Genomic DNA, 139029 nt, shown 5'->3' with positions numbered 1-139029 from the left:
CATTTTTGGTTTTAATACTGTTTTTTAAGTTACTGTGAAAGTTAGTTCAGTAATAAATCGAGCACTGTATGTTTCATGACTTTGAAAGAAAGTTGCTACATGATTATTCCCACTACAGCATGTATTAATCATAATCCCATTTTCTTTACGAGACAATTACATTTTAAAATACTAAATGGACCACTGAAGTTCATATCTGCTTATCAAGGAAGTGCAGACCCACTACAGTGTTATGATTTGACATTTGCCCATAGACATCAGAGGACAAACTAACTCTTGAACACACCTTTGGTTAAGACTATGAAGAATTAATTTCTTCCCCCTAACATAAAGGATGAATGTTGATCAAAACCCTCTATTCAGGAGATGTGGGATCTGGATGAAGATCCAGGCCTGCAATTTTCAGCTGACTTGTGTCTTACACTCTTACACAACTGCATTTTCTCCCATCTTGCAGAAAATTTCTTATCCATTTAACTGAGAACAATTCTAACAGTATTATGAGAGAGATTGCCTTTTGCTGTAGGAAGAATTTAATATGGCCAGAACACTACAAATGCCATTCTCCAGTGTGGTATGTGCAGCCTTAATGTTTAACTGCTCAAATTCTATTTCGAAGGCTTTTTAGTATGAATATAGGCAAAAGTTAAAGGCAGACTCTGGCTCACTGCACTCACTACCCTGCACTGAAGTTAATGGTATCTGTTCATGGAGTTTAACTGGAGCTATATCTAGTATATACTGACACTAATTCGCTCTTTGAGTAATCACTGTAACTTCAGTGCAAACACTCAAGAAATAAAATAGTTCTAAATATGAATAGGGCTTGAAAATCTGCTCTATCATGGGTACCTCTCGGAACATTTTTAAAAGTTCTTGTTCCTCTGAGAATAGATAAGTATCTTTGTGCAGGATTACAGACAATCATGGGTCTTTTACTGAAATGGCAACTTTTTTATGTGCTATCAGTGCCTCCTGCAAAAGGGCTGTTGATGCCAAATTTGTATATAACCTATATATATTTGTTTTATTTTAATTCCACACTAGTTATAAAAACATCCTATACCACCTGCATTCTTGGTCTCACCACCACAGGCATCTACTCTTCAGCACAGGTGCCTGTGGCTGCCATCTCACACAGAGTTAAAGTAGAACTGCCTATTAGCACAGCCAAGACTCTTAACACAAGATTTGTGTGTTTATAAAGCTCAAACTTCTTTCTCAGTGTAACTATTACTCATAAGCATTAAGGATTTTTTTTTTTTTTAAAAACTGCCCATGTTTAGGCTCTCCAGACAGCTCCTGGGCTTTGTGTAGCAGCAGTGTGCTCAAGCCGTTGTTCTAACACATGATGGCAGTGCCACAGTTGAACCTGGAGTCAAAAGATGCTATCATTCTAGGTAGAAGTGTTGATACTAAATAATTCAGTATCTTTCTGGAAGGTAGCAGCCCTATAACCTTTCAGTTCTCCTCACCAACCCATCTACAAAGAAATGTTGCTAGGAGAAGCTATGGAGGAGTATGGGAACAGCTCATCTTCCAGGCATAAAAGTAACTGCTGGTAACAACAAAGGGAAATTAAAATATGAGACATACTGCTGTAAAAGAAAATATGCTCTACATGAAAGCACATCAGCAGCTCCATCCATAAATTTCCAATCACCCAACATGCTGGGAAATGTATAGAAAAAGATAAAAGGGAGTGACAGTAGCACATGTACCAAGACTTAGGCAATGTCTGAAGAGAGGGTAACAAGTGCTCTGTCTTAATGAAGCGTGGAAAAGAAACCGGTTGCACAGTACAGTTTGAAAATCCAGGCCAGTCACCTGGGAAACAAGAAAAAAGGAAGAACAAGCAAACAGGCTATCAGCTCAAGCCTCACAAAGCATTCACAAAATAAAACTACCATAGACTTTAAGTTAGTGAGTGGTTAATAGGCTCTAAAATTATAGAACTGTCTACACTACATATGGAACCACATATATGTGAGCCAACCTTAGCACTGAGGAAGAAAATTACTGAAGGAGCAGGTCAAAGTTTATTGAAATTAAGACCATTAAAGGTATTTCTAGAGACATTGATTCCAAGGACCAGTTTAGTGATGGGCTTGAAACAGCCTATCTTTTCGTCCTGAAGTTGCAGCACTTGGGATTTTGTTGCCATTTAATGGGTAAATTGCCTCTTACCCACAAGAAGGGTGAGTTCTGTGGACACACCCTAAAAATGGACCTGGACTGAGCTCACGGACATCTGGTTGTGAGAAATAAGGTGCCAAGAACCGCAACCAGAGGCAAAAGAGGGCATTGTGCTTCTTCAGAAACAGGGGGAAGAACAGGCACAGCAGCTGACCTGAGCTGCCAGAGCAAGGTGGTACAAGGGGTGAGGAGAAGACTTTCAGGAACTGGAAAGGGCAGGTTCAGGGAAGCAGCCAGGTTTTTAGGAGGGTACTCTCTGACCCCGAGAGACAAGGGGTTGGTACTGTGCTAGAGAGCGTGAGGCTTGCAAGGAGCTGACAACAGCTTCAGATTGATCTGGAGTGAGGGAAGAGACACCAGACTTCCCAGGGAGGGAGACATTCGATTTCTCATCATAGCACTTTGCCCTCACTGTCACTCATTTTGCTCTGGAGCCTTGTAAGATCTTCGACCCAAAACAGGTGTTTTTGTGCCACTAACGATACTTAATTGGAAACCTATTGTTTTTACGGAGAGACTCTCAGGTCTCCTCAATGGGCAGATTGAAATAACATGAGGAAAAAAGGAATTTCAACTGAATCACACGGGTGATGTTTTGTCCATTTCGTTACCCCAGCATTAAGTAGTTTATTTTTGGCTCTCTGCGTTGGGGAAAAATTATTTGGATTTGCCCTTGTAAACAAAAGAAGAGAGAGGTTTTAAACAATTTCAATAAATACATAGCAAAAACTAGTCTGGAAACAAATGAGAATAATTTGAGGCTACACAATAAAAAAGATAGATAGGTAGATAGATAGATAGGTAGATAGATAGGTAGATAGATAGGTAGATAGATAGGTAGATAGATAGGTAGATATAGAATTCTAATTTTCCATTTTGAAGCCCATTTAAAATTCTTCAGATGAGAAGGCTGGAAAAAGGTGTCTACTTCAGTCTCTTATCTGAAGCCAGGAGCAAGTGTACAATGCAGGAAAAAAGGAACCAAAAATAAACTTTTTTCTCTCTTTGATCCCTCCCTGATCCTTCAGAACAGTATAAGAGAGCTTCAGGTATTTTATTTTTCTTAGTCTTGCACTTCTGGAAGACTCCTGAGTTTAATATATTCTGTTTTTCCCAGCTGGCTTTTCTTTCTCATCTAGAGAAGTTATTCTAACATCTCTCACCATTTTCAGGCTGTGTCTTGCTTTGTGGCACTATAGACATGGTGACTCTGTCCCAAACTCGAAGCTGAATGAGAAGCATAGTACAATACCCCTCAGATGGTTCCTTGATCTCTTGAACAGCCCATGCTACAGTTCTCTAAACCTCTCACTAATTTACATGGCTCCACAGGGACTTAAACTGTTCTAACTACGAAGAAGATTGAATAAAACTGGAGAGAGATAAGTACTCCTCTTAGCTGTCCAGAGAGTGGGAGGGGAGCTCCATTTAAGCCATCCTTTAGGTGCTGCTGCCTCCTCCTCTGGTGCCCTGAGTATGCCACTGCAACACCAAGTTTGACATTGACCTTGGCCCTTCCCTTCCTGCCTTTATGCACTCACGCAAAGGTGCGGGAGGCTTCGTCTTCCCAAGCTGCGCACGAAACTGGTCGTGTGTTTACCATAGGTATTGCTAATAAACAAATGAGCAAAAAGAGCCCCACAATAAACAACCGAACAACCCCCCCAAAACAAAGCAGAGTTATTTGTATAAAATGTTCTCTGTCTTCCTTGTGCGTGTGCTGTGCTGATTACCATGTGTGTTAATAGCTGCCATAGAGATGCTAAAAGGGAAACAGAAGACCGGCTTCACCTCAGCATTACAGCACAAGGGATAAAGAGAAAGGGAGAAAGAGCAAACATGTAAGAAGACAGTCCGAGGACCTGATTCACTTCCAGCAACTACTTTGCACCAGTAATTCAAGTGCTGTGGTGGAACAATGGTGCTCCAGGCAGGGAGGTAAGACGAGAGAAAATAATGCTGACTTATGAGCTCCACTCGTACAAATAAACGTTATTGTTTGCTTGTGAAGTACAAGAGACAACAACACTTAGGGTATAGCTGCTTGAAGGAGGTTAACATGGAAGCCATTTCTCTCCACATTTCTGCTTCTTACTCTATTTCATTAGGTAAGAACTCTCCAGCAACCGTTTATCTTAACCTCATTAATGATCTCTGACAACTGCTTTCTCTCCAGCTTTGTTTCCCCCAAATTCTCATGATCGAGACAAAAGAGAGAAAAATGTGAACTGTGTCTTTTTTTTTTTTTTTTTTTTATGAAAGCCTGCTATATGTAACGAATGATTGCTGCCAGGAGCACACTGCAAAGTGCCTCTGTGACGATGATGTGAGAGGTTCATAGTCTTTCACGTTCCACAGTATAGAAGTGAGCCTTTGGGGTACCTCAGAAAGTTTTAAAACACTTGATTTCATTCAGGGAAGAATCAAAGAGTTTCACTAGAAGAAATTGTCTTTACACACATAAAAAATGAAGGTTTCTAAAGGGATCTTTTAGTTAGATGACAGAAAACCTGCATTTTGTAATACTGCAGGGGTTCTTTTAATAAGTCACTGAAAAGTTCCATTTGACAAGTTAAACCTTGAATTTTTTTTCATACTTATTATAGCCAAGGAGGTGCTAACCTAGTACAATGGGCAAAGGAATGTTATCACAATACAATAGACCAGACGGAGTTAGTACAATACTGGGCAATAAGGGATGTCACTATAATGAGTGAGAGAAGCAGTGTCTGCAACATAAGAAGCATGCTTCAGAAAAGAGAAATGTTTTTGGTTTTTTACTGGTCATTTTATAGCTGCAATTGTAACCCAGTGCAATGACCTTATGATGCTTAAGAGTCTTCTTTAAAAAGTGGAATGATCATTTCGAAGATTCACAGGCCAAAAGAGACCATTATGGTACCTAAACTGGGGGCCTCTGTAACACAGGCTATAGATTTTTGCACAATGTTGCCTCTGCCTAACCTGATAACATGCAGTTACATCAGTGGTGTCAGGCTGGGGTTTAGTTTGGCCCTGTATATTGCTCATACCAATGCCCTGTGAGGACTATGGAAGTATTCAGAAAATGACATGACAGAGTTACTCCTGACTTCCATTTAACTATGTTTGTCAAAGAGATGCATAAATTAAGTCTGAAATCACATATTTTTCTGTCCTTTTTTTGGTATCTGTTTCCATGATCTTTATTATGTTCTTGGCCCTCAAGTCATTGTCTTCCATTTATACTCACTTCCCTGCACGTGCTCAAATTTCAAGCAGCACTAGCTCCAGCATCAGAACAGTCCTGTAGAAAGTATGAAGGGTGTTTTGCTAGAAGAACATTTGCATCTGCAACATCATTCTAAAGCAAAACGTGGGCAAAGGATCCTCAGAAGAAACCTATACAATATGTAAATCTCCACAGGTATTCAGCAAACTACACTCTGTAAATTTATGTGACCTACTTTTTCAGATTGTTTAGCACCTAATAGTATCCTTGCTGCCAATCAAACAGCAACTGCAAATATAATATATGCCCTTGATCTGGGAAGAATAGAAGGATCTATGGATAACTTGAATAAAACTTGGGCAAGGTGTAGGAGAAAATGATGTGAGTAAGAGTTTGAATTTACAGCACAGCTGTATGAATGCCAGGCTGCGGGAAAAAGTGCTGCTCATTCACTTGATAAGTGGCCAGAATGAGATACATGGGGTAGAATGGTGACATTAAGCATAACTGTAATACACAGAGATACAAATTGGATCACTTAGATACGCATATGACAAGCATCTGAAAGTCCAAGTAGCACCTTTCCTGATTACCGAGAAGCTCTAGTACAAAGCTTCATAGAAAACAGTGACATGCTTGAAAATATCTGTCAGCAATTGTAACATGTGATGCACTAACTCTTGTAGTGCAGGCACAAAAAGGAGGTAAGGAAAGTATGTTGGAGTTACTTGGTGCAGTACAGTTTAAAGAGGAGTGCACTTACTTCTGGACCTGATTTTTTAAACATTTTGAATAGCTTGGTACTGAGGAAAAAGGGCATTCTTATCTAGCACAGGGAAGCTGTAGTGGTATATAAGCTTGAATTCAAACATGACAAAACACAGCAAAGTTACAAACATCACTAGAATGAAACAACCCTTTCGGCTTCAGTAAGACCCAATTTACAGGTACTAAGAAAAAGACACTGTGAAATATTTCTGAGTTCCAACTGCTAAATAGCCTGCAGGAGTCAGAAAACTCAGTTTTGTGGTTGAGGCAGTGGATATAGCCTAAGAAGAACTGGTTTCAATTTATGGTTCCATGTTGCTCTTGGAGCAAATCACTCTTAATACAAGATGTGGATAGTATGTCATGCCTATTGGACTATAAAAGTTTTGAGGCAGGGAAAATCTCTCACTAGGTAAAGACTCTGCATCTACCTCAAAGAAATATCTATCTTGACTGAGAGGCTGAGGTATGCCTATATTAGAAATACTGATCAATAACAAAAACAAATATCGCTGTCTCTTCCCAGCCTCTCCTGGTTGCTGGAGCTTATCTCAGATGTGAGATTGGGTCCACAGATTTTCTTCTACACTTAGCTTTGTTGTGATGCTTGGGGCAGACAGCCCTTCCTTGCTGACGATCAGAAAGGCTGGCAAAGAAGAAAAAGAACCAGAGAGGGGAGGGAAAACAGAAACAAAGAAGACTGATGGAAGAAAATGAGCTGGTAAAGATATTCTGGTGGGCAGATGGTGAAGAGCAGTTGCAAGTGATGGTTGATCTAATGCTACTGAAAGACAAGTTAGGGTGCTGGTAAAATAGAGGCAAAAGCTCCTGTGAATCACACATGCTGTATGAAAGACATTTCCTTGTCCACTTTTACAAGACAGTGACAAGGGTTTCCCAGGTCTTTTTTGCTTAGTGTCAGCAAGGATCAGTGCTTATGCGAAGCCGTTTCCACTTCATAGTCTGGCACTAGCTCAAACAGAAGGTTCTCAGGGAATTAGAAAACGGGTTTTTTTCACCTTGAAAATAACCCAAATATAGGTGTAGTAATTAAGGGGAAAAAAAACTTGATTATGTAGTCAAGTATCCACAGTTCAGAAAGCAGGTACAAAGCATAAGAAACAGCAAGGACAAGAGCTCTATGGTTGTTTTTTTTTTTTTTTTTTTTTTTTTTTTTCCCTAGCCAGCACTCAGTGCAAAAACTAACCCTTGCTCTGAATTCTCTTCTGCTTGTTCCTGTGTTTGATGTTCCATGCAGTCCTCAGCATCCTACTTCTCCCATCCTTTCACAAATTCCTGCATCTGCGATACTACTGCGCCTTGCTTTAGGACATAACTTGGCACACGGGATGGATAGGGCATCAGTTAGAAAATAAACTGCCTCCTCTCTATCAGCCTTATGGTCTTCCTTCTTTAAGGGACATTTGGGTTATAATGTGGTGGGAAGACACGTTACAGATGGAAAAAGCATGGTGAGAAGTTGGTTTTATCTGCCTCAAATTAGACATGGAGATAGAAAGGACAGCAGTTTCTGGACATTAAGAGGAAGGTTTGTTTGGCAGGGCTTTTGAAACTTGTTCACATATTTTTTGTTTAACAGCTTACAAGATAGTGTATTATAAGATTGAGTGAGTGTTTATGGTCTGTGTTGGAAAAGGACTATGGGATGAAAGCTGCTGGTGAAAGCGGTTTCAGCTTGTGTGTGAAACAGCTGGCAAGGATGAAGAAGGCACTGTTTAGCTTGATCTTTAACCCTGGATGACTGGACACTGACCACCCTACATTTGCTCTGTGGCTCCCCCTGGGACAGAACAACAGTTGCTACCATTTCACTGGAATTCAGCACACACTAATTACTTCACTCCTGTGCTTTCTGAGTAGGACAGCAACTTCCTTCAGTTTATACAGGCATATGCATTTATTACTAAGGGAATCTAGCTTCCCATTAAGTGCCTCTCAACTCAAATGGCTCCGATTGTTCTGTCCTAAAGACGTGAGACGTGGGTTTTTTGTGAAAGCATGTAGAAAAAGACCTATACTACCAAACCCAACCTTTCTTCTTATCCTTTAAAGGCTTTGCAAAATGTTCCTATTTAATAACAGTTATCTTTATGTAGTAGCTGAATCTTTTCATAAGCTAATAGTTGTAAAGCACTGTCTACTTTGCTTAATGATACTATTTTCCCCAATATAAAACAGGGCTAATGGGTGTCAAATGTGAAAGTAATATCCCTGCAATTTATCATTTAAGCCTTCTTTCACTCTTTTGGGGTGAATTGTTGTATTTTTAAAGGGAAATTGATTGCCTTGAGTGAATTCTTTTATTCTTCTGCATTAACAATTCATGAATGAAGCCAATAGCTGCAACACAATCTTCAGTTCCTTGTCCCACCAATAACCTCAGCTGTGTCCTGGAGGGTAAACTCACACTGCATCAATCAACAGTCTTCGTGGTCGGCAGCATAGCCATGTGAACTGTGGCTTACACTATGTTCTTGTTTGCTCCCTTGACTTCTGGCAGTTGAGAACTGCACAAAAATGAATTAACTGTTACAAAGTTTCCTGGCATGCTGTACTTTACATGATTGGAAAGCTACATTACTAGAAAGAACAAAGTATATAGACATTTCCTCTGAGGTTCGGAACCAAATGCCAATGGTCAAATGATCTTTGTGCATCTTTCTTCTGTGCTCTTTCCCTCTCCCTGACATGGTTAAGCGTTGGGCAAGTCCAGTTAAAAAGATTCTGCGAGAGCAAAGAGGTCTCAGTTAAGAGACATTTCGAACTACTTATTTTAAAGGAAAAACAAAAACCACACAGAAAAAACAACTCTGAAACAGCACTATAATACTGAACTGGGAAAGGCAAAGAAGCCAGCAGTTTAAGAATACATTAAGATTGCACCTGCAAATGAGTTCATTCACTTCTTTCCATGAGCAAACCCAGTGCTTCCATTCCCAAATGAGAAATAAACATACAACGTTGGGCAGGCAGACATCCAAATACCCAGACTTAGTGTAACTGTGTGCCTACAAAACTCATACACAGAAAATGGAAGCTGCAAATGTGGGCTTCAGTCTAACTAGTGAAGCCAGAGCTGTTGTGGAGGTAAACTAATCAAAGTGTGGTGTACTGCCTGGCTTTGAGTCACTGGTGAAACTTATCTCTGGCTTGTCCTTCTAGCTGCTGCTGCCTCTTTTGAAAGCCACCTGTCCTTAAGCACATTTGCTGCTTTTACCAGCTTCTTTTTTGGCTCAGTCTCCACATAAGCACACGTATGCATGAGCCTTTTGCCATTGTGGCTCCTCTCCAGCCAAATTTCTTGTGTCTGGATGCTGCCGCCTGTACCCACACACCCACAAAACACTTCTGCCCTGGGATGTTGCTGCTCTGCGCACCCCGCGCTGTACTGGAGCAGGCTTCACGCAGGAGTAGCCCTGTGACTTGTTGAACACCTGAGCGCATTTACGTACTCAGCGAAGCATCACAAGTGTCATCACATAAGAGGTCGATTCTAAAAGGAGGGGCTAATTTTCAGCTCTTTTCTACCAGTTATGTATTATTTTAAGCCTGTGGTGTAGTGCCTCTTAAAAAAGAGACACATATATACACTCACAAGTTGTCTCTTTATGATTTTTCAAAATAGTTTTCACTCTTTTTCTCTATTTCCCTGTGTATGCTGCTAACTCTTTTCATCAGAAACTAATTTCTAGCTCTGTTTCATGGCACTTGTTATGGCTGGTTATATCACTCCATACAGAAAAACAAAAAAAAGAAATACTGCTTATTACAAAAAAAATAAAGATAAAAATCAGAATGTCTTTCATTAGAAAAAACATTTTAGTGTTACTAAAACCCAATAAACCTTAATGAACTGTTACTTTATTTTCTCAGGAAAATAACAAACAAAGATGCAACTGAGTAGCCCACCCTTATCATTAAAACCGTATGTAGGAGAAGGTGCTGTGGCTTCAGTTCTGAAGCGTTTGACCTTATTGGGATAGAGATACAAAATACTTTTATTTGTTTGCAGATTTTAAGATAAAAAGCAGTACATCTGAAAATACAAACCTAAAATTCCTCTTCTTACAAATGATCTTGGGAGATTAGGTATAAGAAAAAAATGAAAGAGGCAGAGAAATGAATGACAGATATGCAGGTTCTGTGAATAAAGAGCTAAGAAAAGACCTATGGAAATAATTGATTTTTCTGATTCACGACTGACATTTCTTAAAAATCTCCAAGTAATTTGTTGTCTACCTGAACCTCTCCCCGCCCCCCCCATTATCCACGAATGAAACAAAAATTGCTTAGGATTAAATAAAAGTGTTCAAATTTTTGTAATTTTTTAAAGTGTGATTCCAGGTATTTTCTGAGACTTCAAAAAAATAAAATAAGAACTTGCAAACAAAGGTTTTGATTCACAGGGACTTAAGCAGCACTGTTAAAACTGAAGAAAGAAGAAGTAGTAATGGCGGTGCCTTATACAAAATGGAGCAGGAACAAGCTCTGGGTTGTGGAAAACCCAGGTTCAGATTTCACCTCTACCAAAGCTGCAGTACAGACATTAATCTAGCTCTCCTTTCTTATCCTTAAGTAATTTATTCAGACAGACATTCAATAAGATTTTGATTACATGTTAATTATTGAACTTGTTACAAAATGATGTCTATAGGCTCCAGCTGAGATCAGGGTCCCATGTACACCAGACAGCGTTAAAGAGATGACCTTACTCCACATAATGGAAAGTGAAGATCTGCATCCTGTTCTTAAGCTGTGGCAATGCACAGAAAGGCTAAACCTTTCTTGTTTATTCGAAGCAATCCCTGGAAACTGAGGTCAGAAATCCCAAGTCCTGGTTCAGTGGCTTTTCTGAAAAATATTCCACGATACACGCTATGAAGACTCTCTCTGATGTCCCTCCACCCATTTGCTCCATGAACCGCTAGTGCTGAGACTCCAGGAAAGCTCTGACCAGATAACCTTGATTGACAAAACATCTTACGTGCACAAGGGCAAGGTAAACTTCCCCGGACCAGTCTGCGGTGCCATAAATGTTTGCAGGATTGACTGTTCCCTCCAGAGGCTGCCCCATGCTTCACCGTCCTTGCTGCATACAAATGAAGTCACTCCACAGCACAATGGAGTGCATATGCTGTGGTGTGACCTCCTGTTTGGTGACATCCATCAGTGAAATGTTCTGTGGTAGCGGCTGTCTGAAAATCATCTGGTACATGAATTTCTACTCTGATTTCACTGAAGTCCAGTCAATAAGGGCACATAGCTTTAGTGTTCTCAATACCTGTTCCGTGAATAAAGTAAATGAAGTATTTACACAGAATTTTGTGATTCTTTTTGAAGGGTCTGACCAGAAATTGGAACATGTCAGGAGCTAGAAGGAGGGGAATACTGACAGGCAGCATTGCATGCACATAAGCTGCAAAGTCCTCCCTTCTGGGTAGAGGAAAAGGAAAATCAACCCAAATATGAATGAACTCTTAGAAAATATCTTGAAAGATTCATTTGACATAAGTTAGTATTGATGCTGGACCCTAGTGAGCATGTAATTCTGGTTAAATTAAAGGAGCATTGCAGAAAGGTGTTCAAATATAAGTATATATCATAGCTGTAACTGTATTTGCATAGGAACATGTGAAAAAAGTTCTCTGGGTAAAATACTTTTAAGTATATTATGGAGGAATTTTATTTTTCCTATAAATTAAAACCATAAACCAGCCCAATTACTTTTTAATTATGGAAAGATTAGGTAGCAAGTGGAAACAATTGCTTATTTCATATTATAATAAGAAAACTGGGGCAAATCAAATTAAAGTGCAAGTAAGAGATTCAAAACAAAAGGAGATTCCTCTTTACTGAATGTGTCGTTAAGTGTCCTGGCTATTGAAAAATTTACATGACTAATTGGAAAGTTTCTGAAACAAATAGCCATTAAAGCTAATACAGAGCTATCACACTGGGATCAAAACAGACCCAATGCTCCCGGTGGTAATACTGAGAAAATATCGTATATGCTTGTTATTTTCTGCAGCTCATTCTTAGGTATTGTCTTTTAGTTACTCTCACAGACAGGACGTGTGGCTTTGTAAGAACAGCAGTGCCTACGTGAGGCTGTAGGGTTATTACTCCTAAATGTTGTGTTATTTTTCTTAAAGCATGCTTCTGCTAAAAAACAATGCAACAAGATAAAAACAATAGTAGCACACTCAGAAGAAAAAAAAAACAGTGGCTTTAAAAAAACCTCACAAACCTCTGGGAAATGGAAAGAAGATTTTGTCAAAGACCTCTTGTTCATTTTAAAAATCAGGAAGGGTGTTATGTTTTGCTTCACAAGGTTTTACATAGGACTGAACAGACAAAATGGCTAAGAGCAGAGACCAGATCATTTTAAACGAGCTATTCACATGCTTACTAAATAGATACATGTCCTACATCAGGGACAAATGATAGTAACCCTTCCCCTTCTCCAAGTTTTTTATTCTGATAAAAGTGTGAGTAAAAGATAACCATATCTGCTCATGCTTATTACTGTTGTAGTGAGAAACAGACATTAAAACAGTAATTTACTTTCCAGCTACAGAAGTTATATGGTAGTGTTCAGTGTTCAATAAGAGATTGTTATTGGAGATCAAACATTAAAACTGGTCGGTGCCCTGTCTTAAAATCCTTCATCTTCTCTCCAGTTCTCTTAATTTTTGAGCCTATCTTCTTTCCTAACTCCTCTTTTCCAGCTGTCCACAATTATAAAAGTAAACGATTCCAATATGACGCAAAAGAGTAAACAAACCCTTACCCTGCAATTGTTCTAGGCACTGTGAAAGAACAAATAATCGTTTTGACAGGTAGACAGGAGACAGGTCAAAGTGATCTGCTGAAAGTCCAACTTTAAGAAAGGTCAGCAATGTAAAGCTGCTTCCTCCTTTATTTTCTTCTACCTCTTTGTTTTCCTTGCTTTCCCTTCCTCCTCTAAATTTCAGGGTGACCCAACAGCACTCACAGATACTGAGCTAAAATAATCAGTGACTTTGTTCATAGAAAACCACTTCATTTCTAAGGCAGGTGCAGCAGAAATATACGATCTTTATTTTTTTAAATAGTAGTATGAGATGCCCTTGATTTTGCATAATGGTATAAAAAGCCATTGCCATTGTATTAAAAAGTTACGATAAAATACACCCTGAACAGTAACTTCTTAGAGAGATAGTAGCAAGTAACTTTCCTCTAAGATGAAAAGTTTAGACACTGGAATGAGAGAACTCCAGTTCACCAACCTTTTCTTTCTGCTTCTCACTATTGCAAGAAGAGCTCCCATGCTGTTAATGGAAGGTACATGCTTTGAAATAATGATTCAGAGCCCTAAAATAGGCAGAGTAGCTTTAAAAAAATCATGCAAATACTGCAAAATATTTATAGAGACATCTAAATTTGTTACATGTATACCTTTATGTGTCTATATGTATAAACATATTAATTTATATCTAAATGTGGTTTTTAAGCTCATGTGTATGCAGATACATGTATACACTATTTTTTTATAAAACAAGTATATATTTATGTATGTTTATACACAAATACAGATATATACAAATAATATGTGTTTTATTCTTCTAAAGTACCTCTTGTCTCTTGTTCTGAAAATTCATTCACATTCTTAATTTTTTGCCCTTCTCCAGGTTATGAATCTTAGAGTTTTCTCCATTCTAATGGCAAGTGGCACCATGCTGAAACCCTTGCTTTCCAGCAGCCGGCCTTTTTTAGCTGATATTTGGATAACCTTATCCTGATCTGGGGACAAGGGGCAGCTGGGACACTTTTTCTGGCACTCAAGGCCTGGTGTGATCCATGGGGGACTGCAGCAGGAGCTGGGGCAGGGAAAAGGCAGTTCCTGGCCACAGCGTCCTGGGAGCAGGGTGGTGGCTGGATGTCCTGTTGCCCTCAGACCAGGGCTGCCACGTGGGAAACGAAGGTGTCAGGGTGCACTGAAGGCCTGGTGCCGGGCACAAACATGACATGGACTTGGTGTGTTCCTGCCTGTGTATGGAGATGGGTTCCAGGAGGCACCACCAACACACATTAGAGACTTTTGTATTTTGGAAGCTCTCAACTATACATTTGCTTGTGCTATTATTTCTCATGCTGGCTGGCTTAAACTACCAAGGGTAATTCTAGGACAAGCTACAATTACAATTTCTTTATGCTGTGTAGACATGACCTTTGACTATTTGATTGCAACTGGCTCTGGATCAGGGCCCACAGCCAAAGCTGTGTCGCTAGCATAACATGCAACACTCTCTGCAGAGCCTCCAAGCATGAGCCATCACCTCTCTGATCTAAAATACACATAATTGCAATGAGCTGGGAGATCCTCCAGCATTTCACAGCATATAGAAGAGATTTATTAACAAAGATTTTTCTGTTTGCAGATACAGAAACTCACAGAAGGCCCAATTCTTAGCTTGCATAAAGCAGTGAAGCTTAATGTATGAAGAAGGGATGAAACTGTGGTGTGCATGTGCGTGCATTGGAGACACACTGTTTCCATGTACCACTTGACAGTTCTATTAGGATAGATCCGTGAAGGAGCTGGGAAAAACTAACAAAAAAATTGTGACTTTATAGTCCAGTATAGGCTAAAATACAGCTATTAAAAAAGTTGATTTGGGCATTCCACATTCTGTTGTTAGATAAATGTGCGTCCTGCCTTGTACATACAGCATGATGGGAAATTCCTGTTAGTTACTCATACATACACCAGAACTACAATTCTGAATTTGTGGAATAATTGTAGCTAAGACTAGTTCAGCAACCAGAGAAATACAGGGGCTTTGTCAGCATCTCAGCTTTAGGCACAACATAGGGCTGTCTGGATCAGCGAGACTGTGCGTTCAGCTCTTCTACACTGTGCAAGCTGGTGACCAGCCTACTCTGACTCTAACAACATAGTCAGCCTGTCAGAGGAGCACTGCAGCTACCAGTACATTGAATATCATCGAAGCTATCAGCGTCAAAGTACTAAACCCCAAAATTTCTCTCAAAAGCAACTTCCCTGTCCAAATCTACGTAATCTTATTTATCTGTCACACATGCTTTTTAAAAACATCAACCCATTAATTTCAACAGGGTCAGCTTCACACTCACTAAAAGGGAACGGGACACAATGAATAGGTTTGGGTCAGGCACAGTAAAATATTTATGACCTTTTTTCCCTGTTGCTGTTACACTCCAAATGCATGTTATGTGAGTAGATCTCGTTAGACAAGCAGGCATTTGCAAAACATTGCAAATGCAACAGAGTATAATAAGTACACTTCCAGAGAGGATATTCTAGTACCCTCCAGGCCTTGATTGGGCAGCTCATTTAAACATCAGGTTAAATCCTGCTTAAGTGAAGTGCCTTATAGAAGTTTTTCAGCAGTGCTCTTAATGGCTGCAAAAAAAAAAAAAAAAAAGAAAAAAAAAAAAGAAAAGAGACAGGAAACCGAATGAAGTCAGTTCTTATTTTCTTTCCCTTTTTCAGCTAACCACCCTAAGAAACCTTGTCCTCATCCCCCCCACCCGACACATGAATTCTGCATGGACTTAAAGGGAAATACTTATTTCCTTCTCCCTCTCCTGCCAAATGTCACATCCTCTGATGTGACCACCACTACCGTTTACTTGTACGGTTTTTTGTGCCTCTGGCTCCATCGAGTCCAAACCTTACGCCCTTTCTGCCTCTCCATTCAGCTCGGGCTGAGATTTTCCGGCGGGAGCCGCTGTGGCCAGCTGTGGCCAGCTGTGCCAGCCGCTGCCCCTGCGGAGCGAGTGCCCGGCAGGTGGCACTCGGGCTCCGCCGCCGGTCCCGCCGCTGCGGCCCGGCCGGCAGCAGGGAAAGGACGACTGCAAACACGGATTTTATCGCTGGGGTAGAGGCAAAGAGGCCCTTTCTGTGCTTAAATTATTAGCAGCATCTGTCGTGAGCGCGTTCGTGTCGTTCAGGGGACGACAGCTCAGGGACAGCCCGAGGGGGCTGTGCAGCCGCAGGGCTGCAAGGTGCACCCCTCCTGGAAGGAGTCAGGGCTTATGTCTAAGCATATGTAATATCACAGCAAACCGTCATGGAAGGGGAATTTAAAACGTAGTTATTATCCTCAGGAGGAAATCTCTGCATCAAGAGGGGAATATATGTGCATACTGTAACTCCTATTAGTGTTAATGGGAATTATGTGTGTAAATCCCCAAATCCCAGCATACAAAGATGAGAGTGTCCCCATAAGGGTCTGAAATACACATATGAATTAAGCCTGACTGTTGGGAAACTCATAATGCTGTGGCTGTTATTATAAATTTATACTTACTAGGACTAAGTTTCACCTGAAACAACACAGCCTGAAGTGTTATTTGTTCCAGCAAATTATTTTGTTAGAAGTGATAATCAGTTCACAGCAGGACTGCGAGAGGCTACTCAGATTGTTGACGATTCTGGGTCCCATCCAGCTTCAAGCAGCCTCTGAAGCAGCTCCAAAAGCCACAGAGGGGACTCCCAAACCCAGCTCTTCAGGGAAACGCAGCCAGGGCAAAGCTGACTGTTCACGGCCACTTCCCAGGACAACCCTTTCCCAGGGGCAGAGTTACCTGTTCTGCCAACTGCACCCCCACCCCCAAGTACAAACAATAGGCGAGACGCAGCAGAGGTGCTGCTGTTCCCAGCCATGGAGTATTTTGCCAGGTGGATGAGATTTTTTTCTTATGAGCTAAGTGCCTAAGACACAGTCTGCAGTGGAGGAGGAGCTGCAAATCAGTTCTTCTTGACTTACTGGGCCACTCTGTAGTTTATTTCAGGAATTGTGTGACCTAAGGGTATGCCTTCCATTAGCATCACCTTTGAATTAGGAAGATGCCTTTCACAGGAGCTTTAGTCCCACGTTTATCATCTCAACCTCAGATCAAATTTAATCCCTGGGTATGCCTCCTCTCAAGGCTGCACATGTTCCCTGTGTGCTGGGAGAAAGGAAATCCCGCCCTGACCCTCAAGTATCAGCAGCTCTTGGGTGAGTAGTCATAGCACTACAGAAGTGATGCCATGGGGTTGGGGGGCTCCTAATGGGGAAATATGACTAAAGCAGCCACAGCCACGGCTTCAGCCTGCCCTGTGTCACCATCATCTTACTATATGGCTCAACACCTTAAACGACATGAAAGTAGAGAACTGGTGTGGAGGGCCTGAGCCAGCAGTGCACGCATTGCAAGGAGGTGTCCCCTTGCCAGGGGTGTCCATCTTACACACCTCATGGATGCAATGATGCTGGGTGCCAGCATGAGCCTCAGGGTCACTGTGTATAGGGACTGCCACAACCATGGTGGGAAACACCTGCCCAACAGCCCCTGATCCCCTCCCACTCTGTCATATTTTCTCCTCCTTCCTGTCTCTTTTCACATCAGTGCCCAGACTCTTCATTCCCCTTGATTAGCCCACTTGAGAGTAGCCAAGTATGCTCTTTAATCCTGTGCAGCTCCAAGGTTAGGCTAAAGCAGACCTACATGTAAAACCACCCTTGATTTAAATACCACTCATAGAGACAGGGAGTTGCTTTATTTTGAATGGTTCCTTAATCTATTGAGTTATTTGGAATAGCACAGTTAATTATTTTTAAACCCCACTCTCCTACTTTAAGCCTGGGTGTGACTCCAATAAATTCACTTTTGCATCTTGTAATGGAATAGAAGTATTGCCAGTCCTCATTAAAAACACCACAAAAGCCACAGCAGCAGCACTGTGTTCCTTGTAATGATTTGTTTCACTGTTAGATCAAATGGTCTGTTGACAATGGTTGACTGCAACCGACAGCCTCCTCTAATAAGATAAAGAAGTCGTACATTTTATTGATTATAAAGCAAATTGGGTTTTTGTCCCTTTAAATTTTTTATTGGCTACAAAATGGAGGACTTATGCCTTTGAAATTGCAGCTTGCCATGACATTACAATGAATTATAATCCTAACCTATTCATGCTTCGTCAAAGGCCTAATCCATTTGCCTGCCTTGCAAGCATGTTGTAAAATTCCCTGCATTTACATACATATTTTCAGGAGCTTTTTATTCAAGAACTGCAGCAGACTCGAGAAAGGGAAAGGGGCTGAATGGGCAAGAATTCTTGAGATCCTGGAATTTTAAGAGTCTTGCAATATCTCATCACAAGCTACAAGCTTGAGGTAGACATTTTCAGATAAGGTTCTTAGTTTTTCATTACACAGGAGGTGAAGCTTTTAATTCCTTCTGGCTTTGAAGATCTATGTTGCTGAACATCCTGGGAATGGAGCTCATATTGCCAAAATAAATCTAACACTTTCTAGATCAATATTTAGGGTCAGGTCTTATAGAAGTTCAAGGCACAGCAATGAGCTCTTTAAAGCAACCATCAAAAACAGCACCCCCAAATCTGCTCTCAGCCTCTCTTGCAACTCCAGATGTCTCCCTGCCTGGTGCCAAGCTGTGCAGGCACCTCCAGCTCTGCCTGTGCCTTTGCACAGAGTGGAGCAGGTTACATGGGGATCTGCAGCACCACAGTGCCCGAGTGGTACCCAAGCCCTCTGCGTGTCATCGTTCAAAGGGGGAGGCCAGTGAACACCTATGACCACCAGGGCAGAGTACCTCACAACCACCACAGTGTTAACTTTACTCTCCTAACATAATGAGAGAGGGAGAGATTTGCTTTGTGCTTCCCTGACACATCTTTGCAGATAGGAAAGCTGGAGCACTTGACTGGCAGTAAAGCTGCTCAGCTGGGACAGTGGCAGGGAGGGTCCTGACTTCTGGTCTCTGTTGTCTCGCTCTTCCTGCTCTTTTCCTGCTCAGCCCTGACAGCTGGACAATATAAATGGGGAGGAGTAAGGGGAAGAGGAAAAAAATTCTTGGAAGGAGCTGTCAGAGCACAGACTTCCACCTCCTGGCTCAGTGCACTTCCAAAGGGAGAGGCATTCAGGCCCTTCTTGGCACTATGACTTTTTGCTTGCAGTAGCTGAGATTTGTCAGGAACAAAAAAGCCCCTACTCTGTTGAGTCCCAGCTCATGGGCGGGTGCCTGGCAAATGCTCCCAACAAGTAAAAGATGCAGATCTGAACCTTTACAGAAGCTGCAGCATGCTGTACCCAGATCCACTGTTCCCAGCTACTAGGCACTTAGGTGTGAGTGGATCAGTGTCACCATTGCTGTTGGCTATGAATTAAGAGGGGCAAAACCAGTCCTTGCTCTGTTATTAAGCAACTGAATGCAGGTTACATCTCCTAGAAATGCTGGATTCAGCACACATGACGGCAGTTGCCTTCCTAGCAATCATCTCTGCGCTGAGAGGACAGACTATCCCCATGCTCCTCCTTTTTCAACCTTGTTATATATGAGAAAACAGTATAAAGTGTCAGATACCACACTATCCTAAAAAACACCAGTCTGGACTGAGTATTTTATCTAGATGACCCTTTTCATGTTCTCCTCTTCAGCCTCTTTCAGTAACGAGAAAACCAAACACACACACTCAGACACACAGAGTCCACAGCAGGTGACAGGTCTGCATTGGAATCTCAGCTTCCAGCTGCATTAGGGTGGGCAGTTCATGAGCTGCTGCCTGCAAAGCGATGAGGCACCACAAACAGCTGCTACGGGCCTGCAGCGGTCATAGGGCTTTCACCTCCCAGGGACCTCTGTCCCCATGTGGAGACCAGCTCCCAGATCAGCATGTCTAGTCTATTGGTCTGGAAATGGGACAGCTGAAACACAGCTCCTCCACGTAGCCACATTTCTACAAGTGGTGACCAACTGATTAAGCCCATTGTTTGGCACTTAAATACCTTACTCTACTTTAAAATTAGTGTCTGAAGTGGTTTTGTAACTCCAGTATTGATTTCAGTGACAGTGTTTGAGCTTAGGAGGCAGGTTTGAAGATTTTGGCCCAAATACATGTATTATTACCAGGTAACAGCCTTTCACTCAAAGAGGATCAGTTAAAATAAGCTCTCAGTACAACAGCTCGTACTGTCTCTGTCCTACAGGGCTTGAAAGTCCTTTGGTTTCCTGTTTGTTGATCGAGTTCTTTCACCAGTGCTCAATTCAATCAAAGGGAGGAAAAAAAAAAATTAACAGAGCTTCATAGAAATATTGCATTCTTTCCTAGAGTGGAGGCAAAACAAACAGAAGTTTAAAGTAAACAGTCTCTACTAGCAGATCTTTCCCCCTTTTATTGCATGAATTACAATGCCCTTCAGCCAGCAGAAGGCAAAGAAAGCTCTGCCAGGAAAGAGAGTTATTTGAAAAAGTTTACTTTAGACTTCTGTTTGCTTTGTTGTGCACACACACACACACAAAAAAAAAAAAGAAAAAGAAAAGAGAGGCTTTCTTCTTCCATTTTAGTGCTAGGTAGAAAGAAAGTGCATTTCTCTTTATCGACTTGTATACGGCTGGCAGAAGTAAAACCAAGTTTCCTCATGGTCATGCCTCTGTGCTTAACCATGATCTGGAAGAACACTAAGAGATAAAGCAGGACTGTCCTGTTCACCTAGGACATGCAGACCAGTGGAAAAAACAAATGCGAGCATCTCTGATAGTTCCACTGATATAAATAAGCACAAAGCTACCAAAGACAAACAGCATCATTTTATTGTAATAAAACTGTTCAATGAACCTTTTTCTTCTAAATCTCTGTCCCTTTTGTAATGAAAACAAAGGTTGCAGTCTGTTTTCATTCACACTCCTGTAAATTTAGAGTAACTGAAAGAGAGCTAAAAAAGCTCTGTAGTTGGTTAGGACGCAAATTCTGACTAAAAAGTAAAGTGGTCTCAAAACAACCACCATCACCTTTTGTGAAAAATGTTTCAATTTCTGATCAGTTCTAATGTTTCTGTTTGAAACAGACTCCTTGATCAGAAGTTAATAAAAGCATGTCATGAGAAATACGCAGATCACTTTATGAAACACATAAGAAAAAATACGGTTGCGTCCTGAAGACTTCATAACAGGCGGAATAAAAAAAAAAGAGACAAAGGAAGACAAAAAGAGATCTCTAGCAATGTATAAGCAAAGCAGGATAAAGCTGAATACAGTTGGATTAGTGCAGCGTGAGTTTGTTTTTAAAGTACATCCCTTCTCTGCACTTCTACCCTCTCCCGTCTGCCCCACGGCCCTGACCTTGTTCCTCCCCATTTCAAAAGAGCCGTCCATCCTTATTTCCCTTCTGACCTGCATTCCTCACTGCTGGCTGTAATGTGGCGATAAAGGCACCAGTAAACCCAGCCAGCTTGCCTAAGATGAGAAGATACGGAGTGTGATGTTAGCAAATTAACTGATTGGGATAAAACAAAAGGGAAAAAAACCGTTGTGAGGAAGCTGAGAACTTTTGAACCCATTTAAACAAATAAGTGGCAGAGGAGCAGGTTTGTCTTTCACAGGAATCTCGTCTGCAAGAGCCAAGCCAGAGCTTGGAAGCTACAATCAGATGCAGCCTCTGAGAGAAGCCCCTGGTAGAGGAACAGGGATGTTTAAGAAAGAGGAGTTCCTGCCTTTCAAAAGGCAGGACAGGACGGGACGCTCCCCACTGCCGTTTGCACTGCTGCAGACCTGTGCTTGGTACCCTCAGGTTGCTTCAAGTCTGAAACACGTGCAGAGAGACAATGAAGTCTCTTTGTGTGCTGCCCTTTTGATTATGCTTTCCAGGGCCCTGGGCTAGTGAAGAAAGTGTGCTGTGCTGAAAATTGCAGTAAGGCTTTCGGATACACACAGACTCATTTATTTAGTAATATTAACTGACTTTCCTGCTTTTCCGTCGGCACTAAGAGGGTTAATACCTTCCTCCTGGGCTGGCCTCCAGAGATTTTGCTCTCTGTGGCTCCAGATGGCTTTCAGAAATCTCTAAAGTTTTGCTGCCCTCATTAGTGACAGATGTGGGAATTATAATTTGAAATTTAGGTTCACTAAAGTAAAGCATTGTGAAATCCCAGGAACTCGCAGAAGCACTCTTAAATGCGCCAGTGGTACAGATCACAGAAAACACGCTCTCACATGATGCTGAACAAGAGACTTTATTACCGACAACATCTCTTTCCTTTTTCCCCTCCAGTTGCTCTCAGGCTTCCAGCGCAGCCTTCCCTGGGAGCCTCCTGCTTGGCTCCTTGTGCTGCCCTGCAGCAGCCGCCCGCAGGGCACGCAGCTCACAGCAGTGGCCACGCCAGTAACAGGCCTGGCGCACTTTCTCCTGGGCTGAGTCTTGCATGCCTCCGCCACCCCTGCCTCAGATGCTCGCTTGCCCGTATGGCCGGAGCCACACACTAATTCTATACTGGTATCAGCCCTGCTATTTCAGTACATTTATTTCAACTGGCACCTAAAGTAACGCGAACCAGAACCCACCTCAAACACTGCTTTTGTCATAACAGCAGACAGGTTTTTTCATTACCTCCATGCAGCATGCTTGAGAACCACCTCAAGAGCATGCTTTAGTTACAAATTCCCTTCCTTTCTTCCTGCTACGGAAAGGAGAGATCCAAAGTGTGGCTGCACTCCTGGAAAGGGTGTTTGCTTTGGCAACCAGCCTGCAACACTCATCTGCAGAACCCAACAGGTAAAGCCTCTGAGGTCAGCCTGCATTGGCACTGTACAAGGCCAAATACATACAGCCCTTCACCAGCAGCTCTTGTACACAGAACAGACACTGTACAGCTGACACTTGTAACATCCTCCATTAGTATTGCTTGAATTTTGATCTGGAGAAGGAGGCCTAAAATAGCCATGCAACACGCGGTCATTTCTGAATGGGCTTGAAGTAGAAAGTACATAGTAGGGAGAATCTAGCTTTTTGGTCCTTCAAGTAGTTAAGATAACATCGACTACTTGGAAGGACAGCTTACTTTAAAAAAATAGGTTTACATAACTATTGTACACTATATATAAGTATAGGGTATGTTTCTGTTCATCCTTCTCAACACAGACATACAACACGTGCAGAGAAGAATATCTCCGAGATAGATGCACCCTAAGGTTGTCAGATCCAGAAGGATGCTACTTATTTGTATCTTAGAGCATACATATTCCATACACACATCTTTCTGAAGAAAGAAGTAGTTTTAAAGGAGAAAAACCAACCAAACAAGACCATTCGAGTCATGTGACAGTATAAACAGATCTCATAGACTTACACGGTTTCATGGAAGCTGAGCAGAACCACAGGATCTTTACCTTTTCCTCTCTTATTGTTAAGCTTTTTCCTGCTGTTTCTGGAGGATTATGCTGTCTGATTCACTAGCCTGTAATATTTTTAGCCTAGAAATATTGTATACATTCATTAAAAAGGTAGCATATAGGATATCATCGGGAGTTGCTTTAAGATTCAGTTGACTTTTTTTTTCCCCCACTTTTGTTTAGTTTCAGGAGAGACATCCTTTAAAACTGTTACCATTTGATGCTTCTCCCATTTTCCCAATAACCCATAAACCCGGTTGTGTTTCCCCCTGCATCACCTGTAAATGGTACCACCTCCTCTTTCCCATTACTATCCCCCTTCTCTTTTGTCAAGTTCACTTAATCAGACAGAGAAGCATGTGGTTCTCTAGATGATAGCTCTCAACTATACATTTTGCCCCAGAATTTATTCTTTTTTTTTTTTTTTCCTCCCATCTCTTTGAAAACTTTACATATTTGGGTTGAGAGACACTCATGCCTTTGTTTTGTTACCTACCAAGTATCACCATTTTTACCTTTGTATCCCAGTTCTTTCTCTTTTTACCTCCCTGTTGCAGCACTGAGATCCCCCACTCACTGCAAAGCCAGATGTTGCACTCCAGCCTCCTCAGCTGTATGGTTAGACTCGAAGTTCGAAGGCAACTGCAGGTAGGCTGCAGATGCTGGGTACATTGCAGAAGGGAAGATCCCTGGATAGGTACGTCCTCTTTAGTACCTGCCTGAGCAGGGTGGATACATGGCTGTGCCCCATCTCTTTAGAGAGGGGCTGTATGCACCACTGCTTCTGAGAACAAGGAGTCAAACCCTGAAGCCTTTAGGACTTATATTGTGGGCACTAAGTGCTGACTGTAACAAAGACAAACCAAAGCTGAATATGAGAAGGTAGATTACCCTTCACTAGGACATGCACTATGATTTCAGTGAGGCTATGTTTTGCTTTTCTTGCCTTCCATTTGACTCACCTGCTGAGGAGGTGTAGGAGCTGCCTCTCCCTTAGCTGGCATCTATACTAAATGGGTTACGGCTGCTACTAATTTCATTTAGGGCTTAACTCCTTGATGATGGAAGCCATGAATTGTGCACAAGAGTTTGATGAGTCCTAGCTGGTATTTGCACATGGTATTTCTGTAGCTCTCTTATGCAGCAAGGAACATATTTTTAGCTTAAGAAGTGTGACCCGATCTTTCATCACCAACATAAATGAGCTGATACTAACATGGTTAAGGTGGGCATTTATAAGTGTGTCAACAAGAGGGAAAACCTCACATACATTAAGGAAGACAGAGACAAAGTCACCACTGGCTCAGGAGTGGCAAGAAAAGCAACTTTAAGTTCACATTAAAAAAAAGAAAAAGGCTCATAACATCAGTGAATGGAAAAGAGCTAAATGAACTATTGATAATGAGAAGAAAACCCAGTGCTTGGGATCATGAGTTTATGCAAATCTGTTATTACTGCAAATTGGCATCCTAAGACCCCGATCATACAACACTTGCACATATGCTTAACTTATGTACATGAGCAGTCTCATTAATGCCAAAGACTCAGTCGTGCATAAAACTGAGCAAATCCATGAGCGTTTGTAAGACTGGGATTTAAACACGAGGGATAGAAAACAAATTTACTGTATCATCAACAATTATTTCTGAAACCCATCAGAAGCTAAGGTGGTGCCAGAAGTCTGTTTAGTGTAGAAACATTCAAAGAGAGAGAGGAGTGGGATTTTGGAGACTGCTGCCTTTAACTCAATCTATTAGGCCCAATAATAGTGGGTCAAACACAGGAGGAAAACATCCCTGCCCAGATTAAAATATAACTGATTATGGGTATTGGAGACATAGTATTTCCCATCACAATTTACAAGATAAACTGGATTGCCTCTTAAAAACACAGATTTCAAACTTACTTATTCTAAAGAACTGCTTATAATCAACTTGGATTTGACTAAATTATTCAGCAGTATATCACAAAGTCTTACAAAATTAATTTTAATGGTGTTAGGTTTATGTGGACTCAGAGCTGACTGCAGCATTTATATAAATAGTTACAATAAATACAAAGGCTTACATTGGAGGAAGGTGCCTATTGTGCTGCAGTGAAGACTGATGGCTAGTCTTAGAGCTAGTTTTAATTAGAATATTCAGCAATGCTTCAGAAAAGAGAAGAGCTCCCTTATGTTATGAAATCTGATGAAAATATGCTATTTCCTTGGGAATCCGAAAGAGTAAATACAATAAAATTTGAGCACTTACCAGCAAGACAAGGAAAACCAAAGAGCTGTAAAACAATGTCTGTAGAAGTGAAGCCTCTGCCAAATTTAAAGGGATAGCTCTCGAGAAGAATTCTGTGAAAAGTACAACTCTGCGTTGGGAAGATGTAAAAATAAGTCCTCTACAAAAAGTAACATCTTGTTATCACAAATAGAATAAGTAAAAAGTAATATTTATGTTTCATGATAATTTCTGTATGCTTTTAAAGGTGTGCATGTGTCTTGTTTTGTTTTTGGTTTTCTCCCAGTTTGAAAAAAAGTAGTACATTCCCAGCAGTCAGTTTTACTGCTACTTTTTGTTGTGTGGGTTGTTTTGTTTTCATACTTTCTGTTCTTTTCACCCAGTAGGATTGCTGCTGTCAATTTTTCTGTGTAACAGTAAAGTTGATTGAATTATGTTACCTTCCGTCGGTCACGTCTCACAGCTTGTTTTGAAGCAGCAGTTCCAGGGCCTCTGGTCTGTATGTGTGGCCATGTATTTGACTCCTGGTGAAGTGGTTGCAAGGGCTCTTGGTTCTCCATAGGGTTTGTTTGGGAGGGTTGTAATGGAAATACAGGGTCTGAAAAAGGCAGTAGGGTCTTTGAGGCACTGCAGTCTATCTGGACAGCCTGCTCAAAGCAATGGGCATGAGAGGTGAGCTGGCAGGACACCAAGCAACTTGTGAAAATGCTTTAGAACATTTGCACTTGACATTTTGATTGCAGTTAAATGGAGTATTGGTGCATTGATGACCAGCTGTTTTCAAATCTGCATCCATCTTAAAGGCTTAATTTTCTATAAAAATAGCTTTGGTGAGGTAGCATCTTCGCTTCCGTGAACTCACAGCACAGAAATGCTGCATGTCTGGAATGTATGAGAACAAAGTGAAAAGTGTAGCACAGGCTGGAGCAGGTTGTGGGCCAGGAGCCCTCCTCCCACTGGCTCTTTTCCCAAAGGAAAGTTTTAACTTTCTTCATGGGTTAAATTTTGTCTTATTTATCTCATCCATACAGCTTTTAAAGCAGGAGGTAGGACTTTTCCTGCGACTGGCATCTGGCAAGAGTGTGATTCTGAACTGGGCTTTAAGGGAACATCATGACAAAGATATAAAAAGTGGTATTACTGGTGAGAAAAGTGATGCTGGAGATGTAGCAGCCAGAGGAATCAGCCCTGCAGATATTTCTTCATTCTGCCTAATGTCACCATGTGCAACATTGCTTCATATGGCTGGTCAATAAGATGCACAGTTTGCAAATTCCTGGCTTTGGGGTACCACCATGTTCTGAGCTGAAGCACTGTGACAACTGGAGAGTGGAGGAAAGCCTGAAACAAATTTGAAAAGTGTTTTATGGTGTTTTCTGCTTCATTCCAGTAGGTAAAGAGCACAGACGATCTGTTCATCAGCACAGCTCTGGCAGACTGAACCTCCCAAAGGCTGTGATGATAATTAACTCCTAAGTGTTGTGGTTTCTTTGAAACACATTTCCAATTCTTTGAGGAAATAATTATTTCAGAATAAACCAGTTTTTCTTAATCCAGACCTTATTTATTATATTCTGAAGCACACCTTGAAATGCAACACTGAACACAAATTTCTCTTTGATTGGTTTAATGGAAACAATTTCTCCCTTCAGCAAGCACTTGCTTTCAGAGAGAAACCTTAACATTTTACTTTTTATCTGTCTTGTCAATCATTGATTTTTTCTTTTTCCTGTTGGCCCCACCTGCAGATGTCATATACCTCTCAAAAGCATGTAATCTGAAAAGTTGCCGAACAACGTTTTTATTTTCCAAACCAGTTGACTAGTTACCAGTTGCTCTGACAACTATGTCACAAAAATTTATTTTTGGAAAACCAGTTTGTTCAGCTGATGCACAGCACTTGAGTGCAAATTTGCTTAACAAAATAATAACTAATGCCCAACTGTTATTTTTCTGATTTCATATCATAAAGTCATAGAACAATTCAGGCTGGAAGGGACCTCAGAGGATCAACTCATCCACCTTCCTGTTCAAAGCAGGGTCAGGTATGAGATCAAGTTGCTGGGGGCTTTAGAAATCTCCAAAGATTTTAACACAACTGCACAACCTCTCTGGGCAACCTTTTCCAACACCTGACTATACTCATGGTGAAAAGTTTTTTCCTCCTATCTTTCTGAAATCTTTTTTTTTTCAGTTTATGTCCATTGTCTCTCCTCCTCTCTCTCTGCTGGGTTGGGGCTCATGTTACTAAGGGCTGTGAAAAATAAACCCTTTTTATTTCTCATCAGTATTTTTGTATGCATTAGGGATGACAATTATAATATCCTTTAGGTTCTAAGGCAATGAATCTAAACAAAATTTTTCTGCTTCTTATGTGCCGTATCAAAACATGAAAACTCATCCTTGCATGTAAGGAAAACAGAGTTTCAACGAAGATCTGACCCAGAGACTAGAGAGCATGGTTTTCCTATAAAAGATGTGCTTTCATTAAGAAGACTGTTGTAACCTAAACAGTTTATGATATCTTTTCTTTCCAAGGAACTTTTTCAATCTCGCTGAGCATGCTGAAGTCATTATATAGTTACTAGAGATGCTCCTTTGTACAGACAGACTTACTATATGTTACATTTCTGCAGGAGATTAAAAATGATGTATTAGTAGATATCCTTCTAAAAATACTCTTTTAAGTAATATGGATCTGCACCTTCCCAAACAAAGAAGAATATATACAACAGCAAAGGAAATACAGAAAACAATTCAGAGCAAATAATACAAAACCATGAGAACTTTTACCACTGTATTTATTTAAATGAAGGGAAATGTCAAAATGTGAAAGCTAAGCACTTCAGTTTATTCACATATTGTACATTCAAAGGACCGAGAAATATTTTTTTCAGAAAAAAGAGACTCATTTTGTGGTTTCAAAAATTTTGACGAAGACACGGAATGTACTTAATGAAGCATGTCACTGCAGTGCATACAATGAAAGGCTTGTGTATACAAAAAAAAACCCCAAAAAACCAACTAAACAGATTTGACCATTAAAAAAAAGTTTCCTTTAATATAAATAAAATTCAGAGTAGTGCTTTATTTTAATGGACATTACAACAGTAGGATTTATTAACAACAACATATTTACAGTGCCTCACTGGTAAAAATAGTGGACTTCATCTGAGATCTTAGACACTTCCTGAGAAGGCAATGTGGACTGAGGATTGCTCAGCACTTCACATAAGCTAGGGGCTAAAAGGGTGAAATTAAAGCATAATTTTAAAATAAGCAACATGGCAAAGGTGGAACTGCTGATGCATCATGTTTATGTCCTGATCCAGCAAAACTTGCACTTCAAGTACTCCCCTTGATTTCAGTAGATCTATGTATGCTCCTACGGTTAAATGCAGGGTGTTTCAAAATCTGGAGCCTCAGAGGAAGACAACTGCTTGACTCAAAGATGCTATGAGAAAACTGCCGTAATTACCATTTTATGTGGTATGGAGGCATACGACCTTGAATTTAAATTTGTATTCTTCTGTATGGGTAATTTCTAGCACTTTATTTTCATTTGGTCCTACAAGTTCTGGATTCCAAATATCTCTATCAAGTGACAAACTTGTGAAAGCATCTCCTTCCCAGAGCCTCCAAAATCATAGTGCCAGTTTAGCAGATCTCAGTCTTTTTGTCAATTAAATAAAACAAGAACTAGATCTTTTTCAAAGTATTCACAAAATAATGTTTCACTTATAAAATGGCTGTCCCAGCATTCTTGTATCAGATCTGACCTCAGCTCTTTAGATCTAAACAGTTCTCTAAAAGTTATAAAAATAAAGAATTGATTAATATACAAATATATATTTCAGTGATAAGAGAATAATATTAAACAAATTCCTTTTTTAATCTAGTTTAAATTAAAATAAATGTTTTCAAAAGTCTGGGCTGAAGCAGATCTTTATCTATTGACTCTTTAATGGAACCCATTCCCTACAGATGGCCACATACAACTTAATGTAAGAAGCTCATTACTACAAAAAGACAGTGAACATGTTTCCACTAGCAAAGCTATTCATAAAATCTGCTGTGCCAGTTGGTTTTTGGTATCTTGCTTTCAAGAAGTTCAGATATTTCTAATATTAGAAGCAAACCCTAAGTAATGAAAAGTCTTGAGCTTCTTTAGAAATTTACTTCTTTCCCTGGTCTTCGTTAATATTTGGTTTGCAATAATCCAGTTTGGTTTGTATACTGTTTGTATACAGCATAATATAAATGCTCCGAATGAATGCACACATATGTATAAAACAGTCAGTGATTGAGTTAAAAGACATGGCTGCTCACTGGGTCATTTCGTACTTTCACAATACCACATTTTTCTGCAATATCCATGACAACATCATCTAGGTTGTTCCCTTCTTCCACTGAGATGCTCATGCATGTTTTCCTTCCATTTATCGCAAGCAGCCGAAACAGCAAGGAACATTTTTGAACAACCTGTAATACTCTTCCTGAATCTGAAATAAAAATATTGAATTCAAATATTAAATAGATTTATTAATAGGTCTATAAGTCTTTAAGCTCATTTTGTATTGTTCCTGTCACTAGGTGTTTTAAGATGGGGCTGCTTTTGACTTTAGGAGAGAATACTGAAGAATGTACCATGTCAGGATAGTGTGAGTGAACCCTGCTGCCAGCTGGAAAGACTGGAATTAAGTTTAGTTGTACACATTGCTTTATTTCATCAGGTTAATGGCACTATAACTAGTTTTAAAATTTTAAAAAACATTTTTCCACGTTTCATACATTGGTTTTAAACCTGGCAGGAAATACGTGAGAAGGTAAAAATTGGTTAGAGATTCTGTCTCCACTGAAGGCAATAGCAAAATTTTCCCTCTTCCCTTCTCTCCCCCAGCAATGGCACAAGAATTTCCTCCCTTGCTCTGATGAAACACTTGCACCACAACTCCACTCCAGGGCTGGGCACCTGCCTGTGTAGGTACATGAGACTGCCCAAGTCAGATTCCCACAAGGAATGGGGCACTTACCTTCCTAGACAACACGCAAAGAAATATGAAGATGAACATCCCCTGGAATGCGTTGAAGATTGTAAAAAGATATGCAGTAACCACAGATCCCTGGATGACATGGAGGACCCCAAAGATCCAGGTAGCTCCAAGGAGGAACAGGAGAGCAAGAGCACCTCGGGCACAGGATCTAGAGGGAACATAGTGAACAACATGCGGACATGTACCATTTTCCTTCCTTCACTGTCCTGGCTGGTGAATGCTGCCCAGGCAATTTTTGCACAGCTGCAAGGGCCTGGGAAGCGCAAATGCATGGGCTGCTCTTTAGGGTGTGCTGTAGCACTGCGTCACAAGTCAGCTCACATAATCACTGCAGAAGAGCAAAGGAGTAAAACTGGAGGGCCTGAAAACACTGGCTTCTTTAATCTTCAGATATGTTTTCTCTGGTGTACTGCAGCACCATATGATTTGATTTAAATCTACTGTTAGTGTAATTCCCCAAGGAAAAACATATGTCTGTTATGAAGCATTCCCCCACTTTTCCTCCTCCCCCTTATCTTCCTCAAAAAAATAACCCAGAAAAATGTACAGTATGCTCTTAGGTCAGTACATGTACATGACATCAAAGGGTTCCCAGGCTGCCTCTCAGGTTCTCTGCAGAAGACGGTGCCAGTTGTAAAACTAGACTTTCTTTCTTTCATTCTTTCTCTTAAAAAAAAAAAAAAAAAAAAATCTTGTTTTTAGAACACAAATGCTCTAAAATAGTTCCTGGGTCAGCATATAGATGCTTTAAAATTATAGAAACTGATTGGCTATGATTTTTTTTTCCAAGATGCTGTAGAGTCCTGCTCACAGGCTTGAGCAAATTACAGCATGTTGTCTTGAAAACGAAGCCACTGATTACTTTCTTATTCATTCTCAGCCCAGTCGTTGCAGGACTTCCTTTGAACAACAGACATTTTTAGCACTTTTCTTCTGAAAATGAATAATTTTCAACTTCATTAAAACTAGCTCACCACATGAAGCTATGAAGGGTGAGGAATAAGAGAAAGTAATCAATCAAACAATTGCTAAATCCTAACTATAAATCTAGTGCAATGCATTGAAACTGCAGGAGTGTTCCTAAGCAACACAAACAGTAAGTTGTTTTCAATGTTCCCTGTAGTACACTTCAGCTTTTCCTGCACAAACGGTTTTCAAGGTCCCTATAAATCAGTTTTAAAGAGAGTGAGTTGATGGAAAAATCATAGCAGCATGCAAAGTAAAAATCCTGGAGAGAATCTCCCCACCCCCCCAATGCCACAGAAGCACAATATCCTACTGTAGACTTTTTACAAGTAACATGAATGGCTTGATTCTCTTATCACCAAATTCCTTGTTACTTCATGGCAAATATTTTGGTTCCAATTCAGGCATAAGTTTTGAAATCTGGTTTGGCTTGCATAGAGGCTGTGGAAAGTACTTAAGAAAAAAGGACAATTACTTTTTTAACCTTGCCATCAGCCTTTACTCTCTGGTTGATACAGGCCACTGGAATTCATCATACACCTCTCACACAACCCCAGTGACACTGTATAAGGTATTGTTCGATGGGAATAAAGATTGCAAAATCTACCTCCAAATCTATATGAGGGGATAACAGGGGGAAAAAAGAAAAAAAGAAAAAAACCACAGTTTATTTTTCTACAAATCTTCCAAAAATTAAACTGTTCTTTTTGAATACTCCCTTTCATCTGTGGCTGTATTTAAACTTACAGAATGTAGAATTTGAATTAGATGGCAAACTTACCTTATATTTTCATAACAACTAACTTCTGGCTTTAACATTGCAGTGTGTCGAAATACTTTATAAATAATCACTCCAAAAGCCAACAAATTGACCTGGGGGGAGTGAAGAAAGGCACTTTTAGTTCAAACCAGGATGCTTCTGAATTTCTGTAACTGTTACACATTCAAATGAAACAAGTCAGATAAAGTTTCTGTGTATATGAAACTTACAGAATTCAGTGCCGGGAGGGGAAAAAACCTATCCTTTTCTGATCCGCTTCTATTAAAAAAATATAAGCCCTGTAATAAACATCGATCACACAGGGCTGTAACTCTACCTTATCTCAACAGTATCACTACCGAAAGTCTGCAAATGTTTATTGATTTTATTGGTAAATCTCTTTGATTTCCTGCTGAGATTTTTTTTTCCCTCTAAGTAGAGATGTTAAAGAAAAAGGAAAGGGACAGGGAAAGGGAAAGGGGAAGGGAAAGGGAAAGGGGAAGGGAAGGGAAAGAGAAAGGGAAAGGGAAAGGGAAAGGGAAAGGAAAAGGAAAAGGAAAAGGAAAAGGAAAAGGGAAAGGGAAAGGAAAAGGGCCCCTCGTCCCCGTGTATTTTTTTTATTGTACTATATCACGTGGATCTTGACAAAATGTATGTCTTTTATTGCTGAATAACATTAATAAGATCATATGTTCTAAGATCTTAGGGGTATGAAAACTTTAAAATAGCACAAAAAAACTTTGAGGTTTACACAAAGAATTTTTAAGAAACTAACTTTGGTTGAAAGGCTCCATGCTGGGTATTCTCTCTAATATTTTGTGTTTGTTTCATAGGTGAATAATTTCAGTATGTTTTTTCCTGACTTTGTTATAATGGCATCGCTTTGAGTTTGAAACAGAAAAAAGCAACTAAAAGAAGCACTTTTGCAAATGATGCTCAATTGGGGTTCTGAACCTCTGTCTGCTCAGCTAGGCTTCACTGATCTTTCATTTAAATTTATACAGCATTCCTCTAACAACGTGGATGGGTTTGCTTTCTCACGTTTCAAAAAAATTCTTATCTTGCTTTGAAGCATTTAACATCAGAATCTATCAAAAATGTTAGTAAATGGACAAAATTTTAGCTGGATGTCATCCAGATACTATTTGTAGATCTTCACTATAATCCCTTGGTTGGTTCCTGTGGGCTTCCAGCTGTAGACCGAATAGAATTAATGTCTTCCCCAACTTGTTTCTGCAGAACGACTGTGTGGTTTTCCTCCCTCCTTCTTTTTCTTTAAAAAAAATTCTCAGAAATGAAAACAAAAGGCTGCTGTAGGAACACAGCATCAATTTAAAAAGAATCACTTGCAAAAGAATCACTTGCATTTGTTAACACTTGTTATGTATGTCCTTAGAACATTTCTGTTATGTAAAGGGGGGAGTATCTGATATTAAATGCAGGCTCAGCTTTAATTAGCTGCATGCTCATACTTTAATACAGCATAATGTATTTACAATTTGATAAGACAGGAGATAGAGCTGATTAGCAGTTTAGGGAATTAATCCTTCACTGAATACCTTGTACTTGCGCTGTTTGTGAGAGCTATTCTGAAGCTCCTTATATTTAAAATTGTAATCTATAATATCTCCTAAACCAGCAATTTTTCAAAGTTAATTATAAGTCAGTCAGCAGTTGTGGGTAATTACATGCAGACTTACTTTTTATCTTATATTTGTTGGTGAATAATATATCAAATAACTTGGTGCACGCACTGTAATCTGCGTAACCCACCTAATGTATTTATTAATCTGAAAAAAGGTATGGTGAAAAGTGATCAAAGTTCCATGATCATGGAGAACACACACCACTACTTCTTCAGAAACCGCTATCAATATCGCAGCAGAAACCACATGACAAACCTTCCTCTCTGCTGGCCCGTCACCAAGATCCCTAATGTCAATGAGAGCCTTCCTATTGCCATTAGTATGTCCTGTAAGAAGCTCTTGGGCCAAACCCCCTTATCCTTTGGCCATATAAACCAGCTGCAGACCGGTAGAGGTTTTGCTGAGCAAGGATGGGGCTGATGTGGGGTCTCGTGGCAGCAGACTTCATTTCTGTCTGTCCCAGTGGGGCTCCTTTACACAAATACTATTTACAATGTCTGTTGCACAGGATAATAGGATTTGGCCCTCTGCATTAAAGTAATACCCATTAACTATGATCTTTTCATTCATCAATTCATTCCAATGGGAGTAATCTGTACGTATCGGGGGAACGGGAGAGGTTAACACCGGCTTCTTGGAGTCAGCTGCCAGAACACAATTATTGTACAATACGTCTCAGGTAGCCTTGCAGGAGGTAGTGTTACAGGGTAATGAGGGGGAGCTTAACTTCTGAAATACCCAGTCGTTTACAAGATTTATTAAAGTCTTAAGTTGTTTTTTGTCTCATTTTGAAACACTTCATTAATAAAAAATATCTATAGCAAAGTGCATAGACTGCCTTTACACAATGCTCAGTGTCTCAAAATAGTAGCTTTTGCACAGCATAGTTTTTTGGGGTTTTTTCCTTCATTTCTTCCTTAGTTAGAGGCCTCTGGAACTGCATTTTGTCCTTTGGGCGACAAAATGGGCAACAACAAAGTAGTTGTAACTGTCCCGTGACACAGAAATGCAACAAAACTTGAGGAAAAACAATAACATGGACTCACGGGTAAATCCAGGAGAAAACACTAGTTAATGTTAATAACGTGTCATGTGTGACCTTTAGAGAAAACTGGTAATGTAACAGGTATCCTAAACTTTATATATTCTACTTCAAACTGATGCTCTGCATGTTCTTTGCTATGAACATACCAGTAGCCTCAGCTATTTCTAGGAAATGTAAAGTAAAAAGTTCATGTTGGACAGTTGGACTGAGTAGGAATACTGAGAAGATGGACTCGGTAAGGACTGAAAGGGAAATTGCCTTTATATAACTGATAACCCGCAAAGAGCCATACATATTTCAACAAATGGGATGGGAAGCCATATCACCAAAAATACCCTGTCAAAGATACAACCATTTAACACATTTGAATTTGTATCCAACCCCAAACTTCTAATGAGCACAAATGGAGGTAGTAGGCTGTAAAAGTCATCCAGAACATAGACAGGCAAAGGAATTCTGGACCCCCAAATCTTCCAGCTGAGATAAACTGAGAAACATCCGCATGAGACACTGAAACATCTAAAAATGCTTCAGCTGCTACTTATAGCCAAATACTGTGTTTTATGCTTACTTCAGTTGTAATCGCATGTTTTCACTTTTGTAATTAAAGCACAATCTTCAGATCTTGTTGAATAAACCTCCGATGACATTATAATTAATGCTGCCTTAAGGTGACAGGCAAGGTGAATGAGAATGAAACGGCAAACATAAGGCACGCTGTCTCCGGAGAGGCAGCACGCTGGAGCAGAGCAAGATGTGCAGGCAGCTGTGACAACACGCTCAGGCCAGGCTTTGCACAGGCCTGGGAAGGACCAGCCTGGGGACAGCTGCTGCCACTCGCAGGCTTTGGGGAGAAGTTACCTGTATAATGAGCAGAGCTACTCCGCGGCTTTGGGCAAACCCAGAGCGTGAAATGTTGTGGCATGGCCACAGTTCTGTCAAGTGAATAACGACATACAGTGTGACACGGTAAGTTCTTTTGCCTTTGTTTTCAGTGTTATTACACGGCTGAGCAGTCAGAGAAACTGCTGCATGTCCTGAGAGGGGCTTCTCGGCAAGTCTAACAGGCTAAGGGGAAATTGCATTGATTCCAAGCCCAGACCTGAAGTTTTTTTGTGTTTAACAAACTGCCCCAAACTGCTATTGGGCAAACAGGGCACGCAGTGCTTACTGTTTCGCAAAGGAAACCTCTGACTTTCCCCCTGTAACCCCAGTTCTGTGACGTGCAGAGCATCCTCAGCCCCACTCCCCAAGTGCAAATCAGCTTTCACTCAGGATGCTCAGATGAACTACAGGATTAATAAGCTTTTTTTTTAAGTGGTCATTCAAAGACAAGAGCTGCTATAGGAACAGCCTCTACTCATAGCATCTTCAGGGAATCATTTCTCAAAGATATTTGTAGAAGTATTTTTAACTTTCTTAAGTGCTAGAAATGTTGTGTTACATTTATGATGAAATGGTAGGAAACTTAAAATATGTTTATGTGAAACAGCCATTAAATAAGGGGAGTTATAAGGATCCCATGAAATCAGGGTCTTGTAGATATGGGCAACTACATTTATGTATCTGTATGACTCAGGATAACAGCCAAGGAGCCACAAATCTGGATGAGCTAGGATTGATTGTACACCTCTGACTGAGTTTAAAGGGAGGATGGTAAATGTTTGGTACATCTCTCTTGGGAGATCACCTGAGTGAAGGGTCATGAGGATTTAGGACTTTGGAGTGACTTCTAGCTCCACTAAACCAACAGCAGAACTCTGTTAAACACCATGTTCACAACTGTGACATTGGCGGGTAAGATAAAGCAAGCACGCAAGGAAGAGTTCAGAGCCATCTGAGTGGTACAAGTCCTCGGATCAGATCTGACCCACAGCCACAGCATCAGTCAGGAAAATTTCCTCTTGCAAAGAAATTCACAGGAGAGAAAAAGTAATTGAAAATTCAAAGAAATTTCCTGGTGCTTTCCTAATCACCTTGTCAACAATAAGGAGGTTTTGCCAAAGGAATTAGCCTGGGGAGTTCTGTTCAATCAATCACATGTATTTTAGGATAGGATGGGAAAAGTCGTGTGTGGTGTTAACCTACCCGCACCTAGAGCTAGGATGGCTACGTAAATCTGTTTGCAGATGTGTCCCTCCCTCTGTCTCAATACTACCATGGCTAACTGAATGGAGTTCTTCTGCACAGGCTTCTGTAATGAAGGAAAATTGCCCAACAGTGGGCACGAGTAGCGCAAGATACTGCTGCTTTGGCTTCTACTAGCAGTTCTGGACCACCAGAGCAGAATTTCACCCATCCACAGTTTGTAGAAAAAAATAATAGAGTTGTATACATATCAAGACATAATATTTTAATATTTTTTTTTTCTTTTTTTCTAAAATGAGGATCCAGAAGAACACAGAAAAACAATCTCATCTATTATCTAAACAAATTACAAACTTCCCTGTTGATTACTAGCTGTATTTTGCAAACTAAATAATAATATAAAAATGAGCACATAGGTCCTAAAATGCTAAATGTTCCAAGCTGTTGAAGTTCTGCTAATAGCACATTGCTTAGCAACTGCTGTATTTAAAATAGGTCCTTAATTCCACTTTTAAATGTACGTATTTTACATACTGGAAGACTAACACAATGTTCTATCCTCAAGTAAATATGATGTTAGTGCTTTGCACTGCATGAAACACTCTCTGTGTAGGTACAGAATGATAGCTATTTTTAGTTGAGCACTGAATGGTATGAAATACACTAAATTTAATAAAGCATGCAAAACATCTGCCTGCAAATAAAAATATTTGCACTCATGTTGAAGAGTTGTAGTTTCTTTCATAATTAACTACAATTAAATTATAAGATACTGAGTGAAGTGATATCTCATCATTTTGCCCCATCAAGGTAGCTGACAGCTGTCAAATTTGGCAACTAAGAAATCTTCTTTTCCTTCCTCCTCCCCTCCCCTTTCTTAAGCAACACAAAAGAGCACTTGAAAGCTCAGAGGGAAATGGTCCATCTTGCATGGTGGTAGCTCAGTTAGCACCTGGATATCTGGTAAAATGAAATAGATTGGGACGAAAAGCATTCAAGAAAATGTGGTCCAACTTTTTTTGTTGAAAAATGTCAGTTCATTAGCACTAAAAGACATTTACTGTTTTAGACTATACTTTCACCAGGCAGGGCTTCCTGATCAGGATAGCTTTTCTGATTAAAACCAGAAAGGACACTCCTGAACAATGAAAATCCCTGTGGACGGGGCATTTATCCAGGATGTTGAAGACAAAGGCACAATTTTCTGTTGTACTTAATATTCAGACTAGGCTATGACCCTTAGTTTCTGCAGCCTCTGTACCAAATATTCACTGCTATTGCTCCATCAGCCCTGCTGGATCTATTCCATGCCATATAAATAATTAAATATTCACTGGAGGGAGCAGGGAGACCTGGATCTCCCTCATCCCCCTGTTCCCCATTCAAGACAACCTGAAGACAGTTCTTTTTTTAACAGTGGAGTAATTGCTTAACATGAGGCTGAGTTTTTGAAGCTATTTCCTATACACATGTATTTATAGAATGAAAAAGGAATTAGTAATTTCATATATGATATCTTGGTGTGAAAGATACACTGCAGCCTTTCAAAAGTTATTAAAACAATTTAAATACCAGCCTTTTAAGGCTCTCTAGTGTCACAAAGAAGAGAAGGCATAAGAAAGAGGCAGCTAATTCTAAAGATTCAGACACACTAGTTCTGATTCAGTCTGAGGACTTTACATTCAGACTTCAAAAATGAACCCCCCAAATAATTCCCTTTTCCTTTCTTAGTCTCTGTCTCAATAATTGATGAAACCATCTATATGCTGATGTCAGATCTCACAAAAAAAGAATGAGAAAATTTCTCCTGCTGCTCTCTTAAGCATATACTTGAATTTTTTACATATATCATATTGAATTTGGCTTTTTCAAAGAATGTCTGAAGTTCAGAGCAGCTGTATCTGTATCAGTCTTTACAATGACCCTCATTATGAGTGTTTGAATTAATGAGCTTGTGATGGTCTGAATTCTGCCACAGAGAGCCATACATTTCTGTCTCTCTGGCTGTACGGCTAATGGCTGGGTAGAATGACAACATTCAGTGGGTCATCGTTATTTCAGTCAGAGAAGAACGGAACCAAGCTATTAACGATACAACAGTTTAAGCTTCAAAATGAAAAGGTATGCCATATTAATTGCATAAAATTGGACACAAGCTGGCAGTCAAACAGTCTGGGTTTGTCTCCTGACTGATTTATCTCATGATTGTGTCCCCAGTGAATATACCTTCTCAAATGCTTTAGGTATACAACAGCAGTCTTATCCGGGAGTAGAAAATGTAACAAAAACATTTGGAAAAGCCCTTTAGGCCCTATTTTGGGGAAATACTTTCAATAATGCACTAATAGAATTTTATGATTCTAAGATTTTAATATTTTCACTTGTTTTAAAAGGTAAAATGAGTTTATTTCAAACCCTATCTCAGGAAATACATAATTTTCACATAGGGTTGCTCTTTATATACGGATGCTTCAAAGTTGATTTTTTACATACCTCAAGCTGAAGATTTGGACTCAATTAAATGTTTCCTTTATATTTTTAGAACACTTACACCAAGCTGCAAATACATAAATAAATGGACGGGGTTTTTCCATTTCTCATCAGCGTAAACAGTTTCGCAGACTTCTGGATGCAATGTTGTTTCTTATTGAGTTGCAAATCTAAACACATACTAACCTAGACATTTTTATTTCACCTCAGTTCTGCAGCCAAGGTCAGGGGGGATGAACCAATAGAGCTCTACCTGACCTCAGCCATAAACACCAGCCCAGCTAGATCTGGTGATGGGAATGGGGTCTGTCTTGGTTGCTGTAAAATTAATTACTAGATTTACTCACCTCTTTTTCCAAGAAGCTTTTGAGAAGGCATATTTACTTGGGAGTTGCTAATGACATAAATCAGGTGGTTTAATGAACTGATTCCAACTGCATCCAAGACTTGAGACTACATGTTACACCTCTCCTACGCTTTCTTTACACAAATGCAAACCTGTCATAGGCTGGAGCATTATGTAGGAGCCCTGCAGAATTATTTTTACCTGGCAGAGAGCAGCAAAATAGTTGTATATTACCTTTTAGCATAACTAGCTTCAATGAATGGATGAGCTACCAGGAGGGAGGCAGCATCAGGAGCACGACTGAGATGTCGAGTCTGACAACAGGCTATATTTGACACTTTGGAGGTGTGAATAGTTGGCAGAAAGCTGTCTGTGCCTTCCACAGTTTGCCAGATCCTCTAAAGAATTTGGGCCTTTGCTTCTATAAATATTCACAGTTCTGCTGCAGATGTGGTCACAAAATCCTATGCTGTGGCTTACTCAAAGCCACAAAAAGTTCTTTCAATGACCCAGTGAAATTTCCAAACAGAGTATTCACATGCAATTACTACTGTAAATTTAAATTTGCCTCTCTAAAGGCCTGCAAGTGATTAATCAAAGGATCAGTAGAATAGTGTAAGAAAATGTGATTTTAGTGAGAAAATATGTAGTGTGGATGTAGTCATTATGGAATTACTAAATCCAAAATATATCATCAGTCTGTGTTTACTATCCAAAGCAAACCTACAGTGTCCTTTCAACGAACAATTTAGGGTAAGCATATGTGTTTATAGTAATTAAGCTTATAGCAAAGCAATGTAAAGAATCACAAGAACATGTAAAACAAATATATATATATAAAAACCTGATTCAGATAGGTGTGTGGCTTTCTTGACAAAAAAATCCACTGAGGCTTAATATACATGGTTCTATTAAAATGGTGGGCACAATTTACCTTGCTAGAAAAGGATGAACATTGGGACATTGGGACATTGACCTGCACCGAGCTGTGGGACGTCTCAGGAAATCTGCAGAGCCAGCTGGCACCTGCGGGTGCTCTTCCCCCTCCCCTGGGCATCCACCTGTACTCCCTCACCTGCTGTTTCTGCTTGCTTCACTCTGGATGACAGAGAACACACTTGACTTTCCAAGTCTAACGTCCTTTCAGTGGATCTGAGGGAGAAATTCTTTCTTCTAACACTACTAGCTAAGGGTTTGGTGTGTGGTTGTTGTTGTTGTTGTTGGGGTTTTTTTAAACAAACAAACAACTTTTATATGGAACATCCTTCAAGGATCTTTGAGCCTTATGTGATTAGTTTGTTCCTATGCAACAACATAAGAGCAAATAATTTCCATTTTTTAGACTAATGGCCACAGCCTCTTTTTCCAAGTATTTCCAGGGGCTTTAGAACAGGGACTTTTATGACAGAGGCCAGGAAGGAAAAACCTTAATTTCACATGAAAGCCCTGGTCTTGCTGAGAAAATGCATCCATTGGGTATGGCAGTATGGAAGCTGTGGCTTGGAGATTAAAGCAGGTCCTGTCCACTGAACAGGGCAAGTACTTTCGGACTCAGTGATTATTTAGCACAGCGGGTATTGTTGTTGCTGAACAACATTGTGGTTTGAACTAATCTGTTCCCACCAAAGCTGCAGACTCAGTCTTTAACGCCACTATGTAATTAATTATCTCCACTTTAGTCACAATGGCATAAGAAATGCAATGGAGACACCCTTAACTGAAGCCACAGAGGGGCTAATGAAAAGGGGACTATTATTCTTTCATAAAGAATAATAAAGCCATTGCTAGTCCTTGTAGGAAATTTATTTCCACTAAAAAGGCAGACTGAGGAATAAGATTAGATATAAAAAATGTTTAAACCAGCTATTTTCTGAAAAAATGTACAGTAAATGGTACACAGTATATTCTTCTCATCTATCTAAGAAACATAACTAGGCATTTATCACAAATAACCCTTTGGGGAAAAAAAGGAAAAAAAAAACCACCACACAAAAAACCCAAACCCACACACAGTATTTTCCAAAGCATAAATATTCACTAAAAAATGTAAGATGGTGATATGGTTTGTTTTGATGGAGATCAGAGGTAAAAAATATTTTTCTATAGTACCCCTTCAAATATCAAGAAATACCAAGAATAACGAACATGATCCACTTCACTGAAGAACAGGAATAATAATGTGAAGAAGCCTGAAGAGGTAGTATACCTGATTACACCACTGTGGTGTGATTGACCTCAAAGGGTGTTGTGCTTTTCCTTTTTTTTTTTTTTGTTTTTCAAATGCGAGCAATGGGCTGTCAGATCATGCTTGATATTGAAGTTGGGGAAAACGTATAACTTTAAACTTTTTTAATATTTACTTTTCTACAAGAAAGATGTGCAGTTTGAATTGCCTAGATTAGAGTATTAAGTACATGGAATTTGTGAGTATATGAGAAAACACCAGAGCAACGGATTTGCCAGGAAATTTTTCTGCATTGATTGCAGCAGTAATACTAATCCTGAATCAACCCAAATGCACATAACTGAATAAGTATTAGAGCTGTCCGATAAGATATGATGAATGCACTATTCCATTAATTTTACCTTTTTTGTTGAATAAATTATTTGACAAATAATGGTAAAATTCATCAAATAAATTATCTGATGAATATATTTTTAAGTAATCGACTAGCTCTAATGAATATGCAGGCAGTTCCTTAATGAAAAGAATTACTCTACTGTTAGCCTGCTTTCATCACTCATATGTCACTTTTTTGTATTTTGCAAGTGCAATCTGTATATTTTATTCATTTACTCATTCACTTATACATGGGAAGTTCAAAACAGTATGGTTAATCAATCACTGCAATTCTTAGAATATTTTTGCTTTATGGTTGATTATTCATCACATTTGCTACATGCACGAATACTTAATAAAAATAACTTGGCTTTTCTGAGGATACCTCTCCCAAGAAGCATTCTTGGCTTGTATGTTCCAACTCGAGTTTACAAGAATGCTCTGAAAATTGCGGGGTCCATTTATAAGACATTTTTGTAGTGGCAAACACTACAATTACCAATTATTTGGAGAAATCAGAGCTTGCAGCCAAGCCAGACACCTTCAAGGTCTCTGATAACACACATTAGAGAAGTAAAACAAGAAAGAGCATAGAGGAGCCACCTCCTCACTGCACAGCGCTAGGATGTTTGGATAAAAGCCACAGAGGGGATTATTTGGATGATGTTCAATTTTGGAAATGTTCCAATCTCAAAAAGCATGTCTGCATTTTGTTATTACAGACGTGATCTCAAAAAATGATAATGATAGATTGATACTGTTAAACCGCAATTGCACCTGTTAATGTTACAACATGTCACACTACTGAGTCCTGGTTCCTCACAGATGTATGCCCGTTTATTGTGTCAGTGACAGTGGGTACAAGAGTCAAGCCTGCAGGACTCCATCAATACTGCAAAGGTGCATGGTATCATGGGTGACTTTGAACTTCCCGCATGAAGCTCAACCGAACAGATTTAATAGCAGAAGGTTGTGGGAGACAGGTATGTTATTATAGAAGGGCCGCCTATAGCTGCACTTGGAGTAGCAGCGATTCTCTTCCAAATTTTCCATTTAATGTCTGTTAGACTTTCATAAGTATAGCATTAATAGTCTTTGTCCAACCCTTTCAAATATAATTTCTTCTGCTGGTTCGACAACTACCCTATATCTGTCCCTCACAGTAGGTACAAGTGGAGGGACTTATCCTGCATCCCCAGAGCTTAAAAATGAAGTTTCCAGCAACGTGGGTGATGCAGAATAAAGTTCTTAGACAGGTCTGCTCCCACTCAACACAGAGCGAGCTGTCGTGCCAGAGGCGGGGGAAGCCACGTAGAAGTCCTCCACAATGGGAAGGAGTTTGTGCCTGGCTGACATTATATGCTTATCAAAACTGCAGCTGCGTTACCCTGCAGACAAATGGTTATTTCCATTCTATGCACTTCTTATTACAGGGAGATTATTATTGTAGGAGTGTATTACAAAAGAAAAGAAAATGTTCTAGGGATTTTTTTTTCATTTTCATACCTTTTATCTCTGGAGCTTATATTTGTATTTGCCTCAATCAGGCATGGGTTGTGGTGTGTGTGAATGTTTGTCCCTTAAAGCTTGTGATAAACTCACTTTTCTATTAAAAAGTTTAAATACTTGTTATAAATAATTTCTCCGTAGTTGTATGCTTTGATCTAATCTACTGCATAGTTTTAGCTAAAATGGTTGTGGTTCTAAAGATTACAAATATTAGGAGGAAGAAATAAGTTGTAGAAATTATCTTCAGCTTGCAGCTTGCTTTACAAAGGTTTAAAATGCCCTTTCTTTCGTAACTCCATCTAAAGAGCTTCTGACCCATTCCTTTTCATGTACAGTCACCAATCTAATAATATTAATAGTAATAATAACAATTTTTAGATGGGATCAATAAGGCCAGTGCTTTACACTTAAGAATTCTAACAGAACCTTAATATTAATAAGCAAACACCTTCAGAAGTAGTGTTACTGCTTAGGCATTCAGAGAACTTTTTTGTTCTCCAGATAAGCACTTGAGCTCCCTGTGCTTCAGTATTACTGCAGATTTAAAGCCCAAGGATGTGTTTGAAATAATGCGCAGAAAATCCATTGATACAGAACCGGTTCTGTTCTTCATCATTTACACGTTGTCTCAAAGGCATAGTACAATATAATCCAAACCACAAGTCTCCTGAGCTCCCATTCACAGAAACTGAAAACACCATTTGGGTACCTGGGCATTTGTGCTGACTATGAGTTTAATGTTTTTGTGCCAGAATCAGATTTGTGGTGAGTGGCTCTCCAGAGGTTTGGTATCCAAAGTCTCCAGGCTATCCTGGAAAACCTGCAAACTAAATGCTATTAGTAGATGAAGCTCAGGATTAAAACTAAGCTTGAAGCTACAGATTTTGCAGCTTTCTATATGAGGGTTGTGGTGCTCGAACTGGTTACCCCAGTACAAAAATAACATATTATTTCCATAGTCCTTAATCAGATTTTTAAAAATTTCTTTCTTTGCCTTTTTTTTTTCCTTTTTTTTTTTTTTTAATAACTGTGGGCAGAATGGGAATCTCAGAAAGAGATGGGCTTTAGTAATTAAAAGGACTTCCTGAGGGCCACTACTTTGGAAAGAGTTTAATCTTTATTATGGTGGTGCCCAGGCAGCATGCTGAACAGGAAGACTGGACAATGGAAACAGAATTAGCACCACCAACGTGCCTTCCACAGAGCAGACATCTAACACCAACTTCATTTTCTGGAATCAGTACCTATTTTCATAAAGTTTTTCATATTTTCCTTAGACAATAACCTAGATTGGGTGTGAGCAAATTAGCTCACTCCCTGCCCTCTTTGAAAACATCCATTTTACAGTTCAGCCTTCAATTTGCTGTCACCCCATCAAAATAAGCTGTCTAAATGCTCAAAAAAATCACACAGCAGATGAAGCAGCTTGCTGAAAAGGAGTTGCCTTTCTTCCCAGGTCTAGTAGTGCACGATTGTGAAGAGACAATAATAAAGGTATGCAAATACAAGCTATGACAAAATACTTCCATAACACAAACTAAAACAGTAAAACAACCACAGGTCTATTTGCTGTCCAGCTATAGCTCCATGTGTGGCTTCATTTAATCAAGAGAGTGGGGGCAAAAAAAAAAAAAAAAATTATCTAGCTGTTCTCCTCATCCATAGGAGAACTGCATTGGTGCACAGGGCCTGTATCAACTTCTACCACTTCCCTTTTTTCTTTTAATTTGCAGGGATTGCTGGAAGATCGTGAGTGCTCCAATGCACTTCAGAGCTCGGCTTGCAGGATGTGCCCCTGTGGCCAGCTAGACTGACACCAAAGCCGCTGCAGACCTGCTCTGCCTCTGTGCTGTGTGCCTAAGAGCCCTCACCAGGCACAGCTCAGCTGGGGCTGAAAACGAGGTTACAGATGCATTCATTTTGGGCATTTTGTGTATTTTGATAGTGCAGTTTTCTTGTACTGTCAGTGCAGTGATACATCGCTGCCCATAAATCTTCACCTGAAGGCAGGTGAAGAACAGAAATGAGAGCAACAACAAAACGATCCCAACCTTGCTGCCTTCATGGAAGAGACTAGGTCCAAAGAGAAAACAGCAAATCGCCAACTTAAACCTAGGAATTGTAAGAATTTCCTAGTAAAGGACAGTATCTCCCCATGATTCTGTTTTACCGTGGTAACCTGTTGGCTGCCAGGGCCATCTGACTCCAGAAGCACTGAGCCAAGGAAGGTTCTGGTGCCTCGCCTCTCTGAAAGTCTGCTGTGCTCACCAGGAGGGTGAGGCAGGGAGGCATCATCCTGCAGTTGCATCTGGCAGGTTGCTTCCAGTCTATACCCAATCCACAGTAGGAATTGAGGGTGGAAATTGACCAAAATTATACCTGATATTTTATTGAGCTTTGAAATGGCTAATGCATTGAAACAAAAGTGTTTTACTATCATCTTGTATGTATTAGGCACTGCCACTTCTTCCTTTTTACAAATCTTCGCGTTTATCACCAAATAGCTTAAAAAGCAACAAAGGGTTAGAACTGACTTGACCATAGATGTCACAGGGCTTCACCATTGTACCTTCTCCTCGTGCTAGCTCCAACTATTGCCAGATCACTGTCAACCCAGTCATACACAATAATGCCCCATTACAGTTGGAATGGTTTGTTAAACTTCACAGCACTTAGAAATGCTCCCGAGGCACCAAAAATGTTTCGATTCAGAACTGAACACATAATACCTGCAAAATTTGCAGGTTTGAAACCACTTCCAATAAGAATTAAAAAGGCCTTCTTCACGGCTGAAATAGGGCTATCAATACTTGACTTGTCTGCCCATGTGAAATAGCGGGTTCTTTTCTCTGACGTCGCAATTTAGTTTAAAATAGCTTTGATGATGACAGGGTACACACGAGTAATAAAACCGTAAAGATGACAGTCTAATCTTACAAAGATGACCGATCACTGATAAGAGATTAAGTCGCACAACGTTTGAAAAAACAGAGTATCTGCCTGATAGGATAGTGTCTGTGTACACCTCCTGCTGAGCCATGCCGAGATGCCAACAACATACAAAGATGCTACTTCTTAAAAACCAGAAATGCTTCACAGAATTTCTCAAACCATTGGGTTAAAAGTAAGAGAGTAAAAAAAAGCTCCGATCTTATACTGATCTTTTTTTTAAACATTCATTTTTTCAGGCTAGTGAAGTATTTAGATGTATAGCACATAAATAATTTAGAGACACTATAAAAAGGTCTAAATTAGCCAATTCTGCCCTATAATTAGCACTCACAGCTATGCTGGCAATGGGTGGGTGATTATTAAACACCTTTTATTATCAGTTTTATGTACTACAATAAAAAATGAAAATTATACTTACAAGAATTATTAGACATGCTGGTCCTATAAAACTCCATATAAAGTTATTCTTTGTGCTGAGCCAACATCTGAAAAGTAAACAGCAGAAAATGCTTTGAAATGTGCTGTTGTGACTACTGAGTCCTTACGTATGTTGATTTGGACACAGAAACAGTGACTTACACTTCTGTGGTGCCATAGTACTTGTATCCCAGAGCGGCGGAGATTCCAACAACAACAGCTGGACTGACGTAGCCAAAGACATAGAAATTCTTGTGCAAGAAACCCTTGTTGTAGATGACTCCCACAACTATAAGGTAGAGGTGAATACCTTCAATGCACATCCACGCAAAAGCAGCTAGAAGGAAATAATGGAGTAATCCAGCGGTAATTGAACAGAAGAGCTAGAAATTCAATCAGAGAAAGCAAGAGTCATAATTCTATTAATATGTCTCTGTTAGTATAACAGCATATGCACAGCAACCTAGCAACTCTAAAGTGGTGGTTCAGCAACCCAGATGTAGTGCTGATTGACAAGAACTTGGCCTATGCCCACAAGCACACTTGTTCACTAGTGTTTTCTGTAGCAGCTGCTAAAATAAAGGGTCTACATTCAACTTTTCAAATTGGGGAACACCTTCCCAGAAAAACTGCATAAATAAATTGATAAGGTTGATCCCACAGTTACAGTTCAATAGTCCATTCGCTTTCCTTATCTAGACAAAGTTTATTTTTATGATTCTGAAAGAAATGTAATGAGGCATCACAAGCAATTTTTTCTGAAATAACTTTTTTTACTACATAGTGTTTCTACAACGATATTTCTTTATCAATCAATACTGGAATGATACCTCAGGGATCATAGCTCATATTTAAAAAAAAATTAAATCCTATGCAGCTATTTATAGTAGGGGTTTTTTGATAATTCATGCATAGTTTAATTTCCTAAAATGAATCCAAGATGCAAGAATCAACAGCCCAACTTGTATGAAAAACAACAGGTCAAGACCTCACAAGCAGGAGGGAAAGGGGTCCTCCAGCCAACAACACGATATCTTAAACTCCAGCTTGGGACTGCAGCTCTGGCCCAGCTTTCAGGGAAAATGGTCACACAGAGCGCCACCCATGGGGCTTTGCACAGCATCCAACTGGATGTGAAAAGTGAAAATGCTGAACACATTGAGACCACAGACTTGGTTATGGTGACAAAGTTTAAATGAAACCCAAGGAGCACAGTCAATATACAGCAGCTCAGGTGAAGGCCTTGCCTCTTTAAATTATCATTTTATATTCCCTGTTACTAGACTGGGAAGTCAGTGTCACTAGAACATTCATGCCGATACTGGGAAATACTGCAAGTAGATGGAAGATCATATCTTATACTGTATATTTAATTTACAACAGAAAATCAAGATACAAGTGAAAACTACCCACCTTATTATTGTTCATATTAATTCCAATCAGAAAAATAAGTTCCGCCAGGAAAAGGCTGCAGCAGAGGTTTTTGTGAATTGTCGTTCTAGTGCTTTGAATTTCACTGAAGAACCAGAATGTAAAAATGCACATGGAGAGGCAAATCAACGAAATAATTATTCCTAGCTGAGTGATTCTTGTAAGAATGTTATAATTTGTAACACCCTAGGGGAAAATTATAATATAATATTTAGAAGAATGGCTTTGTACCTTCCCAAGAAAGACCTCATTCTATAATACAGCTCTTTTCTTCTTTTCTACAAAATATTAATCAAAGCTGTTTGTAGAGTTTCACTGCAAATGTACACTTTGGATAATCTAAAAAGTATTGTTTTATTGTGAGACAGATATAATTCTAGGGGAAATTAGTAATGAACTGCACACATTCTTGCTCTTGCATTTTCTGATATTTCTTAATAAAACTTTTTATTAACATCAGTATCTCCTAATATGATTTTAAAAATCAGATCATTTTAGTGAATGACAAATTCACTGGCAGTAGGACATATATTAATATGACATGAACATTTTCTAATATAAAAGGACTTATCACAGCAGTGACTTAGATAAGCAAAATTGAATAACCGTCTTACTGAATTTGCAACATGATCAAAACAAGACTCTGAAATAACAATCACTTCAAACAAATGCTATTCCAGATTTGTACATGAACATTCTCCAAAGAAACACAGGCTATTTTAATATTGGATGTGAATATTTTCTCTACAGGAAAACAGTTACATTTTCTGCTTGGTATTTGCACAAAGAATCTCTGAAATACATGATTGCGCATCAGCATAGGGAGAGTATTCAGCTGACCATAAAATGTATCCAAGTATTTTTTTTCTAAATAAAGGACCAGAGATTATTCTCCTCCCAGCCTTTCTTTTCAAAATAACGATATAAGTACCTGCAAAGGTTTTAAATCTGAACTGAAGACTTAGGATGCTATTTAGCAACCAGGAAACAGCCTCTATCAGCATGAAATTCACAGTGTGAGGGAACTGTCTCAATGCAGTATATTCATGCTAATATTCTGCTTGCTGTCAGTCCTGATACCTCATAAAGCTGTCTCCTGAGGCAGGACCTGAGCTCCTTCAGATCCCCACACAGACCCTGGAAATCTATATGGCACCTTAATACAAGAAGGACATAAATTGAGTGGTCATTCTCATTATTTTGTGCTGGTCATGGGTGTCCATGTTTAACAGTCATAAACTTCAAACTGATTATGCTATTGCAAACTCTCAGGAGAGAATTTAAAGCAGAGTTTTAGATGCCAAGGTTAGATAAATGGGTGGCAAAGTTTTGTGAGAGACAAATTCTGGGCCATATGGTTACTGACCACCAATGAATGCCAGTTAAATCCCACAGCAGTCTTAAAGTTGGGATTTAAAATTTAAAGCAATGCACCGAAAATAAGCACAACAGACTGTGTCTTTGGAACAAGATACTTTGCTGCATCACTGCTCTGTAATACTGCAGTGAGGACATAAGGAAATTCAAACACATACGGGAGGAATTTTGTTTGCTCTGTGCACAATAAATTGTGTGTTTGCTGAACAAAAACAAGAGACAACCTAAAGGGGGAAAAGTACATAAGTTGCACTGAAATAGAAACATGAGGAATGAAGACAGGAGAAAGTATCAGGTAAAACACTGAATTAAAATAGCACTTACAACAGAGCCACCTGAGGACATCAAAACAGCAAAATGCGTCAGATGATTACATTTGCATGAGATATGAGTGGAGTTGGAATGTGTCAGCTCGCAGCCTTCTGTAGCCCAGTTGCCATTCATTGTGTCTGCTGAGTAGTTCCAAAATGCACATTTAATATCTTTATCTGCAGTCTGGAACAGAAACAAGATGTTTTACTGATGGCAAAAGGCAGGATATGTCCTATCTAGAGACTTTTCTTACGTTAGCCAGAGCAATTCATTAAAAATTGCTTGTTACCATTGGAAGGCTGGGAAATAAAAACATTCTGCAAGGCCTATTCCAAGCAATTAAAACAAGTCTGGGGATGGAAGCATTTTATCCTCACAGCTAACACCCCACCAAACATGCAGGCTAATTGGATTACTGAACCCTTCTGGCTCTTGCAAAGGTGTTGGAATTTTTACCTACTGAAAACATTGTTATATTTACTCCTGCACCTGCTAAACATGGACTAAACCCCAAGGTTACAGACACATTGCTTGTCCTGCTCATAGTTCCTTCCAAACAAGCAGTTCAAAAACTGAGACCTATTTTGTGCATTTTACTAAGTAATCTGGGAGAAAGGCAGGGTCACATCACACCTGATATATCAGTTGTGAAAACAGCAATGAATAAGACCATTAGTATTATTTATTATGGCTAGTGCTTACTAACACTAGTCAAAGTCCCCACTGTGCTAGATGTTGTATAAACATATGCAAATTTATATAAAGGTGATATCTAGCTCAAATATTAGAAGAAAAGCAACAAATTTAAAAGGTGCATAACCAAGATTAACACCTTGCCCCACTGCCCACCCTCCCTACAGAGCTTCAATTTCTTGTTATGCTTCTGCTAATTCTTGGTGCTATTTAGATGATTCTTCATATACAATTGAAGTCAGTAACTCTCAGTCTTAAATCAATGCATTCAGATTTCAGAAATAATAAAGATTCAGTACTATAGGTTCTCTGTTAACTCTTAGCTGCAGGTTAACTTCGTGCATTATTTTGAAGCATTTATTCTTTTGTTTGTTTATTTGTTTAGTATGCTTTTTTAACCACCTGAGAAGCTTTCAATAATCAGGGTCCTGTACTATTCTCTGATTCAGGCATCTACATTTTATTCACATTGCAACCCACCAAAGATGGCATCGTTGCCCTTGCTTTAGTCCCATAGCACTTTTCAGCTGTATCATATTTAGTATATTGCACTTAGGATGTCACATTTGAGATTATAATTTATTTCTCTAATAAGATTAAACTCACATCAGCAAACAACAGCATTATGTCTTCAATATATTATACAGTGCAGGTACGGTTACATTACACAAAATAATTACCTATTGTTTGGTTTTATTTGAAGTTGATAATAAAAAAAAACCACCTTACCTTGGCATACTTCAAGGTAAATGTTATTTTCTCAAGCTCATAGAGTGAAGGTGGATTTGAGCTAATTGCAACAGCTATAACTGATGAGCTTACTGTCTGTCTCTGCTCTGAAGTATCTTTCAAGGAGTGGTTTTTAGGCGATGAAAGCAAAGAACCAATATTGTTATACCGCAGAAAGACAACTGCAACGGTGCCTATCAATCAAACAGACCATGTTTAGTAGTTTGTGGGTTTTTTATAGAAGAACAAAATTGGAGACATTAAGGAAACAATAAACAATCGACATTATTACTGCTATTGCATAAAATATGCAAAACAGATGGAATCTTTGTGGAATACTTATAAAAATGTTTTAGCGACAATGAAATATAGCTTTATTTAAAACCATGTAACTGCCATTAGAAATAAAAATGTGTGTTCGCATTGGAAATTCTAATTAGATAGATGCATATATATTTTTTCTAGAGTAATTTATGTTTGCTGCTCTTCTGCAATTGGCTGCACATGTAGTGTCAGGTCTCATAAACTAAAATGGCTCAGACCTGAGGGAGATACTAGGCCTCTCTGAAGTACTTGGCTTGCCTTGGCTTCCATTACGGTGGAGCCAGGATGCAAGACACATAGGGAAAAAGAAAGCAAAAGGTATTTTAGGATGCAGTGTTGATCTGAAAAAATGTCATGCTTTTTCTCTCTGGTACCAAGATAGACCTTAGTTTTAGATACTGGTGAGATTCAAATTAGCTAGAAGACTAAGACTTCAAAAAATCTTCTCTGTGTTTATTTGTTTAGGTGGTTTAATTCCAGAGCTGTTTAAACACATTTATTTTCATTTATGACAGTAGTCATAAGCCATTTCTGTAGCACTCTGAGGTCCAAATCAAGACCTGGGCCCTGCTGGTTTTGGTACTGAAGAATGCACGGTCTTGCCCCAGTGAGATATACTCTAAAAAGAGAAGATGCACCAATTTTTGAAGAAGAACTGACACAGAGCGTTGAAGGGGCTAGTCCAAAGTCACACCGTAGATATATGGCTGAGAAAACGATAAAACTCAGGTTTCTGAGTTTTAAAACTCACTGGATGCTTACTATGCCACTGGAAATGTTAGAAATATCAGTCTTGAGACAATATGGGGTAGGTGACAGAGATAAAAATACCTTGACTCCTCTGTAGTTAGCAGAGCTGAAGCTCGGTCTTGGTAAACTGCAAATTCGGTTACTTACTAGTGGGCCAAACTCTATCCAAGGTGTTTACTAATCCACCTACTCTCTAATCTTTTTGTTTTTTCTTACCATTAGGATGAGATTCCTCTCTCTTCTTTGGAGAGATCTTTATGTAATCTCCCCCCGTGTATAAATGAGGGTGAATGTGTTTCATGTGGTGTGAATCAAAAGCAAAAACCTTGAGTGCTGCAAAAGAAGAAAAATACTATACAAATCACAGCTCCATTATGGTCTACCATAATTTACAGTTGGGTTAATAAATGTGTTATTGGATTGCATAATTACTGTGAATTTTAAGAATATATGATTATGCCAAATATTTCAAGAAAAATGCTATTAATATAACATGTTTGCTTAAACCTCTATATTTTGTTATTTTCCTGCATACATTTTGCTCTCATACTTTTTACTCCTTCCATGAAAAATATAGTCTTTTATTTACCTTGCATTAAATTAGGCATTGGAAAGAATAATGCAGGTTACTTTAGAAAGAGCTATTGCTTTATTAAAGATGCATTTCTGAAAGGGACCACAAATCACAATTATAAAAAGCAAAGCATAAAATTCTCTACTGAATAGCAACATTTGATAAAAGCCAATTTTTGAGAAGTATATATTTTATAGTTATCTATCCATGCTACCAAATGCACACTGCACCATGAAATAATGATGTGTCTTGTCAAAAAGCAAACAAACAAGTATCACCCCTCAGGACAAAAACTACATTAGGGGACATTGAGCTCTTTACTTGGTTCATTATAGTGCTGAGTTTCAATCACCCAGGATGGGAACAAAAAAAAAAAAAAGCCAATCAGGGCTTTTTTAAAGAAGAAGACAAAACAACAACAAACAAATCTAAAACTTGACTGATGGAGGAATATCACTAAGCTAGACCATCTGCATTGCTTATAGCACAGCACACAAAAATAATATGAGCTATTCAATAGACCAGCTGTCAGAAAATGTTTGTCAGGACGTAAGAAATAGTTTTCCATGGCTAGAGTTCTGAAAAGCTTGTAGCTCACGAGCTTGCACCATAACAAGCAGTGAGGAGAGAGCGGTAATGCTGTGGGTCTTGTCCCAGAATAGATGTGTGGGGTGTGTATAAGCCCTGTGGAAAATATATTCATGCTGAGAGTCAATAACAAAAGATGTTAGTCTTTGGGGCCAGTTTGGAAAAGAGATCATAGAATTTCCCATTTTGGAACAAAAGCAAGCCAAAAAATGATTGATCTTTCAACATGGAAATTCCTTCCCATTCTCTTTATCAGCTTTTTTTGTCGCCTCAGACTAAGTGGTGTCCACACTGCCACCAGAGGCTGCACCCGAATCGTCCCTCTGCTCGACCTTCATGGCCTCAGCCCTGTGGCCACGAGCACCTCAGCCCTCAGCTGGGGTGGTGGGAAGAGGCCCCTCAGCGCCAGCTCCTGGCACCGCTCCGGATCTGCCGCACGCCCAGAGGTGCTCTGCACCAGCGGGAACCCGCTTCTGCACAGTTTATGTCATGGACGAAATCCCTCCCTATTTTTTCATCAGTCTTGCTAATTTAGTTTCAGAAAGGTGAGGGAAGAACAGGAGGTTTGACCTGCCTCGGGACCAAAGGAGAAATTTTTCTCATCAAATCATCTTATAAAACAGGAAAAACCAGTAAGAGATACTGAAGGACTGTACTGAATCTACAATAAGAAATCAGGTCACATGCAGTTTGACTAGATTCAGGAAAAACAAAAACAAAAGAGTGGCCAGTGCCAAAGGAATCAGCAATGCTTTATGAGGATTTTCAAAAGCAGGTGGTATTACCCTTACTCTGCTTCCCTTGAAGGAATGGTAGAACTATTATTACCACAGGGAAATCAGCAGGATTTGGTGTGAAGACACCAGCACGCAGGGGCAGGGTAGGAGAGCAAAATGGTGCAGTTGAGGCTAACCAAGTCTTCTCTGAAATTCCTCTGAAAATGAGGAATTTCTCTGAAAATAAAGCCATGCAAGATTGGATTCACTGAGTACAATCCTTATTCCAAGTTCATTTACAATACCTTCACTGAACCAAAAAGGGTAAAAAATCTGTATAGAGCAAATACAATTTTGATTCCACCGGTGTTTTTATGCATATAAGGTGTATAAGATAATTTCGCGCATATAAGATGCATCCAGATTCACTGTGACAGTATGACTATAGCAAGAGATTGAAACACACTCTAAAAGGACAACTTCCCAAAGCCACTCAAGTTTTTTCTGGGTTCTGGGCTCTAATGTTCAATCTTTGAAAATTATGATACCTACACTGAAAGTGAGGTGTTAGTTATGAAACTCATACAAATTAACACCTGTGTGTTTCACATAACAGCATTTCTAATCTTCATAATTGTGCTGAAAAACTTCTTAGTGTAACCCACATCTAAAGTATACCTTAGATTTATTTTCTTTATCTTACCTATGTCACTTGAATTAGCATCTAGCTGTGTTGTCTTTTTTAAGTTTTGTGACATGAGAAGTGTCGCTTGTTCTGCAGTGTGCAACAGCTTAGTCAGGCTCCGTCTTTGGTTATCTACAGGAAGAGCTTCCCAGACTGTAATTTTGTCTTTTTGTAAAAAATTGTTCAGCGTGCTAACAAAAACCTGTAAATAAAATGATATTTTTAAGCTGAAGAGTCATACACTGTTTGTAAAATAAGACAAAATCACACAGCTTTCAGGCTTGATCCACTCACATTAACGGTTGTATTACGAAGTGCTTCATTGTCAGAAACCGAGTAATGCATGGTATTCAGTGATGAAAAAGATAGTGCTTCAACATATGAAATCACATCTACAGGTGAAAGTGGTCCCAAAGTATTCTTATTAATTTCTTGCAGCATCTCCAGAGGTGTTTTAAAATGACTAATCTGAAAAATATAAAAATTCACATCTTATTAAAACAGGTGAAGTCACATTTCTGCAAATGAAAGTAAACCCAATGCAAATGACTGATTTCCATGAATTAACATACTGTTTTTTGAGACTCTTATGCACTTGTGCATAAAAAGAAGCAGTAATTAAATCAACAGGTTGACTTATAAATCAATGGTGTTACACAAGTCTGGTATAACCCTAACAAGCAACTATGATTTTTTTTTTTTAAAGTCATCTGCTATCATTACACTTCTTTCTTTTTTTTTTCTTTTTTATTACTGTAGCTCAGTGTTATTTATCTTAATGCGTCAAAACAAACTAGTAAATGTTCTGCAAAAATAAATAAATATTTGTGATATGGCTACTCTGTTGAGTCTTTTCTGTTAAATTTTAGCTGAAGAGGTGGGAGCAGATGGGCAGTATTTCTGTATTTTGAGGTGGGGGTTTTTTGTTTGTTTGTGGGGGTTGTGTTTGCTTTTGTTTTTGTTTTGTTTTGTTTTTTTGAAATGCAGATTATAAAGTAGGTGGCTTAATGAAATTGTACTGCCTATTTCACCTTCGCTGCTTCAGTTTATGAACTGCTAAATGCACTTACATAAAACAATTAGTTTAAAAAGTAATAAACTAGAGAGGGTGAGATGAAGACTAAAATTGCAAGTTTCAGTCTCATGGGTGAAAAAGAAAAGAATTATTACTTCGTGATACTGAAATCTAATGAGATTTTATCCATCAAAAACCCCCCTCAACACCTGATTTTATAAGATTGGGAGTCTCTGCTGCTGAACAGCTTTCATGGGGCTTCCTTCATCTTTGACTTCAGCTGAATAGAACTAGAATGCAGGCTAAAAAATTGGCTAAAACTTGACACTGTTATTTATATGAAATTGAGGTATTTTGCCTTATTACTTTGATTTACATCTAGTTTGACTTCATATTCAGAAAAACCCCAAACCCAACAATCAACCAAACAAAAAACAAAAAAACCCACTCCAAACAAATAACAACCTTCAATCTAAGATCCTGCTGTGGCATTTACCATGTCTTTATGCACGAATGCAGTAAGTATGTATTATATTTAATATAATATTTTACACTGCTGGTTAACATAGAAAGTATGTTACTACAATGCATACCTTACACTAGGTAAATAAAAGCCTTTAAATTAATATATTTCTTAATCTTGTAACTTCAGCAAACTGCTTAGCGTAAAATGCAAACATGTACAATTGGTTTTAATTTATTTATGCTTATGTTTCATTTATCCTTTTAAATTAGACAATACTATAACTGTACACTAATGAACAGTGAATTCATTATATTTTTAAAATTTGCTTCAGGAATCTCTGCCTCCGGTGAAAAAGATCTTGAGCCCAGTGCCTTGGAGTCTATAAATTCTGTACCACATACTATGCTTTAGGAGTAAATATACTAGCATACCAGGATGTTATTGCTCCATTTTCTATTTTGTCATTTGTTGACATTACTTTTGTAAGCTATCTTGCTGCCTTTCAACTCTGAACAAGCAAATAATTGCACATCAGTAAATGCAGCAATGTGTAACTTCAGAAATTACAGAACCAGTTGAGTGATTACCACACTTCTGAATTTTTCATGCATCATGGCTCACTTTGCTGGAAACAGAACACACAGATTCCCAGCAAGTTGTTATCATGATTTCAACATACAACCCATTTCAAATAATTTGTAATTATTAGAGAGACCTCTGTAAACATGCTTAAGTTCAATTGTATGCTTAAAGCATTTGTTAAAAGCTCCTTAAGAACTATTATAACTGAAATAACAGTTTCAAACAGAAACAATTAAAGGATTTGGCAATTAATCTATAAATCAGTGCTACTTACTCCAGCTAAAGTTCTATTAATATGTTCAGTTATGCAGTCTTTGTATAACTCACACTTGGCCTTCGGATTTTCTGTAGAAATTAAAGAGAAAGTAATTATATATTGCAGTTTAAGCAATATTCAATATATACTCATTGTAAGAGCTCTTGTCTAAACCACCAGCATTGTGAATTTATGCACATAAGACACAGCACTGCATTATCAAACTTCAACTACTAAGACTTTTTCTTGGCCAAATTTACAGCACTGGATTGGACTCAGACTCTGAGCTTTTGCTTTACTCAGGTAGAGAGTTTGGCCTCTTTTCTTGGGACGTCCACAGGTGAAGTTAAGACACAGCTCAAATTTACAGAGAGAACAGGTCTGACAACTCAGAGGAGGTATCCATTATTTCAAATGGATTTCATCTCACTGGTTAGCAAAAATACATTTATGAAATGATTCTATTCTCAGGAAATGTAGATGCCACTGCCGAGCCTCTTTTTCTTGTCTCACTGATTAATCTAACTGAAGATAAAGAGGCACTGGTGGGTTTCTCAGAAGATGTAGCTCTATAATAACACATAAACCTTTATAATATTAGGTACCTTGGCAGGAAGTGCCATCATTTGGCTTAAACTGCAATTTTCCTGTGGATGGTTGATAACCTTCCTTACAGGAGCAGTTATACCCTCCATCCACGTTTTCACATTTTGCATGATCTCCACAGGCAACAGTTCCTTCAGTGCTGCACTCATCTACATCTGCAAATATTGTGAGAAATTGAATTTTTTATTAAGTATTTACAGACTAACACCTTGCTGCTTTGTTGGTAATAGCCCTGCACACTGCAAGCAGTGTCATAACAAAATTTCACGGAAAAAAAAGAAAGGCAAAAACTATAAAGGCAATCTTAAGGGCAAACCACCTCCCAATTATAATGCTTAGGGATTAGAAGGATAAATCATAATTGATCATCTTTTTATACCACCACTTTTATTACTATATAATACTGCATTGTTCGTGTTTTAAACCACCAGTTTAAACATTAATTCTATCATAACAAAATGCTCAGCATGATGCAAATCATCTGAAATCCATTTTCCAGAGATTAGACTAAATAGATTTTCTCAGCCTTACGATTCAGTTAGAAAAGAGAAAACTGCAGCCTTTTCTTTTAAGTCACGGCTTTAGAAAGATCCTACAAAAGATCACTCTATCCATCTCGTTAATCTAAGATTTAAGCTCTGTGCCCTTTAAAGTGCTTGGCATGTCTTTTTATTTTTTAATCCACGTTTAAATTACATTTGCCTATAATGGCTTTTGTGCTTGTAAATAATTTGCCATTAGGAAGACAGGTTCAGTAACTGGGTGGGGCACAGTCCAAGAGCTAAACTGATGAATTCTGGTAAGCGAATCCATGAATTGATCAATTTAGGAGAGCTGGGTCCTAACTCGCTGGCTGGAGTACAGATTATTTTGCATTATTTGGTTGGCTGAGGATAGAGATCAAATAACTCAACAGAGAAAGTAAACTGGGAACAATACCAAATAATTCTGAAGAATGAAGTAATGGACTGCGAAATGCTGTGCTGGAAAGGAGAAAAGGGTGAACAGCTTTGGGACAGGTATATCTGATGAAACGTGTTGAGAAATGAAGAACAGATTTAAAGGAACAGCACGAGAGGAGAAGAGGCTGAAAACTGAAGAGAAGGACAGTAAAGGCAGAGAGGGGGTGAATGGAGAGGAAGACAACCTAAGTTAAGAACTTGCATGACACTGAATTTGGGAAATTGGTGAAAAAGGAGAACAGATTAACCAATTAGTGGAGAAGAATAGTGATCTGAATTGATAGGGGCCCATTGTGCAGCCAGATGGGTTTTAAGAACAAACAGGCAGAAAGGAGTTACAGGGGGCTGGAAATGCACTGTTAGCATACAGGAACCATTTTTGTGTGTGTGCTTTTCTTTTGATAGAGCATTGTTGGTGGTTATCAAAAAGGAATGTAACAAAAATGAGCAATAATGTATGTGAAATAAGATTGCTAGAGAAATTGAGGAAGAACAGAAAAATGTACTGCATGTCTGTGGATATATCTAGGGAATACAGAAAGATGTCTGAAGGATACCTGGGGGCCATTTGCCTATTTGGACAGCATTTTTGTTAACTTTCTAGAATATTACTAATGGCAAGAGAGCCTTTCTGCATCCACACACTTTTTGCTGTTTTGTGCCTCATTCCCCAGTTCCTTCTGTTCACAAGCCGAGAGGTCTTCCTAGGGTTCAAGGAGATGGTTGAGGTCCCACCTCACTTTCACCCACCCCTACTTTCCTCACCAAGCAGTGACTCTGATTTGCACCTGAAATCCTGCTTTTTAAGCCCATGGTTCAGAACCTCCCATTGAAAAGCTGTTCAGACACCTGCATGCCAGCGGCAAGAAGGAGAGGTGGGTCTGGAAGCACATCTGCCCTCCCCAACACAACTACCTCTGCTCTTCAGAGGGGGCAACCAAGGGGGATGTGTGTCTGAATGGGCTGGGACAAACACTGAAGTTTAAAGTACGAGGTTAAATTACAATTATCTGCATTAGGGCAATAGTTTGTTTCCATATTTAATGCCCCAAACTGCAAATGTTTCTATTTAACGAGCGGAATTTTGCATTATCCATACTCGTGCAGCTTCAAAGTAATGGAGCTAACCATGCTATACAGCAATGAATCTGGCAAAAGTGAAGAAAAGAGGAGAAAGAAGCGTAATATACTGCTACACACAGGCTACCTCATAATTAAATGCTGTCATTTAAAGACATAAAGCTGATGTTCTTACTCTTGCCATTTAAATAACCTCTAACATCAGTAAATTATAAAGCTCTTTTTGAAACAAGTGGGTGCCTGTCAGTGCCCTGTTGTGTGACTCTGTGTAAGACAGAGAAACTTGGAATGAATTGAAGTGTCAAGGGTGAAAACCATGACAATACCAGTTTGTATAACAAGAACACACATCAGTCTTATACCAAAGATTTATTTGGCTTTGTCAGCTACATAGAGAAGGACATGTACATCTTCACAAGATATTCAGCATGTAACATAGTGCTAAAATAGCAGCAATTGAGAGCAAGCTTTGCTAAAACTTACAATGACTTATAAATAAATAAATATTTGAATACCTTCCAGAGTACTATTGCTAAGTATCAGGTTTCCATGTAATTTACTGATGCAAGTATTTCAAAACTATTATGATAATTTGCTTTTCATGAACGTAGTTTGATAAATCATTTATTTGTCATTATTGGGTATTCATACAAATTACCCTTCCTTTTGTAATTATGTCAGATATTAAGTGTAATGGAGATTTTAATGAGAAGTCAGGATTATCCAAAACAACAGCAGAAACTCAAGTACCAAGGCACATATCTGGTAACAGGTTGGCTATTTAAAGTCTGATAGAGACACCCTGTCGAGTATATGCAAATAGACTTTCTCCAGTTAAGTCGTCCATATGGAATGAGTCCATCTCACGCCTATCTAATTGACTGTTTCCTAGAGAAGAAAAATCTCCTAGATGACAAAATTAAAAGGCAATAGGCCTGATCTTGCAAGGTACTAATCAGCTTCGTATCCCTTTTAAATCAATGAGATTGTCAGGGGCTGCCAACAATTTGTGAGAGTTGCAAGAATGCTGCTTTTAAATTCCTGCTTTGAAATACTGTGTGCAGTAGCTGTAGGTTTTTGTTTCTTTACATTTTGTAGTTATGTCTTTTTAACCAAATATGCAATTGTTGGACCACACATGGACAACAGCTTTTCAGTGCTTTCTGCAATCCAATTTTACTGGAGCTTTGGGGTGAGGATCTCAAACCGTCCTCCTAGATCTACTATAGGAGCAGGACGGGGCTGCCAAGGCTTGTGTGAACAGTCTTCACAGACAACATTCCTGAGAAAAGGTTGAAGAACAGCAGCTTTTTAAACAGAAGAGCATTTGCCACAGCTCTGCAAAAAGGCCCTGGTCTTTTAATAAATATTCAAAACAACTCCTGGAGCTGAACTTTGAAGCTTTTATAATAGCTCCGATCAGAAAAATAATATCACCAACACCACTTAGGCTGGTGTGAAAATAGATTTATAACCTTTTATTTTATTTCTGTGCTTCGTCACTCCTCATTTACTGCAGCAGGCAAGCAAATTCCAATTAAATTAAAAGTACTGAGAACAGTTATTATGTTCAGTCTTGCCAATTACCGGATTGTACCTACATCTCTTTGATTCTTCACCAGTCAGTCAAGACAGCTTGATGTCTACATTATACCTTCTGCTTATTAGTAGCTTGCAAGTGATTGAAAAGTCCAGTTGCAAAGGACTAGACGTTCCCTCCCCATGTTTCCATACTGTGGAAGGCAGCAGCAGACACAAAGTAAAAATGAAAAAGCCTATGAATGGCACATGTAAAAGAAAAGTTAGCAATGTGGCACAATGCCATATCCCACCCACTGAACAACTCCCCTGGCACATAAAAGGATGTGATGGAGAACGGGTGTTTTCCCAGTACCCTCAGAAGAAGCTAGGAAAAACTTGAAGAAAACTAACAGCATGTTCCTGGAAAAGGCAGAATAGCACGGATGTCACTTTCATCTTAAAGAGGGCCATTTTCAAGTTTTTACCTATTGACCAGGGTGAATAAAGTAGGTTTGTATTTCACCTTTTTATCTGCAGTTGAACATTCAAGAAAATGTGAAGGCTTTTACACAGTAAATAGATTTGAATAGCTCACATTCAGAACAGGAGAAAAATATCATCTTCCTAATTATCATGTTTGCATCCCTCTTTTTTAATTCTCCATTTCCTTTCTCCTTCTCTTTTTTTCTCTCTCCCTACCATCCAGTTCCTCCTCTATCTGCATGTTTCATTGTCATCTCTTTGCTAATTCTGCCTAGTAACATGGATGAAGTACTGCTGACCCTCAACTCAAAACTTAACATTCTTGTCAGATTAAAGGTGTACTGGCATTTCCCAAAGCTGTTGGCCCAAGTTTTCTTTTGATCCACTACCTTGAGAGTTATAATCACTTTATATTTGGAAGTTTAATACGATATCCAAAGAGGGAAGGAATGCACATGTATGTGCCCATGGGCTTTGAAATGGACTCATACACACAGTGATGTACCACGTTTGAATCACTGGGAACCCCAGGTATGTTTGATGGCATCTGACTATAAACAAATAGGTTGCACAATAGCATACCCTCCAAAATTCAATCTATGTATTTTTGAAGTTACTGCCACATACATGATATATATACTAAGAAGAAAACGTAAGACTTTGCAGAATGTGAAAATATTTTGTGGCCCTACAAACTTGGGTAGGATGAGTACTTGGTAGCTCTGTCTTCTGATTTCTACTGGATAACTTGTACTGTATTTACGACAACTACAGTAATTGCCTCAGCTGTGTATAGTACACCCTGAATATACCGTTGTCAGCTGCTTCTGTGCAAGTCATACCTACTACCTGTAGCAGCAGGCCTATTTGGTACAAAATACATATTATGGTTTCCCTGGCAGATAAAGTAGAAAATTAATTGTGGATCAAAAGGTTGTCTTTAGGACTCGCTGCTTGGTAAAGTAATTGGTACACTTGTTTAATGAGAAAAGGTGCCCACAGGTAATTTTTTATATCAGTGTGAGTTTTTGAAGCTCTGAGCTCCTCCCATATGGATTTGCAAAAAGAAGAAGAAAAGTGGTAAACTAACCCCCAGTAGAGGATAAAAAAAGATCAGTCTGCCCAGGAAAGAAAAGAGGGGAAAAAAAAAAAAAAAGAAATTAGCAAGCTAATGGTAAAAACTAAAGTGACAAGAACAGTCAGAGAAATAACTTTGAAGACAAAACTTCTGAAGCTGAGGAAAAGTCATAATGTAAAAATCAAAGCCTGGACCAGAAACTGTGAGAAAATTTACAGCTCAATGTGCTAACCGTCTCGGTCCCAGCTAATTTAAGAACGATTCATAGCGGCTGGATAAAGCAGAGCTCTTTTAGATGGATGTGAGCAATGGGCAAGAAATGTTGATTAGATCACTTTCTGGCTTAATATGCAGCCATTCTGCTGATATTAAGAGCTGTAAGAAGAGAGGTTGTCAGCACTCACAAGCTCACAGGAGACATATCTAAAATGAGACACAGTCAGCATAAAGGTGTAAAGGGCAATAGATTTATTTCTCATTTTCCCATTCCCTGAGGACTGTTGCAACATACAGAGAAAATTACCAGGAGTTTGAAAAAAGAGGATAGTTACAGTTCTTCCATTCAAAGGAAATCCTAAAGGATTGCATAGTTGTTCAGAAATAACATTTTTCCAGAGAACTTTTCCTACCCTGTAATCTTGAATATGATCCATCCAGCTGCTACAGAAACAGAAGCTGGTGAATGGTACAGGAGGTAGGATAACTACCGATCTTGCTCATTGCTTTTGATCAGACTTGAAAAATTACCAAAATATCCCAACCAAAGCCCCCAAACAGAAGATATTTGGAGCATAGTAGGTCAAACCTAAAGGGAACTTTGTCGGTCCAAGGAAACCTGAATGCAGAATACTTTCTCACTCTGCTTTGTTTTAATAATATTATGACCTTGCTCACACATCAGTGAACCAGTGGCATAATTGGGTGGAATGGGGATTTCTGTGTTACCTTAACTATATATTCATAATCTAAAACTGTGACATGTGGATAAAAAATATTGTAAGCAGAGACAAGATTGGAATGTTTCTGAAAGCAACGGCAGCTGCTGTGTTACGAGTGAGAAGTGTGGGCCTGAACTGGAATATTAAGTCTGTACCAGTCCAAATTGTGGGAATTTTATATCCAGATACCAAATGTCACAATTCTGAAAGCATTTTGCTAGGTTTCTGTAATTAACAAAAGCAATAAGAGAAAAGTGACAACATAAAGCTAGCTGGCAGACATTAATGACTTACCCACACAGGAGGTTCCATCATTAGGTACAAAAGTTTGTTGACCATTGCTGGATTTGAAGCCAGGTGCACACATGCAGAAATAACTTCCCACTGTGTTTGTGCAATTGGCGTGCTCTCCACAAGGCTGAGTAGCATTTTCACATTCATTATCGTCTGTCAAGACATAAATAATGGAAAAATATATTTGCATTTGTCGACTGAAGAAAACAGTAAAGTAAAAGCTTAATTTGGCCTCTGGTATTTGATTTGAGTTTTGAATGCTGAGCTGACACTCTTGGTGTTTGTCTATATAGTTTTCTCATTGCCAAAGATGTAATCAGGTGTTCAGCAGCACTCTTCTGCCCTCATTCTGCATGAGTCAACAAATGAGAAAACCAGTGGGATATTGAAGTGAATGGTTTAATTGGATATTCACTTTGAATAAAGGATTGAGACAAGTACATGTTCTGTCATGGTTGTATTTGATAATGTTACTTGCTACCCAAAAATCTACAGGTAGAGAGTCACCCTGAAGATGCATCTGGGAATTAAGAACCATAGAAAACGGAGCTCTAAAACGTATCAAGAAATCACCCATTTCCTTCTCTAATACCAAAGCAGGATCAATAAGGCTAAACTAGACAGGTTTTTTCTGGCCTGTTTATGAAGACCTTCTGTGGTACTTCTCAGCAGTCCCAGACAACAAACTTATGAAGTTTACCTCTTTGCAGTTGCTGTGCAAGTCATCAATTTTGCACCTGCAAAATTACGAGCTCTCTTTTACAGTGCTAACCCCATGCCCCCAATGATACATGAAAAAGGAACTATATACACAGGTTTTAAGACTACTTCCTCTCTGCAGAGCCTCTACATGTGGTGTCATTGTGAGCACGAGGATCCAGCTAGCTTGATCAAAGGTCAAATGAAATAAAAAATGCATGCTTTGAACTGTATAGTTGATCCTCTGTAATGACTCGGTAAAACTATTTCATCTCCAGAATCTTTGAAGGTCCCTTTTGTCTATTAAATTTTCATATGAAACTCGAGAAAAATTTCAAAAGATTCCTTATTGTAGACTCTATTTACGAAACTGAGAGTAACACTCACAATACTGACAATTCTGTCTATCCAAATGGACCAAAACACCCCAAAACTCTGAAACAGACAAATCAGTGAAACCGTCCCAAAGAAGACAACACTCTGAGTAGAGTTCTCTAGGTTCTGCATTGTAAGAAAGGAAAAGAGTCAAAGGCTTCATGAAGACTAGTAGGATTTTGATCCTGTTCTCAAGGAAAAGGTACTCATAACATGATGAATGACAGCAAAGAATTCTAACAGGGAGAGAAATAACAATTTATTGCAGAAGAGGCACGATTAAGGAAGGTGACAGACAAAAGAAATATGATTTCAGAAAAGACACCCAGGGATGAGTTTTGGAAAAGTGCTTCTGCTTCCTGATGGTCAGTGTTCTCATAAGGCGTTTACAAAGACAGGTTACAGATAAGTAAAGTGTCATGTAAGCTAGGGAAGTGGCAAGTTTAGACTACACCAAGAGCTGTAAAGGATTGCAGGAATACATTTCTGCATTATAAATTAGTCACAACCCCTAGAGTAGCACTGGAAAAGGACATTTTTCAGAATTGAAGCCTGACGTGATTTTGTATGTTACTCAGTTGACTCAGAGATGCAAATATCAATTCAGAACTGCAGCTTTCCTCAGGGGAATTTGGGTCAACAGTATCAAATAGATTATGCTCATTATAACTAAAATTGAATGTAATTTAATGAGGAATCCAAGTATAAAAGCACTTTGCCAACACACGTAAACAATATTTATTCTACAGCTCTGGTATTCATGAGAATACAGCAGAGAAGGTGTATGACTTGGATATTACTTAAAGAATGCCAAAGTAAAACCAAGCCAGTTTAAGTAAATTATGATAGGGAGGAAAAAAATGTGGTGTTAATCCAAGTTCAAAAGCTAAGCATGAGAATACGAAAAATCCAGTTTGGCACTGGCATTGCAGAGACCAGGCCCCAGAACACTTTACAAATCATGGTAGCAAGGTCCAGTTGTTCAGGTGTCGTTTGTGTGTGTCTGTGTGTTTGGCTCTTCGGTAATCCCAGTTTGCTCCCGCATCCTGGCATTTCATGACAAAAACAAGTGGACTACTGTAAACTTAGCCTTGGGAAAATATTATAGATACTAGAAAACAATGTGTTGACCTTGGAAAGCTCGTGGGATGGTATTCATGGAAGATGAGAAGTAGAAGGACTGATCACTGCAGGATTTCATTCAAAGTAGAGGAATAACAGAGCTGACAAGAGAAAATATATAGGCTACACACAAGAACTTTCCTTTTGTATTTATTTTCTAGCAGCTCAACTGTAGTCCTCAAAATCCAGCACTAATACCTTTCTTCCAGTAGTCCAAAGAGTTTATAAACAACGTTAAAATGACTCATGCAGTGGTCATGAATAAATTCTTTACAATTAGGCCTAATTAACTCTATTGGGTTACTGGTGTTTTTCCTCAATATTTAGGATGTCTGCAAGGGGTTTAATGATGACTATATAGCCTTAGAAGGCTTGCCTATTGAGAGAACCTTTTCAATAATTTGAGAAACCTTTAGAACATCAAAGAAGAATAGAAGTAACTTACATTGCAAACACAAGAATGGCTATTTTAAAGAGTTAAATTCATAAGGAGATTTCTTTTCAATATTCCCATGGTCTAATGTAATACTGAGCAAACCATGCTGAGGGATAATTTACTGGACCACATCCTGCTTCCATTGAAATTAATGGCATAAAAATCAGTGATGTAAGTAGGCCCAGGGTGGTGCTCGCTATGGAAAACTACTGGGTTAATGAGAAAGGCAAGTGTGGAAGTTTTCAGGAAAAAAGGAGTTTAATATACAGTTTGACTAGATGTGTTTGAATAAGCTGTCCAATTTCACATAAAATGTTTTACAAGATCAACAATGATGGCAAAAATATCTTCTAGCTCTCTGTAAAAATAATTTGAATTTTTTCTTCAGACAGCAGTTCAACGTGAAGCCCAGAGGCTTGAAGTAATTTTCCAAATCTTAGATAATTTATAATATTATTGGATTTGTGATTTAAAGGACATCATGAAACAAAAAGTAGGATTTCTAGATGGAAAAAAGTTCTGGGGTGGGTTTTTTTGTTTGTTTGTTTGGTTGGGTTTTTTTTTTAGAAAATTTTCTGTCCATACTGAGAGAATACTTTTAAATGAGAGCAAGTGTATAGTCCACCAGCATTGTTGCTACCTAATTTAATGTGCATTCATTGCTGGCACAGATACTCCTTGAACACCACAGGCAGTATTGCAGGAATGCACATTCCTTTAAAGATTTTTTTCATTGTTAAGTGAAATATGCATGAATTTTGTCTAGCACTGCTATATTAGAATTTTTTTTGTATAAAGAACATTCAGTTCTTTCAGAAATTTTGAAATATGAAATAGAAAAAGGAAGAATGATTTGTGGATTTTAGGGCCATGATGCAGTTGAAAGGTAGAGGAATCTGATAAGATTTTAGGAAAAATTATAGAGGAAAGTTTTACCCTGTCTTTTATCCTGTTTTAATATTGGATCGTTTAAAAATTATAATCTACAATAAGAAAATGCTGGGGCAACTACAGCTACAAAATGACAGAATTTGTTATTATTGTGACAACCGTGAGAAAATACTTTGAATTATCAATTTTAGATATAAAATTTTTGTAATACTGTTTATGTATTTTACATAAAAAATGCCATAAGGGAAACTCTTACGGTGGCAGATTTATCGAAACAGCTTTGAAGGCATTCCATTGCACTGAACACATCTCCATGATAGACTTTTTGATGTTATGATGACTTTTGGATTGAAATTTGTCATATTGAATCACAATCACATAGAAGTTGTGGGTTTGGTTTTTTTGCTGTTTTTTGTTTGTCTGTTTTTTCTTTTTCTTTTTGTAAATTTTTAAGTAAGCTGTTTCTTCCTTCAAGTAACAAACACACAAGGTTGAAATCACTCAGGTTAAACAGAGTGATTTGTGCCTGTTCAGTCTTTGCCAACACATGCAAAATGAGATTTTTGTAGAAGTGTAACTTTGTATTATAGAATATATTCTGGGATCTCTGGCACTGAATTAAATTGATATCAGTAAGGCTGAGGACCTTTATTAATTGGTAAGCAGAAAGACTGGAAAACTAGCAATGTTGGACCAATGAGTTTGGTCACTCGTGGCAGCCAGCTGGAGGACTCCTGTGATGAGAAGGTCCACGGCTGAAGGAGCTTGCCAACCTGCAAGCCCACCACAGGGAAAGCCTGCCCTGCAGCTGCACAGCCTGTGAGCTCAGCCCTGGACTTTCATGCTCTTGGTCCCTGGACTTTCATGCTCTTGGTCCCTGGACTTTCGTGCTCTTGGTCCCTGGACTTTCATGCTCTTGGTCCCTGGACTTTCGTGCTCTTGGTCCCTGGACTTTCATGCTCTTGGTCCCTGGACTTTCGCGCTCTTGGTCCCTGGACTTTCATGCTCTTGGTCCCTGGACTTTCGTGCTCTTGGTCCCTGGACTTTCGTGCTCTTGGTCGCCTGCAGAAAAGCTGGAGTTCCCAAAGCCTTGTATAAAAATCTGACAGTTAGACCTACGTCTCTCAAGGCTGTCTACTGGGGCCTCGCTACAGATAAAGCACTCAAGGCTTTTGCTCCTCTGCTGCTTTGGCAGTGGCCACAGTCTTGCTCTCCACAGAGAGCAATCTGTGCCACGGCCAGGGTGCTTTGTGAGGTCTGACCTGGATGCCCAGCCAGGCTGCCCAGAAGGGCAACAGGCTTCCCAGGGCAGCAGAAAGCTGGCTGTTCCAGGGGAACTCTTTTGACACTTTGACATTCCAGGGAAGGATTTTAATGAACCAGGAACTCCTGACCAGGGCTTGAGTTTGAGAACCTGAATTTTCCCAAAGCCATCCTGAACAAGCATAGGCATGATGGTGTGATTTTCACAGGTTTAATGAAAGCCTAGTGTTCCTAAGGACCATAAGAGGCTCATACTGAGGCCATTACTGTATACTGCAATATATTCACATTCTATTTGATGCATTCCCCAGGTGACATAAAAAAAAAAAAAAAGCCGCAATTAAACCATCAACAATTACTTTTGCCCCGGTCCAGGCCTTTTGAAACCAAGGTTAGAGGCCTTTGGGGCATACCCATCCAATCAGAACAGCAGTGGCAGCACAGGGCTGGGGACCAGTGTCAGACGCAGTAGTCTGAAAAGTGGACAGCACTGGGTAAGAAGGGAAGGTGGCTGGAGCGGCTGGGGAATACATTGATTCATTGCATCCGGCTGTTCTCTTTCGACAGCAGCCTCTGCTGCCAAAACTGCTATGCAGCCCCTGGGGGAAACTAAAACTACCCTTCCCTACTGTAACCCTCATGGGAGAACAGTACTTGAAGTGCCTCACTTAACCCCTCAAAAGCAAGGAAATGAAAGACTTCCTGTAAAACAAATTCCAGTGCTACTCACCCCGCTGTGTTTAGCTTGTCTGGAGGTCTCAGAACAGTGGGTGATCTCACATACATTACTTCTGTGCTGCAGGACTGTGTGTCTACAGCCATCACAGCCTGAGTTAAGAACAGCGATACCATTAACAACCTTGCCTTTCCTTCCTTGTGATGTGTTTCCATTAATGGTAATTTAACACAATTTGTTTATGATTCTCCAAAGATTCAGCATTCGAGTTTGGTCTAAATCAGCATGAAAGAGCAGATGCTTAGAAAAACCTCTTGAGACTGCAGAACTGGGCTGGAAATCTCATTTAAATATGAATTGCTTTCATAATGGGCCCGATTCATCTTTGTCCTACACCAGGGCCAGGGACCATGCAGTTGCAGCACAGGAAATCTTGCCACTGCAAGCTCTGTCTAGCCAAATTTTGTAACTCTCTACCTCCTTGCACAAGCTTTTCACAACGCCTTCTCAGGATGTTGTTATAGCTTGCCAGGAGCGTTTAAATGGTTTGAACTTTGTGGCTTTGCAGATAGCTTGACTCCAAAAAGCCCTTGTTCAGCAAACAAATATTTTCTCTCACATCCTTCACAGGCTATGTGTATACACAAAGCTGATTTCGGATCAGCAGTTCTTTCGTGTCTAGCTGCACTGAAGTGCCTCACAACAAAAAATTCCCTTAGTCCCAGTTTAAGGAACAGGGCAGAACAATCTAAAAGAACATGTTCCTACATATTCAAAACACACTTAGGTTGAGTTTCAGAGAACGGACAAGGTTCAGAGAGGTTAATATATTATCTAAACTGCTTTCCTCATCTTGTGCTGGTATTTTCAGACATTACAAATTAAAGATGAAAAACATTTATTATTGGGTAAGTGCCAGTGATGAAACTGTTATTTGTTCAGCCACACAGAACAACTTGCCTTTTCAACACTTGTGAAGTATCAAAGAAAGAAAATCTATAATTTCTGATCACTCATATGTGAAGAATAAGGAGGGGAGGTGAGGAGGGGATGGAATCTTTAAAAGGCTAGTCCTTGGCTGGAAACAAACCATTTACCCAGACAAGTATCTGTAGGAATTTGAAAATGAAAAGGAGAACAGGGTGCTCAGATTACTGAAACAGAGGAAAAGGGGGGAAATAAAAAGCTGTTGAGTGGCCCTGTCTCATCTTTTCCCCAGCATTACCTTCTCTGGGGAGCAGGAGTCTAGGTTCACCACAGACAGTAGCAACATGCCCCAGAGGAGATCTTAAAGCTCCACTGACCTGTGGATACTCAGCAAAAAAGACTCAGAGCTGTACAGCTGCAAGTGGGGAGCTTCAGTTTGGGTTCCAAACCTCAAATAAGTTACTTATTGTCTGTCTGATACCCCTTCCCTGACCAGACCATAAAGGAAAGACCTGTAACTGCTGTGAAGATTCACCCTTTCTATTACAGGCAAAGCTCGGAGCTGGTCAAGCATCCCCCGCTGATGTGGTGAGCAGGGTCTCAGGGCACCTGTCACAGGTGCGGGTGAAGAGCACGACCCACATTGCAGCGCAGGCACAAGGGACCCGGAGCTGCCACTCACTCTGCAGGGAAGCAGACCGTGACCTCCCTGCACCTGGAGCACTGCAGGCTCCCCCTCTGCCTTCTTCACAGCAACCTGGCATTAATTCACCAGCTGAGCACCTGGCCTGATGAGCTGTTAAAATGCAAAGCTAAAAATGGAGAGAGACTGTAGCAGAGTAATGTCAGAGACAGGAAAATGGAAAAAATCCAGGATGAAGATGGTCTCCTGGAGTTCTCAGATTGGCTTGGGAGGTAAGGAGTAACAACTGGATGAATTCTCTGGAAAACTAGATTATAGACACTGAATAGGAGAGGGTAAAACAATTAGCCCATTTTCAGCACAAGTCACACACAGGTCCTGGCTAGCCACACCGTGAACTCAAACCACCCCAGGCTCCCATCTGAGGGGATGTGAATGAGTGAGACGTCACCATTCAAATCTAAACAGTTTGGTCCCAAGCAAGAGATAAGACAGAAGGAAAACAACTCAGCAAACAGTTTGATTAAGGGGGAAGAAAGCTTTCAGGGAACACCTTCCCAAATTTCTAAACAAAACTGAAAGACGTTTATTTAGAAAGTGCAGTCAGGAAACACATCTGCACTTTACAGCTTACATATGAAAACCACTGTGGTGCCATCATGGTATGAGTAAGCAAGATGTGAAAAAGGGCGTGAGAGACAACACAGCTTGAATGAGGCAGAGGAACATAAAGCGTTCTCTGATGAGCGTGATCGAATTTGCTACAAGCATGCAGCAAAGGCTCTGATAAGAAATAACGCTGTTCTCTGTCAGTATATGGACTTAATCACACAGGACTAAGTCCTGGGGTCTTGAATACCATGTGGAAACAACATCTCTAATTCTGAAGAAGGCTTTCCCTCACCTGTTCCACTCCATCACTCCTTCTTGTGGCAGGCTCTGAAACAGCAGGTTTGTTTTTGCATTTACTTCTGCGTGAACAGAACAACATTTTCATGTTTAGTTTAAGTGTATGAAAAATCTGTTTTCATAACAGAGCCCGACCTCAAACTCACTGAAGTCCAAAGAGTGGCTCCCATTAACCTGCATCTTTGCTTTTACAGAAGCAAAGGGGCAAAATCTGCCAAGAGCAGAAGTCAGGAATGAAGACGACATTACTCTTCCTTTCCTCACTCCACACAGATCTGATTACCAAGACCCAATCTCAACATCCTGGCAGGCATCTTATGTCAAGGTTACTACTTGAGGATTAGGCAGAATGTAATTGAGACACATTGTCAGTTTCTTGGTTTTCCTCCTTGAAAAACACAGAACTAAACCAAGGTGAAGTGCAGCTGAATGGGAATATGCTTTCGAACTGCCAGCAGTGTGTAGGTGTCAACATTTTTCCCAGTGCTACCAGCAGAAGGCTTTTAGAAACTTCCCTGTTATTGAATTACATCATTCCCAATCCAGCTTTCACTTTTTTCTGCTAACTTGCTTATTTTCACTAAAACTCATCTTTTAACTGAAAAGTAAAATGGCATATGGAGAATCAGAGAATATTTTTGCTTAAAGGAAAGCGAGCAACACAGCGGTCCCTTGCTGAGAGGGATTTGCCAGTGGATAACTATGCCCCCTGCAGAACTGAATGGGCAGCCCAAGTGGAAGTTCTGTTTCAGCACTGCTGATAGAACTGTATTTTATGTAAAAAAACAGAACAACAAGCAACCAACCAAAAAAAAAACCAAAAACAAACAAAAAACCCGCACCAAACAACAACACCCTCCCCCCCACCAAAAAAAAAAAGCAAACACCACAAAACCAAACCACCTGTAATGTCTTGCAGACTTCCCATTGCATTTTCCACTTACCATAATGCTTACATAGAATTGGCACCATGAAAGTAGATATATTGGAATGTGAGGCTGAAATTTTGATTACATTGTTTAACCCTTTCTTCAGTTTATATACATAAATGCCATGATTTATTTCTGCTGTGCTCACATATTCTCCCCAATACTCCAAAAGCCACCATATAATAGCATTCAGGAAAACAAGACTCAAAGTTGTTGTTCGATTCCTAATGCAACTGGTTCTTGTTATTTCCAACACTCATTTCTGAAAACTCTTTTTGCAGAATTCTCTGAAGCAAATTACATAAACTCAGTATGGCACATTCTGGTATTTGTCTAAATCCAAACTTTCTCTTGCATATTACAGCAGAAACTTTAAACTGCCGTGTCATAGAGGAAATAGTTCCCTAGCAGCTGCAAAGAGATTGCACTCTACCATGTACCAAATCTTGGGATCCATCTGAACTGCATCCAACAAATGTTAAATGCATCTAAAGAAAGGCAGTATACCATATCAGGATTACTTCATCCATATCTAATCCCCAACAACTACTAGATGGATGTCTGCTATGACCAGTCACACATGGGCCATCACTCAGAGGTCTTGATCTCCCTGGCTTCTTCAACAATGCCCCATCTAACAGCAAGTGAAACACAAGCCTGGAAGTCAGGATGAACATGAATTCTTACATCTCACATTTCCAGGCTACCTTCTTGGCCCTGGGGAGACGAATGGAAACTGACAGAGTTTATCACTTTAGCAGCACTTTTAGAAGGGAAAAGAAAAACTGAACTCTACCAAAAAGGGTTTTTTTTTGCTAAATCATGATGTTAATACGATTTAAGAGCTTTAGTAGGAAGTCTTCACTTGGATAATAAGGACAGATCCATATGTAGAAAGGACAGTCGGACTCATCAGTGTTTAACTAGAAATCTCTCTCATGCTTTTGAATCTGCTGCTTAAAAATAGGTGGTACATTACAAGGTGCAGGTATCACTGTACTACATTATCTTCAATAAATTTTGTCCTTTGAAAAATAATTTGCTGTACCATATCCAAAACAGTATTAAAAACATTTATTGCTTTTAGGTTTTAGATCTGTATTATGTTCCATTTTGGATTTGAAAAGCAGAATACAATAAAGATGTGGTAAAATTGCTGTGAGAGAAGTAATAGCTCAAATAACATGGACAGCCATAAAACAGTGACTACAGGAGAAACTATTTTTTTCCATTGTGGAACAGTATTCATTGATTTCTGAAACCACAGGCTAATTATGCTCTGAGTGGACAAAGTACTTTAAGGAGTCTAGTCTGGGCAGAGACATCGAGTTCACAATGTACTTTTATCAAACCCAAGTTACAGTACTCAAGACAAGAGTAGCTTGATGAAATTTGATTGCTAGTACTATTCAGTAGGTTAGATGAGGTGACCTGATGCTAGTCTATGAGATGCATGGACCTATATTACTCTAAGTTAATGTAAAGGTTAGGTCATTAGAAGGAGATAACACCAACAGCAAAGAATAGGTGTTTTGTTTTGGGGTTTTTTGTTTGTTTGTTTTTGTTGTTTGTTTGTTTGTTTTTGGTTTTTGTGGTTTTTTTGTGTTTTTTTTTTCTTTAAAGTTGATACTGTTTCATTCTTGTCAAAAATTACATGTGAACTAAGCATCTTGTAGAGTGGCCCACATAGCTTTCATGTGGCTTGGTGACAGTGTGTATTTTATATTAGCTCTATTTGTAAGTTATCCCATTGAAATGCTCTGGAATTCAATAGCTTCACTACTGGATAATAGACTAATTCAACAAAAGGAAATAATTTCAATCTATAACTGAGAAAAGCCATTAATTACTGGAAAACATCCAGTCTCTAAACCTGAAGATATTAAATATGGTCTGGCAAGGAGGAGACAATTAGACTGAGGAATTCTACCCAGAGGGAAAACATGCCAGCATTACTTCAGCTAGAGTAATGACTTGAACAATAACCACTGAAGTATTTCCAGCCACTGTCAATGCTGTAAGTATTTAACTCTGCGGTGAAAATGTCTTAACTATTGACAGAGATATTTTCAGAGACTGACTCCAGCTGTTAATTTCTGATAACAAAAGTCACTATAAAAACATATAGGGTTTGGTGTCCCCCCCTTTTCTTCTGACGTGAATTAAAGCTAAATATAATGATGCCAGTGGAATCAGAGGTTATAAAACTCAAGAGAAGTTAGGTCCATAGTGCTGCTCAGGCTCAGTTGAAGGATTGCAGATTTTTGGGTGATCACAGTAATTTTCCCATATAATAGCCGAATATAATCGTAGCAGAATTTACTTGAGAAGTATGTAGCCTTCTTTTCTGGAGCAACCTCATGCAAAAAACAGACTGCTATAAAGGCCAGATTTCCTCTTTCATCTCACTCTCCTGAACCCTACAGCTTTGGAGTGATGGAGCCTGTGATCTCCTCATGCCAAATGGTGTTCATAGAAAGAAAGGTCCAGAAAGAGCTAAGGCATACAACCTGGAAAACTTTAGCTCCATGTCAAATGGCAGAATAAGTTAATCCAGTCAGGTCGCTTAATGAATTTTGAATATGGAGGCAGTATATAGCATCCTAATTTAAAGTGGTTTTTCCCTTGCTGACTACACCAACGACTCTGCTCTACAACACTTATCACATACTAGGTTGAAATACTCTGTTTATTCATAATCACTGTCATCTACATAACTTTGTCATTTTCTAGTAAGGGTGTTTATTCTTAGATACAGGGCCTAAGGATTTTATTATTCCAAAGATATTAAACACACTTAGTAGGCAAAAACATAAAAGTTCCATTAAAAACATATCTACAGTTCAGACAGAAATCATACTTATAACAGGGAATAATGTTGAAACATGGCACAAGTCAGAACTGAAAACACTTTCAAGTTGGCCTACCCTAATACAACCTGCCACGTAAAGTGTTATTATATGCATTTTATGCTTGGGAGTGATGACAGGTGGGAGGGCATAGATGTGTTGTATAAACACTGCGTATTTTTCAGCAACCAGAGGTATGTCTGTTCACCATGCTGGAGGGCTGCGCAGAGCCCAGAGGCTGGTCCCACCGCAGGCAGAGGTGCTGTGTTAGTGCTGCTCTCTGGGCAGGCTAATTAGCCCTTTAAACACAGTCCCCATTAGCCTGGACATGGCGCCACAGTACACAGCCACACTGCTGGCAGCTGTTTGACTTGGTTTATCCAGTACTGCACTGTGTCAGCCCAGCAGACGCTTGGAGACCAAGTCCCAGTTAGAAAACACTGTTGCCGATGATTAAAGTGAATGGTATAATTTACATACTAAGAAGGTAGAAGCCACAAAAAAGGAGAATTGTCATAAGGTACTGAATAAAGGCATGTAAAACATGACAGATTTCCACAGAGTGCCGTGCTGGGGATCTGTCAGAGACGGAGGCACTGCAGAAACCTCCCACTAGTATTTTTCTAAGTATTACTCCTCTGCAAAGTCCTCAGTTAGAAATGCTAAAAACTTGTTTCCTGTGCAAATAACAACAACTACAACATGGCTTCCCTTCATTTATTGAAATAAACTTCTCAAAATAAATGCCTAAACCTAAGTTCAAGCAAACATAATCAAGATAAACATCTTGATTATAAACCAGACTGAACTTGCAGAAGCATTGAGTACATTTCTACAGCATGTTAAGTATCCCTGAAAATTGGGCCAGTTATTAGATATGCAGAGAAGCCCTGCAAACTTTTTTGGAAGTCTTGGACAAGAAACTGGTTTAGCAAAAAACCAGAACAAAACCCACAACAGTAAAGACTGTTTATTTTTAATCCAGGAAAACTGTTACATCATGTATCAAATGTTTTGTTCATTAAAAAAGTCATTGCCTTTTGTCCTCTGCACCCATCTCTGGATGTACCAGCACAGGCAGTTCTATAGGATATCCTCAGTTTTGCTCCAGAAGTCCCAGCTCAGTCAAGATACTGAAGATCCCAGAATAGTTTGTTGGGAAAGATTCTCTGTGCTCAGATTTGTTGCAAACTTTTTATTATAGCAAGCAATAAACATTTATTTTGTTTATTGAGTCAAGTGGAGTAGGTTTACATCCCAAATCTAAATACAGCCTATGTACAGAGAAAAGAAGTGTTTAAAAGACATTTATTTTCAAATGGTCAAGCTGTTAAATGTAAAAATACTGGGTTAGAGTTTAAATTCTTACTCCAGCTGCCTTGGCCCCAGATCAGGCTCCGTAAAGTCAATCTCAATGATCTCCTCCATAGACCTACTGAGAGATCTGGGATAGGTGACATCTAGAGCCAGGAAAAAGAGCATGTTGGGGATGAGACAGCAACACGCACTGTTGCAAAAAGGGTACTGCCACACTTTAGAAAGGCTGACATTTCACAGAGGGCTGACTATTGTTCAGAGGAGGGCTTTATAAGTCCTCAAATCCACTCAGGGATCTAAGCAAAGAAAGGGCATTGCTTTTCTCTTAACTGGTGACATCCATGTTACATCTGTTAGAGGCAATTGGCAGAGCCACTCTGTGAGTTAAAGCCAAGAAAGAGGGAAAAATTGTTTCCTAAGGAGGTCCAGTTTTAGGCTATTAAACTGCAAGATAACAACAGGTTTCTTGAGGAGCAACAAATTTCTTTAGAACTTCATTTGGTGCCTGTTTTAGCCAAAGGCTGCACTGTTGTGTTATTTTATGTTTAAACGTGCCCTACTCTGACAGGCCGCTGAAGTCTTTTAAGTCTTCTCATCTTTATTGCAGACAGTACTTTGATCTCAATGCCAGAAAAGGTCAATGCAAGAACTTCAGAATTAGACTTGTTTACATCCAGCATACAATACAAATACATGAATGTGGCAAGGATATTCCAGGCAGATTAAGTGAGGTCACGTTTTCCTAGTTCTGCTTAAGATGTTTTTGTTTTTGTCAACCATTATGCAAGCAATGCCATCATCAAATCCAACGAAATTCACTTACTGAAGCGCTTCCCCCCTCAAACTGTTTCATCAATCATAGTCCAGAAGGGCTCTGTCATAGGATAATTGCAACTTGGCATACCAACAAAGAGCACCCAAACGTCCTCAGCTTCCTTATCTATACAATGGGCAGGGATGACAGCCATTTTATTAGCTGAGATATTGCTACCCCCATCAGATAAAATAGTGTGTTTTGTTGCTTTGATGTTTTCTGTCACCACAGCAGAGCTGTCGTTTTCAACTGCATGTTTAAAGAATGGCTGTGGTGGCAGCTTATGTTCCTCCACAATAACACTGCCTACAAACAACTTGCAGAAAGAGGCAAGGGGTGTACTAATTGCACTTCATCAGAAAGAGATGGGAAGAGCAAATTCTGCCGCAGTTATATCTAGTCAAGGCATAATTATGGAGTCATCTGTCTTGTATAAATTTGTTTCCTTGATGAAGACAAGATCACTGAAGAGTGAATTGCCACTGAATGGACAGCCAATGGAGAAGTCACCCAAAAATTATTTCAGCTATCCTTGTTCTCCTGCCTCCACATAAAGTATTATCAGTCCACAGAATATTTAGTGGATTAAAATAACATTTGGGGTAACTGCTTATATTTAACACTTCTCCACAATAACTACAACTATTACAACACTCAAATATATATCTTACTTCCACATGCTTGGTTAGATCATGCAGACTTCGAAGGCTAACAAAAAAATCTGTCATGCAGAGCAATATGCAAACCCATTTATTTTCTATTTAAATCCTTGACAGAGTGGACTTTTCTTGAATTTGAAAACAGCAAGCCTGTTAACTAAACTCCAAAGGTGGGAAAGTCTTCTTGTCGACACCAGGCTTATCTCACTGTACTACCACTTGCGCAATAATTATATCAAGTGCTGTAGACACAATTTAATAATTCAACACTTGCCAGCTGCTCCTGAATACTTCCCATCTATACTAACCATGGGGAAGGGCTGTGGACTCTCCAGTGGACTGCATGACAAATTTGTCCCCATCTTTTATGTCAGCAGTGCTCTAGCACACCTATTTCTGTTGAGGGATGTTCGGATAATAATAAGAATAGCACAGTTAGAATTCATCAGCGCAGCAGGAAAGCTCATCTGTTGTGGCTACTCAACAAGAGGTTGCCCCAGATAAAAAAGAGCAAAGTAAACTGCTCTGGCAAATACAGGCATCTCTGTTGACCTTCATAGTTCTAGACACACAATATGCCTCAAGAGAGTCAAAAGGCATTTTGATTGGTGCCAAATCCAGCAACCCTGACATAATGACACCCTCTCCTCACTTCGCAGACACAAAAGATAAGTTCTACCACAATTTTCCAGCTCTGTGTTGCTCCTTCTTCTCCTGGAAGGCAGATCCTGCTCCTTCCTTTACACAGGAGTTTCCTTTCCTAGTTTTTGACCTCCACCCATGCTCCTTAGGCCACCTCCACACTGGAGATTATGAGCTGGATGCACCCTTGGAGAAGTGACCTTGGGAGACTTACAGGTTTCATTTTCATTTATTGACTTCGATATAGACTGTGGGTGGACATCTGGGGAATCACTTAACCTGCCTTTGTCTCAGATCCCTATCTACAAAATCCTTTCTTCTACCTTGTCTGTTTTGATTTAAGCAAAACAGATCCCAACTCCTAAAGGTCACATGTGCTTCAGGAGAAATATGAACTTGTTTGGCACCTTGGTCTTGTTAGGGTAAGCATAAACCAAATAATTAATCCTAAGAAATGAAACAAACTGAAGCTTCCTTTCAAGCACTGCTCTCCAGAATATTTTTACTTTGAGTGAAGGATAGCGCAAGAATAAGTTGCATAGTTAGAAATGTACCTTGTTTACCCACTAACAAGCAGAGCTAAAAAGTAAATTCTGTCACGGGATTCTAGTGATTTGGAGATTTAACCTTGAATACCCTTTTGATATTGCAGAGAAATTATGCAGTGCACATACTCGTTTCTAAGCTCTGTGCTGTTGTTCCCATTTCTGAGCACTGGAGATGGTCTGGAGACACAGAGGAGAGGTGCTCCAGCTGAATTGAATAATGCATCTCTCTGAAACAGACCAAGCCCTTCCCTAAATCAAGTTTTCTTCTCCTGTGGAAAAAATTGCCTAGCACAAATTCAAGATAAACATTGCGGCCAAAAAAGAGGGTTGTGATAGTCTATCTTGAGTAGAATCACTTGTTATTTTTAAGCATCAACGGGCATCTCAAGGCTACAGTGCTCAGTGCTTTAGAAACATCTTCGGTATGCAAAATGAATACTTTTAACAATATTTGGTATTTGTTTACTTAAAGCTTGAACTCCTGTAGTCACATTAACAACTTTAATACTCAAAGGTTATACAAGAGAGAACAAAACCCAAGTATCGAATTCCTAGCAACAGAAAACATCTATTTTAAATAAAAGAAAATCACATATTTTCACATTTCTAGGTTTGCAGGGTACATGCATACACGAGATCTGATTCACAAATACATAACTTGGCAACAAACTTCTGCAAACCCATCAGCCGTACCACTTCTCTCAAGAAATTATTTTGTTTTCCAATTTTGCGTACACACCCTGGGTATAGCACTTACTAGACCTCTTGTAAATTAATAAAATATTAAGTATTACATAATTATGCTACCTCATTTTGTTGATACCTTTTTAAAATTCTCCTCACAGGAATCTGACAGATAATAAACTAACAATGAGGAGAATAGAGACTAGCAAGTAGTTACTGGGAAAGTCAAGGGCAGAGAATTACATTATCTGTACACGTTCCTTCAAACAAAAGCTACTGCCATGCTTCAGACTTACCGCTCTAACACCTACTGACAGACTTAGCTCATGCCTGCCTGCCTACCTACCTACTTCTCAGAGAAAGTAACTATGTAGGAGTCCCACCTTGCTATCTGCATTTAAAAACATGGAAGTGCTTACCCTTGCCTGCTTTTTTTCCCTTCTGCTACACATTGCCATGATGTCTGCCTATATGGTGCAGCAGACTGCCAGCGGAAATCTCAGTGCTGTTTCCACTTCCTTCCCTTTTAATAGCTAGTTCAAGAAAGAGGTAGTAAATTGGCATCTGGAGTATTGGGGCCCAGGAAACTACTCAGCTGCAATTGAAATCTGGTGTGTGTCAGGTGTGACGAGTTCTGGGAAAAAAAATTCAGAAACTTCCACAAATGAACCGCAAATGCCAGAATCACAGCATGGTGATGAAAGAGGCTCTTCAATGAACAGAGTGCTCCGTGGTCACTTATAAAGGATTATTCAATTATCTAATAACTAAACCTTTAGATAATGAAATATTTTTTAAAAGGAGGAGGGAAAAAAAACCCCCAGCAACAAGGACTTTGCTTGAGCAGATGTAAAACTGACACATCTGCCTCCCTCGATACTAGCAAATTGGCTCTTTCAATATGCTTCATTTGTTCTCCTGCCAATTGCTGATCTCTTGTCAATTTACTCTCAAACTTGGAAGAAAATTAAATGGTTTGATGACATATTGGTTTCTGTATTTTATCTTTGAAATGCAAAATATATATTTCAATGATCTTAGAAATGTTTCACATCTTTGAAATCTTTGCAATTGTAAGATGTTGGGCTTGATCCCCATCTGGAACATAAGGGCATAACTCCATCTAACTAAATTAAGCTAGGCAGTTTATCACAGCTGGTGATCTTGTCCATAGTTTTTCCACACATTAACACAGAAAATGTCATATACTTATTTAGAAATATGCAGCATGAAAAGGGGTGACTCCCTGTATGCTTTAGGCATGCTTGAAATTACCTATACTAGATGATTGCCTAAAAGTGCTTCCTAATAGCCTTAAATACTCAAAATGAAACAACAGAACTGTCATCACAGCAAATCACACAAAGAAAGAAAAATGGCAGCAGCATTAACTGCACCAGCCACCTGCTCTATAAAGGTTATTAAAATGATAGAAACAGTATGTTGGCTATGCCATACATGCTGGCTAAAACCCCCAGCAGGTCCAATGCTATAAGTTGTAATTTATATGCCTATAATTTATACAACATCTATCAAAATGCCAGCTGGAAAAGACTGGCTACTGACTGGTGCATTACAATTCCTTGCTCTGTGGCTATTTACTTCTCTAGTCACAACTTGACAGGAGGATTTCGGCACCAAAAGCTGGACTTCAACAAATGCCTGGATTGTGCTCCTTGGTATGCTCGGGACTGCCTTGACCCTGCCAGCAATAAGCGGCCCAGTTTCTTTTTTTTTAGCAATGCCTCAATTTCCCTAGGAACACTTTGCCAAGCGATGGGATCCTATAAACATACTATGCCTAACACGCCTATGGGAACTTGCGCTGTGCTCAATGCAGTTGCAACCACTTTTATTCAAACACAAGGAGAGAAAAAGGAGAAAGAGAAGGAGATAGAGGCAATGTCCTCCTCATCAGCAGTGTTTTAGCATGCAGGAGTTTAAAGACAGTCCTAAACAAACCTGCTCTCCTCTGGTCCTGAAACGCACCCTAATCACCCAGCTGCAGGCAGTCAGTCCCTGAGCCGAAACGCGCCCCGTCTCTCCTACTGAAGCTGCTCCCGTTGGCAAAAGCCATTCAATCAGCCCGAGCCCATGAGCACATCTCTCCAGCTGGGCAGGTAGCCTCTTCATGCAGGAGTCTTGATTTCAGGTTCCTGCCCTAGGGATGCCTAATGCATTTTTTCCAAGAATTGTTTAAAGTAAAATAATCTGTCATATAAAGGAATGGAAAGAGGCTCATTTTCAGAGCCACTACCACTATAGATGGCCAATATAGATGAAAGTGCTTCCATTTAGGCATTCTTGACTGAAAACAATGGCTTCCCTCTCTTTATGCTAAGTTTACCCATCTGTGAAAGCAGACACATTACAGTTTACCTAACTCAGAGAAATGGGATAATACAACTTTGGCAAAAGAAAGGCTCCATCTCATTGCTTTACTAGACATAAAAAGGTAATATGAATATATGATTTTAGATCAACATTGAGATAGTGTAGACTCTGGGACATTTCTGATATTGCTTTGGCTGGATAATGTAATACATTTTATAACAGGTCTCTTGCCATGCTTGATATTCCACAGAGCCAGCCTATGTTACAAGATGTACATAGCTAATCTGCTGAGAAAAGAAATCATAAACAACACTTTAGCCTGCATTATTTTATTCATGAGAGCATTATTCTAATCGGTGCAATCTTGAAGTATAGGTTGGATCCTGGGATCATATAGCCATTATGACATACCTCAAGTTTGTCAGCTTTAAACATTCTTTAATTCCAGAAGAGGAAGGTGGTACAAAATCTTTAAAGCTGTCATATCTGTTTTAAACATTTTTTTTCTTTTTTTTTTTTCTTTTGTTTTTGCATAGTTGTATAAGGAAAGACCTCATTACATTATTACCCATACTTTCCTAAGTGAGTAGTTTGAGCAGGGTATGTACTGCACTGGCGGTTAGTTTCCAGGGTGGAAGTGGCAGTATCTGCCTCTGATTGTCCCCAGCACAGGAAGTCTGGCTTTCAGGAGCTGCCAGAGCAGGCACTCAGCACTGCAAGAAACAGGAATCTCTTGAGTGAGTTTAGGTTGCTTGTTTTTTTTGTTTTGTTTTTCCGGGACCTGAACTGAATTTTTTGTAGTATGTACACAGTGTCCACACATTCCTTACAAGTCAGCCATCACATAGTTTCAGTAGCATTGTTTTCACAAGGTAATCCTTAGCGATATACAAAATGAAACCTGTTATCTCTTTGATGAATGTGTTTTAAAGTCCAAGGATAAGCATGGGTAAGTGACACAAAGAAGACAGTGAAGATTTGCAGAGTGGTGACAAGAGCTGGCAGAAAGGAAAACTAGTTTGTTTAGCAGTGGCTTCTCAGGGGTTATCTCCCAATATAATTTAACTGTACAAAACCACACTTATGCAGTAGATATAAACTGGTACTAAAACTTCATTAGACACTATCCATAGAAATTATTTTAGAAGGGTAGATCTCAAGGTCATGCTGACATTGAACAGAAAATCTTGCTACATCAGGTGCTGAGAGCTGTCTCCCATGACAGTCCTGGTTACTAAGCCATTGTTAAATGTCTGTCTTGTCACAGATTTATTCTGTATGTGCTTGAAACTGAACCATGTCACATATTTGGCAGGAAATGTAATCCCTCCACAAAGAGGATTTGATCCTCGGTGTGATCCTGCCATTCTTACACAAGAATAGCTCTTGGTAAAGCCAGTATAAGGTCTGTCCGTGTATTTCCATTTTGAATCATAGAATCTTCTAGGTTGGAAGAAACCCTCAAGATCAATGAGTCCAGCCATAATCTAACTCTGGCACTAAACCATGTCCCTAAGAACCTCATCTATACATCTTTTAAACACCTCCAGGGATCGAGACTCAACCACTTCCTTGCACGGCCTGTTCCAATGCCCAGCAACCATTTCCATGAATAAATTTTTCCTAATATCCAATCTGAACCTTCCCTGGCGCAACTTCAGGTCATTTCCTCTCATCCTATCAATTGCTACTTAGGAGAAGAGACCAACACCGTCCATGCTACAATCTCCTTTCAGGTAGTTGTAGACAGCAATAATGTCTCCCCTCAGGCTCCTTTTCTCCAGGCTAAACAGCCCCAGTTCCCTCGGCCGCTTCTGGGCCCGATTGCTTGGTTGCCTTGTATGTGCCACGTGGTGGCACTCAGGATGATCTGCTCCATGACCTCTGAGTAGGTGACAAGGCCCAAACATGGGGATACAAGAGCAAAAGCTCCTGTCCCAAATAATCCACATGGCCCAAATGGCATGAAAAGAGATGGGCTACGAACTGCACGGTGCACAAGCAACATGTCCACATCTGAATTCATACAAAGAAACTGGATTACTTTTTAAAATTGTTTTCCAAAGACCCACGTGACATGTGATGCAAGGGAGAGCACAAGAATCGCTGCAAAAGAGAGCAAGGCATGGTTCCTGGTTTGAACAGCACCAGACAAAATCACTGAATGAATGACAGCTTAGGGATCCATCCCTAGGGCTGACAGTTCCAGAATCCCCCGTCTAATCGACTCCCAGTTTTGAGACTCTCTTTGACTTTCCCTGCTCCTTTCTTCAGTTCAGACCATTGTGGCAGTCCTCCCCCCCTTCTAACAGCCACGCCATGCCAGCTTTCTCTCCAACTGTATCGCCTAGATTATAGCTAGTCGCATCTCTCTGCCATTCCTGGTGCTCTGGTGGTACTCCTCACATGTGATGCCACATTGCTGAAAGGTGTGCATTTGGGATACACTGCCCCCTTTGCCTGAAAATGCTATGTGTGAATCAGCAATTGCTGAAAGTCCTCCAAGGAAAAGGGGAAGACAGGGAGATTGAACCTGAAGTTATCTTCTGGTATGATTGCTCTCAATCTCTTCTAAGATAATGGAATAAATATTATGAGCGTAAAAATCATCTGGAACAACAGGGGAACCATGACCAATACACAGTTTGTATTTTCAAAGAACAGATCATGCCAGACAAATGTAATTGCTTCTTCACGATTTTCTGGGTTAGTGTACGGAAGGAAGAGAGTGGCTGCAATACATCTGAGCTGTAGTATAGCATTTGATACAGTGGCTCACAAAATCTTATTAGAAAAATAATTTATAATGTCTTGGATAAGAGTGTCGTCATGTGGATTGAAAACTGGCTGAAGGAATGTAAACAAAGGATAATGAGTCACGACAAACAGCACTGCACTGAGCTGTGAAGAGGTATCCAGTTGGGTTGCTACAGGAGTTGGTGTTAAGCCCAGTTTTATTTTACATATTTATTAATGCTCTGGAAAAAGAGATGAACAGCCTGAGAATAAATTCACAGATGAGAGTAAATTACTAGATGTTGTTAACACCAATCAGGACAGAGATATTATACAGAAGGAAAGCAGAGAGGACAGGAATGGGAAGAGTCAGTGACCAGATTTACCTATACAAATATGTGAGGTTTTTATGTCCCAACTGATAATAATGGGAGCCCACTGACAGACCAGCCAAAAGCCATTTACATCTGGTCTGTCAAAGGTTGGAACAGAGAAATAACAACAAAACCAGCTAGGAGATAATTATTAATTATAACATTTCCCCAAAAGATCCCAGAAAAGCTTCACTCTCATTTTCTAGTCTCCCTAAGTTTCAACATTTGGGATTTTCTAAAATTTTGGCTGGTTGCATGTTATAGAGAAGCATACAGGAATGTAATACAGAGTTGTCTGTCTTCACATCACTATATTATGCCACTTTTTTGAGGAGAAATCAGTGGTAAAAATCTTGCCATTTTCTTTGTATACCTTGTTTATTTATACCATTATCATGAAGAGAACAGAAGCAGTAAAAACTGACACAGAGGTAATAAGATCTTTCAGGAATTTCACTCTCCACAAGCAACTCAACCCCCCCAGATTGAATCTGCTCAGAGGTGTTAAAGCACAAATAAATTCTCTAGCTATTTGCAGCAGCTGCCTAATAGATCCCACATTATAGAAGGAAAAAAATATTTTTTCAAGCACTATACTCTACATGCTATAGAAAAACCTGTGAAAGTATTCCATTGTCCTAATCTGTTTTAGTGAAACTATGTGCAGAGTGCTTAACTACAGTATGGTTTTATTTTTTTTTTAAATACATTTATATGGTTTATTTGTATGATGAATTTCATATGGATCTATATTTTGTGAATTAAGTTTTTGCACCATTTATATAGACCATAAGTCTAATGAGACTCTTCAGTTCAAATAAAATTTTGCCTCTTAAGATAACATTATGTTACTCAAAATGAAGCCAAGCAAAATAAGTAGGAACATCTCACATAAAAATGCTTCTGAATACTAGCAGCAAACAAAACACAAGATCTGCAACTGTTGAGCCCTAACTTCCTACTGTTTTATATCTTGAGTTTGCTTGACTTTGGTGGCTAGGGAAATGCAAGCTCAAGTTCAAATTGTTTTCATGGCTCAATCCAAAGTAAAATTTCCCTTCCATGTGGATTCTTCAGTATATGTGAGTTTACATTGTAAGTTCTCACATCAGGTTATTTATGTAAAAATTTCAACTTTAAAAAAATCTTCTCTATTTTTTCTCCTTTTTTTTTTTTTTTTTTTTTTTTTTTTTTTTTTTTTAAATTTAGTGGAAGACAACTTAGTTCAAAAGGTACTGAGGATGATGACACTTCAGTGTCACTCCCACAAAAAACCTGAACACACCAGCTAGAATATATCCATCCATTACAGATTTCATTATTCTCTACTTTCCTTCCTGGCTGGTAAAGATTAATATGGAAAACTGGAGAAAAATCAAACTGAGAGGGCATAAGTCACACACAGATGCTTTCAGGTAGCTTCAAGGTATGATGATGACTTCAGCAAAGAATTGAAAACCATGTCTGGCTCCAAGCATAGATCGTGAATGCTTGAGGATCTGATTTCAGACACGTAGCATGGTACAGAGCAGAGTTTCTCAATGACTGTCAGGAGATATCAAATGAATCAGCCTTTTGAAATATCACTGCCAGTGGTCACTATTTTTTCATATAGGTATCCCCAAAAAGTCTACTAAGGAAGCAAGGTTAAAAATTTCCAGGAGGAGTTTAGTTGTAGCAATATCCAAGTAAATATAAATTACAATGCTGTTACTTGCATGACATAAAACAGTAGTGTGTGGATGTTTTATTTTTTAAGGGAATGTTACATCTTACAAAATTCCTAGGACTGGTACAGGAAAAATCCTTGGGCCTGAATCTCATTTGATGAAAACCGGTGTAGTTGTTTGAATTTAGAGAATGCCTTTCAAAAATGATAAAAAGTAATTTCAGTGGGTTCTATTGTATTATAATTTTCTCTTTTGTCTCAAGAACTGAGTCTATTTCTGTGGAATATTTGCAGATAGTTTTCCTTCCACCAAAATTTGTACTGAAGTCAACCAAAATTTGCCTAGAAAACTTATGTTGAGCTTGTTTCTGGCAATAATCTGGCAGCATCTTTATATCTGCACAGCATTATGATTATCTCACAAATTCACAATACTTTAATTCTGAACCATACTATTTTCCATAGAGGCAATATCCTCAGTGCTGGTCTGAATGCTCTGAATGTTAAGTGTCTGGCTCTGGCTGGATTCTCTACATTTTCTGTCTGTGAACACGTAGCACATGGCTCTTGATTACTACTTTTAAATTGATCTGTGCCTGCTATGAAAATATATTGCTTCATAAAAGTCTTTCAGAGTATCAGCTTCCAAATTAATGATTTTTCTCTCAAGCTCTGACTTTGAGAGCTTACAGTACAGATTCGTGCAGTCCAGCTACTTGAATCAAATTGAAATCCATCCATCTGCAATTCAGATCCAAATTCTTTCAGTGCTGTTGGCTCATCTCTAGGTAAAGAGCAGCTGTTGTCCTGTTAAAGTGACTGTAAATAATTCTAACTTCAAGCTTCAAGAGTGAAATTCACTCTGCTTCACTGGGGACCACTTAATCCCCAGGATATGCTGGGGTTTAGTCTTCAGCTGGTGGGAGCTGCATAACTCCGCTGTCAGCAATGGAGCCGTGCTGCCTTGCACCGAGTGAAGACGTGGCCGCGGCAGCCGGTGCACAGAAGGGCAGTGCTGTATTCCAGCTCTGCAGCCAACAGGGCAGCTGGCACTTGCTGGGTACAGAGGGACGTGGGGTCATTACGCTGAGCCAGAAACCCTGACTCGTTACGCTAATTGCACAGGGCAATGTACTCCAGGTGAGGAGGTGAAAAAGGCCAGGGTTTCTTTCTCATGCTGTGACCATCTCTCATTTTTCATCCCCAATGAGCCTGTTACTGTGCTTTTTGGGGGCTTACATGCATTCTGGAACACAAACAGTACCACACCAGAGAAAGACTTGTTTACAGCAGAAATTCAATAAAGTGTCTAAAGGAAGAATTTTCCAATGAAAAGAGATGGGCCCTAACCAAGAAGGAAGGTACTTGTTTTTAAAGAAACTATATCAGAACAGCGGATGAATCATGATGTGATAGCACTATTTGAAAGGATGTTTTGAATGGAGCTGTCAGCAAGTATTTTAATAGCAAGTCTTCAATTTCTGCTTTATAGGGTTTTTAACCACCAGGAAGAAAACACAAGTAACAAGGAGGGATTTAGGAATTGTTTAGTGTTTGGCTGTTCAAAGAAAGAAAAAGAGCCCTCCACATGCATTGCAGCTAATGAAAATTGCCATTATGGGTTTTTTTTCCTCCATTTGCGGATGTTAAACACTGTAATAATGTGAAGTCCTTATGATTTTCTAAATCTTCTCAATAAGGAGGATATTATCTACTTATTTAACTACCGAATCTCCAACCGCAAGGAGCTGCTACCACCAGCAGCTCCAGCTCATTCACATAGTTCCCCTCCCTAATTAAAGGGTCTTTGCAGTTAAAAATAAAGTAATAAATCAATCAAAAGCCCAAACTTCCAACAGATGATAGGGGGGAAAAAAAGCAGCACTTCAGGGACAGATTTTCAATTGCTCAGCACCCACAGCTGGGATTATTCTTTTGAAACAGCTCAATCCTCCTTTAGGCACCTAGGATAGATCCATACAGTTCAAAATTGCTCAACAAATATTTCCTTGGAAAATCCACCCCCAACTGTGGCTTTGTGTCCTACAGCCATTGTGGCTTGCAAGAGTCAATCGCAAGTCACCTCCCTGTTGGAGGAAAGTCATCAGCATCACCTCTTCTGCAGGAAACTATAATAAAATACATTACTGTACTCATCTGTGCTCTTGCTATTCCTTACTGCAACGAGAATAGAGGCAGCAAGTATATCAAGAGACTATTTTTACCACACTGCCAGTGAAAGCAGAAATAGCCCTGAACTTGGATTTCTGTTGCAGCACTTAAAACCAGATGTCCATGTTGAAGCACAGACCCCTTACTAGTTTGAATATCAAGCTCAAGCTTGAATGCTGCTGTCTGCATGGCATTCCTTGAGAGTCATGTCCCATTGTCAAGTTTAAAGTTTTCCGAATGTTCATCAGTACAAGGCCAAACCTTGAATAATAATTCAAGAGCACTTCACAGCTAATAAAAACTGCAATAGCTTCCTCTGAGAAGAGAGAATACAGCCCAGAGGCCTCTTAGCACATCCTTTCCCTCCAACAAGAAGCATTTGGTGGTATTAGCATACTACCTGTTTATTCAAGAAGATGTACAAAAAGTTCAGTTAACAGTCCTTTCCTTTGCAGCCAACAGCTGTGTAAATATTATCCCAGTCTCTCCTTTGACATCTGTCTAAGCCTCAGACCTCATGTGCAAAATGATACAAATGGAGCTCAACACTTCTGTAGCCCACCCTGTGTCCTACACACCTAGGACTGAACACCCAGCTTCTCCTGCGAGAGCCGTGATGACGGATGATGCACCCCTGAAGTGACCTCATTTTCTACAAAATAGCTTTACTAAGAATTTCCCAGTTTTTAACCATAGAGCTGAGCAAGATGAAAGCTTTGCGGAATCAACGTACCAAGATTTGCAAGACAACCCTAAAAAAGCAGCCAAATGACAGCTCTGTATCGTTTACAACTGCTGCCTCGCATAGTTTCTATTTTGATTGAGCAAGATGAAAAGTTTTGTTAAGTTTTAGAAACCTCTCCTCATCTCTGCTTTCAAGTCAATACACTTTTGAAGGCTATTTGCCTTTCTCATTTTCCCTGTGGTAGTTAAGGAGATGAAATTCTTTCTGTATGCACCAGATATCACTTACACAATGGGACAGAAATATTGATATTTTTATATTGCACAGTGGGTCGCATTTATGAATTGGTGCATGCTTCATCATAGCTCTAAATAATGAAATATTTTGGATAGGCACAAAGGGCCCAAAGCTCTTTGCCTGAGTACCTCCAACTTCCACTGATCTCCCTTCTGAATTTCTTACAGTCTGATTTTGAAAAGGTAGAGGTTCCTCAGGATCAATGCTACCCACCAAAATGATTTATTCAAGACAAAAAGGCAAAGCCTCCACCATAACATGATTTTCCACCTACTCATTTCCCATCACCACAAAGAACAAATGCAAGTCTCAGAGCTCCTATTTAGGCCTGCAGAGCTTAGCGGAATTTCTTTTTCAGTTGATGACAACATCCTGAAGAGTTTCTCTGCCATTTTTTTAGGGCCTCTGATGTTTACGAGATCAGTGATGAAGACCTTCATGCGGTGCAGAGATCACTGCTGCAATAACTTTCTGCCCTTCATCATATTCCTGACGCAAGATGTGAGCCAGGGCTATGCTGCCCTCAGCCCGTTTGAACTTTGGGGATACCAAAACCCACTATAATTCTAGAAGAGCAGTGCGGATCACCAGGCTCTCTCCCAACCTGGGACCGAACATGAGAAGACAGAGCAATGGTCCTGGAGATGGACCTGCAGCTTCTCTGCATGAATAGGGCAGGACAGAAGCAGTGGTCTCCTGGTGTAGGATGAATTCACTTTTTCTCTTAGTCTTCCTTTGGTAAATTTCTGGGAATAAAAACTGCAATACTTCAGCCTAATTTCACATTCTTTAAAACTGAGATTCAGATGCTTTTCCACAAATAAATATTAAATATATAAACATGCAAGTCACCATCTATGCTTATGTTCTCCCTCACTGTAACTTATGTAGATTGCTGCCTATGTGCATAGCTCTCATTACAAATAAAACATAAAAGCCAAAGCATATTCTGAAGAGCTATTTTTCTTTATTGCAACACCATTACATGAAGCCTACTAACATAAACAAAGATTGGACTTGGCTGTTTTTGAACAAATAACCATTTATTGTCAAGACTTTTCAGGAGCTTTCATTTCCCTTTTTGAAAAACATGATCTTGTGCCAACCTAACAAATGCGTAACATTAGGTAATAAGCAAAATAATGGGACACCCTGCCACACTAGTTTATAGACAACTTTAGACTGCCACAGTTGTACAAATCTAAACTAAGACAGAAACCCAGTTAAATAAAGCAGACAAATCAAAACCCCACCAGTGGAGACCCTGGGGGCATAGCTGCTCTTCCTAACTGCTACAACTGGCCTTTCAAGCAGAAGGATGCACAGGAATAAAGGTCCAAGGGCAAGAGCTGCCCATGTGCTGCTCTCTCCGCCCTGCCGCTGGAATAGGATGTGGGGGAGCACAGCCAGAGAGCCTTTTCCCTGTGCTATCTCCTGGCACAGCGGCAGAGAGCACAGGACAGAGCTGTCTCAGCCCAAAATGAGCAGCCACGTGTGTGGGGGCAGATCAGAGGAGAAGCCCCCGCGCCTCTGCTCTGGCCGCTGCACCGCCGCAGGTGAAGCTCTGACCACTGGTGCTCGTTGAATGTTAATTCCACCAGAAGCCTCCATTTTGAAGTTATCGCGAATCTCTTAAACTTAGCCCAAAGTAATCACACAACAACCTATCCATTAGACAATGAACAGATATTATTCAACTTCCTTGTACCACGGCGGAACAGCCGCTTCCTTCCTGCCAGTGATTGTGCTGGTGATTAACTGCGCAGTTCAAGGTGAAAGAAGAATGCAGTTCCAGGCGTATATGGCTTCCTTTAACCTCAGCAAAATACAGTGCCAGATATTTCAATTAGTGTGTACCAAGGTCAAAAAATCAATTTCTTATCGCCGAAAAACACACATACTGTAAATTTCGTTTTCAAGCCATAATCTCTAAATTAAATCTGTGTACCTAAAAAATATACAGTGCAAAATTGCAGTCCTTCAGCCCCCTCCTCCTCCTGCAGCCGAGCAGCATTTTCACAAACATCACCTGGCTTTGTGCTCTATATTTAGAGCACAATGTTTGGTTAGATTCTAATCTTCTTGGAGAATGTCATTATCTCTCTCTTTGGCAAATAGAGGCCCAAAGTGTCAATTACCTTCTTAAACTCTTTCATATACACAGGCCTGAGTGGGGTTTGATATTCTGTCTGCCAACAGCTCAGTCGGCAATTTTTCACAGTCATACACAGAAAAATTGTTCACCATCATATCATCCTAGACAAATTACACATTTCAAATGAAGTTACAGACAACTTCACCACTCCTGGCTAGTTTATTCTGGAAGAGGAAAACAAACAAACAAACAAACCAACCCAAACAAAAATAATCCTAAAAGAACACTTTTTTTGTGCTATTGAATTCTATGAGTTATCGAACAGAGACAAAAATAAAATCAGTATAACAGATTGGAAATCAATGTAGCTGCACAGAAATTACACCATTGTCTCTTATGTGTGTAATTCCCTATGATACTTTCCTCATTACATGGGTAACACTAACATCATAGCCCCAAAGGTGGCTGCAAAATCCCACAGCTGTAGCAGGCTCTACAGTGTGCAAACCGAGGTACAGAAGATGTCTCAAGGAAGTAGAATTCATGGGAACAATTTATTTCCAATAAATCCCGGTCTTTTCTTAAGAAAAGCTAATTTCAACTATACAACAACAGAATGCATAAAACTGACAATTTTGAGTTTGCTTTAAATTTTTTCACAGAAAAGGTTGCTTTTTATTCACATACCTACTTATGCATAGGTCCCTGTGTCCACATTTGTGTACATTTAGTGTACATGTATGAGTATACATGTTCTGGAAATATCTTCCATCCTTTTACTTCAAACCAGCAAGTGAGAAGAATGTATTGTTACTGTTGGACCTTTTGGGACCACTTCAGATGCTAAAGATCCAGGAAGTGAATCATATCCCTGGCAGACACAAAGTAAGCAGACTCTGAGATAATAAGTTTAAAGCTCCTTAAATGAATTTTCCCACATCCTCTAAACATGTAACATATTGATTGATTCTTAGGACCATAAAGCAGGATGAAAAGAGTATTTTCTGAAGAAAGGAAATTAGCATTATTTGGCAAGGGTTAAAACACATTTTGAATTAAACAAATAAGAAACCATCCATGTGCAGCTGATCAGCTTGAGAGTTTGGGTACATTTTTGAGAGAGACAACTAACTCCTTCTACCACATAATCTACACACATTTTTAAAACTTCTTAGATGCAAACAGGACTAATTTAAAAGAGAGACTGGATATGATTAAAGATGTAACAAGAAGTAGTTTTGTTTCTTCCTGACCCATTCAAAAAATGCATTACTGTATTTCAATCATGCTCAAAGTACTGTTTCAAGAAAATGTAAACAAAAAACATGGGAAAAAAGATAGAGCTGCTTTTTTTTTTTTTTTCTTGGCTCAAATTTTGAATGTTATGAGTCTATCATGGGTTTGGTCCAAGGCTTATTAAGATCAGGGTCAATCTTACACATTATTATAGTGGGCTGTATCTCTGGCCCAGGCAAACTGTGTTTTCTGGCAGTAGGAACCCTCTGAAACTGGTAGGGAATTTTTCATATGAGTGGGAAAACTGGATTTGGCACTTTGCATAAAATGCTTCGAGTCAAAATTTTATGGACTCAGCCATTTATAGGAGTAAGACAATTGGAATAAGACAGCCTCCACTGTGTCTTATTCAGCAGGATCATATTGTTACTTCAAAAATATTGCACTGCTTTCCATCTGACTAATGTTCTCATGCATCACCAGGCACTGTTGTAACACACTCTCCCCTTTCAAATTTCCATTTACCCTTAAAAGCTTCAACTAAAATATACTTTCAATAGTAGTTAGTTACAATAAGCAATTTCACTTGTAAAAAGTAAAGTCAACTCTGCAAAACCACTGTTTTGACTAACAATGTTAGCCAAGGGTATGGCTATTTTCAGGAACATAAACATAGCTCCATCCTTTGCGACTGGAAGGCAATCATGCAACAGCTGGTTAGTCCCCAGCAGTCTACACACATCACAGCCATCAAACCCCTCCCAAATTCACAGAAAAGTGTAACATCTTGCACATGAAAAGGTAAAAGCTATACACAAAGCCGTAGGTCCCCAAACGGCCAGGAACCTGCTGCATTAGCCTCTACATTAACACCCAGTGTTTTCCAGGCAAGGGGACTGTCATGCACTATAATATCAAATCCTCCCAGATAATTTGTCCAGGCTTTTCAATTCCATGATCTACAGTTTTAATCTGGAATGTGGGATCAAGATACCTCAGCTGGGTAACATTGCACAGTTCTGCAATCTCCGCACTTCAAGAAAAAGTGAAAAAACATTCAGCTACATTATGACTGATGAAGACATAGAAGGAAAGAAAAATTTCGTCCCCTGGAGAAGAACTCTGAAGGCATGGGCTTAATTAAATATAATACCTCCATATGTAACAAGCAGGTTGGTGCCTTCTGACACTTCTTGGGATCACCATAAACCAGACACGAAACCTGAAGTCGGAATTCTGAGTTCAAAGACTTCTGCCCTTCCACACAGCCCACGCTCTGGTTTTACCATGTTCCACCTTGAAACTGTGTAAAGGGTCCAGCAGAATTTGGAGGCAAAGCAGCAGAGACAGGGAGACACAGGAAGAAGGGCGAAAGGAGAAAGGGTGAGGAAGGGTGAGAGAAGAGCCCAGAGGCTATGAGGAGCGTGTCAAAAGGGCTGGGAATTGGTGGTCTGCTTTGACCTCCTGCTTAGCACATCCCAAATTTTCCAAGCTGTCACCCACTGTGTTGAGCCCTGTTATTTGTGTTTGGCTAAGGCATATCTTTCTCCTGCTGTGCTATGCTAGAGCAGCTGCAATTTGCCTTTTTCATAGCTTGTGGTAACTGATAGCAGTGAAATGAATTTAGGAAGTGTGTGGATTGGATCTTCCGTATCAGTGATTTCAGACTATTTGGTAAACACAGAAGTGGCATGCAGTGATGTATGCCTGCTGGTAACACAAAAAAACTTCTCTGGTGAACTAGCATTTGGATTAGATAGTTTTCTATTGAAGGATACTTCTGGAAAGAATTAAATACTATACACAATGGTTTTATAGGGTCATGTTAATTTTAAAGGTAAAAATTCCCTCAAAACTATACACTGATTGGGTGCTTCAGAGTGGCAATGGTGACACCAGTGAATCAAAACAAACTCAGTGACTGCAGTAAAAGTTGATGGTGGGACACAGCAATGTTACCTTAGAGCAAGGAGCTGATGTCTCACAGGAAAGCTCCTTTTTACAGCTGGCAAAAGCCAGAGAGTTAGTTGCATGACCTTCAGTAAAACAAGAAAATATGTTTGTGTTCAGATATTGAGTAGGCTTTCAATTTGATTCAGCTGAGTTTACACAAATTGCCCTGTGTTCTAACAGAGATTCTGTATTTTGATATAAAATACCACTTTGCACTGATGTATTTTTTGCCTCTGGCAAATGATAAATCCTCCTACACTTCACTTCAGAAAGAGAGTCAGTGCCTGATAGCCTAAGTCCCTGCTCACTATTTCTGGAAGAACTCTAACTATTTTACAAGTAAGACTGATTAATTTTGTGGTATAATTTTCAAGCGACATTTACAAGGGAATGTTGTGTGGGGATATCTGGGAGGGATATTGTGCTCAGGCTTTTCCTGCTTGCCTGCCTACCCTCCTGGAACAAACAGCACTGCTTCATTTTCCTTCCGTATTTTACAAAATTAAAGTAAACACCGCGATCACACTGTTTACTTTAATTTCCTACAGTATGCCAGCAAAACAGCAAATTGGCAGTCACCAGTCAAGAAGTAGCCAGTATTGAAACAGCAGAGCTGCTTAGGAAAGCATCAGTGATGCCAACTCATTCTTCCTTCTGTTTTAAAAATAAAGTATTGGCTTCTATGAAGTTTTACTTCCACCCCAATCTTCTCTAAAGAATCTGAAATTTTGTTTGTTTCCTTTAATTTGCTTTTGGAAGAAAGCTGGGTTTATGAGCAACACCTAATTTATATGGCCAACACTTTTTATATGAAGAAATGGATTTAAAATAGTGGCCAATATATGCTATTTATCTGTAAAAAATCCATGGCATTTTTGCACAAGAGGAAGTTGTCTATAAATCAGTCTTATCTTGATATATTTTTATTTTTATGCCAAGAGTTCTAGTTGTCCTATTTCAATTAGGTATATGATAATGTGAAGCTAAAGCCTCATGCATCACATTCAGAATACACATCTGTTCAAGCACAGAGTCCTAAAAGGCAAACAGTTATATTTTCAGAGGCCATTTTCTTTCATCTTATACTACATAAAGCAAGGAATATAAATACAAAATAAGTAAGAAGCATGGTATAGTATTTTGTACCTCAGAGGTATAAAGCTTGACAAGGTGACTCATTTATGGTTTTCTGGAAGATACTGTACAGAAGGAATTTATTGCTATGTAAGTTATAATTCCAATATATAAAAGAGGCCAGATCCTACAATCAGTTATTCTCCTGACTATGTGCATTCCTGCACATATTCTTACTGAAGACAATGAGATTATGAAGAGAATTAGCTTTTTGTTAGACTGGCCAAAGTATGCCTTTGGAAAGTCCAAAACATGACCTAATTTAAAGTGGTTGAAATCTTGTGGGAAAGATTGCAAGAGGATAATTATTTTAAAAGCCATGACTTTGACACCAGGAAATTAAATTCATATCTATATGTCTTTATCTATACACAGCAAATCCAATAATCTTGAGCTTTCTGCAGTCACTTAGCCAGCTGGCAAAGGGAGCAAAGTAAAAACTAACAAACCCTGTTCCTAAGGTATCCTGACATCAGTGATTCATGATTCATCAATAATGGTGCTAGGAAATAAATGTAACAGGGCATTATTGCCTTTTGCAGCACAGTAAACTCAAGGGAAAATGTCTAAGTGTATCACATTGAAAACACAGAGCTAGCAAAGAAATAACTTTTACAAGTATTTAAGAGGTGTTACAAGCAAGTGAAAGTAGAGAAACAAATGTAAACCTTTTAAATACAGTGAAAATGTACCTATAAATAAAAAGGGACAATTTCCAGCTACACAAGCTTAAGAGGACTAACCTGAAATCTAGCATTCTCTGTTGTTCAGCATTTTCACAAGGAGAAAGAAAGAATTGCTCGTTCCAGAACAAACTCTCAGAACAACCACTGTTCTGCTTTAATTGTCTATCAGGATAAGCACAATGAAGAAGCTGGTTCTACACTATGCAAAATTAATAATGTTGTTGACAGTAATTATGACTCTCACAATCTATCTAAATAACTAAAAGGGCAAATATGTAAACACAATGTACTCTTTAGAAAATGACTGTATTAGCACATAATTGATGATCTCCTTTGAAGGTGACTGGACTACCCATTGTAAAAGCCTAATATTATTAACTGAAGGAAAATGGGTAGCTATCTCCAGAACAGCAGATACACCTGCCGCTTTCATCACACAGAACAGCAACATCTAATACATCATTAAACAACTGAGGCTTTGCCTTATGTTTTGGTAGCTTTAAACTATTTATGATGGGGTTTAGCCTATATTTCTAATCCTTTTTAGAGCCTACGCAATTAAAATTCAAGTTACTTGTTTATGCTATTAGAGGACTACTGCACAATATTAATAATGCACCATGTAACATGCTGCCCTAGAGAAACGTCGTCTCTCTTTGAGGGGCAATAGCCACATTGTGCTGATACAAGCTTTGCTGCTCAGCTGGAGGGTAAGTGACTTTGGTGGTTGTTGAGGTATTTTACCAGAGAAAGTATTGGTACTCCTGACACGAGGCTTGCTTCAAAAGATTGTCACTTAACTGCAGAACACCACAAATACATGTAGTAGCTGGTTTGCCTGGACTGACATTGGAAATTTTATTTTTAAGACTGTGTTTCCAAACACTTAGTATAATTATTAATAAACAAGTAATTAATTCACAAGATTTGTGAATGTGTGTTTCACTGTATTGAATTTTCTTTAAATGATTGATAAATGTTTTTATGAATTTTGAATGTAGATTTTCCCTCCCAAAAAATACAGGAAAGAAAGAAAGAAGGAAAGGAAAGGAAAGGAAAGGGAAAGGAGAAAGAAAAGAAAAAAAGAAAAAAAAGAAAAAAAGAAAAAAGAAAAAAGAAAAGGAAAGGAAAGGAAAGGAAAGGAAAGGAAAGGAAAGGAAAGGAAAGGAAAAAAAAGAAAATAAAAATAAAATAAAATAAAATAAAATAAAATAAAATAAAATAAAAAAGAAAAGAAAAGAAAAGAAAAGAAAAGAAAAGAGAAAAGAAAAGAAAAGAAAAAAGAAAAGAAAAGAAAAGAAAAGAAAGGAAAAGAAAGGAAAAGAAAAGAAAAGAAAAGGAGATACTGTATGAGAAAAAAGAACATGGAAGGTAAGATAAATCCATCCTCAAACAAATGGATTTAATAACATCAGCAATGTCAGTGAAGAACAACAGGTATCTTTACTGTAAATTTAACTGATCATTCATAATCACAACTTTCTAGAAAAAAACAGACAATGTAGAGGACACCAGATCATGGCAGATAAGTAAATGCTGGTTTGATTTGTTCTGGGTAGTATTGCTAAACATTGACTTGTTTTTCTTCTTTCTCTGCATTATTCACAAGTGTAGGCCCTTGACTCTGCAAATATAATGTGCACTTAACTTTCAAATCAACCAGCTTACTCATGGTAGTAAAATTGAATTAGTGCAAACACAATACTAGTGTGGTGAAGGCCATTTCTTCTTATTTTCATTTGACCAGCTTGATAGACAAATAATGATGGACCTATATTTAGGGCAAGGTTAGCATTAAATTCAAGAAATATGTTTAGTGGCTACATGACACGTGATGCAAAGAAGAGGCTGAGGAGAACGGTGTTTGTTCAGGCCTAAGAAGAGAAGGCAAAGAGGAAATGACATTGCTGTCTACAGCTACCTAATGGGGATTCATGGGGGTTTGCAGAGGAGACCAAGCTAAACTATTCATAGAAATGCACAGTGGTAAGTGCACAGGAGAGGCAGAAGTTACAAGTTGCAACAAGAGAAACCGCAACTAGATATCAGAAAAAAGTTTTCAATATTATGGTAGTCAGACTCTGGAATAGAGGCCCAGAGAAGTGTGCAATCTTCATCCCTGGAGATATTCAGAACTCGGCTGGAAAAGGCCCTGAACAACCTTCTTAAAGTTGGACCTGCTATGAGTGGGGAGCTGGACCAAATGACCTCCAGAGGCCTCTTCCAAACTAAATCTACAATTTTTGTGGTTCTTTATTGTTTGTTATTTTAGCCAGCTATATTTCTCTCCAAGCATTCCCAGCTTACAAAAGGGTAGGCAGGAAAAAGCAAAATCCTCTTCACATTCTAAATTTTCCCAAAACAAGCACACTTCCAAGTACACCATGGCAAATGAGCTATAAAAATCCAGACTAAAGGTGGGCCGCTTACCTGTGCTCACAGCAAACCAAAGTGTCTCTGTTACTGATAAATTTCCCAAGATGCATGAAACACAAAACCTGACCAAACGGATGGTTAATATTCATAACTACTTCTCAGGACGCTGAAAACTGATGAGATTCATATGAATTTCGGCCTGCCTGCAGCTGGGCATAGCTATATCTAACAGTGGAAATAAGTACTTGAGCTATTCATAGTGGAGGACAACTCAAAAACGAAGGCATGGAAAACATCCTTTTCCTTGGATGGAGGATAAAGGCATCTAGAGGCAGACCTCTCTGAAATATGCCTTCTGGCATATTTCCCTTGCAAACAGCTGTAATGGGAAAATTAACATTGGCTTTGCAAGCAGACATGTCTCTGTGGCACACCACACACCTCCTCAGTCTTCTGGACTAGCCCAGGAGCTGTATTATTTGTCCATGATCAGCTGCTGGGAAGAGTGACCTATTGCTATTTGTGTGTGGATGAGATGTGAGGGCTGTAAAGTAGCAGTCGTGCCAACTCCGAGCTTCAGAAGTCCTGAGTCACGAGGGAAATTGCTGAAGCTAAATCAGAGAAGACACATCAGCATCTCTCATGGAAAAGGAAAGGACCAAAACTGAAGCTGGAAAACAGGTCATACCCGGCTGGGATGCATGGTGTGCTATACTAAAATACTGGGTTGAGGGAAAGTTGTAGAATTTCTTGGAAACTTCTAACGCTTTTGGCTTTGCAAACGTGTTAGTGCAAGAAGTGACATGAAGTTTAGTCCTTGAGCCAATGGGCTCTTGAGTAAGTTTTTCAAGCAAGCACATAACAGACATGCATATAGGTGAAATCTGTTTACCGTAACAGAACGTTATGCCATTTCCTGTATATCCTTGGGAGCAATAGCAGCCTGTTGTCCCACCCTGAACTTCACACCTGGCATCTTTGTGGCACGTCATGTTGCAGTTTGCAGAAGTACAGCCATAATCCAGCAGACTGGAAATCAGAACTGAAGCAAAGGAAAATGAGACTTATTTGTTTATCTAAAAACCTAATTCCAAGCTCTAAAAGCATATCTGGGCAAAAGGTGCCCATAAAATTGGTGTATTCCAGTAAACAACATCAAACTCAGCTGTATAACAGGACGGGACCAGGGCCACCAGCCACAGGGGCTTTGGTAAAACCACACAGGGGCTAGAAACAGCAGACACTGTGGGTTAAGAACTTATGTATGTGCTCAACCGGTATAAAACTGGTAAACAATGCAGAAGTTACTCAGTGATCCGGGAAAAACATTTGAAAGACTTTCAAAGCTCTCTAGTACTTTCCAGAAAAGCACAGCCATTTATTTGCACTTTGAATTATGTATTGTGTGTTATCCAAACCACCCTACACAGATCAAGTGAAAAACACCGATCAGATTTTTTGTTTTTCAAAAGCACTTCCATACTGTGTGGCTAACACATACGCAATGGTCTGAGAGATTAAATTGACATGTCACAGTATTTAGTGCATTATGGCACTAGAGTTTAAAAACTTGTCCAAATTATTTAATTTCTTAAAATACCATTTCCGTGTTTTGAAAGTACTGTCTTCTTTTCTCCATCCACTGAATGATTCCTAAACAGTATAACTCCTTTCCCATTGTATGACTGCATATGGTTTTCAGTACAAAGGAAAAAAGAATCTCCCCATTTGCAAAAACCAATAGCTCACTGAATAAATTATACACACTCTGTAACAGGTTAGAAATGAGGCAGTTAACTCAGAAGGGAAAGTAAGTTTTTTACTTTGCAATTTATAAATTGTTAGCAGGACATAACTAAAGTTGCAGAACACAAAGCCCCTTTTGGATGCTGTCTTGCCCTGTAGTTCTGCTTTACCCTACTCAAATGTTATTCTGGGTCTTTGCTAGCCTAGTGTTACAATTATAGGTTTCATTGCTTCAGGAAATCCCACTAAGGCATTGTTTTCTTGGACAAATTAAAATTTCATGAAAAATTAAAAAGACTAAAAATTATGCAGAATTTTTAAACAATTCTATATAATCTAAATCAATGTAGGGGTCATCCAATTTTGTATTTTCTTTCTGGTTTTGAGAGAGAAGACCACCTTCCAGAGATTAAAACAGGAACCTATGGGGTTCTCTTGTCATTTTACTATTTATGGCATATAAAATCTAAAAATCTCCCAAGCAGATGGAGAGCAAAAAAAACCAAACAGCCAACCAACCAACCGCCCCCCTCCCCCAAAACCCCCAACAACAACAACAAAACAAAAAGAAAATCCCCACAAACAAAAGAAACCAACACAAAACCAGAAACAAACACACAAAAGACAAACCCCCAGAAACACTCAGTCTTTCTGGTTTTTTACAGAACAAAAGCCACGGTGAGATAAAGACTGGCATTTGTGCGATTTGATTTTGGGGTGATCCTAACCATGCAATTACCAAATCCAGCAGCAGCACTAATCAAAACTATGGGCACTTTCAGTCCCACATACCCAGCAGCTTTCCACCATCCAAACACACTAATTCCTCTCCAACCCCAGCATCACTGCCCCCATAGGTGTCCCTGCCAGACCCCACTCCCTTCCCACCTGCCGCTTGCTCCCCAGGGAAGGAGATTTCACCCACCTAGGAACGGGAGCAGTTTCATTGGTGATGGTGTTGCTGCGCGGTGCCCGGTGCAGAGTCCCTGTGTCACAGAAAACACCTCCCTGCCTTACGATGTGTGACTATGTGCAAAACACGCACACATGCCTATCAGGAAAGCGACGTCCTGGTGCAGGCGCTGCCCTGACGCTGCTCTTTGTCCCGAGCTTCACGTTTCCAAAAGCTCCCAAGACTCACAGGCAGGACAGGGAGGGTCAGAATGCACTGAGGACCTGGTCTTCTGGTAAGTAGGGAATAAATGAGAAAGTACAAGAGAAGCAGAAGCCTGCGTCTTGCACGGGATATCGGAGAAGATTCAGGGGTGAAGGGGTTAGAGGAGAATGGGTTAAAAGAGCTGCTTGGGGGAGCACCTGGGGCAGGGAAGGATGAAGGTGTAAGGGGTGAGCTGCAGCCTGCTGGCAGAAGGAGTAAAGGAGCAGCAGAAGAATTGTGGAGCAGATCAGGGAGGGTAAGGAAGAGGTGGAGGAGATTAGTAACTAGCTCAGGATTTACAAGCTCGGAGGTAACTGTCTACAAGCTTCCTTCCACCTTTTCCTGGTGAGCTGCATGTATGTGAGTCCCAAGACCCGTGTTTTTGGAGACAATCTTGGCTGGCTACAATCGTTCTTCCGACTGCTTTCTTCAGTTTTGAGACAGATCCTTACTGCAGCCAAGCAATGTGGCTTTAAGGGTAATGGCCTGTGAGGAGGTACAGGAAATCCACTGAACTCTGCTTTGTAAGGAAAACAAAGATGTATACACAGGGAGGAAAGAGGCAGGAAAGCAATTGTATGGCTGGGGATCTCAGGAGCCAAAGAAGCTGAAGTTTCTATGGGTTTATGGGACTGAAACAGGGTGTTGTATAATAGGACATACACAATATAGTGAATTTGGTAAACTGTTTGTGTGTCTTTGTGTTAAATGTGAGAACAGTTCTATCCTCATAGCATCCTAATCGACGAGACTTCAACATGTACTTATATTATGCATGGACACGGAAATATTTTCTCTAATCTTGTTATGGATAATGTGCATACCATCACTTCCCAGCTTCCTGGAGATGATGACTCACATATTGAAGCACTATAAAACTGAAGCATTGATGTATGTCTGTCTTTATAGTTGGAATCAGAGGGACAGGCACAAACGAGCACACTGCTGGAAGAACGAAGAATATCTCTAAACTAAATAAAATGGACATGAGGCTGTGGAATGTTGTTGTGACAAAATATCTCATGTCTGACTAGAAAGTTTTGAAGTTGGAACTTTCATAGGGAACTGATGGGAAGACATCAGCCTGCTCTTAAGAATTACCTGTGGATGCGGACACATTTTTTCTAAACTTGTTAGGAACTATTTGCCCACCATCATTTCCCAGCTTCATGACTGCTGCTGGCTGGAGTTCAACAGGTTAAACTCTACTCAGGCTAAGGAGGTATGAGGCATGTAGAAACAGCACGTAGGTGTCTGGTTGGTGAAAGGTACTTCTGTAGTACCTTGGCAAAGAGAGAGGAAGCTCCAGCAACCGGATGTTAATTTTTGATGACCCACAGAATAATGAACAAAGGGTCCAGGTGTAGGAAGACTGTTTGATTTTGTGAGGCGGGGAGGACTTAAAGGGGAAGAGAGGAAGGACTAGGAGCTAGTTTGTTTTGTTAAGTTTTCCCGTAATCTAATACATGGAGACACAGAGGAACAGAAAGTCAGATGAACTGAGGGGAGCTTTGATCTATGTGTCCTGTCCTTCCTGTTGGCATGCGCTGAATTCCAACAGACTAATAACAGCTGGGTTTGGAAAGCCTATAATGCAAAAATTGTATCTTATTGCCCTATGTCTTTTTACTCACCAAAATCGAGCTAAGAGGTGTTTAATAGTAAGCAAGTGGAGAGAGCAAGAAGTAATAACCTAAAATTCAGGTCTTAAGAGTTAGAGACATATTTTTGAAAAGTCAGAGATGTGTGTTTCAATTTCATCTAGACATGAGCTTTCTGCCAGGAGTGTTTGGATAGACTGGTTGGAGAGCAACTTCATGAATCATAGTGATAGTAAATTGGTAGCAAAAACTTTACTTGCTTTTCTTATTCAAGGCTTAAGGACACAGGAGAAATAGAGGATGACTCAGAAAAAGACGTAATTTCGCTATAAGAAGACAAATGCCTTTTTGCTAGAAAAGCACAAGATAACTTGCTTTTTAGTAGTCTATGGCTCAAACTATCAAGGGGCTATGCCAATCACATCAGGATACCTTCCATCTGGAATAGTATTGCTGGACTACTTACCTCACTTACAGGTATAGCGGACAACATCAAAGCCAGTGCATAGGTCCAATTGGCAAGTGGTTTACATTTGTGACCGGCAACGGGTGAGGAGGGAGCACATAATGAAGAAAGATGTGGAAGAACAGAGCAAGGACAGAAAAAAAGAAGGTTAGGTCAAGAGGAACTCTGGGTGATAAAAGGAGCTTTGATCAGATTTAGAAGGCAATAGGGAGACAGTGAAGAAGAGGGATTTAGGAATATCTTAATGAGATCTCAATACTGGGAGCAGTGGATTACTTTTGCATTAGACTACTTTAAAAACTGGCTAATGTGAGTGTCAGTTAGAGGCTGAAGACAGCAAGGTCGCAGTAGGCATGGATGTGGAGAAGGATGGACCTGACAAAGACGGTATGCGGAGAATGAGAGGAAATGGGAGATTTCTGAGACATTTTGGAGATTAAACCAGGAGGATTTACTGATAATATCTATTGGCATATAGGGATGAGGAGTTAAACAAGTGGAGATGAGCAGCTATACACGAGAAAGTAGACTCTTTCAAATTTGTGCTGTCAAAATTTTCAAAAGATGCTGAGAAAATATATTGAGGTGTCATAAAACAGAACTATTTATGGGTTCCCGTCTTTACAAGCAGGGAGGAGAGATATGCATAAACATGCATATTCCTGGAAGACTGGAGAATATGTCTAAACTAATGTGGAATGTCGGCACTGCAGAATCCATCCCTGTTTACCTCAAAATAAAGCAGCATTAAAAAATAAATGGTTTATGGAAAATACAGCCTTTCCATTTTTATACATGGGAAGCAAAGCCCAAATTCTGTATTTAAAGTTGTTCATTTTACAAATGGGCTCATTTATCTTTGCAAGACTGAGTTAGGAGGGCATAAGTAAATGAATATACACAAGTTAACATGCTTGACTTCAAACCACACATTTTTGATTACTGATCACTGTGATTATAACATCTTATGTGTAACTGTAGAATTCTCAAGTTGGTTTGGTTTTTGTTTTTTTTTTTTTTTTTTGCTGTTGAACTGATAGGAAGACATCAGCCTGCTCTTAGAAATTACCGGATATTTTCCAAGCTTTGCATTGTGAAGAAATGTATTCATTCACAGTGGTTTTAAATGCAGTTGGGATGCTGATTGCGCAGACAATGCTATGAAACTAACACCCACAGCTGATGAGGGAGGGAAGTTAACACTTCCTAGAGCTCAGCCTTAGGTAGCTTTCAAAAGATAAGTATAGATAAATATAGAGCAACTGCTTTCATTCCAGAAACTGCCTACAGTACCAACAAAGGAGCAAAAACCGAACAGAGACAGTATTAGGCGTGTTTCCTTTAAATTAACATAAGCATGATCTACTGTATTAAAGATATTTATTCCTTTGGTGTGATCAAATTTGGACTGCTAACTGGATGTATACCAATGAGTCTTTAACGCCAATAATAAAAAAATGATCATGATCTTTCAGCCTTTTTTTTTTGACAAATGACTGTTCACTTGAATCACGAAGTTTGCTGCCAAAAGGAAAATGAGATGTAAACCAGACTGAGGATGCACAAATGCCTTAGATAAAGCTTTTTGTGTGATGCATACTGTTGTGTTTGTTTGTTTGGTTTTTTTTTTTAAGATCAAATTAATTTATTGTCTTCAAACCAAATTCATTTCAAGAATTTAGGTGGTCTTTATACTACTTCAGAAAAGTTTCATTTATCCTAGTCACTAGAGCAATTATAGGGTATTTTTTATTCTAGTCGCTAAAATCTGGATACAATTGAAAACGTACTTAAATGTCAGATCAAAATAATGAAATTCCATAGCTGGTTAAAATTATTTTCAAACAAAAAAACATTTTTCAAACACAGATTATTCTATCATAGAGCAGCCTACCTCAGAGGACTCTAGCCCAAAAGCAGTGCTAGCATCTGTTTTATAACTGCCTCATCTTCCTGTCTGAGTGCCTCATGAATCCTTATCATTTTATGTGTAAACATCATATTCCATCTGAACACAGAGGGCTGAATATATCTCTAGGGATGATGTAACTCTAGGCAATTCTGAAGCAATAAACACACAAACACACATAAACATATGCATGCACACATCCTACTAAATCTGTGTAGCTATGTCCATCTGAAAGAAATTGCACATTTCAGTGTTCAGAGCCAGTTTCTTTCTGCTCTTTGCTCTACCTAGGATGAAGTCATGAAATGAGGGAATTGAAAGTGAATGCAATGTTTCTGAAAGCCAGATTAAGTGCCCTGAAATTGGGCTCTGTTTCCGCATCTGTTATAATACGGGAGCAGTGTACAGACCAAGTATAAAGATCTTCACAGCTAAAAGGATAAAGTAATTCAGTTTACATGTCTGTTTATGTTCTCCAGGGACCGGTCATGCTATGGTAGTGCTAATGATAGTCACATCTCTGCAGGAGAAATACAGGGAACCCCATGAATAATTACACCAATGAAATGCCAGATTACCAGTTGCTTTTAATCCACACTCATTTTATACCAGAGCATTAGACATGAAGGGCTCTTACATTGCAATGCTAATACGCTAACCACCAGATAACCAGGCTAGCCCCTGGAAGACCACAGTTACCTCTTCTTTGTTTTACTTACATGGGAGAAGAGTTCTGACGCTTCTCATTCATCTATCATAGCCTTAGACTTGAACTAGTGGCAGTCACTGTCCTAACCTGTTCAGGTGTTTGCCCTCATAACACTCCAGTCAATATTCCAGTAGGCCAATATCCCACAAGACATCCTGAATTTTTTCTCCGCATTTAAAAGGCTGAAAAATGGTTGAATTATGACATAGGTTTGGGTCCTTATTGAAGTAACTTCTGTGCCTGTTGAGGAATGACTAGATCCTAAGTGAGGATCTTGCGATTTGGTCCTACACTTCCCAGGAACCTCCAGCTGTCATTGGGCTGTGTCTTGCAGAGATTGAGGCCCAAAGGGGACAGAGGACAAGGTGTGCCTAGCTAAATGTGGACACGGGGATGGAGAGCACTGTGATCAGATGAGGTATACACAATGCTAGAAGATGCTCTTTTCCATCCTCTCAATCCCTCACAGTTACAAAAGTCCTGTTTAACACCTCCTGAAACTGCTGTCTCTCTGCTGCTTTTGTGCACTGCCCCCCTTCTCACTGTCCAGCCATGGCCAGAGCACTCTGCCCCTAACCCCATCCGTGCTGCACCACCTCCCCCCAGCTGCATCCCCTCCTCCTTTCTCCCAGTGACTCCTCAGGAATTTGTGCATTTCCTATCTGAGAACTCTTGCAAAAAGAAAAATGCTTGAGGATCATGGCAGGGAATAAAATAACACTCAGAGGAGGAAAATATTGGATGATCATTTAGGACTTAGAGCGGAAAGTTCATCCTATGAACTGCCAAGAGTGCTATAAGTCAAAACAAAACACCTGCATTAAAAACAATTGTATCATCACTGACTTTTTGCATTATTCCTTCCAAGGCAGAAGGTTCTCTGCTGTATGGGCCAAGAAAATAATTATTCCATAATCTTTTTTCTATGATATCATCTCCTTCATCCAAGGTTTCACGAACATGGTAGTTGACAGGGAAGTTGTAAAGTTTGGAGAAAACTTGGCAGTAGCCCACAGAGCACAGGTGAAGTCCCTCCACTCAATGACAGCATGGACAATGCTTTGACAGAGAGAAGACCAGAAGGAATGGGAGGGACAGGTCCTCAGGTATCCCCACTACTATCTGATTGCTTTTCTAGCATCCCAGTCACTTGGCAAACCATGTGTTCATCTCGACTGACTCCAGAAAGAGCTTCCTCTGGACCCCAGTACTACACAGCAGAGAGTTTGTAGTAGCTACAGAAAAGCTCAGGCTTTGTTGCTGCCTGAGACACTGACTTCGAGCCACATTCTCACTCAATTCTTCATGCTAGAGGCTCATGTTCCTGTGGTGTTAGGGCACTGATGGCTGAGCTCTGGCAAGTCCCGTTGAAGCAGTTCAAAATTGAAGCCTGTGGTATGCTGGTTTGACCCTCTGCTAAAGACCACCGCTACAGCAATTTATCTCAGTTCCTTCAATTAAAAGCTTAGGATCTTAATTTAAACGAATTACTCATTGCTAAACCTTTGTATTTGTTCTTTAATGCTAGCTGCTGGATTGTGGCATGTCTTGAAAAAACTGAAAATAAGCCCATCGCAGAGATGTGCATTATTTTGTATGATGCTGATGCTCTTTTGACTCTAAAAGTAAACTGTTTTACTCGCAACCTTCAGACAACTTTTCACTTGTATCTGCCATATCCTCTGGAATTGTTTATTAATATCTTGACTATGGCCCTTCAGAGTTGTGTTTCATCTTAAATTGGTGTAATTCAATCCTTGATATGATAAATTAATTATAAATAAATAAATCTAGAAATTTTTTCCCCAGCTTGGACTCCTGCACAGAGGTCTAGAGGTCACTATTTCTTACATTAGCCCTGCTTTTGGCAGAAGTAGGACTGAAGAGATCCTTCTGGTCCAGGTTCACCCTTCCCCAGGAGTGGCTTGTAGCCTTCTTTCCTTCCTCGCTGCCGCTGGACAGTATGTCCATCATAACCCAAAGAGGTTAGAGCCAATTCACTCTCCATCAATAAGTACAAACAATTCAAATTATTTCTTTTAGTGTTCATTATCTTGTACTTGTGTGCACTGATCTTCGTCTGGTATCTTGTTATTCTGTCACTCAGGTTTTATTAGCACCTCCTGAAATTCCTTACTCCGCTTCTTGGTTTATATTAACTTCAATAATTGTGTATTGTCAGCAAATTTCAGAACCTTGTTATTCATCCCATTTCTCATATCATTAAATATGAGTGGTGAGCAAATAGTGGAGGAAATTATTCATGAATATTCATTTGAAGTTAAAGTAAATTCCACTTTGACAGCATTCGTGACTAGTCCTTGTTCACTTTCTGCAAACAGTTCAGTGCTAGAGATTTACTAGTGCAAATGCATTCAGGAAATTCACATTTTATTCTCATATACAAATAATCCCTCCAAACAAAATTTAACCTGGGTGTTTCTACGCAAATCTCACAGGGGATATCTCTAGAGACGGATAGAGTCCCAGAAGCTAAGAGTATGTTTTGGAAGATCCCTCCCCTTCTCATGCAGAGACAATCTGACACAAGTAAGGAGAGAACTGCATTTCTGATACATCCCATCCGCCATCTGTATCTGTGCCCACCCAATGCCAAGCGAAGCTTGCAGTCCTGACCAGCCCCCAGTCGCCATCTGCACTGGCTCCTGACCAAACCCACATTTCCAACTGTTTTGGCTTATGGATTGGCTGTTCCATGCATCCTGGCATTCTGGTTCGGTCCCATCTGTCAGGGGATTATGGGCTCCCGGCAGGTTTGCTTGTACAGGTGCTACCTGGTATTGGTCAACTGAGCCATTCACAGCTCCTGCTAACAGGCTGCTGGCCACAACATCGCTGGTCTCCTCTGCAGCCCCAGACGAAGCCCCAGGCAGGCAACGGGACTCTGAGGGACCTGGCCGATCTCAGCCATTTCAAGGAGTGACAGTGTCCCTCACCCATACAGCAGAGATTGCACTGCTTACATGAGACACAGCTTCTTTTTAAACATGACCCCGTGTATCTCTGAAACAATGTCATAAGATGTCATAAATCAAGATCATAAAAGAATGAGATATTTTATAAGAGCAGTTAAGACCCAGTCCAGTCTGTTACCACTTCTTTTATGTGTGGCACAGCAGCGCTAACCTAGATCAAGGTTATCTATTAAATTCACACAGATACTAGAAAGGTAAAACAGAGAAGCAAAGACTGTGAATAAGGCAGAGAATCTGCAATACTCTGACACAGTGCATAAGAAACGTTGCTACAGCAGAGAGATTAAATTGATTTGACTTCCATATGCCAAGAAGAGGTTGAATGGAGGTAGCTGGCGAGCAGTTTAATTTGATTCTCCCCATCCTTTATTCCTTATTATTTTTGAGTAGCACTGATACTGTGTTAAGTGCACATATAAGGACAAGAAGCCTCTTCAGTTTTTTTCAGTAAATTCAAATCTATGCTCCACATTAAGCTCTGTGTGAGCACAATGTCAAAGTTCTCACACACACTCACAGAGGACCACTTGCTGTTTTGGATGATTAACCCAAATTGTTTTAAGGTCTGTTCCGCACGTTAGTATAATGACAAAACCAGAACGGAACATAGTCTGCAATGCTCAAAAAGCAGCAAGAAATATGTATTTGCCTCTGTTATATATAGTTCACCATGTGAACACTCAGGTATGGCAGGCAGTTCCTGAATAAATTCCTACCTGCAAACTATAGCGGAAATTTTGCTTATGCATGGCTATAGGACTTGTTCTTTAAAAGAACTGAAATGCAGTGAGTCGGTTCATGTACTGCTTGAACTGGTACACTGAAGTCTTCACTTACTATTTCGGATTTTTCAGATTAACTATTTTAAGTACTTTCAAAATATACTGCTGCTATGTATATGTAGCATAGCCAGTACTGATTATACCATATGATACAGCTTTTTTCATAAGGTTACAGGAAAGGAGACGTGCAGATATTCATATGTAACTTCCTTCACAGAAATGCTTGTATTTAAAGCAAAAGGAAATCAAAATGAGATTCCATTGTTTAAATGAGAAAGTGCAAATGTTCATGACTAAATTAATGTAATTCTAATTTTGACCTTTAGACAAAGCATTTAAGAGCTTTCCAATAGTAACATCATATTTACTTGGTGCCTATGCCTTAGTTTACATTGTTTTAATTACTTAAAGAATAAAACAACTATAAATTCATAGTATATGAATGATATACTGTATATGTTATAACCCTAACATTCATCACAGTTGCTTTAATTCAAATTACGATATGCTGGACTTCTGCTCACAAATCCCTTTTCTATAGCCTTACAGCCATGATCCTAGAAGCACCTGGGCACACAAAGGGATGTGTGCAAGAAGTTTCTGTGTGCTTCAGGGAACTACAGAGACATGGAAGATGCACATGTACATTTGCTATTCCATATTTCACACTGTTTGCCAATCTCCATTCTTTAAAATTCTCCCCTAGGTATCTCGAATTATCTTTTATTTCACTATTTTCAAAGCCTCCCTAGCAAGAAGAGGGTTTCCTTGGAGATTTTGAGAAGATTTTGAGCTCACTGAAGTCAAGGGAACTATGCTGCTTTATGCAAGCTGAGGATCTAGTTTGATAGTTTCATCTTTGTGAATACAGAGCAGAATGAATTTATTCAAACTTATGTAAGCCACATGAATAACTTTGTTTGAACAATTCTGTTGTATCCCCTCTGCATTTACAGTATAATTTAGCAAACTGAAATTAATTTTTCTTCTCTGATTATGTTTTCTACAGACATTGGAAATGTTGATGAGTACAATATAGTTTTAAATGATATGTCTTGTTTACACTTTTTTTCTTTATGGTCCATTACTTTAGGATTTGAGTGGAACCATATGATTATAGTCTTAGGTTGTCATGCAAATGGACTAATTTTGTTCCATTTCCCATTTCCCTTACTGTCCTTGTCAATGTGATGGATAAATCTTGCTCTGTGTTCTGTTCCTCATAGACTTGCAAGGCTGTCATCAGAGTGGATTAATCTTCTGCCTGTGTTATCATGAAATTCTCTGTCCTAACAATGACTTATCACTGAATTTAAAGCCTGATACTCAATCTGTAGACTTAGTCTTGCAACAAAAATTGTAATGAGAGCTAAAAAGGGTACAAAACTAATCCATTGTTATCACAGTCTTTGAATTGTAATTTCATGGATTTCCTCAAATATGACACTTTACTGAACAATATCAAGAGAGAACATGGTAGAATAACCTACTTGAAATTTCAGTTTTAAATGTCACCTAAAGCAAACTTCCAAATTGTTTAATTACGTGACCATAACTGTATTAGAGGTTATTGCCGGTATAACTGCTGCACAAGCAGTTCCTTCGATAAAAGCCAGGATGTGGACAAACTATTACTCAACAGCAGTATGAAAACACTATTAAAAATAATGATAATGGTGGGACTTAAACATAGAATAATACAAATTTTAGAGTTATTGCTTCCACATATAATCCCTTAACTCTCCCTTTCATGCTTAGCTATTGCATGGTTTTTAAACTGACATGTGGTTGTTATGCATGCATGTAATTTATTATTTTCTCAGGGTTCTTACACTGGTCTATGTTATAAGAAAAAGATGTTTTAAGCATTTCTTTAAACTATATTTGTGTGTGCTCAAGATACTAGATAAAATAAGAAATGTTTAATATTTCTTGCTCTCTGATGTAATAGATAAATGGCCAAAAGAAGCCGATTTAAGCTATTCTGGATGAAAATAAAGTCTTCTAAACTTCAAGCTATCTTGATGTTTTATTAGCATATTAGGCTTGTCTGCATGGGGATTTTAACATGAGGAAAATAAGTCAGTACTAGAGTATGTTAAACAAGTAAAGGCTTCCACAGCACTTCCTAAAGCTGATTTACAGAAATTCCCATGTTAACCATTTCATTTACAGATTCTGTTTGTTTGACTTCATAGTTGGCAGTTTTGGCCAGGAACCCAGTGCAAACTTTTGCATGTCAGCTCTGTGATTTTTCTCACCGTGCTTTATGAGATGCCTCCTAGAACTGGCAGGAGGCCTGAGACTTGCTGTGCTAAACTGCCATGATGCTTCTCCCATAACTCAGCTGTGTTTTGCTAGCTCCATTTTTAAACTGCCATGAGAGCAGCCTGGAAGATGCACTGCTCACTTGCAGCAGTCTTTAATATAAACGGGATAATGTCTTGTATTGGCACTCACACAGTCAGATGGATTTGGCTTTGTAGCTTTGGAGGTGCAGCATTATGGATTCAGGGGAAGGAAATCTGGAGGGTGAAAAAGTAAAAAGCAGTGTGTGGTTTGCCTTTTTTTTTTTTTTTTTTTCCCTTGGAGGCATTTCTCTGCAAATGCTTTCACAAAGTGCAACATTGCTGCTTTACTTGGCGAGCTCTGAATGCCTGCTAGGATGCAATCCTGGGAGGAAAGGCATCGCTGGAGAATTTTATGCTGGAGAAGGTGATGATCCTGCTAAGCTGTTTGGCACTCATTTGAAGTGACAGTACATCCACGTGAAAACCCTTTTTCTCCTCCAGATTTAAAGCACTGGGAGACTCTTGTTGCCTACAATACTGAAGGAGGAAAAACTTCAAAGACAGCAGCAACAAGCAAAGAATGTACTGGGTAGTTTGGATGTTCTCTAGAGGCATTAAGCAAATTCAGATAGGACTGTAATATACAGTGCTGCCACTGGGTGAGAAATTACTTCCTCAGAAATGGAAGTAGACCTGGTTAGAAAGACAATTTCAAGGATGAAACCTGCCTTGAAATCAGCATGATTAAAAAAAAAAAAAACAACAACAAACCACACCAAAAAACCCCACATCAAAACAAAAAAAATCCCCACACAACAAAACTTGCTTTGCTACAAACCCTTTACGAAACCCACACCCACAGATCTCACCTTGCACCCACAATACAAAGTATATTTTGAAAATTACTAACATTTCCTAAGAAGTGTTCCTAATTCAAACATTAACCCATCAATGGCCACATTATGATTTGGGGATGCCATGCAGCGTTTATCCCCAGTGCTCTCCCTGCACTATAGCACTGACACAAAGCTCAGTCTTTGGACCCAGCGCCCATTCCTGGCTTTTCCAAGCTCCACAGTACAGACTCAGAAATGTCTGTACACAAAGAGCTCTCACTTGTCTGCCGGGTCACAGGATTTATGATCACTGTTAAAAGTCTCCTCCTGGTCAGACCTCAGCATGTGTGTTGAAAGGGTGGGGTTTTCCCTTTATGGTATCACAGAATCACAGAATCACAGAATCACAGAATGTTAGGGATTGGAAGGGACCTCGAAAGATCATCTAGTCCAATCCCCCTGCCAGAGCAGGAACACCTAGGTGAGGTTACACAGGAAGGCGTCCAGGCGGGTTTTGAATGTCTGCAGAGAAGGAGAATCCACAACCCCCCTGGGCAGCCTGTTCCAGTGTTCTGTCACCCTCACTGAGAAGAAGTTTCTTCTCAAATTTCAGTGGAACCTCTTGTGTTCCAGCTTGAACCCATTACCCCTTGTCTTACTGTTGGTTGTCACCGAGAAGAGCCTGGCTCCATCCTCGTGACACCCACCCTTTATATATTTATAAACATTGATGAGGTCACCCCTCAGTCTCCTCTTCTCCAAGCTAAAGAGCCCCAGCTCCCTCAGCCTTTCCTCATAAGGGAGATGCTCCACTCCCTTCATCACCTTTGTGGCCCTGCGCTGGACTCTCTCCAGCAGTCCCCTGTCCTTCTTGAACTGAGGGGCCCAGAACGGGACACAATATTCCAGATGAGGTCTCACCAGGGCGGAGTAGAGGGGAAGGAGAACCTCTCTGGACCTACTAACCACCCCCCTTCTAATACACCCCAGGATGCCATTGGCCTTCTTGGCCACGAGGGCACAGTGCTGGCTCATGGTCATCCTGCTGTCCACCAGGACCCCCAGGTCCCTTTCCCCTACACTGCTCTCTAATAGGTCATTCCCCAACCTGTACTGGAACCTGGGGTTGTTCCTGCCCAGATGCAAGACTCTACATTTCCCCTTGTTATATTTCATTAAATTTTTCCCCGCCCAACTCTCTAGCCTGTCCAGATCTCGCTGGATGGCAGCACAGCCCTCTGGCGTGTCAGCCACTCCTCCCAGCTTGGTGTCATCAGCAAACTTGCTGATAGTACACTCAATTCCCTCATCCAAGTCATTGATGAATATATTGAACAGTATTGGTCCCAGAACTGACCCTTGAGGCACTCCACTAGATACAGGCCTCCAACCAGACTCCGCCCCATTGATCACAACTCTCTGGCTTATCTTGGGAGCCTGTCCAGTTACAGCAATTTGTGAGAAACTTTCCAGTGTGTCGATAAACACACTGTACGTGTGCATTTGTAGAATGGCTTGCCAAGCTACTCTCCATTTCCCAAAAAACCAGGCAGGTGTTGGGAGCACTGACTGAGGCTTGATCCTGTCCTGTAGGAGCAGGAATTACCATTACAGTTTTAATTACTCCAACAACATCTTGTGGACGTTTACTTTTGTTACACTCTTCCAGATGGGACTGAGCATGCAGCTCTTTGAGTCCCAGAGCTCTACAGATGTCCAGATGGAAGACTAGGGAGCACAGCAATCAGTGTGTAATTGGGTAAGTGATAGACCTGCTGCAAAGCAGCATTACCTCAGCCTTAAGGAGGATTAATTACAAAAGACCTATGATGTCAATTAATTCTCTTTAAAAAGTTGTGTGTGGATTCAACATACTTTAAGTCAAAGAAGCTGTAGTTAATTCAACATAATGTGCCTACATAAATAAGCAAGTGTTGCAAGGTATTAAGCATTTTATATATCCCACAAATTGAAGTATCTAAGGCTTTTTTTGTAAACTTATTCTGTAAACAGTACGAAACTGATCTCCCCTGCCACCAGAGATCGTCTTCCTAAAGCAGACTGTAACTTCCAGTTTTGTTTCACATACAGCACCCAGTGCTGAATACTGAATGGGAAGTTTGATCCCAAAGTGCTGATAAAATACAGCTGATTTCTCAGCTTAGGCTGACAAGATTTGTTCATGCTTAAAAAAATAACATCTCAAGTGACAAGCCCTCAAGATTTCAAAGGAAGCCTAAGAGAGTTTTGTTCAATCAGAAGGTAACAGAGATGCTCTTCCTGACACATCACTGCGGTCTCAACGGAATAAGATAGACACCAAGGAGGGCGAAATACTACTGCTCAGGTTAACACGAAAACTCTCTTTGCGAACGCTAATTGGAATGCAAATCTTTGTACCATAAAAAACCTGAGCTATGAATAGAGCATTGGAGTTTAATTGATTAAATCTGTCAGTTTCTAAAAAAGCAGGAGATACATGCTCTGATCTATGTGACTCTCAACAGTTTTATTAATAGATATACGGTACTGCAGCTTCCTTAGAGATGCAGGTATAATACTCTGTATATTTTCACACTGAAGTGGATTTCCGGTGAAAGGCTCAGAAGAACGAGACTGATTCACCAGGTGAGCGGATGTGCCAGGCAATGGGGCACTGGCTCTGTCACGGCCAGCTGACCTGTTGAGGCAGCAGAGCTGTACAACAGCGAGAGGTGGGGCTGGCAGAGGCTGAATGTCACTGAAAACAGAGGTTTGCCATTGTTCTGTGAAAGAAATTACAGTAAAACATGTTCTACATAAGCTTGTGAAATACCAGGACATCAAAGAAAGAAAAAAAAAAGCACTACCTTAAGCTAATTGTTGTTTGAATTTCATTGGCAAATAAGTTTTAGCACTAATATGATACTTTTCCAAATCTTCTGCTGTAGAAAGCTAATAAATTTATGCACCTTGTACTGAGTAATGCCCTCATCTTTGGATGGGTATGACAGAGCGTATGGGTATATGTGTGCAAGGATAATGTTGGCCCATCTGCATAATGTTTATTGGTATGCAACGTGACAACTTCCCCCACCGCTGCTTTCTCATAATAACTCGGGTGGGTTAGATGCAAAAATCATATATCCAGCAAGTCACTCTACAGATGTTCACTTTCACCGTCCGAATCCTCTCCCTTATCTCCTCAAAGTAAATTATATTTTTCTTAAATCCTGGACCAACGTCTATCAGAGCATGAATCAAAAATTCTCAAAATTATCCAAGGGCAAGTATAAAATCCTGCAAAGAAGTGTCACTCAAAATTAGGGAATAAATTAAATCTGAATTAGAACGCACTTGTTAATCTTCCCTCCAAACCTCAACTTAAAAAAAACCCCAAAAACCAACAAAAAAACCCCAATAAAACCAAAAAGACTTTATGATCCTGTAATCCAGAATTAGAAAACTCAGGTATGTAGGAGGATGCATGGTATCATGCCATTTCATTAATGTGACTAGTATATGACTTGTGTTTTATTGCTGAAATACTATTTAATAGATTATGATGGCATTTTGTATTGCATACCTGGTCTCACATTATAGTTCAGAGATTTATTCTTTAAAGAGAATATGAAAAGAGGAAATAAAAAGGTGAATAAACAGGCTTATGTTTGTACTCTGTGTATAACCACATGAAGCTTTTCTGATTTTCCAGCAATTTCAAAAAGCCTGAAACAGTTCCAAAAAACCTGAGTCAAAATGAGAAAACATGAACTGCATGAAAACATATCATTTTAAAAATTAAAATAGTAAAGAAAAAAATATTCAAATAAAAAAATCCTTTCAATTTAAAATACTGAAATATCAAGATATTGAATCAGAGCAAAGCATCTTGACTTCTGTTTCAGTTTTTATTTAAATTTCCATCCATCTCTTCTTGACACAATCAATTCAGAGAAATTGAAATGGAACCAAGGAAAAGCTCATTGCCACCCAATCAGTGTTTTCCCACAAAATTTGACCTACCCCTAGCTTTCTCCTGATACTTAGCAAGGAGATTAATTTATTTATGAAATTTTCAAGTTTATTTTTTATATTTCTCTAGGGAGAAAAAACAAACACGACTGGGGAAGAAGTACCAGCATAAATGTACTTGATATCTCATGGAGAGAGAATTTCCTGCCATTAATCCTGCTGGCTAATAACAGCACAAATTTGCTCCTCCTTCTGAGGGTATGAACAGTTAGGTTTGGAAAGACTAAGTAAAAAGTGACTTGTAACCATGCATTGAGGCTTTGTGGGTGTGAGGAAGGTATGGGCAATGTCTTGGGGACCAAAGCCCAAAGGCGTGGTGGGTGATGGGGGGATGGCCACAGCCAGCATTTCACGGCCAAAGCAACTGCAGCAACACAAAATTTCTGAATGGCCATGCGCCCAACAGCCCATCACTGACCTCACCCAAACGAAGCCTTTGTGGTCAGGGAAGATGAGTCCCGCAGGGAGGTGGTGGGCAGCAAACCTGGCTGCCCACCTGTCCTCGCAGGGCAACATGTGCTCGGTGGGGACAGATGAACCAGAAACGTGAAATGTAAATCATTCCTTCCTGTTCAGGTGAATCTGGGCCTGAAACCTGTATAGTGTGACTTTGTTCAAAATGTCATAGCAGTCAGTTTCAGGGCTCAGAACATTTCAGTAGAGGAGCAGAGAGTGTAAATATTGCCATTTAATTAACATTATACGATATGTTTCCTATACAAGCTGACATAACTGTCTGTATTTCAAGTGGTAGGTTTATACCGTGATGGTTGGAAATGAGCAGATTTACTGCAAGTACTACCATAAATAAACTTTCCCAAACCAACATCGGTAACACAAACAAACTATTATGTCTGTTGTCTGAAATGCAGCAAAAAGCAAAGTTGTGGCAGGTGTGACACCTGATAGCTAAATTGAAATTTATAGAATGCATATGGCAGAATTTCATTTTTCTTTTTCATTTAGTGATCAAAAACTAGGTGACAGACAGTGTAAAATGAAAACAGATGAAATGAATTTCCACATGGATCCTGCCAAGTTTCATTTTCTCCACAAGTTCTTGGAAAGCCCAGAACCTATTCCCACGTGCATGGCCAGAATTTGCAGATCCTGCGCTTTACCTCTTCATCCTGCCATCTGACAGTTTGCCAAGTCCTGTGTGCTGCAGAGCGATTGCGAAGACAAGTCTGTTTATTACGGTACCAAGATCTTTCTGCCAGACTTGATAGCCTAATTTTTATAAGGAGTATAAATAAAATATAATAATATATAAATATATATACACACACACACATATTAGTTATAAAACTTTTCAAAGTCACAGTCATTATAATGCTTTTCCTGATGAAAGTAGAAAGACTGGATAATAAATGAAGTGTAATGGAAATTTGATAGGAGTTTTTAAATGTGTGCTGAGGTAAAAGGTGAACCTAGTTAACTAAGCAACAGATCCTTTTACTCGTCCGATATGAAACAAGATTCTCTGTGGAATAAGTTTGAGACAGGCATGGAGAATTTATTTTTAATCAGCTTTAAAATACAGTCTATAATAAGCATGCCCTTAGGCAGTTATACTGTGCATGCCATCATAAAAAGAAAAGAAAAAAAAGCTTACAATGAGGCTTAAGAAAAATGGTCAACTGGATGCTAATTTTTTAAATCTGTGGTTGTTTTTGCCCCTGCTGAGGATTCCTGTATCATCTTTTCATCAGGAGAGTTTGGCAAAGCCACTCAGCGGGTGCTGTATGTTGGGACCCACAAAAATCAATATAGGGGATATGAAGGCAATTTTTGAAAGGTAATGTGTGAAACATTAAAAATCCATGCAGTACAAACCATGTATAATCTTACCAACTCCACAGCTCAAACGGACCAAACATAGCAGAAATTGTGGTATATTGCACACTAAAGTGAAATAACCTTTAAGGCTGAGGATTGATTCTTTTGGGAAAGTTTTTACAATATGGTATATTAAGCACTTCAGATAAAAATAACATTTCTTCTCGTAACAGGTAAATACACTTTTGAAAGAAAACAACTGGGCAGTGATTTTATGGGCTAAATGAAGGGAATTAAGCTTCTGGGGAGAAGTTCAAATTTTATGCCTCTGGTACGAAGTGTAAGAAAATGATCAGATAGTTTTATTTTCATCGTATAATGTCATTCAATTCCAGCTCAGTAATTAGGATGTACTTGTTAGAAAACTGTGTAGTGTTTTCTTGAAGAAAACACTATATATATCACTATACCACACTATATATTTATATATCACTAAAATTATTTAGGTTAAAGCTTTATATACATCTTAAACAGCTGATGAGCTCTAGTGCTAGAAAAAAAATTGCCTTTGACAGAGTTTTCATGCACTGAAGTTATCCCACTAAAATCAAGGAGACCATTCTGCAGAAAAATCAAGCAAAACACATAAGCATGCTACAATCTAGTCCACAAAGATGAAAGAGGGAGTATTTCTGTCTTGGCTGGGTAGCTGGGAACCTGAGGAACAGAGGGATAAGGGGACATGCCAAGGTTACACAGGAAGTCTTTGTCGAGGCAGGATCTAAATATACATCTTGGGAGTCCTAGAGGGCACAATATCATCTCATTTTGAATCTATGCACTCCATCTAATTCAGTGCAATCTTTCAAAACAATTATAGCCTACAGCTTGTGCACAATATCCTTGAAAAAAATTAACATGTATTTTGTATACAATTCCTAGCACAATTATCCTCCTAGTACACTAGCATGAAATCAAAAATAAATAAAGAGGTAGGTAAAAGGAATCAGTAATATGTAAGAAACATTAAAAATGGAAAACCTTCACCAAACCCCAATCAGAGAATAAAAGCAGCTATTCCTGCAGTCAGCTCTACCAGCTTGTCCCTGTACTGGCCGACTGGGTTAATAAGGTAAAAGAATAAAAATAAAAGTCACCTTGGAAATTATCTCAGTTCTTGTACTGATACATACACAACACCTCAAAAGAGATGTATATTGTAAATTTGCCAAAGGAATAATATATTCCATGGTTCCTTTCTTAATTATTGAGACCTATCGAGGTCCCCTGTTAAAACTTTTGCTCTGATCTGAATTCACACTTTTCATTATTTAACATTTTAGAATTGTGGATTTTGTATTTGAAGAATTCCAGCTAAAACATTAAAACACCTCTCCTTTAGAACAGAAGTGTATTAAGTAGAGAACAGATTTGCATAAGACTTCTTTAGAGAGAGCGCGATTATAATACCCCTAATACACCCGAAATACATGCGAGCAGTCAAGAACTGAAGGAGGAAAATGAGATGTTTAAAAATATAATGAACTCCTGTGTGTTGTACCAATAAAGAAAAAGGAAAAGAAGAGAATATTTTAAAATGTCCAGGGGCAAGAAAAACAAAAGACTAAGTAAGATTTCTGAATAACAGAGAAGGAGAAACGATCACCAAGGACTTAGGCATGGTAAAATTCCTGTGTAAATACTTCTCTTCATCCTTTTTATAGGAAAGAATCACAAGCAGATACTTATTACGAACAAAATCCAGGACATCAAAGGGAAAATGTAAAACTAGTCTTCAGAAAAGAGAATGTAAACATATACTTAAGAAAAATGAACCACAGAAAACTTCAGGATCTTAAGGGCTTTGTTCCTTAGGGAGAAGGAACTAGCAGAGACATTGACAGGGGGCATCTGACAGATTTTGGAGACTAGGATCCACTGCCCAAATGTTGAACAGAATGTAGTTTAAACAGTAAGAAAAGGATGAGTGACCAGGACATGTAAACTTTTAACCTGGCTTTTGTTCCAGGTGAACAACTTGAAAGGATCACAGTGGAATTAATTTATGAGAACTGATGGAGTGGAAACTATCTCAGCAGAGTCAGCCTGGGTTTGCTGAACTCAGACTAACATTAGTGATCGACTTTTTCCACATACTAAATTGGGCAAAAAAGGATGAGGTAAAATTAATCCGAACTTCAGCAAGATGTTTTGATCTAGTTGCAATCAGAAGAGCCACTGAGATAATGGAGATGAATTGCTGGCTCAAGATGATGATGTGGGGGATGGCGATTTGCTTTCGGATAGAGTATTATTGGGTTGAGTCATGGTTCAGCTCAGCCAGCACTGTACTACATAATCTCTAATGATTTTAAGGCATGATTAATTTGGTGTCGATCAAATCTGTTGTTGGAATTGGGAGCAGCAATAAATAATTATTTTCTTAGAGTTAATGTTTTATAGTTTATTATATATGCATCTGAGGAGAGCTCTGGGTCTTGACTCAGCGGCAGTTATGAGCTCTTATGTCAAGGAAAGGAAAAGGTGGCGAGTCATGATTTATAAATCCATTTTTTAAGTGTTATTTAGAAAATTATTACAAAGATAGTAATGGGAGAAAAACAGTGGGTAAAGTAGAGGAAGAATACACATAAAAAGGCTATTGAAAAGCCAGTTTTCTCCTGGGATGAATAATGGGGACATAAATTATGCCTACTGCATAGTAATGGGTACCTGCACAGGCCGAGTACAAACACTACCAAGGTGCGGCTGCAGTTTCTCACCTCTGCCAGGAGCACGACAGACTGCTTGCGATACCGATCGGGAGAATCAGGTCAACAACATTCCTGATCGAGAGAAAAGCTTCAAAGCAATTCTGAATTGCCTCAATTAAATTTAGAATACCACAAACTACGTATTTTATGTCCAAGTGGATTTTTTTAGTAAATGACATGACAAAGGGAGAACTAGTTCATGAAATGGAAATTCAACGTGAAATGCAGATTTCCCTAGTCAAGGTGGAATTGAGCCTTCCTTCTCCACAGCAACTCTACAAAAGCTCTACTTTGCCTGCCAATAACACCATTACACACAGTGCCATCCATTATCTTCCATCACAATGCCCAGGCTGTGATTTAGAGAAGATCAAAGTGCATTACTGCTTGGACAGTCAAATAATTATTTAGCACTTGTATAGGGGGAAGATTCAACAGTGCCTCTTGCAATAATTTCACGTTGTTACTGCTGCGGTGGGTTCCAAACGCTTCTCCCTAGGCAGGGAACAGCCTTCTGGCCTGTTGGTCTTATCATTTCCCACACTGGTCACCTTTCTGGTGCACAGGGTACACCCAGAAGAGCAGATAACAGCTCATAGGAGACACCGATCACCGTATGAACATTCTGAACCAGCCCTGCTTTCTTACAACTGGATCGGTTTGATGGGGGGGGGAAACTTTCAAAACTGTAAACACCAACAGCAGCAAAGTTATGCTGATTTGTCTCAACATGGTCATTCAGAAATCAACCATTCTTATTCCAGTCCAGATCTGCTGCCCAATGTTGTCTTGATTTTTCCTTTGTATATACAAAATTTTTATTCCCATCCCTCTAACAGGATGTGTTTTCACTTTTTCCAGTCTCTTCTGCCTGGCAGGGAATCACATCAACTTCTCTGTATTTAGTGTAAAAAGAGATTAAAGAGTAAGACTGTGGCTTTGGCCAATATTTTTCCATAATGTATATTCTCAGAGGTTGCTACTCAACAGTAGGTACCATTTCCAGAATATTTCTCCCTGCTTTTTTAGTGTCTTTTCTCCAGGAAAATGAAGAACAACATGAACATTTTCTTTTGGAGTGTCTGCCATCCTGACAACAACAGAGAAAGAAACCAAGCTGGCTTTATTTTAGCAAATTGAACATACGCCTAACATCAGTGGGAGATGTGCCCTGTTGAGAGAAAAGAATAACCCCTGATTTTATGGAGATCTTTGCCAGGCTGTGGGCTTGGCTTCTGATCTGCACACAGAACTTTTATTGATGCTTACAGGTTTGTTGGAACCTTTCCTCTATGCTTCTGCTGATAAATGCCCAAGCATACGAGACAAAGAAGAAACACTGCTTTAGACTCACCTCTATAGAAGGAACATATTATATAATAATAATATTACAAGATTACGGTCCAAAACATGGTGGTGTTCCATGTTTCTTGATACAGTTGAAAGACAGAAACTTCTACTTTTCCCACCCCTTAGAACAGAAAATCCAAAGATTCTGACCCCAGAAACATTTGTGCACATGTTCAACTTCTAGTACTAACGGTAATCAATCCTTTCCACTGGTCTCATCACATATTTAAAGTTCAGTATAAGACCAAAGAATTCACAAGGCCAGAAATATGAGTCAGGGTTTACATGGAGAGAACTGAGGTCCAGATGGATTAAGTGAGTTGCCAGGAAGTGACTATATATCAGAAGTAAAATTGAATTCAGACCTCTGAGACCCAGTCATCCAACTAAATCACAACAGCACATTTCCTCTATTTAATCAGTAGAATAAAAAGTGAGATTGAAGAAAAACTTAACTTCAATATGTTTGGAAACATTTTTAGCTCTATTTTTGGGCCAGATTTCAAAAGTAGTTTCTTTTTTCTATACCTAGACCTATAAAATTCAGAAGAGTAAATGTCTGTGAAATGTGACAATGGACAACTGTGATTTTCTGCTTGCTTGCTGTTTTTTTTTTATTTTCCACTAAAGATAATTCCTAAAAGAATCTAAAATGTCAGTTGTTTATATCTCAAATAGACAATAGTTTGAAACACTCATACCTGTTTCTAGTGAGTTAGCATCACAATGTAACTATGATTTTATTACCATATCTTTTGTTCTCTGGGTTTCTATTTCAAGGGGTTTATCAAAATTAATATGGTCTCTCTACCCAATGGCATATATTTTGGTTATAAGATTAGAAATGTAAATTTGCAATAAAAGAAGAAAATAGGAAGCTGTTTTTAATGAATATTTTACACATGACTAATTAACAGAATCCCCTACAGGAATTTGGAAGTAATAAGGAATTGACTGAAAATAAATTAAAAATTAATAAAGGGGTCTCCAAACAACTTTGTTTATGAGCATTACCAGTTGCATTCTTAGTTATGAATATTTCAAGCTGCTTTGCTATTCACGATGTTTTATTCTTGGAGTGTTCATAATTTTAAAGGTGATTAGACAAAAAAGAACAACACAACACAAAATGTCTTGAAATGATAAAACCTACCTGGGGAAAACTTGCTAATGTACAAATAATGGCTTAATATCCATTGTTTTTGTCTAATAATACCTGCAGTATGATGTTCCTCTTAACCTTCAGCTTCTAAACAGAGTGAACAGAAATGCTCACTAATTCATTGAGAAAAATGAAAAACTTTTCCAAGATATTATGTTAAGACAAGAACTGCGACACTTAGCTGAGCATAGTCATTAATAATTGTTTGCTGAGCCTGGAGAGGGCTTTGGTGCATGTGGTGTATGTGTGGGCTGCTGCAGCAATCAGAGCTGGTCCAGCACCAGTCTGGAGCGGGGTGCAGCATCAGAGCTGCGATGTCAGGCAGCCATGGACAAAACCTGCACAAATATACTTAGCTAATAGCAGAAAGCATGGTTACAACTTAGCTATTCTGTTCCCATTGCCTCTGATGCAAAAACTGATACAAAAACTTCCTCAAAGAACTTAGGCTAAACCATCCAGCAGCTTTACCTTAAGAATGAAAAAGGAAATAAATGGTCACTTCAAAATAAATAAATAGATCCACTTCACTGTTAGATGATCCAAGATGATCCGATCAATTGAGGTATCCTAATACCAAAGACAACTTACAGCAAAACTGGAATAAAATAATAAGCATTGACTGAGGTGGGTTTGTTGCTGTTATTTTTTTTTCTTTAATTCAAACCCAAATGTAACTATGGCAGATTTTGCACAGTTGGTCAGCTCTTCCTCTGCATTTTAAGGACTGGAACCACTGGGAATGGAGTTCCAAGACAGTGACACACAGGATTTTATTTTTTTTAAAGCAATGGTGCTTCCTGAAGATATCAAATGTTCATAGAGAAAATACTTGGGGGTTTATCTTAAGAAGTGAAGAACCAACACATTTAGTATAATCTGTGAAGAATGCATGAAGTTCCTTTAATGAGAGGTTGAATATCACTGCCCAGAATAAAATGATCGGTGTAGTATTTTTGTGAACCTATCCCCACAGAGTGTTTGTAAAAAACGTCTTTGTCATCATCATAGTAGTAATAATAACAGTGATTATAATAATTAGATTTGGTCACATACAAAAAAAGAAAATATTCACACACCTTATCGTAGGGTATTTTAACTCTTCACATCAGTGGCACAGTTTCTCAGTCACACCAAGCTAAAAGATCTTTCCCAGCTAAGGCCCTGGGAAGTGTTTGGGCATGTTTCAGTCCCATCTTACTTCAGATTCCAGGCAACCACATCTGCCAGAGGATGCGTGTCACTAGTGTTTGGTGGTTCTCTTCAAAGGCTGTATTAGACAAGATGTCATCTCAGCTTTTTCCCCAGGTAGACAGATGATTAGCAAGAGGGCACTGCTGCCTCCCATGACAAAATTACATTGATAGAAGATTAAAAAAAAAAAAAAGCAATTCCACCTTCTTTCTATTCACTAATTGCTTTTATACTTTTGCTGCTGCCTAAGGTAGCTTAAATCATGAATTAGGATATAGGGCGTGAGTTCCTTCCTTGAAAAAAACCCTGCAGATTTCTTGAGAATAAAAAGGAATGGTGACTCCACCATAGTCAAATGCAAAACTTCCCTTAAAGTCGGTAGGAATCCATTACATTTCAGGCATGCCTGCTCTTACCATAAAATACAAGTTTCTCCTCCAACGCATGGAGACACTACAACTTCTCCATCACACAGAGGAAGACCATATATTTCTCTGATCAACAGTACAGACTAATTCACTTTGTTTAAGCTTACTAAAATAGAAGAACTTCCCTGTGTCTTTCAGGATGAAGCACACAGAAGTCATGGACATTTGCAAAAAGATTTGGTCTTAGGCACGCTTAGATGAAAACCAAGAAAGATCCTAAGCCTTTGAATTACTATCTGAGCATCACAATCTTCAGATGTCATGTGTTGGTAGTTTAAAATAACTCTATGTACTCTTGAAAAGCCAAGGAATTCTCTCCAAGTGTGAAGACACTGGTTAGTCTCTGATCTCTTTTTCCAGTCCCCTCAACTAACAAAGAACTAACTAAATAAAAGTTCAAACAGTTTTCACCAATCTGTAAATGTGATGTGTTTCTTAAAAATAAGTAAATGATTATGATGATTTAGTTATCACTAAAAGCTTTTAAATAAAACCTAAAATATGTCCTCATTGTAAAAAGAAATTACAATTTCTGAGGTTTATTGATAAGGCCATTTATTAAGGACTTCTGAGCTGATTTGCTCTTTTGAAGATAAGCTCCAAACAACATTTGTTGGATATTCATTATATTCTCCACAGTCTCTAATTCATTTTCACCATTTTTAATGGATTTTTTTTCCTTTTTTTTTTTTTTTTTAAGGTAGAAAATCACCTTGAGTGTTTCTGACTGGCTTGAAAAGACTAAACCAAAAAATGGTTGAAATTTAGATATCAGTAGGTGCCAGCAAACACAGGCAAGGACGCCAACTATTGGCAAGAACTTTTTATTGAAAGAAACAACACTCATCATCTTGTTGGGAATGAAGGCCTGTGGCTGCAGCAGGAGTGGAGCCGTGTGGTAGGAGCTCACTGGGAGCGCGGTGTAACCATCAGCATTAATCGGGCTGCGGTGCTGGAGGAGTCGGCAGGTAGTGAATGAACAGCTGGGGAACAGTTTGATTCACAGATGCTTCAATATTGCTAGAAGGGCCTGTGGTGAAATTCATGGATGTTTTACAAATAACAAACCCATAGCTATTCCAGCTGTGAATAGTCAAGTTGCAAATAATAGTTTGCGGGTCCAGGCCAATTTTCCCCAGAGCTGCATTTGTAGCGGATCACTCTGTGGCTGGGCAATACATTTTCCCCCAGGAGTGGCGGAAGGAGGGAGATGCAGCCTCCCCTCCCCTCCCTTTAGCACCCCAGACCATGCACAGTTCCCACCATGTGCCAGGGAAGAGCCAAATTCAGCCGCGTCTTTACACAATTAGCTCCGGACTGTAAAAATGTTGAACAAACCTTTCAAACCACTCTACCAAAGAACTAAACTTTTGCTTTATGTAAAGGAAAAGCCAAATGAAAAGATCAAATACTGTTCCTGATCAACACTCTGCCAGAGTCCTTTTTTTAAAAAATAAATGTTTTTATGTATAAATTCCTGAGAAAACTCTAGCAAAACTTTCTCACAAGACAAATGTAACAGGGAAGTAAACGACAAACCAGACTTCTCAGGTCATATTGTTTAGCGCAAGAAAACTGGAAACAAACAGAATAAACATTGAAAAGTAAATGAAATTTTTGAAGTCTCTTAGGTATAATTTCCTCAGGTTCTCCTCTTACAGTGAGTCTACACAGCAGATATTACAGGGATCAACTCTATAATTTGTGTTTATAAAACAGGAGCAAGTAGGTGATCAGTAGCGGTAGTAATAATTTGTACTAGCCATTGTGGAAATACTTACAAATTATAATTGCAATATTCTCTTATTATTCAATAAGACAAAGTATTAAATGCTGGAAAATTGCATGCAAAACAAGCTTATAAGAACATACATATATATAATACATATGTAACATATATACACTGAGTCATGCTCCATGGAAGCAATATAGTTACTTTTCTTAAAAAAGTAAAAATAAGCAGTAGTAATGATTTGAAAAGCAGAAGTCTGTCCATGTATAAAGAGCTAGAGATGATAAAAAAACAGATTGAAAAATGTGTTTAATTGACATTTCTAGCATCTGTTTTGTTTTCATCTTCAATTAGGAACCAAATCCAAAGAAAATAAGTGTTTTGGCTCTAAGTCAAGTTAGATTTTTCTGGCTTTAGTTCATTTTTATCAAGTGCAATTTTACTAACTTCTATTTATTTATTTAAATGGCCCAGTGTTTTTGTAGCACATTTTTATCTTGCATATGTGGGTGAATTTTATATTTATTAATATTTCCACTAAAAGCTTCAGAAATACCATGGAAGTCTGACATGCCTTCCTCACCTTTCCCCCCACACCCAAACCAGCAGTAATTTATGGCAATTATTTGGATCCATTGTCTCTCCAATGCATAAAGAGTCTTGAGCCCTGGAACAAGCAACGATCAGAAATAATTTAGTCTTTTATTTCGATCTCCCAGCAGAACTCTGCCCACAAAAAAATGAACATGATTGTCTTTCCTATCACAAATCCAACCCCTAGTATGTTTATCTCTCTGCAGACACTATCTACCGTATATTCTGTCCTTTCCCCAGACGTCCTACCTCCACGGTCAAGACCAAAAACTCAGACTATTTTTGACTTGATGGGTTCTTCACCTTCCTCTGGCTGTTTTTCTGAAGCTTAGTCCGCTCACAGCCACTCCTCTCAAAACTTCTAGGGATGCAGGTGGCGAAGCGCCACTGACCACAGAGATGGCTGTGGTGGATCGTGCATCCCATTAGAAACATTCCAAATTCTCTGGAGCTCTACAGATCAAAATTACACCCTAAATCAATTCAGAGGCCCGTAAGAACCCAGTACTTATCTGCTTACTATATGGAAGCCTTGGTAAATGGGCAGCCTCCTGCATACAAGAGTTTAAATATGATTTAGCTAAGATACAGCTGTGTCTTGGTCCCTTGCAGAAACAAAGGTTGGGATCAAAGAAACAGGATCCTTATTTGAAAAGAAAAGGTCATAAAATGTGAACAGGTGCCAAGCAATTTTTGTCTGTAATGACAACACAGTGACAAGGACGGAGCTTTTAAAAATAAAACTAAGTATTTGCTGTAGCAGTGAGTTCAAATAAAGTGTATTTTATTGCTTATTTTCCTTGTTGCATTACCCAAGGACTGTAATGTAATTTGCTAGTGCCACCTGCCCTATTCAAATACATTAAAATAAGGATTCTTCGCTGTTTTCCGAAGAACATAGCCACTTTGTCCTTTGATCTCAAACTTTTATTAAAAATCATGTTTGGATGTTTGATTTGTTTTTACAATGAGTAGGCAGCCAGTGTTTTGCAGTTGGTTTCCATAATCAGATATTCACTTCTATCATTCACTTTTAAATAAAGTATAAAGCATTGGCATGAAGGGAAAGTACAAAGCTGTTTTAAATTGAAGCACGCTGATTAAAAATGAATAAATATGTTCAAATAATGAATCTGACTATAGAAGAAGCCAAAATCTATATTCCAGTGCAGGCAATGTATGAGGAACACAAACGTTTACCTTAAGTTTCTACTTAACTCTACTGACAGCTATTCTCAGTAACACTGAAATAATGATACACTCCTTTCGTTCTCTTTCCCTTATATATGTGCATATATATAAATATGCATTATATGACAGATAGATAGTAGTACTCATGTTTCTTCTGAAAATTTAACTCTGATTCAAACCTCAAACCAGCAGCCTGGGAGACTGAATTACCTGATCTCAGTGTTTTCAATGAACGATATTTCTGTGCTCACAAGAGCTGAATCCCAGGAATTAAACTGAGAGTGAGGTTAAGTGCTTACACCTGTCTTGCCTGGGACCACCCCGCTTTGGTACCATATTTAGCTCCTTATAAGAGATAATTGAGTCCTAAAAGCCTTTTCATGGAATACCTTTGAGCATTCATGTACATTAAAACAGGGCTGGAATGTGTAGCTTGCTGATTAAGTCCCTTTCTCTCATAACATTAAAGTATTTCTTTTTTATTTCATGAACAGTCTTTGAAACTGCTCTTATATCCACTAAAAACTATAGCAGAGTCCATTAGACTGTCATATGAAATTGATTGAGCATTAAACTGAAAAACCTATTTTTAAAGTCTTGCCTTCATGCAAGCTGGATTTACACTTGGACTGACCTATAGCAAATAGTCAAGACCTAAGAAATGGTATGATGGGCCACTGTATAAATGGAAACTTGCTATCGATCAGAAGAGTTTGCACTTCATTGATCAGCTAAGATGAGAAAAAAGATCTGTAAGTGCAATTCTGAAAGTTGGGGGAATTCTTACACATCTTGTTTACCTGGAGCAGAAACTAAAATGCCTGGATTCCACAACACTGTGGAGCTGAATTTAAATATTCAGCAAACCATTGAAATATTGCCCTAAAACAATCTGTAGCCAAAACCTCAGACAACAGGAAGAGCTAAGCTTCTGACTGTCATGAGCATTTCTGAACTGATAACATGTTGTGGCAAAATCAGCTTGCATTTCACACAAAGAAATGAATTATTTTTTGCATAAATATTGGCAATTCTAAAGATACACAGTAGGAATAAATGCTACATACTTGCCAGCATGAATTATGGTATCAGACATATATAGCAGTTAAAAAGATATCTATCAGAAGAAATAGGATAAATTAATATAAAACCTATAAATAATATAAATTAATATAAAGACAGGACTGGATTTTGGCCGGTAGCATCTTTTACCCAGTGTCTTATCCACTAGGAAGCTCTCCTTCCTGGTGAAAGGTACACTGAGAGGAAGGATGGCAGGAAAACTGACCACTGGAAATACAGTGAATGGTTCCTTTTATAATGGCATGTTGCTAATGACTCCCAAGTTAAGATAGGATTGAGATTTGCATTTAAATCAAGGCTGAAATCCCCTTGTTTCATACTTTAATGGTTGAGTAGTCTCTAAATTTGGCACCGTAAACTTCAGAGGAGAATTTTACTTGTTATTTTCTTTAGTAAATATTTACTACATAGTTATTAAATATTTGCAAAGGACAGTTGCAAAGGAAACAGCTTGTCTCTTGTGTCTCATTTTCTTGGGTTCTAAAGTCCTCAGGCACAGCTAACTTCACAAATATATTAAGTGCATATATGTGTATGTACACACCCTTCATGTATCTTCTACCTGGTAACTTATTGTCAACACAGACCATTCTAGAAATTCTAAATTAAGCACAAAATGCTACTTTGCTAAACTAACTAAAATACTCGAGCTGTATGTAGAGAAGAGCCTTCATCCAGGTTCTTATTCTGATGAAGGTAAGTCCCTCGTGCCCTGGGTTCACTAGTCCTTTTTTCCTGCATGGAGCCAGGCAGCTCACCACATATATAATGTTATTATTTTTTAATTAAACTTTGCTGTTACAACCTTGGATTTTTATGATTGCATACTTTGATCCATAAAAATGGTGCAACCATAACAGTTTTGGCAAAATAACACACTGTTTTCTTATTGAGATGCGGATGACAGAATTGGAGAACTGGCCCACAGCTAATCACAAGGACTGGAAAAGTGGGTTGTGATATCGGATAGAATCTGAGTTAATTACGTAGTTCATTCATTCCTGCTGTGAAGCTTTTCTTTGCAGACCTGCTGTTAGCCTCCTGACTCCCTTTATTCCCCTTTTTTATTCCAATGGCCAAACTCCCCACTGTAGGACGGCCCCTACGCAAGGGGCTTCATTACTCTGATGTAAGTTGTTTCCTTTGTACTACACCAGAAGAGATTTGCCAGACTCAAGCCAGGCAAGAGGTGAAGATTTGAGTTAGACTAGGTTAACAAATCCAAGGTTTAAAGTGGGTAAGGTTAAGGATAAGGCCAAGGAGAGAAATAATAAATCAAATGCCAGCAGAATATTAGGTAACTTCAGAGCTTATTTGCCTTTCACAACAGCAATTACTGGTATGTATAATCTAATAAACCCATCCATGGAAAAGAAAACAAATAACAAACCTGTATGGACTTCATACAGTATAGCAAATATTTGGCTTAATGTATAAAATTACAATTGGATTATGAAGGAAGGGTGGAATTTCTCTTTGATTAAGTAGAACTGGATTAGTAAAAGAGTAGACTCAGATCAAACAGCTTGTGGAAAGACTTAACACAGTTCTTGAGAAGCACAGCAACCACCAAAAAATGAGAGGAGAACATTTAAAGAGCACAACAAATGATTCTCCACTTCAGAGGGAGAGGGATACAGCCAGTCTCCAAAGAGCAGTGAACCTGGGGTGCAAGTGAGAGGCTGCCGCATCCTGCCCCATGAGAAGCAGCACTGACAAGTCGTGTGCTGGAGGGATTTTCCCCTGTGTCCATCATGTTTCCTCCAGTTTCTCCACTGTTCTTCTGTGTGAAAGACCCCCTACTCCCTCCCCTCCCCCCTTTTTTTTTTCAATTACATAAAAGGACAAGAAGAGATAAAGGCTGGGTTCAGGAAGTTATGCTGCCCAGATAATGACCCTTTCTTTGTTAAAATTCCTAAATGTGAAATCCCAAAGAGAACAAATTCAGCCTCTCATCTTCTATTTCCCTTCCTTCTTTTGTTCATGTTGCTGTCAGTCTCTTTGACACATTCTTCTTCAAACACTCCCTATCAGCTCTAATATTTCCCATGAAGGAGACTCTTTTATGTTCTTCATCATCATGGAGACACCATACATTTCTTCAGGTCAATGAACAACTTTCTCTCTGACCATTCAACCTGACAAATAAATTACACTCAAACTTCAGACGAAAATAATACATCTATGACCAAGATCAAACAAAAAACATACTAACAGTGTATGATTCACCATAAGCCCTTTACTTAGGTCAGTGTTACTGGAAATACAGCTTATCAACATTAAATAACCTAAATATTTTTCTGATTTTAAAATCAAATACAAATTTTAAGATATCCGTTATCTCTAATCTAGAAAGTCTTTGATTTTTCGTTGTAGCTTCCACTGATATAACAGCATTTCAAGAGAAAAGCTGCCAGGCCAAGCATAGACCAAATGAGTAACACATGTAAATTATCCATCCGTGAGCCATAACTGGCTGCAAAAGAGACACCCCTAGTGCACTTTCTGTGAGCACAAGTGATGATGAAGTGCTGCAGGTCATGGAAAGGAAAGCACGCGACTACCAGAAAAGAGCCCAATGATATAGTAGGGGCAAAGTAGCAGAAGACTGAGGCAGTGAATATTTAGACCCAATACTCTAAACAAATATTTCCATATAGCTTAATTTAATTTTTTTTATGGAAACATTTGAAAAGTATTACAGCTGAAACAAAAATTGCCCTATAGGTTTGTCTTGAAGCCTTTATTTAGGGAAGGGCTCACAATTTAATTCCTGTCCTGCATCATGTACCAAAGAGACAGATAAAATGAATAAAAGCTGCATGACTGTCTTAATATTCAAAGGATTAGGGCATATACAAGCAGGTAAATAACATGAATTTAAGAGACTAAGGTGAGTTATACATGGGATTTTACAGCCTGAAGAACATCTCACTGAGATGTGTATAGCTTACTGAGCTATTGCATAGTATGTACAGCAAAGTAGTAGAAGAAGGAGGAGACAGGAAATTACCTATCAGAAAAAGGACAGTGTCTCTTCTAAAATACTTAAAAATGAAACAAGTTTTTAGAGCTCATTTTTCACAGACATATACAATATTACTGATAAATAGGCGCTTTTTTTTTTTTACAAGAACATCAGTTTTAACCTGTAACCTGAAAAACTTACTTTTAAATAATCAATATTATACAGTTCCTGAGCTGAACCAGAGAAAGTGTCAGTTAAATACAGGCATGTCACAGAGCTACAAACAGGTAAGTGGAACTCTGAAGACTAGAAAGGACTTAGCATCAGATGTTGCATCTTCCCTCAGTAAGAACAACAATAATAAATAATACCAGTGGTTCATAGTCATGCAGAGAGATGCTCAGCTGCTGAAACATGCTTTACTATTTTTTTTTGTTCCTTAAAGATATTGAAGATTTAAATCTTCATGAAACTTTTTAGCTCCCAGGGATTTTTGAGTAATTTGTACTTTAAGGAGATTTTTTTTTCTTTTTCTGATGCTTTCCAAATTCAGGAACTTCTGTTTTTCTTTTGTGCACAGAAACATTAGCATGCTATAGAATGGGTAGGGTAGAAATAATGTACAGAATCTACATAGCTTTTATGGGCAAATTTTGAACTTCTGAGAGATGGAAATTCAAACTTGTCAAAGAGTTGTCTGGCAGCGTATGTTAGATGGTTTCTGCTCATACTTTAAGAACGAAATCATTCTGTTAGCCTATCTCACCTATTGTTGTTTTCAGATCAAGCTTTCTACCTGATGATTGTGTATTTTTGCATTGTTAAATAAAATAATATTTTCTACACCAAAAAAGAAATGCACATGGAATCAAATCTGGAGTTGAAAAGGTGATGAATAATAAACTTGCTAAAAAACCAACCAACAAAAACGACTCTTCCTGAGTTGGAGGAGAGAACCTATTATAGCAAATTCAGACTGACTTATGCAAATAGTTTGAGCCAAAACATGCAACATTTCGTTTTGACATATTTTGAAACTGAAATGTTCCATTTTGGAAATGTCAAAAGCTTTCACTTTAACATTTTCTAAGTAAACCTTTCTGAATTTTTATTTTGAAATTAATTTTTCATTTAAAACAGACTCAAATGAAAATGGATTAAACAACCTGGAAGGAGGATAGAATATTTTGGTTGGGGTAAGAGAAAATTAATTTTTTTGCTTACCTTAGAGAAAATAAATAAAAGGAATATTTTCCAAATTTCATTATACCTGGGCCTATACTTTTCCTGTGATTTTTAGTTTGCTGTTACATCTATAGCACATTCAGTTATAGTGAGCACCTAAAATATATACTGTGGTCCATTCAGTTCCACTGGGCTCTGTCAATTTACTTCATCTGAAGCCCTGGAATGCGCTCTTTATCAAATGAGCAAAACTTAGGATCCTCTGTATTCCGTTTTAAAAGGTGAAGACCGCAGGGAGAGAAAGGGAATGCTGTCATCAGCAGTGTGACTGTGTCTGTGTGTCCCTGACTGTCCATCCATCCCTCCCTCATAGCTGATTCCCCGTTTTCCATCTGTTTAATTTGCTTAAACAGTTAATTAATTTATAGGCAGCTTCTGTCAATACGTTTAGTTAGCAAGTAGCTGTCACAGGAGTATTCTATCTTACTAAAGAAGCCAAGGCAGCCAGGGACTAGTGGGGTGATTATTTTTAGTTGTCAGATGAGATTAGAATTTAGTGATGTAAGTGTGGGTGTTTTGTCAGAAATTCACCTTCGCATCATGGGAATGGGCACAGGGTATTGTATGTTTTGCTTATAGTGAAATGACAGTCATGGCCCCATGGGAGCTGCCCACCAGAGGGGAAGGGCAATCTACTCCAGCATTGACAAGGCCTGCTCAAGGACGGCACACCTGAGCATTTTTTTTTCTGTTCATACTTTTTAGAGAAAAGTCCTAGAAACTGTCAATGTCCCTATGAACCATGAGTTGTTTTCTTTGTGTTTTTACAGCAAAAGAGAAATTCACTCCCTGATTCTCTTAAGACCTTTTCTCCCACTGAACCCGGGTCCCATTTGATATTCCGTAGTTTCCCATTTCATAGGTACTTTTGGTTCTCTCACTAGAGTGGGCCATTCGTGCATGGAGACGTTTATTGACAAATCAGGCTTGAAATGCCACTGCGCTTTTGCTTTTATTAACCGCCTCTATATGATCATCATCATCTTTTTCACTGTGACTCAGCGTTGAGCAGTGGCGATCTTTGTGCAGCAGATCACTGCAGCTGGTGAAAGATTTGGGCTTTTTCCTCCCCTCCCTGATAACTGAGGCTTCACTTAGATGGAGAGAAAATATTAACACCTGAAAACGAGGGAAAAACAAACAGCATTGTTGAGCTCCATTGTAACTAAAAGCTTTAGTAAAGGGAACATCAGTGCAATTAGGGTGTAATCCAAAGCCCATTAAAGTCATTGGGAATCAGTCCACTGACTTAAATAGGCTTTTGATCACGCCTGTATTGCATATCAGAAGGCAGTGCTATCTGAGGGAGATTGCATTTCGAGGTGTGAATAACACTGCTGCACACAGCTTTGCTGTTAGAAATTCCAGCTCTGTCACATTTTCTGTTGCTGGCATCCTCTTTTCATCAACATTTGTCTTGTAGCAGATTGTGGTTATTATTCTAAATCCAAAGTGCTTTTTTGCAAAAGCGTCGTCATCATCCGGGCAGATCTGTTGTACAGTTCTATAACATGGTGGGCACAGCCGCAGCTGACACCACGCGGTATTAAAAAGACACCCTGGAAACATGTCAGTTTAATGTCCTATCAGTTTTATAGACTTTTAAAATGTTTTCTAGTTCTGACCAAAACAGGCCTTGTAAGCAGGAAAAGAGGACGATTAGGGTCAGTTTTTCAGAATGCCTGAATGTTTTGTAAAAGCCCAGTGTCAAAAGGCCTTGAAATAACCATACATTTCTTCCCATGATGCTGCCAAGAGAGGGAAGGTGACAAAAAGTATTCTAATCAATAGTAACAACGTTGTCCCTAAATTCATTACTGGTATCGATTGCTGCCCCAGCTAATTATAGTGAGTCAGGACAGGACAGAATGTTGCACTTGCTGAATTTAGGATGAAAGCAAAGGGATGGTACTAAGGGAGCTGGTGGTAAACACACAATCCCTTCACCAGCTTCTAGAACACACCAGGGAGATA

At 39.2% G+C, this 139029-nt stretch overlaps 1 protein-coding gene across 2 annotated transcripts; it reads right to left on the bottom strand.

Moving 5' to 3' along the window:
* Positions 1-28423: 28423 nt before the first annotated feature.
* On the bottom strand, positions 28424-104383 carry ADGRL4 (adhesion G protein-coupled receptor L4). 2 transcript variants are annotated; one of them, XM_065657120.1, is made up of 16 exons: positions 103721-104383; positions 101942-102091; positions 64920-65072; positions 58563-58718; positions 57976-58046; positions 55933-56106; positions 55657-55840; positions 53292-53408; positions 52002-52195; positions 50592-50762; positions 48873-49076; positions 47622-47842; positions 47461-47527; positions 32428-32519; positions 30660-30828; positions 28424-30128 (listed from the first exon to the last, which is right to left on the bottom strand). In XM_065657120.1, exons 1-16 carry the CDS (start codon positions 103740-103742, stop codon positions 30066-30068), a joined length of 2208 nt encoding a protein of 735 aa, XP_065513192.1. In that variant the 5' UTR covers positions 103743-104383; the 3' UTR covers positions 28424-30065. The 2 variants fall into 2 exon arrangements, with proteins under 2 accessions (XP_065513192.1, XP_065513193.1); XM_065657121.1 differs by lacking the exon at positions 58563-58718.
* Between the last annotated feature and the right edge of the window lie 34646 nt (positions 104384-139029).

This window comes from Caloenas nicobarica, chromosome Z (genome assembly GCF_036013445.1).
Source record: "Caloenas nicobarica isolate bCalNic1 chromosome Z, bCalNic1.hap1, whole genome shotgun sequence".
NCBI classification, from domain to species: Eukaryota; Metazoa; Chordata; class Aves; order Columbiformes; family Columbidae; genus Caloenas; species Caloenas nicobarica.
Note: the sequence above shows the minus strand (reverse complement) of the source record. Positions and strands in the feature narration are given on the sequence as shown.

Excerpts from the sequence above, each read along its gene's own strand:
- ADGRL4 (XM_065657120.1), bottom strand. The coding sequence starts at position 103,742 with ATGAAACTGCTCCCGTTCCTAG. Across the intron at positions 102,092-103,720 it reads GAAACTGCTCCCGTTCCTAG|TTCTGATTTCCAGTCTGCTG; the intron begins GTGGGTGAAATC and ends CCTTTGCTTCAG. Across the intron at positions 56,107-57,975 it reads TTAATAGAACTTTAGCTGGA|ATTAGTCATTTTAAAACACC; the intron begins GTAAGTAGCACT and ends TATATTTTTCAG.